This window comes from Myxocyprinus asiaticus, chromosome 25 (genome assembly GCF_019703515.2).
Source record: "Myxocyprinus asiaticus isolate MX2 ecotype Aquarium Trade chromosome 25, UBuf_Myxa_2, whole genome shotgun sequence".
Lineage (NCBI taxonomy): Eukaryota > Metazoa > Chordata > Actinopteri > Cypriniformes > Catostomidae > Myxocyprinus > Myxocyprinus asiaticus.
The window spans coordinates 26,241,756-26,385,934 of NC_059368.1; the positions used below are offsets into that span (position 1 = coordinate 26,241,756).

General features: G+C 38.9%; 3 protein-coding genes across 4 annotated transcripts; 1 reads left to right on the top strand and 2 right to left on the bottom strand.

The window, feature by feature from the left end:
* Positions 1 to 2,209: 2,209 nt before the first annotated feature.
* Positions 2,210 to 5,882, bottom strand: LOC127416424 (protein RD3-like). The gene is made up of 3 exons (XM_051655783.1): positions 5,571 to 5,882; positions 4,444 to 4,749; positions 2,210 to 3,487 (listed from the first exon to the last, which is right to left on the bottom strand). Exons 1-3 carry the CDS (start codon positions 5,597 to 5,599, stop codon positions 3,121 to 3,123), a joined length of 702 nt encoding a protein of 233 aa, XP_051511743.1. The 5' UTR covers positions 5,600 to 5,882; the 3' UTR covers positions 2,210 to 3,120.
* Positions 5,883 to 17,509: 11,627 nt separating this feature from the next.
* On the bottom strand, positions 17,510 to 98,049 carry rtn1b (reticulon 1b). Of its 2 annotated transcripts, XM_051655761.1 has the most exons (9): positions 97,702 to 98,049; positions 60,027 to 60,755; positions 58,353 to 59,189; positions 19,672 to 19,879; positions 19,396 to 19,534; positions 19,014 to 19,083; positions 18,822 to 18,868; positions 18,650 to 18,708; positions 17,510 to 18,528 (listed from the first exon to the last, which is right to left on the bottom strand). In XM_051655761.1, exons 1-9 carry the CDS (start codon positions 97,922 to 97,924, stop codon positions 18,486 to 18,488), a joined length of 2,355 nt encoding a protein of 784 aa, XP_051511721.1. In that variant the 5' UTR covers positions 97,925 to 98,049; the 3' UTR covers positions 17,510 to 18,485. The 2 variants fall into 2 exon arrangements, with proteins under 2 accessions (XP_051511721.1, XP_051511722.1); XM_051655762.1 differs by lacking the exons at positions 58,353 to 59,189; positions 60,027 to 60,755; positions 97,702 to 98,049 and adding an exon at positions 32,719 to 32,912.
* An 11,477-nt stretch (positions 98,050 to 109,526) lies between these two features.
* LOC127416420 (protein phosphatase 1A-like) lies at positions 109,527 to 117,026 on the top strand. The gene is made up of 3 exons (XM_051655779.1): positions 109,527 to 109,877; positions 110,497 to 111,375; positions 111,956 to 117,026. Exons 2-3 carry the CDS (start codon positions 110,512 to 110,514, stop codon positions 112,097 to 112,099), a joined length of 1,008 nt encoding a protein of 335 aa, XP_051511739.1. The 5' UTR covers positions 109,527 to 109,877; positions 110,497 to 110,511; the 3' UTR covers positions 112,100 to 117,026.
* Positions 117,027 to 144,179: the final 27,153 nt, after the last annotated feature.

Sequence of the window (144,179 nt, forward strand, 5' to 3'; positions counted from 1 at the left end):
AAAATAAAAGTCCTACTGGTTACTTAAAACTTTGCAATAATTACATATATATATATATATATACTATTGCTGAAATTTATTACGAATACATTTCACCAACAATAAACGTGAGAAAAGCAATAAAAAAATAAGCAAACAATTTGACAGAAGCAAATAAATGTAACATGTTACACTTTGGCGACAATTACACAAAAATATTTTTTGTTTATTAAATTTGTCATGTAATAAGGTCAATCACAAAATCCAAATCAGAACAAATTAAATTACAGGCAAGATTTGGTATTGCTGCTGTAGACTGTTGTATTAAATTATCATAGCCTCCCCTCTGCAGTCTGCAAGAGAAGTAGGCTACTACAGACTTAAAAGCGTTTTTGGGATAAACCACTGAGCCTCTTAAGGGGGATCCCAGTCATCCCACACAGTAGTTCATCTTTTAATATTATTAAGTAAGAACAGTCTTTATTTTAGCTAACCAGTACAAAGTGGCCATTTGTTAACAAAATCAGGTAGGAAAAGTCTAAGGTTCTCAACCTTTTTTTTTTATTTTTATTTTTGTTTATGAACGCCCCCTCACCTTTTTTTTTACTTCATTCCCTTACCCCAGCCCCCCAATTATGTGACATAATTTGAAAGCAGAGACCTTGTTGTACCAACAAATTTGCTTAAATTGCTTAATTTGCTCAATGCAACTTCGATGCATTATTTTTAAGTTTTGTTAATAAATTCAGCAAGCTTAGGCATCATGAATGTGAGACAAAACCTTGCATTTCTTGAATTCAAGCAGATGGAGGGCTATATCTGGGGCCTATACAATGAAAATGCGAAGACAGAAACTAATAATAAAAGTGATTTTGTTCATATATTTTATAACTGCCTTTTTGAAAATGTTAATTTATTCATTAATTATATATTTTTTATATAAATAACCGGTGTTCATCGCCCCAGTTGAGAACCCCTGGTCTAAGGGATTCTACTCGGCAGGGGCTAATATCTGCTCAAGTAACGAAAACCGAAGACGAACTAAACTTTTTGCAAAACGTAACCAAAAAGGGAACAAAGTGATTTTCAATATTTCTGGAGTGAAAACGTTATTTTTAAATGCTGATATGACAACCGGTTATAACCGGTTAATTTCATTCTGATAATTGTTTCATGAAACCAAAGGCCAAAAGTGTATCACAGTAGATGTTTGGAACTACACCACTTCATGTTGCCCGAAAAAATTAAACGTGCTTTGATCCTGAAGGAAACTGCTGCATCACACATTTCTTTGCCTAATTGCCCGCTGTGGATGTTGCATTCTGTGAATGAAGACCTTTTTAACAACTGTGTATAATTACTACATATACTGTAGATGCACGGCTAATCCAGGAAAACATTATTAGAGGTAAAAAGTATATTTCTCAGTTGTTTCCAAGTCTTCACTGAATTACTATTAGATATGATGAATTAATACAGATTTGATGCAGTCGGGTTTTGACTGAGAAGCAGATCTGTATTTAAAATTATACTTAACTGTTAATTAACTGTATGCTTGTTATGATTTCTATGCTGATAAATCCACCCCACAGGAAAAAATGTAATTGCTTATTTTCGCTTCTTTTGGTAAGGCAAGTGGCTTATTTTGGGCATATTTTTCCAGACCAGATTGTTTCTCTTGAGAGATCTGGCAACAAAGCAATTGGTATATCACCAACCCCTTAGTGCAGAGTACTGTCATTTAAAAAAGAACTTTATTAACCTTTTATTTTGTTCTATCCGTTTACCATTTGGAAAGAAGGCTGCGGAACTTCTGAACCGGAATGAGAAAAATAAAGTTTTTGCTCAGAGAAACCAAAATGGAAAATGTTTTGTTTTTAGTCCCTGCTGCTGGGCCCCCTGTCTGCAGGGCCCATTAGAATCTTCTTACCTTCCCCGACGCTATGGTGCCCCAGTAAATGGTAATACGTATTACAAAAAATGGGAGTATCTACTATTTATCATAAAGAAGTGTACACTGTACCATTACTTGGTGACGTCAGTTGCTTGGGGCGTAGCCTGCTGGGAATTTTGAGTGTTACATGATGAAATTAAAAGGAGTTTTGTGTTGAACCAATCATTAATGTACTGTACATGCTGTATGTTGTTTTTATATATAGTATTTATATCAGCAATATATAACACACACACAACAGAGGACCCAACTAACAAACATAAAGCTCTTGTCTCTCTCTGTCATTTATTGCTTACAGCATACAAATTACATCATTCACTGCTTACAGTCCCACATCTGCCCAGGACCTGTAACAAAAGTGTCCCCTGTTTGTTTTTACACTGTTTTAACACTACTTTAAAATGGAAGCTTTATTATTAATAAGGACAATTACCAAACTTGTGCTTCAATGCTGAAGATTGTGTGCCACTTTCAGCCCATGCTACATGAAAAATAAAGAACAGTTCTGTCACTATTTGTACACAGACAGGCAAACAATATTAGTTTGTACCTCTGATGTAAAAAGCTTGGGAGAGGTGAGAAACATGCTGGGCTGTTCATGGGTAAATGCAGGGAGCAGGACCCACTGATGTGCAAACGTTGTGCAGTCCTCTGCCCTCAGGCTAATTTCTACTCTGTAATCCAGAAATATAACTCAGAAAAAAGACAGATTAGGCTAAATAACTGCTCTGGTTGAATGCTCTGGGTGCATGCTAATGTGTGTGTGTGTGTTTGCTTCCTCCAATATGCTCAGTCATTAGCTGTATCTCATGGAAAGCTATACAGCCCAAAGTACAAATGTTATTTCAATAGAAAGCAAATGGAAACAAATTATTGGTCAGTTTCCAAAGAGAGGCAATAACATTAAATGAAAAAATTATCTGCCATATGTCACTAAAATCTGACTTTTGTTAATCTTTTTGACTGATTACAAACGATTATGGCTCATATTCCAAGATTTAACATTACGCCATGCACCCTCTTCCTCTTTGTAGTCAGTTTACGATGAAACTGGAGAGGTAATTAGATATTCTCAATGTTGCAAGTGTAGATCTATGTCAGAGAACAAGGGACCTTGCCAATAGGAGGGACATACAAAAAAGGGTCATGTTTTTTTTTTTTTTTTTTTTTTCACAATTAGGTCACCCTCACAATGTGGTGCTGTAGGCCTCATAAGTAAAAGGATGGAAGTAGGGCAGGCTCCAATCTCGGTGGATAGAGTAAGGGCAGGCAGCCCGCAAGTGTTTATCCACATAACTAGAAATAGTAGGGATCTCTTTCCTATGCTTTCCCGGCTCCTCTGATGAAGACTGAGATGCATTTTCAGCCCAGTGATTTCTATTACCACTCTCTGTAGATGGAATGGGAGCAGAAGGAATAGCTGGTGGAGCTGAAAGGAGTGGACGCCTCTGCACTTTTTCTTCCTGCCTCCTCGGGAAGTCCCTAACAACATGCTTGAAGGCACCCACCAGCTCCCAGGGAGGGATGTCATTGTGGCCCAAAAGATCATGGAGCCTTCATGAAGTGCAAAACAATGTTTAGTTAAATCTTAAATAGAAGATGTCTATGTAAAATAATTCTGTACTATATCCTTATGCATGTGCATGATTAAACAATCCCATTAGAAACAAGAGCAGGAAAGAAAGTCCAACCAAATTAGAATTCCAACCCACTTTGTTAGTGCTTCCTTCTATTAAAATTCTTGATGATTTAAAGATGAGGCAAAATAATCTGTCACATTTAAAAAGATAAACTGCTTAGAAGAATTTTATATCTGTTTAAAATTCTATATTCCAAATATCAACTGGTTTTGCTTCAGGAACCAAATTTTACATCAAGTGGCAACCCAAGACAGTACCAAAACTGTTTATTGTACAAAGAAACCCCCAAAATGTGAACCCCAAAATCAAACTTTGAATTTGTTTATTATTATTAATATTAAAATAATACTAATCTCTGCAGCCAACAATTAACACATTGTGGTTGGCACAAATCTTGTTCATCCTTACTGAAAGTGAACCTATATTTAATTTAATTTGGGTCGCATTTACTTTGTGTAATTTTGTTCATGTCTTTTTGAGGATGAGGGCATGTCACTCAATTTGTCCAAGTGGGCATCTGCCTAATTTAGCTAGTTCATCTACCAAGTAACAGATGAATTTGCACTAAAATACTGTAGAGTTTTACCTTTGACATAAAAAAAGATATGAGGCGCGTTTTATCCTCCCTTTTAAAAGTTTAAAACCTGTATTTTGCTATCCTAACTATGCATGATCATATGGTTAGTTGAATTTTTATGTTTTTCCCTGAACAGACCTGCATCTGGGTTGCGACTCACCAGTTGAGAACCACTGGTATAAATTATATTAGAAAAATACCTTAACTGTAACACAGAATATGAAGCTCATAAGCAAGGCATGAGGACAAACTGCAGATTTCAGAACTATTTATATCCACATATTTTTTCTCACCTGGAAAGTACAACGGCTGTTTGTGAGGGTGGGATGCGCCCACAGAGGCGCTCTAGCTGATGACGCTCAGAGGCAGGTATGAGGGCAAGCAGGCTAGGGTATGCTGGGGGGCAATGGTATGCCAGAATGCCACGGGACAAGCAGTACTGGAACTCCTCCGCTTGAACCTGAAGTGCTCTTTGCTCTAGCTGCCAAAGCAGCTCTCGCAGCAACATTTGACCTGGGCTTGCAGGTGCCATGCATCCTTGAGCTGGGACACTTTCTGTGTGGTGCCATTTAGAACAACCAAAGAATGGCATTGCTGGGCTGTAGTGGAGGAGCAATAAAAAAAAGTGTACGATTAAGTGTGCTGGTGGAACCAGTGGATAAAAGTATTTTGTTACATCCAAAGTCTTTCTCTTCTTTCTTTGGTCATCCTCTTATAATGAAATCTGACTGTTAATAAAGAGCTTGGTCTTCAGTAGACAGTCCTTCACACTGTATCATATCAAATTTTGTTGTGCACATTCTAAACTGGCAGCTTAGTTGATTCAGCAGCATACAACTTCTCTCTATTCAGCTAACTGCATCTGCAGGACAATCCTGTTTTTTGTGTGTGTTTTTTCTCTAGTATTTGGTCAATCGGGCAGAACATAACTTATTCTCATAACTTAGTTTATTCACATCATTACCCATATTAATCGGTGAAAAAAAATAATTATTTTGAGAAAGGCTTAGAAAGCAATTTCATTTAGAAAGATTTAAAAGCTAAAAACAAACTAGACTATTTGACGGGCATGCATAAAATGCACTTTACATCAATTTAGCACAGTACTATATACAAAGCAGTACAGGGCACATGACGTTTCCAGACAACCTAAATAAGCCAAGAAAAGTCTAACTGAGAAAGAGAATGAAGAGACGGATAAATGCATTGACTTGGACTGGTAAAAACAAGCAAAAAGCAGGGCAAAACTGTTGCAGTTGAAAATAGAAACAGGAGGGAACATGCATGAGATGATGGATGGTGCAGAATTTGCAGGAGGGCTATATTACCACCAGAGTATTCACCACAGAGGACAGGAATATGAGTTTTGGCAATAGTGATGAAAAGAGGATGGAAATTAGAATACAAAATATTTTATTACCTTCCAGGTCCATTATCCTTTGACTCCATCTGTTGCCCTTGAAAAATGTCAATTGCATCAGGTTATGCAAATTAAATGAGAAAATAAATCCAGGGAGATACAGACTGGGAGAATACAGACAAAAAGTATAGATGGATAAATAATAGAAGGGAAAAGTATCCCAAAGAAATGTTGCTCTTGCAGTAGAAGAGTATCAGAGAAGCAAATAAGGGGTTTGAATAAGAAGAGAGAAAAAGAGAAATGACAGACGGGCAGAAACAGGGGGTAAGGCAAAGAAAGATAGAAAGAACTGAGCGTGTGCTAGTGACATGAAGGAATGATAGAACCGGGCAAAGTTGAGAAGAAGAATGAGACTGTTTTCCCTGCCCACAGCAAACTGCCTTCTGTCTCTCTGTTCTGATTACCCAGCCCACTTTTGACCCAGCCTGCTTTACACTCAAACATGCAGCATGAACACAAACATGCACTCTTACAATTTCAGCACATAAAACAAAAAAATAACACATACTCACATGTAAATATTTAATTATACTAAAAATCCCATGCTGTGTTGTTTACGCACCCTTTTGTCTTCAATGGTCAATCCATCTTTCAAATAAGACTCTGACCTTTTTATCTGCAGCAGTGTCTTAAACATCTTTTTGCCTCAAAACATGCCTGGGGTACATTAGCCTGGGGTGCCCATTTATTACAAAAAAATAGTTAATTGAATGTGACGGTCTGAATAAAATTATCGAAAGAAAATGCAGCCTATGTCAGCATGTAATGTGACCCCACTGCCAAGGGGAATTATGTCTGTATATAAGGGAAACTATGAGTCTAGTCTGGTCGAGAGTGTGACGTGCAGTTGAATAAACCCATTCTTCTGTGGAGGATAACAGTACTGTCATGCTAAATCGTGGCATAATCAAATAAATAAAGCAATTTGTTCTATTCACAAAAGTGAATTTGTATGAGTTACAAGGCTCCTAAAGGTTTTTGTATGAAAAGAAAAGAAAAACTCTCTGAAATCAACTCTTCTGTCTTTAAATAACTTTTACTCAAAGTTTGAGTGATGCACTTTAGTAGTGACCAGATCATGTATGTTTTTCAATGCAACATTTGGCCTAATTCATCCAGCACCGTGTGAATCTAAATAAGAGACCACTAAATTAAATAAACTCATTTACGTTTCATTGACTGCATTTGGTATGAACATGATATGTGCAAGACCATATTTATGTAGATGAACATTTGTGGTCTGTAACAAAGCACACGTGAAAGTCATTTCTGGACATAAGTGTTTCATCGCAGATTGCAGTTGGTGTCCATATGGGGGCCTCTGGGAATGCTCCAGGCTGCATGGTCTTCTGAGACCCATAATCACAGTCCAGCACCTGGTTCTGGTTGTAGGTCAGATTAGGGCAAAGCACCAGTGTGCTGCCCACGCCACCTGCCCTGTGCACATGTCATAATCTTTTCAAAACACTCATCTAGATACCATGTGTAATTTTCATGCACTCTGCTACTATGATACTAAAGTTCAACTGAAAAATAATAAAAGCACAAAGATCATTTGTACAACATATTTCTAAGATTAAAACAGGATATAAAAAGTGCATACTTTTCTGGATAAAACATTTTCCCAGAATTTAAACAATTCTCAGAATATTACAGTCTATATAAATGTACCAATAATTAATTTTGCAATTTATATTTGTTTGCTTCCCACTCCCAAAATGTGAGAGATGAGTGCATGTGTACATATGTTTGACTTGCAATGCAATCCGTTGCTTTCCCTCACAGGCTAAATATGAAAAGAGAGACTATGCAGACAAAAACAATCAGTAATTTCCAAAACACTTCATGTCACATTATTTTGGAGTTCTTCCTTTATTGCAGGCTCAGACCTTAAGACATCACCTGATGTCCAATTATTTTCATCTGCTGCATCATATTTGTTTGTCTGCCTGGCAACAAAAATGAATGTTCTGCTGAAGTGCAAAGAAGAAAAAAAGTACTGTTTTCCAGGAAAAAAATTTCCAAACATCCTTGTAGAATAGATCTTGAATTTAGTTTATTTTTCTTACCCCATTACCCCAAGTTATGCTTGAAAAAAAAAAAAAAAAAAAAAAAAAAAATAAAAATAATATATATATATATATATATATATATATATATATATATATATATATATATATATATATATATATATATATATATATACATAAAAAAAAATTTTTTATGTATGTATATATATGTATATATATATATATATATATATATATACATAAAAAAAATTTGCAATTTCTTTTATATAAATTATTTATTTATTTATTTGCAGTGTGAGTTCTGGAACAGCTTGATCTGATCTTTAATTATCAACTGTCACAGCAATGAAATTGCTGAAATGGAATGGACCCTTTTCATATTTCTGGGTTTGGAGTGCAAAAGTAAACTACAATGGAGTAAACTTCAAGGGAGACCACAGCAATATTATTTTTGTGTTCCCATTTGCTCCAGTAGATAAAGAAGAAAAAAAAATCCATAACTACATTTTCAGGACTTTAAGAGATAAAAAAGTATATATATATATATATATATATATATATATATATATATATATATATATATATATATATATAAAATATTTGTAAAAAAATTTTTTTTAATTTTTTTTTTTATTATAGATAGAGAGAGAAAGAGAGAAAGATGCCAAATACTGTCACTCCCTCAGCAGCTAAATTAATGCCTGGGCAATATAACACATAAGTGTGTCATGGATATGCATTAAATTGTGCCAAACTTTGCTCTGTACTTGCTTCAGGTGAGTTTTCAAACATAAAACAAATTCCGTACATTCATTTGGCACTATCTGAACAATTCCCATCTTTATTCTTGAGCAATGTACCTTTCATAAGGAGGGGGAGAAAGAAATCCACTGGAAATAGCATAGGACCTTCTACCACTGCCCTCTCTAAAACACTCCATGGCCAGGGGAGATTCATGCAGTCATTGCAGTCAGTCTCAAGTCATCAGACAGGGTGAATGTAGCCCTGTCACACATACCAACACAGAAAGAGGCTAATTGTCACTGTCAGTCTGTGTTTCTGGGGTGGGTGATGTCAGTGCCACTGACAGGGTACCTGTACAGGGACAGTGATGGTTTGGGACATGGCTGGTGTGCACACATAGTTACACCAGAGGGCAGTGTGCTTGCTTATACAAAGATCAGTTTATTTTTGTATTTTTTTAAATATGAAATATTCTTTAGTCCATAATTTGGGAAAAATAATGTTAAGCTTCGCTGAAAAGACCAGCTTAGGGCATGCTGGTCTGGGTTGGTTTACGATAGTTATTGCTGGTTTAGTGCTGGTCTTGCTGGTGGACAAGGATACTGTGGCTTTGTTCTTTGCCAGCAAAACAGCATGGTCTTTCTGGTAAAGCTAGTTAATGATCCCATTATATCCCATAATGACAGTTCACCCAAAAATTTTAAATTCTGTTATCCTTTATTCACCCTCATGTTGTTCTGAACCTGTATTACTTGCTTTCTTCTGTGGAACACAAAATTAATTTAACAAACGAAGGTTTATACCTGCCTATCTAATCAACAAATTAGCTGTAGAATACCACTGCCACTGCTTACCTCTCCCTAGCAATGGTCCTTTTGAAATCCCTCCACCTCCCCATCTCCATCACCTATTTTTAAGAGTTTCGGGGACAGCAAGTCACATAAGTTTTACCTACATCAATCAAAGATTATATGGGCAGGCGAACTCGTGAAAGGATATGTTAGGCAGAATGACAGCCTCAGTCACTATTCACTTTCATTGTATGGAATAAACGTGAAGGGTGAATTTTCATATACCAATACTGCACACAATTCTAATAAATGTTACTAAAGTACTAAAGCATTCCATGGTCTTGCCCCACAATAACTGATAGCTGATTTGATTTTATCTTACTTGGTGTTATTGAAATTTTTGCGTACCCTGAATCTTTCTTGTGATTACAATCAATTTATGGCACATTGTGTTTAACTTGTTTCTCCTGATTTTTGTATTTTTTGTCTTTTGTTGCAAGTTTGTTATTATGCAGTTGATCTCTTCATTTTGTTGCCCTGTTGTGCATTGTGAAGCATCATTGGGTTTGTGAAAGGCACTATAGAATTATTATTAGAATGGGCATTAGTCTTACACTGTTAGAGAGAGCTGAAGGAGGTATATGGATGTACCATGAGTGAGACACAGAGTGAATCTGTTAGGCCTGTCTGACTGACAGCATGTCCTCAGTTGAGTAATGAGGTAAGAGGGTGCATTAAGTGATTTGTCTCCTCTGTTATTGTTTATTTATTTATTTATGTTATTTTATTTTTTTTTGCCTGAAATTCTCCAAAAATCTTTCTATACCCTTGGCAATTCACATTAGAGTTTTGGAACTTTCCTTTTATATCTGACATTTCTCTGGCACTTTTTGTACAAAAGTATTGTACTGGTAATACTTCAAATAAATGGTTTTGAGCACTGTTTGCTTTTTCACTCTGTCATGAGTTGTATTTGACAAGTGGACATTGTCAGTCATGCCTGGCCTTTGGCTGGGCTATAGACACACAGGCAGCAACCTCAAGGCCATCTGACCCAGAGTGCCTGTCTCTGTGTGGGAATGGTGATTTTAACTTGACAACTAGTTGATTTATAAAGCAGGGTGTTGAATGTCAAGGTGCATTTGCAAATTGTAATCTTTTGTAAATTACTGTAAGTCCAGGTGTTATCTCATTTTGAAAATGGTGATGTATGCTGAAATTATACTTTCCTGCAAATGTTGGAACTCATTGTTTAAGTCTTTGCATTATGAACAAGCTTATGTGCAGAATATGCTATGTGTGCACGTCACTTTTTTTCAGATTTATTTTTCAGAAGTCAATTTCTAAACCTTGAAGTCTTGGCAACAAAAAAAGCTATTGAACATTTCCATTGTTGCTGTCCAGAAAAAAAAAAAAAACAGTTCATTGAACACATGTTTACCATTTGTGATAATATGCTCCAACATCTGGGCATGTTGTCACACTATATGGTGTAAGTTGTCAAAATAGAAACTACCACTAAAGAGAATATTTTAGGCTTTCCAGCTAAATGCAAACAGCAAAACAATTATGAAACACAAAATAATTGTTGAAACAGTAAAAAAGGTCAAAGGTAATATGTAAAAATAGCATATCAACCAAGAGTATAATCAATAAATTGTATACATTTAAAATATTTACTGTACAACATAAGTGAACTTGCCCTGACCTTATATTTATGAAAAATACTCTATTCCTGAGAACACAGTTCAACCTTTCAGTTAAAGTCTTCAAAATGTATTTGATCATTGCTAGTGTGGTGTTACTGTGTTCACTTGTTTACCCTTAAAGGAATATTCTGGGTTCAAGACGAATTCAATCGACAGCATTTGTAGCATAATGCTGATTACCACAAAAATTCATTTAGACTTTTCCTTAAAGAAAATCAAAAATCAAGGTTACAGTGAGGCACTTACAATGGAAGTGAATGTGGACAATTTTTGGAGGGTTTAGAGGCAGAAATGTGAAGCTTATAATTTTATAAAATCACTTACATTAATTCTTCTGTTAAAACTCATGTATTATTTGAGCTGAAAAGTTGTTTAAATTGTAATTTTTACAGTTATTTTAGGGTTTTAGGGTGTGTTGACATTACCTCATCATGGCAATGAAGTTTTAAAATTGGCAATAACTTTACACAGAAAAGGTTAGTAAGTGATTTTATCACACTAAAATCATGTTTACATGCATATTGTTTATCATCTTGTAGTTTGTGGTGATGGGAGCATGGTCGTGTGTCTGTCTGCAGGAGAGCGGTAAGGCTCGTCACCTGGGTTGTTATTATCTCTAACACCTGTTTCTTGTTGTAGTGATTGCAGAGGGAGACATAAAAAGGTGCACAATGGGTCAGAGAGAGAGAGACAGACTGACTGACTGACTGACTGACTGACTGACTGACTGACTGACTGACTGACTGACTGACTGACTGACTGACTGACTGACTGACTGACTGACTGACTGACTGACTGACTGACTCTGACTGACTCTGACTGACCCTGACTGAACCTGTGTGTGCTCGATAGAAGCCTTTACTTGTTTGCGTGTGTGACTACTTGGCCACTGAGCACCTTTTTGTTTGTTTTATGAATGATGCTGAAGAGTAATAAAAATACTCATGTTGACAGTTCGCTGCCTCCTGACTCCTTCATTACCTAGACAACGAACCTTCTACATAGCTATACTTTTGAAAAAGGGAGTATTTTAATGTTCCAAAATTGGCCCCCATTCACTTCCATATTAAGTGTTTATTGTAACTGTTATGATCCTGTCACTCAGTCAGTCTGGCTTTTTGTGTTACAGGGTCGTGACATCATTGTTCTGTGTCTGTCTTGTGTTTTGTCTTCTGTCTTTGTGGGAGAGCACGGCTTTGGTTATGGTTTCCCTGCCATGCGCTCTTCGGTCGGTCTTGTGTCTCATGTCCAGAGCATGGTGTCTGGATCCTGACTTCCCTGTCTGGTTCGGTTTCGGTTTTGGTGTTGGGATCCGGACATTCATGTTTCATGTCTTGTCTTATATTGCTGTGAGTGCCTTGCGCTCATGTCACCTTGGTGGCATGCACACATGTCAATAATCTGTGTCTGTCTCTTGTGACCATGGACATACTTTGCGCTCGCCGAGCGCCAGAGTCACAAACTGTCTTAATGTTGTGCTGAGGTTCAGTCACTTCGGTTTGAGGTGTCGGGTTTGTGTGTGGCTGAACTCTCGCAGAGGTATCCTGTCTCGTTACTTGTAATGCAACTTAAAAAATGAGCCCTTCCCGGACTTCCTAGGTTGCCTATTAAAGCCTGTAGACTGATTTTCATGCGAAGGGAGCGGGTTTCTTTTGCCGGGAAAATCCAAAGGATGTGACGTTTATGTGCGCTCCTGAGACCCTTGACTCAGACAGTAATAGCTTCTCTTCCGCTATTCAACAGCGACAACAAACTGCAACACTAGGTAACGTTATCTTAGAGATGGAATCCAGCAAACGTCCGGCTCCCAGCACAACACCAACTCTTACACAAACTCAGAGTAAGCCAAAAAAACATTTATCTACTGAATCCCGTCTGGCTAAGTGGAACATGATCGTGGTTGAGCGAAAACTAGAGTGAACATCGGCAGGTCATTTGATTCCTGGAGGGACCTTCATTCGGTTTTGGGGATCAAAACCGACCCTGAGTTGGCGTTCTTCTTATTGGACATGTAAGCTTACATAACTGCAAAGCATGTGAAATATAGTGCCATAAGGATTGATCTGTGTCATTTTAGCTAAACTACAATAACTCATGAAATGAATGCTAGACAATGTTCAAGATAATGCAAAAAGACCCATTCATTAGTGTAACGTAACTTGGTTATACAGAAAATATATACATTCTATTATTATAAAACAACAGCGCATCGATATATCAAAATGACAGTTGTGATGGAATCACATCAATACTGAATTGTGTCAACATATTTATAATGTACAGTCTATTTTATAAACAGCTACTGTCATCATCCACCAGATTTAGCTAACAGTTATTGATAAAACTGGCTAGCTAGCTAACACCGACATTGGCTATCGTATAAATGCAGTCAATGTATCATGCAAAGAAAAGTGATTACTTCAAACTACAGTCTCGCATAGTCAGATCTATATCCACACATTCTTATAGTCCTGTTCCAGCACTGGAGAGTCAAATATAATATACAGTCTCAAAGTTCGTAGTAAAACAATCATAACTGTGTAATTTTAATTATGCTACCTCATCTGTCAGCATGATGTTGGTGAATCACGTTTTCTAGTAAGACCTTTGATATTAGGGCAAAAATCTTATTCTTGATGATAATTTTTGTATTGTTTTCCTGTAAAAATATCAAAAAATCCTTAAAACAAGATCAATTTGATTTATCTTTTTTTAGAAACAAGATATTTAGGTTTTTCAGAGAATGTATTTTTAACATGTGTATTTTGTCTCACTGTACTGGCAGAGTTTTTATAGTCAAACCAAGTGAAAAAAATCTACCAGTGCTGAAGAAGTAATCCAAAGTATTTAGAATACGTTACTGACCTTGAGTAATCTAACAGAATACGTTACAAATTACATTTTACAGCATGTATTCTGTAATCTGTAGTGGAATACATTTCAAAAGTAACCCTCCTAAACCTGAGCACAACACCGAACCTAAAGATGCCCAGAGCACCACACCCTCCGTTTCTCCTATAGTTCTCTGTACACACCACCAGAGGGCGAGGCAAACTCATGGATCTCAACAGAACCGCAGAAGGAACCATACTGCAACACTCAGATGTGACAAATATTTTTCTTTGCAGCAATATAAAGAACACAATGATGAATACCCATAATTTAAGTAAAAGGGAAGGGAATTTTTTATACATTTTCCTTAAAAATTCCTTACAGTGTTGACTATGTGCTGTGGGAGAAAATTAGTGTGTGTGTGTGTGTGTGTGTGTATGTTGAAGGCCCCACCTGGTAGAGGAAACAGATCCCGCTGTTGTCCAAGTCCATTCCACCTGTTCCTGGAGCGAAAATCTAGCATTTGGACAATGCACAGGTAGACTAGGCACACCCAACAGTGCCCGGTGACACATGGGCGGTGTCCTAACACTCATTTCTTGCAGTATTCATTATTCTTATATAGGATGTAACACCACAATGACTTGTATATACCTCTGTCTAAACTTTACTGGGGAAGAAACAGCTTAAACCAGCCTAAGTTGTTTAGGCTTAGATGGTCTCTGAATCTGGTCTATTTTGCTGTGTGTGTGTGTGTGTGTGTGTGTTTTTCAAGGCATTTGGGTAACATACAAATGTGCTTCATGTGATAACATCTAAATAACTGGTTTTACTGAAAAATATTTAAAGGTGCACTCAGGACTTTTTTTCTCATTGAAAAACCTATACTCTTAAAAAATGAATAGTAATTTTGAAACATACAGTATGTATAAAATCATGAGCACTCACATTAGATTAAGACTCCAGTCATACCAGTTACCTTATAAAAGCAGTTCGTCATGGAGAGGGTCCCCTCATGGGTGCTGCCATGTTAGGATCACATGACCAGCCAAATACTACTTGCTTACTCTACTTCTTAGTAGCCGCCCTTTTATTGGATACTTTCCCTCAGGTATTAAATTAATCATGGTGGACTGTGAATAATACATTTCTACAATGGCATCGGCAACTGTAAACTATTATGTTTGAATCACGCTGCATTCATGCCTCTAGGTGTCAGTGTAAAGTCCAAGATGACATACTTAAAAATTACTGAGTGCAAATTAAATATGGATGAATTAACCTGACTACATTTGGTAACACGCAAAAAATATTTTTTAAGGATTAGATAAGAAAGAAATAGATCCTAGTTACTACTTTTAATTAGACCAGATCAAACTATCTAAGACTATCAAACCAGCTTAGATTTAAGCCAACACAGTCTCATGAGAAAATCATGGTTACAGTAGGTTGAGGGTTTGGGTAAGGGGGTTGACTTTATGGTTAGGTTTAGGTTTGGAGGTGAACTTAGGAAAAATTTTAATAACGTAATAACATCGCTAGGGATGGGACGATATATTGAATTTCAATATATCATGAATCAAAAAATGACAAACCGTATCAAGGCAAAACTCGATAATTCGAAATTTGAAACATTGTTTTCTGTCCATGTGATCATAAATGAAATGACCCGTCAAACATCATAATCTCTATATCGCTTGATTTTACCCCATAGTGCGACTGTACTCATAATAGTTTTCTATAAAAGTGCTTTTATTATACATGGTGCAGGTCACCCCCTTTAATGTGTTCCGCCATGTTGAAATGACATGGTCCGCTGTGTTTCACTAAACGCCGAAGAAGGAAATCCTTGTGCTCATTGGCTGCCACCTATGTAGATGCGCATGTCTATGCTTAGCGCAGTGTTGTTTGGTGACGTGAAGAGCGAAAAGAACACAATGGAACACACTTATTTATCGTGCTTTCAAAGCGGAGACAACAGGAGATTCAGCTGTACTGCCGAAGAAGCGAAAAAGGTCCGAAGCAAGAAGACAGAAAGACCGACAAAGACAAAAACTAGAGTAAACTTCAGTACGGCATTCACAAAGTGGAAAGATTTGATGCTGGAGAAAAACCTGAGTTGTGATGCTGATGTTGCTTCTTTTTTGTTGGACACGTAAGAAATTATTAATTGTTTAGACCACTCTCTAAAATAGTATCAGTGGAATTTACAGAAAACTCATACAAGTCTCCCTCGAACTTTTTAAAATTACGTGTGTAGTCAATGTATGTTAGTAATGGACACTTTTCAGCTGTGTTTACAAATTCAACCAGAAAGCAACATGTAATTTTATTTTCTTTGTTATCACAGCTATAGTAAGGGGGGCCCATCTACCTCCACCTCTATGAAACGGCATACATCTTCATTCATTTAGTAGCTGGGCACAGCGAATGTTGTGGATTTTGAGTAAGCCATGATGTTGGTTTGCTTGGAAACAAAACGAGTTCTTCAAATTCAGTATTCATGGACATGCTAAATTTGATCATCAAAAAAAATTATATTCTTTCCTTTACCATAACAATTTGTATCTCTAGATAATTGAGGTTTATTTTACGCTAAGCAGTTCTCTAATAAAGGTAATAACTGTCTTTAGAAATAACGTGAAACTTAGGCAGTCTCCAAAGATTATTGATATGAGGGACAATAATAATCTGTCCTTAACTGTAGAAGTCTGTTCGCTTGAATTCTGACGTTTGTTTTTAGGCAAAGCAATTATATTATAGTAGTAATAAATAACTTTAGGAATTACCTCAAACTCCGACATTTTCCAGATGCAAATGATATTCCAGAGCTGGTGGGGGCAGCAGAGACGATCATACTTATCCACATTGATAGATGGCAGTACAGCATCTAACACCACTGTCATATCGATACTTAAAGTACACGAAGTAGTGCAATGCTAAGGCTAGCTAGAGAACTACTGAATGCCACTTTAATATCCTCTCTGTTCTTTACAGGCAGTTAAAAAAATTAAAAGAAACATTAATTTTAATCACAAATAGCACGGATGCGGTAAAAAACCAAGACTTCTCTTTTGTTAATAAATGAACATCAACAGCTGTGCGAGTCTGTGAGATACACGTTAAACTCTTAAAGTGACAGTACCATTATAGCGCTTGTAATACAAACAAATGTAAACTTAATGTTATTACTTGTAAATAGTACACATTCTTTCAAATATTGGCAGCTCATATCATTATTATATATACAATTTCAAGAAACAATATTAAAATATTAGAATAATAATAATTAAAAAAAATAATAAGAAGAACAATACTTGTTCTTCACCTGTTCAGCCTGAATGTAACCCACTATTTTTGAAGGCTCATTTGTTTGTGGTCTTTTCTTATAGTGAGGGGTATATGAGAAACTCATTTAAACTTTGAGCATTTATATTTTAGATTAAAGAACTTTATTTTGATGAGAAATTATTATGTGCATTTTGCACAAACATTTAATCAAAATAAACACAGTTTTATGCTATATTTTGTCATTAAAGTGTTATCATATCAAAGATAATATCGAATCGTGAACCTCAGATCGTATATCGAACCGATCCGTGAGATAAGCATATCGTCCCATCCCTAAACATCGCTTTAGTTTGTTTATTTTTCGGAGTACAAGTCGTATGTTTTTGTTCAAGCCAACTCTTATGATTCCTTACAAGTTCACCATTTCGATTTTTTTGTTTCTTTTACTCTGCAAGTTTGTCATTGCTGTGTTTTCAAGCTATGATAATCTTAAAGAAAATGAGCACAGACTCCTTCCATTCAAATGAAACTCTTAAGCCAAGCACATTTAAGAACATTTATTTTCGCATTCATTATTGAGTACATCTTAAGTGCAAATAGTAAAGAGTCAATGGCTAAGAGAATGAACAACACTTAACACTGTACAAAGATTGACAGATTCTAGCTGGCAATCACTCACTTAAGCTTCCTTCTCTCTCTCTTTTGTTTTGTATCATTTACAAAAAGAAGATCAATGACAGCACCTAAAACATGAATCTCTGTAGCTCCTTTAATGAGTCCTACAAGAAAAGAAACCAAATGCTATGAATGAGTGGACCATACCTAATCAGAGCAATGCTAAATAGTTGCATTTGTGCCCAACATTACAAATACCAGGAACCCTAGCAGATCCATGCTTCTAGCTGACAATGACTATTATGTAAATCATGTTTACAGATATATTGATAAAAGAGGAAAAGCCCCACCCAACGCCCAAGACAAAAAAAGCTTTTTTTTTTTTCTTTTTTTTTCCAAGAACAGTGTCACAGGACAGCAATAAAGCTGGAGAGATCCTTCACATACTACAGAGAAAAAACATTTTCAGCACAGCTGAGAAAGCACAGAAAAGTAAGAGAAAAATAGAATTCATTAGCACTTAAGACTCTTGACTTCATGCACTTTGAGCAACACAAAATAAAAATTACATTTAGTCTTATCCAGTTTTGAATTGTATGTTTCAAGGTTACTTCTACAACTCATCAATTAGTTGTACTTCTCACTAGAGCCTGATTTGAGAGATAGCACGCTTTGTTTTATTTTTTAGGTGAGGATGGAACTTCTCCTGCACAGCTTGGCTTTGCTCTAGACGTCACAATGTGTACAAAGTAGAACCATGTTCCAGTGATGTTTACTGTATGTGTGTCTAGTGTCTGAGTGTGTGCATCTGTGTGTTCAAAGAGGAACCCTTGACCATCATTCAGCTCTCCTTGTAGTGGGATGGTCAGGGGCTCACTACCTCCTCCAGGGGCCGTGTGGAGCCTACTCAGCCTTCCGTTTTGCCCCAGGAATCTTCTCCTGGATCCTGTACAGTCAAACACACTCACAATTGAATGTCCACAAATTAGATGCATAACTATGCATTCAGATACAAACATTCACCCCTCTTATTCTACTAAAAATAAATGCATAGATGAAGGACTTACTTTCCCACCACAGAGTTGACTTGGGTCCTTATTAGGTCCACATACTGGTCAATCTGTGCCTAGAGGGAGAGAGAGAGAGAGAGATGTGAAAAACAAATGCAGGAGATGTAGTCATGTTGCCTGTGAATTATACATGATGCTGTAGTCATGGTAACAAAGGTTCCACTCTGACCTGGTATTTCTCGTAGACCACAGGCATGGAGAACATGGACACCACCACTGAAGCAAGATGCAATGTGAATGAAAACATAAGAAAGAAGAGTACATGATCAGAAAATACAGTTTTCCATTCAAAACTGTATTCATTAAGCTCTATTTCTAACATGGATACATATGTAAACATCTGGGAAAAAAAGAGTCTCACCCATAATAAGAAGAGTGAGACCATTGAAGAGGGCTCCCAAATAGGTCAGCAACCACATCAGCACTGCAAACTTTAGTTGAACAAACACAACTAGCAGTTAGCGCATACTAACCATTTATACAGGTAATGTGATTTATAATGTATTTTTGCACCAGTGCAGTAATCTGACAAGCTGAGCAAAAGCAGCAAAATGGAATGAATTTTAAAATGAATATATATAGTATATAACATTTTACATATAAAATATTTATATATAATAGTATATAACAAGAATGAGCCAATAGGGTCCAAAAGGTGTTAAACTTATAAAATGTGTTAGTATAGTGTTAGTGACTAACTTGTGCATTATTGTTTATCGATGTAAAAATGAATAGAGCTTTACCTTTAGTGAGTCCACCAGATCCTGAACCAAGAACAGTCTGCGCAGTTCTTTCAGTGTGCTGTTGATATAGTATTGGGCGTTTTCTGCATACCTCTGCAATTGATCATGGGACAGTGACATCTCCACATCCAGATATGCTCTGTACCCAGGCAATAGAAACCATTGTTAGAAATATTCGAAATATTAGTCATATTATATAGTTATAACATAGTAATAGCATAGTAATAACATGAAGTGATGCATATGCATGCACACTAAAACACAGAGTTGTTATACTTGAAGGGATGTCCCTCATCTGTCTTCTGCACGGCTTGTAGCACGGACTTGTAGACTCTGAAGCTGATGGTGGCAGAGAGGGCAGCCAGGGCCAGATAGGCCACCACACTGACCACACTGAACTGCATCAGAGAGAACAGCAGCAGCAGTACACTGCCAAACACCAGCCCACTCTGCTTTAGGTCCCGCCAGTATAGCAACTCCATTGCTGGTTAGGGAGAAAGAGAGAGAGAGAGAAAAAACATGAGTTGAAAATGAGGTGGGGGCAGTGCTGGGAGGTATGACAGTGTGCATATATTTTTCAGATTAACACTTTTTATTGATTCAGACAAATGAAACAGAAAATCAAACATATATACACAGAATCAACCTTTATCCCCCATTATTCCCTTTTCCCCTCCCAATACCCAACCCCACCCTGACCCTCAAAAATGTAGAATAATAGTAAAGTCATCAAAACTATGGAATAACATAAATGGAACTATGGGAATTATGTTGTGACTAAACAAAATCCAAAATAAATCAAAACTGTGTTATATTTTAGCATCTTCAAAGTAGCCACCCTTTGCCTAGAATTTGGAGATATGTACTCTTGACATTTTCTCAACCAACTTCTTGAGGTATCACCCTGGGATGCTTTTAAACAGTACTGAAGGAGTTCCCATCTATGTTGGGCACTTATTGTCTGCATTTCTTTATTATTTGGTCCAAGTCATCAATTTCAAAAACTTTTTTTTTTTTTTTTAAATTAAATTGTAGTTTTATAATGAAATAAATTAATATGGTGGCACAATTATATTTTTGTCTACAAAACTAATTTCAAACATTTAAGCATACGCATTCAGATCATGAGAAACATTTCAGTCAAGTGTTTCAAAACTTTTGACCGATAGTGTATTATATATATATATATATATATATATATATATATATATATATATATATATATATATATATATAATAATCACACACATTTAAAACTACACATCTCTCTCCACTGCCCCTCCCCGAGAGGTTTCCCAGCCTTCTATATGACATTTCTTCGAATGCCACCACCCTGCCCTTCTCTGTGTACCACTCCTGAAATGAGGGCACTCCAGCCGACTTCCATCCCCTAAGGCTGACCTGTCTGCTGATCATAACACTGGCTAGGACCCAATTTCTTATGTATTTGTCCCCTGTATTGATGACTGCCCCATCGCCTAAAATACAGAGTCTGGGGCAAAATGAAATTTGAGTGTCCAGTAAGTCACACATAAAACTCTGAACCCTCAACCAAAAATCTTGGATCTTAACACACCACCAAACAACATGGGTTGTGTCCCCATCTTCTGATTGGCATCACCAGCAGGTGGGTGTGTCTTTAAGACCAAGCCTATTCAATCTAGAGGTGGTCCAATTGAATCAAGGTAAAATCTTAAATTGCATAAGGTGCACCCTTGCATTTCTAAGTGTAGACATGACGTTTTTTTTTATAATCCTAGCCCACACTCCCTCCTCCAATACCAAGTTTAAATCTTTCTCCCATAATCTCTTGAGAGAAGTTGAAGCTCTGTCCCCAAGACTTTGAATTAGCAGGGAGTAATACACTGATGCCTCATGGCCTTTAGCAGTAATCACCACTCCCAGAGTATTCACTGCTCTAGGGGGGTGTATGCTACTCCCAAAAATAGTACAGAGCAGATGGCACAGCTGTAAATACCTGAAGAATTGAGGGAAACCCAAAATGTTGAACCATATATTCAAAGGATCTCAACACTCCACTCTCATATAGGTCACCGAGCATATTAACCTCCCTCACAATTCTCTCTGACCAGCAGAAAGGGGACTTATTAATATACAATTTGGGGTTCAGCCATATGCTCGAAGAAACATTGAAATAATTGTCTGAATTAAACACACTCGACACTTCTGTCCATACCACGTGCAAATGCGAGACAACAGGGTTTAACTTAACTTCTCCGGTTAGTTTGATAGAAATGCTTTGCAATGGCGAAATAGGGGCAAGAACTTCCTGTTCAATACAAAACCAGGGAGGGGCTCTCTCAGGTGGAAGCGAACAATGAGCCAAATATCTGAGACCGAATGCATAATAATAAGACAAAATCTTGGGTAGGCCTAGCCCACCTTTGTCAGTCGGCCTATGTAACTTACTGAAGTGTAATCTGGGACGTTTACCATTCCAAATGAAAGACTTCGCTATCAAATTGCTTGAAATAAGAGAGGGGGACATCTACAGGGAGAGACTGTAGCAGGTAATTGAATTTTGGAATACAATTCATTTTAATAACATTAACCTTCCCAATCATAGATAAATGCAATGAAGCCCAACTGCCGATATCGCTCGAAAACCTTTTTATTAAAGGGTCAAAATTAACTCACACAAAATTTGCTGGGAATAAAATATCCAAATACTTAATGCCCTGTTTGGGCCACTGGAAGGCGCCCAGCTGAATAGCCGTTACCGGGTAGTACGCTGTCAGAGACAAAGCTTCGGATTTAGACCAATTAACTCTGAATCCTGAGAATTTAGAAAAGGAATGAATAATTCTGTGGAGGCAAGGCATAGATCTAATAGTGATGGAGATGAATAATAAAATATCATCTGCGTAAAGCAAAAGCTTATGCACCACACCTCCCGTCATCACCCCTGGAAAATCATACTCCTTTCTTATCGTGGCTGCTAATGGTTCCAGGGCAAGACAGAACAATAATGGGGAAAGAAGGCAACCCTGCCGGGTGCCCCTATCCAGAGTAAAATAATCTGAAATTAATCAATTTATTTGTACCACCGCTATCGGGTGTCTATAAAGTAACATAATCCATCCAATAAAAGTATTCCTGAACCCGTACATTTTCAAAATCTTAAAAAGATAATCCCATTCTACCATACCATATCACCAGCAGATTTCACTGAGGGAACGGCAGAAAAAGTCTCTCTCTGTTTTATATATCTAGCCAGAAGCTTTCCTGCCTTGTCCACCGACTCAAAGTATGACTGTCTTGCCCTGAATAGCCAAAACTCCACCTTCCGTGACAAAACAGTATTATATCTGTATTTCAATCGGGTCAATTCCCTGAGGTCATTAGACGACATTCGACGCTTCAGCTCTGCCTCAGCACTTTTAATATTCCCTTCCAATTCCACGAGTTCTTGTGCTTTGGATTTTTTGGTAAATGAGGCATACTGTATGATCCGGTCCCTAAGAACCTCCTTAAGTGCCTCCCAAGCCACGGCCACAGAGAATACTGAGGACCAGTTGGTCTTCATATAGACATTGATTTCAGCCTTTAGCATTTGTTGGAATTCAGGATTTTGCAAAAGGGATAAAAGCGCCAACTATATGATTTCTTTTTCTCCATATGCGGCACACCTCTAAACACACCAGGGCATGATCTGAGACTAAAATTTTTCCAATTGAGCAATCAACAACAGATGAAATGAGGGACTTAGGTATATATATAAAAAATCTATTCTAGAGTAAATCTTATGGACTGATGAAAAAAAAAGTATAGTCCCTACCAGATGGGTTCAAAAGTCTCCAAATATCTGTAAGACCAAGATTTTTACACATCCTGTGAAGAGTCAATGTTGCTCTAGGGGGCATGCACACTTTTGCTTCACTATAATCAAGGACTGAGTCCATCAAAAGATTAAAGTCTCCTCCCAATATTATATCATGAGGGTTGCTAGCGGCTTGCAACATCCCTTCAAGATCTATAAAAAAAGCCCTGATCATCAACGTTAGGTGCATAAATATTAGCCAAAATAAGACATTGTCCCTGAATTTCAGCTAAAACAATAAAGACTCTTCCTAATTTATCTTTACTTTGTTTGAGACATTTGAATTGTAGATGTTTACTTTTCAGCATAATGACTCTCCTGCTCTTATTCGAGCCAGCACTATAAAAAAATGCCCACCCCATATCTTTCCACATTTGGGCAAGGGATCAGCTTCCTGCAGAGAAAGGTGCATTTCTTGAAGAAACATAACCTTCCTTCTTTTTATGGGGTGCCCCAACACATTCACATTCCACATGGAGAGAAACAATCCACTCATATTAACATTTGACATTTTGACATATAAGAAATAATAGATTGTGTCTATTAGACCACATTCCAACATTAGTACAACCATCAGAACCCGAACATCCCACAGAACCAAACAAACAGAAAAAATAAAAACATGCGCATTAATCCCGCACATTACAGCGCCAACTGGCGTCCATCCCTCCGAACTCACACAGTCCATACACGTCTACGAGAACCCCCCACGACAACTTTGTCATCGGATTACTCAAGTCCGGTGTTTCTATGCAAAGTTTGTGAGACAAAATTGCATGGCAAAAAATAATCTATAAAACAAACTCCAGCCAATAGGCGGAATAAACACAAAGAGCATGTAGATTCATCCATAAAACTGTCCTGAAGGTGTGTTACTCTACAAAATAAACTCCAGCCGCTAGGCAGAACCAGCACAAAAAAGCGCGCAGATTTGTCAGTCAAACGAATGTTCAGTGAGCCGGTCCACTCGGTTGCAGCATGATTGCAAACAAATGACTTAATCACTCCAATGTCTTTGCAAGAAATACTCCACAAAACAAACTCCAGCCAAAAGGAGGAATAAGTACAAAGAGAATGTAGATTCATCCATAAAACTGTCCTGAAGGTGTGCTACTCTACAAAATAAACTCCAGCTGCTAGGCGGAACCAGCACAAAAAAAAAGTGCTCAGTTTCCTCAAACAGTCAAGCGAATGTTCAGTGAGCCGATCCACTCGGCTGCAACGTGAGTACCACAAGATGACTTACTCACTCCACTGACTTTATGAAGGACATCGCTTGCTGTGGGCATGTGAATGTTTTACGGCCATCCTTAGCATCTTTTCTCAATTTGGGTCGGGAATATCAGTGCAAAAGCGACTTTCTGTTGATGTAAAAGTTTCTTGCATTCCTTGAATCAATCATGTTTCCCTCTTGTCGAATTCGCAAAGTCTGGGAACAAGAAAATGCTGTGGTTTTTCCAAGAAAGCCTTCCTTTACACCTTTACACAAGATCTTTATCGGATGATCTCAGAAATTTGGCCAGAATTGATCGGGGCCTGCCTCCCTCCGTGGATCAACGAGAAGGAACCCCGTGAGCTTGCTCGATTTCCAGCTTATGGTCTGCTATGTCGAGTAGATTCATAAGGAGCCCATCCAGGAATTTCATCATATCCTGTACCTCTTCGCCCTCTGTAATTCTGACGATACGGACGTTATTCGGCCGGCTACGGTTCTCTGTGTCCTCCAACATCTCCCAGACATGCTCCAAATCCACCTTGGTTGCTAGCGGATTAGCAGATAATTCCCTCTCCGATGACTCCAGGTAATCAATACTTTTCTCGACATCCCCCACTCTTGTAACCACCTCAGTGAACTTCGCCTCCATAGCTGTGATCGATCGACGTATCACAGCAAGATCCTCCAAGTCAGCAATGACCTTCATCAGCACTGCCGACATGTTCAGCATCACTGTATCCACTCCCCTCCATTTTTGTATCCACACGCCTCCGCTTTCTACACCAAAAATCACCCCCCCCCAACCCGACGATACAAAAATGCTGCCCGAAAATTTCTGTGCCACCACAGACTGATCCACCCGTGAAAAACTCCTGGCTCCGCCCCTGAATGAGACATCTACATTTTTTTTCATCATCTGCTGTCAGACCAATAGATTTCTTTCTCTGCCCCTCTCTGTCCCTGTGGACATTGTGCACTAATTCTCATAAACAATAACTTCTTGCCAAATGACAGCATGGTGGCCATGGTAACAGACTGGAACCAGGTGAACAAATCTGATAGCTTTTGGTTCCTCTTTTCAAATGTTATTTGATGTGATGTCCATCTTTAATTTCCCAGACAGAACATGAGAGTAATGCTATAATTGTGTCTGAAGAATAATCTATAAATGATACAGGCCTACATCACATTAAACAGCATTAAATAGGAGGATTTTAATGAGGCCAATGACCTGGAATAATTTCATTGATTTCATTGAGCCAAATTAATCTTTCACAGGACTGTTCATCATCTAAGCCTGATATCCATCATAACAAAATTTTGAATAATTAAAAATAATAATAATAAAAAAAATATGTGGTTACTGCCTTCTGTCTTTGCATGGCAGTGTAAACAAGCTGCTTTCTAAATAGCTGCAAATATTTATCCACTGTTGCATATGACCACGTTATACTAAACTCATTCCAAAGCTTTTCACTCATTCCAATGCAAGTGATTTAAATGGAGCTTCATTGTCTTCAGAGTCCTGTGAGAATTTCCTTGCATGTGTGTCTGTCTTCAGTGGCATGAAGGGGCTGAAAACTAGAGCACTATTTTGGGCTGTGCTGCTGGTTCAGGAAGAAATCACTTTAGATCCTCACAATAGCATCATGTGCACAATTGATCACTGGGATTCTTTGTGTGTGTGTGTTATGAAGGCGTGGTTCAGACCTCATTATGCAATAAAGACCGCTTTCTAAAACACACAGGAGCGTCATGTATTATTCATAGGCAATAATACTTCAGCTCATGCTAGCCAATGGACAATATTCAGACACCTATCTACACTCAAAAAAAAAAAAAAGGATTTTTGCAGGTTGTTCACTTTACTTAATTAAAATTAACTAATATTAGTTAACTCAACGTAATATAAAATTTGGTGCTGCATGCCGCCCACCCCATCTGTTTGTCTTTTATTGATTTATGATCCTCAAATCAGCATTCACTTAATGCCATTACCTACAGTGATCTAAGGACTAGTCAGAGATAAGACAGTTGGAGACATTCAGACAGAATGAGATCAGTGGCGGAGCTAGGGGGTGACATTTTTTGAGGGTATGTATTTCAATGGAGTGGAATAACAAATAGAGGCTTTCATTAACCTTTTTATGAGTAGGGTCTAAATTCCCCTGCAGTGCCCCCTGGAGTGAATTATTTTTGCACGTGACACTGCACAGCCGGTAGAGGTGGGCAGAGTGTAGAATATTTTTTTATTTACATTTTTGATTTCTTGTCATAAAAAAATAAAATAAAATACTGTATATAATATAGTAAACATAAACAATTGGGTTATGTCTGCTGTACTGTATTTGTTTTAATTATTTCATTTTTATAGTTGTAAAAAACAAATGAACATATAATATCTGCAGTCTGGTTTGCATATTGTGACGAGGAGGAGGGCGGGGCCGGGCCGTGACTATGCATGCCTGGCCCCCAATCACGCTAATTAGCCGAGGAGCATATACTGTACAAGCTGTGAACTGTTATCGTGGTACTTTGGTGACAATTAGGCTGTTTGTTACATAAAATAAAGATATTATGTGCTTGAAAAGACTTTGATTAGCTGTTTGTTTGATGAATGCAACCGCTACTAATGTAAACAAATGGCAGCATGCATCGGAGGAAGATCGCATTTGATGTTATTGACTGTGCGTATAAGAGCTGTAAACTTTTTATCGTGGTACTTTGGTGACGAGCTGGATGAATGCATGTAAAATAAACATTTTCTTTGGTTTAAAAGACTGTATGAGTAACTGTTTGTGCGAATATAAATTACAGATGCTTGACCAGCACAGCCTGTGTCAGTGCAAAAGCCGATTTGAATCTGGCAGCTTGTAATGTAACTGGCTGTTGCAGAAACACATATGTGTGATGCTACTCTGCGGGGCCCAGTTATTAACCGTAATATGTGTGATGGTACATATGAAAGGGTTAAACACTGATTTTTCTTTCTATTTGTTTTCAGGTGAAAACAAACACACCCAATCAACACAAATGCAGCACAATGTCATTTGCTTCCACTCGTTCACAACATGCACCTACACAAGCTTGTTTATTGGGTTCTCTGAGGAGCTCTGAGCTGAAGGGTGTGCGGTCGCCACAGAAACTGAAGAGATGGGTGCAGTGGAGTGAGCAGTGATGCAGTTGCCATAGCGATGGAGCATGCCCCCCCTCCCTTACCCATCACCCTTCCTCACAGAGCATGCTGACTTCCAGACAGAGTAATAAGATGCTGATGAAATGATGGGGGAGGGGAACAAGAGGTAACAGTGTTGTGACAGACGCGCAAGCAAGGACCCTTATGCTATGACTGTAATGCTGACATCACCATGCCCCTCTTTCAAAGGGTAGACAACAGCTAACAACAATCCGGTCCTTAGGGCAAGAATTGCTCAATACAGCTTCAATTGCTGTGAAACTGAGACTCATAACATGGACACCTGCAGAACCAAAATACAGGCTGAAAAAGGAACACACTAAAATGAGATGAAGCAGGACAGTGATCGAAATCTAACCAATCTCAAGGAGTGGGATTCAAACAAAACCACATGGTCTAACAAAACAGTTCAAATGTATAGAGGTAACTTATCACTAGTAAGACTAGTCTACGGATCTTGTTCTGTAACAGACCAAAAACAAGATACATGCCAATTCCAACTGCTCTCTCTTGTGACAAAGAAACGTTTTTAGAGCAGAGCAGAGCTCCATTATAGAATTATGGAATCACTTCTTTCTCATTTATGTCATGGTTGAATGTTCACTGATTGGTTCAAAATTTTAATCTCCAGTGCTAATAACCATATTTGGTATAGCCTACCTTGGTATGGGGGGGGGGGGGGCAAGAAAGAGGCATGACCTAATGGTTTAAATATATATATATATATATATATATATATATATATCCAAAATGACTTACATATGATGTTTACATTATAAACCATAACCTAAAAGCAGATCTTGCTCAGTTATAGAAGCATAGCAGTCTGCTCTTCACATCAGCGGCTCATAATCCTAAAACAAAGAAAACACTTCTGTCAGCCTGTGACTAACATTATTACACACATCTAATCTGGATGACACAACCTTGGCATGAGACAAGGAGTCTCCAGAAAGACACAAGGCAAACAGCATTTCTCAGCTGGCAATAATGAAAGCTCTTTCAAGGAAATGTGTCACATGCTATGACATCACAAACTGAAAAAAAAGGAAAAGAGTAGCCTCCAGATAAACAAAAATAACTGTTGACTGGTTCTGTACAGTGTTAAAAGGAAACACATTATGGATGCCACAAGGAGACAGAAAGAGACTTAAAGATTCACATGTCATCAGTAATTAATGGCTACGTTTAATCACTTCTCAAAAGCTTAGTGCCCTATATGGTACTGTATAAGTCTATAGGGCATAGTATACTCTTCTGTAATGTCATAGATGAAAGATGCTAAGAATGCAAACTTAGTCAAGTCATTTTTATTTGTTTATCACTTTTCATAAAACACATAGTTTCAAAGCAGCTTTCCAGAAAATTACTCTGAGTCTGTAATGTCTGTAATTAAACCTAGTAAGGTGCAAAATATTCTTACTCAAGCATCTTCTGGCTAATATGATAAAACCCCACTGTATTGACCTGTTTCTGTGACGTCACTTTTACCCACAGCTACCATATTTGTGACCATCAGCAGGAGGAAACAATGGCGGTGAATGGAAAAACACCTGAAAAGCGATATAAAGAAAAACATCAAAAATTGCTTTTGATCCATGCCAAGTCCCAGGAAACATTCATACAGGTCTGAAGACAGCACAAATATTGCCAAATTGAACTTTTGCGGACATTTAAGCATATTTTATCCACGCTTCATCTCCGTACGCCGGTGAGTCTAATGTGTGACCTGCGAGTACACACACGCCCACTGGCACATCACCGTAAACATCTCACATTCAGAAGTTACAAATGTTTTTGTGTTGTTATCTGGTCTGATTTAGTCACAGTAATAAAAAATGCCTGTGATGATCCCATCTGTATGAATATAAGAGCTTCTTTTAACTCCTGAAGAAGGTTTTTTCCGTATCCCACAGCGCAGCACATTGAAGGTATATGGAACATTGGTCAGAAACATGGCAGCGCGGTCATACAGTGACATCACATGAAACAGCTCAGTAGATTCAGTATGATCCAACACTTATCAGACTTTAAGGCCATGCATGGACTATAAAAACTGGTAACTTGCAATTGTTATCTTAAGGAGCTATGCCTTAACTAACTCTTTAAAGTAGTTTTAATGCTGTAACCTAATGTATTCAGGTTGATTCTGTGATGTTAAATAATATTTTGACTAGAATAAAACCATTTTAAATGTTACCACATGAAGCACATTTTTAGGTTAACATTTTATCAGTGTAATGATTAAAAAAAAAATAAAAAAATAATTTAGTATGAGATGCTTTTTATCCAAAGCAAATTTCATATGGTGTTTATGTGGGTATATTTTGCTAAACCATAACCTGAATGCAGACTGTATAGCTCTTATAAGGTCATGCTCCATTGTAGATGCATAGCAGCCTTCTTGAGCTCTTAAGCCAAACTACATCTTGAACAATGAGCTTCTATTTAATTGCCAATACCATGACAACATTTTTGGTGCAGATATTCTGACTCACAGCCCAAAATGACAACCAACAACTACTGAAGAAACAACAATAAACTTCTTTAAAAAATGGAATACTATGAAAGTAATGTGCCTTGTAATTTAACATAGCAAAAATGGGTCTAACCCTTGGGTGAAAAAGGAGATGAATACTCAAAAATGGCAAATTTGCAATGATCTACAGCAAATAACACTGTCATTGTAGTGACACCATGCAAAATTGGAAGTGGCTTTTAAATAGGACGCCCTGCAACATCCTGCCTTGATCACAATCTTAAAGATTATCTTAATCTGTGAGATCATTATTTTGGCAAATGACACTGAACTAAGCCTTGCTGAAAAATGACATCCTAGTACATCTTAAATTCTAGGCTAGATATTCCCAGAGTAGGACTATATTTTAAATCAGAGATCTAATTTTGAAACTATTTGAACTTCTTGTGGTTATGCTGAATAACTGCTATAGACATACTGTATGTTTGATTTTGTGAGTTTGGGAATGTATGTTGGATCACTCAGCTTATTTGATCCAATCTTATATGGCTCAACTGTCCCCATTTTTATTACAAATTTGTCAATGTGATATGTGATCAAAATCTGTTTTATGATTTGCAATTAATGGAAGAACTGGAATAGTTTGTTCTTGACTGGTACCAGATGACCATCAAGACAGTAACAGAGCCAATGTGGCAACCCATGCCACAGTTTGACTGAACTGCATAACTGAGAGAAGACTGTGAGGAGAAACAGAAACTGCTGACTTAAGAGAAGCCACAACCTTTGCTGCAGTTTGTCTTTTATAACACACTGAATCAATACCTAGAGGACACAGATATTGGCAATTTTAAGCCAACAGGCATGACTATAGAAAGAGATGTCAATAGAATACACAAGCCTGTTGACACAGCTGCATTCTAGTGAAAAAAGGGGGAAATGTACCTTTATGTCAATGTTTTTAATGTTTATTAAGCAACTTCATTTTGGTTTTAATTTTTTAATGGCTTGATGTTGTAGTGCCAACAAAGCACTTTATCAGAATCCGCACAGTTTTCTCCACTCTAGGAAGGCACTAAAATGATCTTAATTCAGGTGTGCATTAAATCAAGGATGATGTAATGAAAATTCTGAAATTCTGACCAGATTAAATATGAAACTGACACTTTCAGAGTTATTCAGAGAAGTTACACATAAATTTGGAACTAAAACAAAGAATTAATCCCACTTCTTATCCACTGCTCAAAACAGATATCCAAATAGACCTATGTTGTCAGTCTTAAAAATGGAATAGATGTAAGAAACATAAAGACTGCATGCAGTAAATATTTAGAATCCACAAAAAAACAAAAACAAAACAAACATTCATCTAAATTGACCTATTTGTGTTTAGAAGCCCCTGAGCTGACAGAGATGCAAAATGTTCATATATAAATAGCCAAAAACCATCCCTCTTAAAATGCTCAAGTCTCTCTAGCCTTATACTCTAGATGCTGGATTTAAAGAAGGGATGTTTGCCTAGTGTCTTCCACTAGTAAACAAATAACTCACTATGATTATACACCTCCCACCCCACCCTAAAAATATTACATCCATCTTTTTACAGAATAAGTGATTCTGTAGAAGCCATTTTCACTGGAAGTTAATGAAAAGATGGCCAGCGGAGGTCCATATTTAGGGAACCACCTCCCCTGCTAAAAAGACCAGCTTAACCAGCTTGCAATTCCCATGCTTGTCTAAGCTGGTTTATGCTAGTCTACCCGGTGGACCAGCATAGCCATGCTTTTCACCAGCAAATCCTAGCTGGAGAAGCTGGTTGCCCAGCATGGTCTGGTTAAGCTAGTTTAAAAGCCAGGTGTGGACACCAGCACACTAGCATCCCATGCTGGGGGACCAGCACCCAAAATGCAACAAAGGCTGGTGACCAGCAATGCTGGTCTTTTCAGCAGGGTCAGCTATGATCAAGTTCTGACTATAGGTAGCCACACCCTACACCTCACTCTCTTTTCTTTATTTCGCTTTCTATTCCCTCTGTTGCCTGAAGGCCTTTGTGACTGACATGACCGCGATCAGCCAAACGCAAAGAGAGTAAGGGGAGCATTCGACAGATCATTACGGAACTGTCCGCATATGAACTGACCAGACAAATAGGCAGTCATGCATGTCATTGGCTATTAATTGTGATCAAACACACCCAGAGTCTGTGAATTCAGGATGGGTCCCCTAAGTAGAAGGAGGAGAGGGAGAGAGAGGAAAGGGCGTGCCCAGCTGTCTCCAACCCCCCCCCCCCCCCAGTCTGCTCCTTGTTTGCCCATGATGGCGCCGGCCTCGATGCAGAAAAAACACGGATGTGTGTCTGAGCATCCTCCAAATCCCACATGTACCTGCACCTCCCTTACAAGCCTTCTCCTCACTCTCCTCCTTTTAAAATCCAGAAGTCCCAATGAATTAACCCCAGCATGCTTATATCTCCACATTTCTGTCCCACCCTTACCAGACATGTACATGCATCCTAACCCTCTTCATCATTTCCCCATCCCATCGCAATTAACCCAATCTTACACTCCTTTCTCCACACACACTCACAGTACCCTGGCACTTCCAGCTGCTCCAAAAGCTTTCTGTCTTGGTCGAGTCTGCGGCTGCCATGGTGCTGGCCTGCATGCTAGGCTGGGTAAGGGGAAGGACCGTGAATCACTTTCTGCTAACACTACTGTAACAGCCTTTCCACTGCTTGCTCTGTCTCTGTCGTTTTTCCTCTCTCTTTCTCGCTCACTCACAGGTTCACACCAGTGCATGAATGACCCATAGGAGGAGGAGACAGAGAGGGGAGGGGAGGCAGGGATGGAGGTGAGGAGGGATAGGAGATTTGGTGATGGTGCTGCCCACTGGTGGAGAAGATGAGAAGGATGCTTTCATTGAAGAGAGACAATGAAATGGGGAGAGGGGAAAAGTATAATGATCAATTAAGACCCCATTAAATAAAAATGTGAGTTTTTGGCTTTAGTCCATGTGTATTAGCTTTAAAGAAATGTTCTGGGTTCAAAACAACATTAGCTCATTTAATAGTATTTGTGGCACAATGCTAATCACCACAAAAAACAAGTTTGACTTGTCCCTTGTTTATTTAAAAATAATTACAGTAAGGCACAGACACTTACAATGGAAGTGAATGGGGCCAATCCATAAACATTAAAATACACACCATTTCAAAAGTATAGCAACAAGATATAAACATTATGCATGTTACCATGACTTTAGTGTCATAATATTGGAGATTTACTGCCATTACTTCACTTACCAGATGTAACACTTCAATGGAAACAAGGAGGCGAGAACCGGCTTGATAATATAAATAAAGGTTTAATAATAAATTTAACCAAAAGCACAAACCACACACAGGTGTCGGACAGCTGTCCGTAACTCTCTCTCTGTCGCACTGCCATCTCCAGTCAGCCTTATCCCTCTCGGGCTTAATCAGCCTTATTAGTGGCCGGGTGTGCGGAATCACGACCCGGCCTCGCCCTCCACCCTGCCACACCAGATTACTGGGTTTACCAGCGTTACATCGTCATGACAACAAAGTTGTAATATTGGATATAACTTAACAAAGATTAGGTTATTTATCGATTTTATCACACTGAAGTCATGTTAACACACATATTGTTTATGTCTTGTGGCTATACTTTTGAAACAGTGGGTATTTTAATGTTTATGGACTGGCCCCATTCACTTCTATTGTAAGTAACTCAATGTAACAGCAATTTTTGCTCTCTTTTTTAATAACGAGGGACAAGTCGAAATTATTTTTGTGGTAATCAAAATTATGTCACAAATGCAGCTGATTGAGCTTAACAAGAATTGAGCCCAGAATATTCATTTAAAAATATATATATACTTGTATTCCTAAAAACTGAAATAAATTCTACTTTAGTTGATTTTAAGATTTACAGTCATTTGCAATTCACAGCCTTCCTCTTCCGGGAAACCAGAGCCAAAAATTTGTGGCTGTCTTGCCCCACTGTCCTGTTTTAATAGGAAATATGTCACACACAAGAAAGACAAAGCAATTTCATGGAGTCCCTAAAGCAAATCAGGGAGGCTGATGAATGCTGCAGAACAAAATTCAGCCATTTTCACCATAAAATGCTGCTCCTCTGCTGATCTTGAAGGCAGGGCATCTAGTAAATATTTAACTCCTCTTTGATGTTTAAGACCCTGCCGACAGACACTCCAAAGGAGGAGAAAAAAAAATCCTCTCTCATTGTCATCTTTTACTTCTTTTTAGATGGGGAATTAATCCTAACTAATCATTTTGAGAAGGTTCAAATCTGGTGGTAAACATTGGCAGATTTTTTTTTTTTTTTTTTTGGGAGTTATTTTGCTTATTCAGAGGCTGTACACAGCAATGGCTTATTTCTCTCTCCCAGTATCATCCCTGACAAATTTCACTCTAGACTGCTATAAAAGTGTGTGTGTGTGTGTGTGTGTGTGTGTGTGTGTGTGTGTGTGTGTGTGTGTGGAGGAAGACATCATGAGGCAAGCCTCATGAGGTATGGAGAATGACTCAGCGCTCTTGGTTAAAGGAAACAGGGAGAGCTCACATAATCAGCCAGTCCTCTGTTCTTTTAGTTCCAGTGGTCCTGTAGATAAGCTCCAAAATTAATTGACTATGATACAGTGGTGCACTGCGTTCCACTATGACCACAATGAAGAAGTATTCAGATATGCAAATGTACACAATCCCAAACATTACTATTGCTATTAATGGGTTTCCCCACCTAACCATATGCTAATACAAAATGCTTAATAAAAAAAATAGCCTACGGTATATAAAAATCATAAATATTAAATGCAGACCCCATATTTACCACACCATGAAATCAAAAACTTTTCACTATTATCAATGAGCTCTTGTGTGTGTGGAGGAAAACATACAGAGAATGACTCAGTGCTCTCGGTTAAAGGAAAAAGGGAGAGCTCACATAATCTGCCAATCCTCTGTTATTTAGTTCCAGTAGTCCTGTAGATAAGCTCCAAAATTAACTGACTATGATACAGTGGTGCACTGCGTTCCACTATGTCCACAATGAAGAAGTATTCAAATATGCAAATGTACACAATCCAAAACATTGCTATTGCTATTAATGGGTTTCCCCACCTAACCACATGCTAATACAAAATGCTTAATAAACAAAATAGCCTACGGTATATAAAAAATCATAAACATTAAATGCGGACCCCTTATTTATGAAATCAAAAGCTTTTCACTATTATCAATGAGCTCTTGCATTTTTGTTTAAAATCTCAGGCCAATAAAGATTCCACGAAATCACATTGACAAAAAAAATAGCCAATAGGCTTTAGATATGTTACAGTTAGCAATGTTTAGTTTGTCAACGAATCAGTCTTTTTGAACATATCTTTTAACAGAAACGTATTGTTTTCATTCACCTCCATACACTGACTCATATTTCTCGTTCACTGAAGTATCCATACACTGACTCATATTTCTCGTTCACTGAAGTATCTCCCTTTCGAAACAAATGAGCTCTAATTTGAAGCATGAGACTGCTTTGGTCTCATGCCTGTAAAGACTTATTATAGCACGAGCCAATAGCATTGGTGTACGGGCTGTAAAGGAGCATTTCATTAGCTTCACAAGCTGAATGAATACGCCCTTCTCTGGACTGGTCATTTGAGTCTGAAAGAGATAAGGCATTAAGAAGTTAAGCCCAGAATTTGACAAAATATAGGAAAAATAAGACCTGCCATTTGTGATGAAAGCAATTATGGTGTTTAAACTCTATTTTTAAAGTGTCTTCGTACATTTGTAGACATACAAATTCCAATTGTGTCGCTTTGTCCTGCTTTTAAAGACTGACTGTGAGCCAATAGCATTTGAGAGCGAGATGTGAAGGAGCATATCATTGGTTGGACCCACTGAACGAATACACCTTCATGAATGAACTTAATGTACTGATGAACTCAGTCGAAAACGAACTGAAAGAATCAGTCATCTCGTTCATGAACAAGGATCTGCTGACCGGCTGAATGAGAGGAGGAGTTGCATGTCGTTCGTTCAGTTTGTGAATCTCATTCAACAAGAAAAGGCACCAGATGAATTATGAATAAAAGTGAGAATGACCACACTTTAAAATGACATACATATGTTATTGAAACTCATTATTATTTTTAAGGCTAGTATTGTTGCTTTATTTATTTTTTTGTATAGCTTGATAAAAAGTCAAGCTCAGCAGTTCACAATATAATAGATATGCTTTGTTGTCATTTGTGGGAAAATGTTTATGATACTTTAACACACTGAAGTGCAGAAGTCTCTTAGTACAATTGCAGACACGCAAATTTTAACAAAGGATAATTAGACTTGTTTTGGTTGTGAATGACCCTGTGCTTTTGATTCCATGCAATTTACTCATTCAAAACGTAAAAAACAGTCATTTGGTGACATCTACTTAAAGGCATAATTTGCAGAAATGGTCAATGCAAAAAAAACAATGAATCTTTTTGGTGAACGGATTCAAAAGACTCGTGTCACTGAGATTAATCAAAATTACCACTACTAATCACAGCCTATGCACCAAGATTTGCTACTTGCTGGTCAGTTGAAGGGGGAGGGACATTCTCATTCTAAAGAGCATTGACTGGACAATAATTTTTATAATGCAACATGAGTCATCAATATATTAGGTCAGTTTTCTTCAAAGAGAAAGACTGTAAATTTAAAAAACATATATCGTCTAAGACATATTTTGTCAAAGTTTAGGAGTACACTAGTATATACAGTAGATGGCACACATGGAAACACACATGGGCTAAAAGTCACAAAAGCGCTTGTTTTGATTTCATGGGGTTTTTAAATGTAGCTATAAATTTCCTAATTGCAGTCTTTGATTGTAGTATCGGTACGATAGCAGATTGTACTGAGACACTTCAATGCACAGAGAACTATATGCTATGATCCCAAATATCATATAATAGATAAATGTAACTGAACCTAATCAATTTATCACGCAAAAAATCTGCACATGACTGTGAATTATACATCTGATCCCTCACTCAAGGCTCAGTATAACGCAAAAACTAAAGGAAACTAGCAAAGCGACAACAACAACAACAAAAAAGCTGTATGAATATCGAAATGGTCTTCAACAAATGCATTAAAAATCCAAACAAAGCCAATTGGCATATGCATAATGTTGGTTCATCAGCATCTAGTTAACTCATAACATATGGAAACTTATCAAGTCATAATAAAGCAAAAGAGAAACTGAGAGACACACATGAATAACTGCTTGATTTTCATATTTCAAATTTAATGATGAACCACCAGTTTACCTCTTAAATGTGAAATGTCCTTGCTAGCATTTAGAGTGAAGTGTTTTTGTCAGGCCCTCATCAGTCTCTGCTTCCTCTCTTCTCCGCTCCAACTCTCCCGTCAAATGATTACCCTCACCTGACTTCAATTAGCCACCTCATCAAGGACACTATAAACACTCACCTCTAACTCCCATTCATTGTCTAGTCTCGTTTGGACTCCTCACATGTGTACCACTCATCCTTGTGACACTTCCTGAAGAATATCTCCTGTGTTTAAGTTATTAGTTTGCTTGACTTCTCCTTTATTTTTGATATCCAGTTCTGTTCTCCGTATACACCCGTATTTTGTTTGTGTTCTTGAATAAATCTGCATTTGGGTTCATCACTTCTGTCGTCCTCTTCTCTGAGCATAACAGAAGACTAGACCAGCTACAGAATGAACCCAGCAGAAGCAACGTCTCACATCAAGTGACTAACCGAACTCGAACATCAGCTTCAGCGACACAAAGGTACGCTTGATGAAATCCGGAGCCTCCTGGAAAGACTAGTGAATATTCCACCCATCACCTCATCTTCCTCCACTCTGGACACCTTCTGATTCTACAGCATCCACAACAGCTCCTCCTCTCCTACCTTCTCCTCTGATATTAATCAGCCCAGTGGCATCACTGACTAATTACTCTGGCACAGCAGAAGAGTGCAGCGGTTTCCTTCTCCATTGTTCCTTGGTGTTCAAGACACAACCCCAGCGATTCATTAACGATTGTTCAAAGATCGCTTTTATCATCTCCCACCTCACTGGAAAGGCTCTTCAATGGGGAGAAGCGATGTGGAAACAGGGAGGCTCCATTATGCAATCCATTGGGGATTTCACAACGCACTTCCGGGAGGTAATCGAGCCATCCGCAGGGGATTTCCATGCCGGTGAGCAACTTAGCCATTTTAATTAGGGAAAGTTGTCAGTCCCTGAGTATTCCCTACACTTCTGCATGTTAGCCTCAGCCAGCCACTGGAATGAACTGGCGCTGATTATTTGCTACCAACAAGGTTTGAATTCATCTCACTGTGTTCGATGACTCACGTGGTTTGGAGGCCCTCATTCAGCACTCCCTCTGTGTGGAACAACGCCTTAAACAGTGCACGACCGGGGGCACCCCTACACTTCCACCCTTCTGTACATCGTGACTGGATGAGGAGCCCATGCAAGTTAGTTCCGCTCGGCTAACATTGGCTGAGCGAAGGAGGAGGATAACCAATAACCTGTGCCTTTATTGTGGAGCAGCTGAGCATCATGTCGCCAACTGCCCTATTCGTCCTTCCCGGTTGCTGGTAAGCTCCATTTGTTGTAACCCTGTATCCATCAAACCCTTCTACACTGATGTCTTGGTGAAAGCTACTTCCTTCCACATACATGCCCTTCTTGACTCTGGCTCAGCAGGCAATTTCATCTCTCCCTCACTCATCAACTGGCTCAACCTCCAGATCAAGCTGGTCGAGAGACTCCTACCCATCCACTCTGTGACAGGCAAACCTATTGGCTATGGTTATATCACCAACCAAACAGAACCACTCTTCATCCAGATTGGCACCCTTCACACCAAATCCTTGCCATTGCTCATCCTCCCAGATTCCAAGTCAGACATCATCCTCAGTCTCCCCTGGCTCACCCACCATAATCCAGTCATATCCTGGTCCACAAATAAGGTAACTGCTTGGGGTTCTCATTGCTTTTCATGGTGCCTTTTGAAGCCAGTCCGTCTCTCCTCTCTGGAACCACTCGTGTCACACCACCACCATTGAGAGCCCTCATCCACCATTGGAGGCTTCCATCCCCACTGAGTATCTGGCCTTCTCTGAGGTGTTCAGCCAACAAAAAGCTTACCAACTCCCTCCACACCATCCTTGGGATTGCACCATTGATCTCCTCCCTGGTGCCCCTCTCCCTAGAGGCAAGGTCTACCCACTCTCCATTCCGGAAAAACAGGCTATGGACAAGTACGTTGAAGGAGCCCTCAGACAGAACTACATCTATCCATCCACATCACCAGCTGCATCAAGCTTCTTCTTTGTTGCTAATAAGGATGGAGGACTCCGACCCTGCATCAACTACCGTGCACTCAACAACATCACCATGAAGTTCCGGTACCCATTACCGTTAGTCCCTGCAGCTCTGGAACTACTGAGAGGGGCCCACATCTTCACCAAACTTTATCTTTGTAGTGTGTATAACTTTATCCACATCAGAGGAGATGAGTGGAAAACTGCTTTCATCACATCTAGCAGCCACTACGAATATCAGGTCATGCCATTTGGACGGTCAATGCCCCCTGTCTTCCAATCCTACATGAATGAGATCTTTCCGAAAAGTTCTCCATCGCGTTGTCCTAGTATACATCGATGATATCCTCATCTACTCCCCTTCCTGCGAGGACCATGTCCGTCATGTAAGGTTGGTCCTACAGCGCCTCCAAAATCATAGCCTGTACCTGAAAACTGAGAAGTGTCATTTCCACCAACCTACCATCCATTTCTTAGGGTACATCATATGCCCCCAGGGAGTTCAGATGGATCCCTCCAAGCAGTGACCACCTGGGCCCCACCAATGACATTGAAAGAACTGCAATGGTTTCTCGGCTTCGCAAACTTCTACAGGCGCTTCATCCAGAACTTCAGCATGGTAGTTGCCCTGCTCACCAGCCTCCTCAAGGGTAAACCTAAAATCCTAACCTGGTCCCCACAAGCTTCTGCAGCCTTCCAACAGTTGAAAGCTTCCTTCACGTTGGCACCTATCCTCAGGCATCCCAATCCCAACCTTCCCTTCATAGTCGAGGTCGATGCATCCACCACTGGAGTAGGAGCCATTCTCTCTCAACGTCAGGGCAATCCTCCCAAGTTACATCCCTGTCCCTTCTATTCCAAGAAGTTATCCCCGGCAGAGTCAAATTACGATGTGGGCAATAGGGAACTGTTAGCCATCAAGCTGGCACTGGAAGAGTGGTGCCATTGGCTGGAAGGTGCTTCTCATCCCTTCACTATCATCACCGACCACTGTAATTTGGAATATTTACAATCTGATAAATGCCTCACTCCCCGACAGGCAAGGTGGGCTCTACTCTTCATCTTTTTAAATTTTTCAGTTACCTACCATCCCGGCTCAAAAAATACCAAAGCCGATGCCCTCTCACGACTCCACTCACCAGACCAACCCACTCCCTCACCAGAGCCTATACTCCCATCTATTATCATCAGTCTGACCCAGTGGGATCTAGAACAACGCATTGCCCAAGCAACCTCTTCCAAACCCACTCCAACAGCCTGTCCACCCAACCAGATTTAATGTCCCATCGCCTCTTTGCACACCTCTCTTAGAATGGCTCCACTCTTCCCCAGGGTCCGGACATCCAGGGATCACAAGAACCCTTACCCTTGTTCACAACAGATACTGGTGGCCGCAACTCGCCCGGAATGTTGCCCTCTTCGTCCACTCCTGCTCGGATTGTGCTGTCACCAAAGTGCCTCGCCGACTCCCAGCTGGTAATCTGTTACCTCTACCAGTCCCTCACCGTCCATGGTCCCACCTGGGAGTAGACTTTATCAAGGATATACCTGAGTGCTGGTGGCAGTAAACCGATTCTCTAAAGCTTGCTGACTGATCCCCTTCAAGGGCCTTCCCACTGCTTTGGAGACTGCCGGGGCACTTTTCCATCATGTCTTCAGGAACTTCAGAATACCTGAAACATAGTGTCCGACCAGGGCCCCAATTCATCTCAAGGGTATGGAAATGTTTCTTTGACCACCTGGTGTTAAAGCACTGCTGTGGCAGTGGAGTAGTTAAGATAATAGTAAAAGTTGCTCCAGCAGGAGAACTGCTGCAGTGGGGGAGTAGTTGAACCTATAATAAAGGTGATCCTGTGGGAACACAGTGGAAGTACTACTGTCATGTTAGAGTAAAAGGGGGCCTCCTGCGGGAGGCAGGGTTAAAGTGCTGCTGTGGCAACAGAGTTAAGACAGTATGGTATGAGGAACTCCTGCGGAAGCAGAGTGAATGCACTGCTGCGGCAGTGAAGTAACAAGGGGGGGGGGGTTGTGGGCCTCCTGCGGGAGGTGGTGTTAAAGCACTGCTGTGGCAGTGGAGTAGTTAAGATAATAGTAAAAGGTGCTCCAGCAGGAGAACTGCTGCAGTGGGGGAGTAGTTGAACCTATAATAAAGGTGATCCTGTGGGAACATAGTGGAAATACTACTGTCATGGTAGAGTAAAAGGGGCCTCATGCAGGAGGCAGGTTTAAAGTGCTGCTGCTCCAGCAAAGTTGTTAAGACAGTATAGTATGAGAAGCTCCTGCAGGAGTGGAGTGAAGACACTGCTGCGACAGTGGAGTAAAAAAGGGAGGTGCCTCATGTGGAAGGCGAAGTTAGAGCACTGCTGTGGCAGTGAAGTAGTAGAGACAATAGAAAAATGTTCTCCTGCGGGAGCAGAGAAACAAAACTTACATAAAAATATGTAACTTGCATTTTATAATGTTTACAAATAATATAGCAGTATAAAAGGAAATTCTTGCCGTTGCAAAAAATGCCTCTCATGTGGATAAAAAAATAGGGAAGGAAAGCAAAGGCACTCCCACGGGAGCAGGAAGTGCAATGGGGTACTTAGGGAAGTAGTAATGGTGCTTTGCAGGAACTGGATGAAACCACTGTTGCTTATGCAAAATAGTTTAATGAAACAATACGGACACCTGTAGAGAGAAGAAAAAAGGTTAGAGTAAGCAGGTTTGCAAAATAAGAGTTAAAGAAACCATGCATTTATAACATTTACAGATGTCGTAACGGTAACATGCAAGTTATGCATTTCAGACTTAGAAATTGTGAGCACTTGTGAAGGTAACAGAAATAGCTCCATATTTACACATGTAAGGAAAGCAAAGCTTAGTTATGAATATGTTACTTACATTTATGACATTTAAATGGAAGCGAAATGTATACTCTTGCACTTGCGGGAATCCCTCTTAAGTGCATGAACAACTCTGGCAATGAGGGTTGTTAATAAATTAACGTCATCAAAGCTCGAGCCAAGCAAATCAAATGGGGAAGCTTTAAACGACTGCCATACTGAGGATCTTATTTAATAACAGGGATGCTTATTGAATCAGAGAGGTTGGGACCCTGGGCCTGGGAAGCAGTGTTCCCTCTAATCATTTATAAACACGGGTCATTAATTAATTGTAAAATTGAGCTTCTGAGCTTAAAAACAGCCCCATTTGTGTAAGATGTTAGGTGGAACGAAGCTGAAAAGATAATTGCTGCCACACTTGTAGAGGGAGAAATAATCAAACAAGGTGCCAGCGGATGCCCTGGGAAGGGGCAATAGACACTTGACAATACACCTCAAAGTGATTGATTATGTTAGCTGGCATACAATCCTGTAACGAGTATGAATCAAACTCTTGTAGACAAAATGCTGAAAGGAATATGCCCCTGTGTATTCATATACCTGGGGGTTGAAAGATGACTGCAGAAACATCTGAAGAGAGAGCAGAGGAATATTTTTATTAATGATTTATTATCACAAATCAAAGGAGTACAACTGATAATGGTGAAACTGTAAGTTAGCAGTTTGGTACTAATGCTGGTAAATGATTTTAAATATCAGTTGAATTCAATCTTTAGTATGCTCGGAGGGCAATCGGGTAAAATAAAATTATAAATACACTGATAATGATAACTGCTTAAAATAACACAAAAAATGAGCAACGGCCGTGTAGTATACTAGAATTAACATCTTAAATATAGACATAATGCTGTGGAAATGAAGGAATATTTATACCGGTTGCCGTTTAGTCTGGGCATACTGTGGCAGATGCCAGAGGCCTGAACAAAACTTACTGAACAGAGGGGGAATACAGAGAGCATAGAGTGATGTCTAGAAAAGTAATAGTTCAAAGGTACCATACTGACCTACGGGTCACAGCGGATAGAAAAGTGGAGGGTTAGATCACACTGGTGGAGCGATGAGTCTCATCTGCTAGTTTATTTAGGAGGCGTCAAAAATAGCAGCCTTATCTTTGGGGCCTGCGGGCCACGGCCTGCGGGCGCAGTATAGAATCTTTATACAGTTGTCAGGCAGAAATGCGAAAAACAGCCACCAAGCTGGTGAATAAAGGATGCTTATTTACAGTTGGGAGATTTTATTCTCCTCTCCTTACGATTATTAAGAGAGGGCCGAGGTTGCAGAGATTGAACGTAAATTTATTTTTGCTGGATTAAATTGCTGGACCATGCAAAGCGATCAGGATACTTATACAGAGGTGGCCAAAAATACTGGCACCCTTAGTAAATATGAATAAAGAAGGCTGTGAAAAAAAATCTGCATTGTTTATTTTTTTGATCTTTCATTAAAAAAAATTACCAAAATCTAACCTTTAACTGAAATAAAACAATTGAAACAGAGGAAATATCTCATTATTAAATAAATATTTTTCTCCAAAACGCATTGGCCATAATTATTGGCACCCTTTTATTCAATACTTTTTGTAACCTCCCTTTGCCAAGATAACAGCTCTGAGTCTTCTATTTATAATGCCTAATGAGATTGGAGAACACTTGGCAAGTGATCTGAGACCATTCCTCCATACAGAATCTCTCCAAATTCTTCAAATTCAGAGGTCCATGTTGGTGGACTCTCCTCTTCAGTTCACCTTACAAATTTTCTATGGGGTTCATGTCAGGGGACTGGGATGGCCATGGCAGAACCTTGATTTTGTGGTCAGTGAACCATTTTTGTGTTGATTTTGATTGTTTTGAATCACTGACCTGCTGGAAGTTCAAACCAGGGCCCATTGTAAGCTTTCTGGCAGAGACAGTCAGGTTTTTATCTGTTGGTATTTGATAGAGTCCGTGATGCCATGTATCCGAACAAGATGTCCAGGACCTCTGGCAGAAAAACAGCCCCACAACATTAAAGATCCAGCTCCACATTTAACCGTGGACATCTCTGTGTGTGCCATCCCATCTCTGGTGTTTGCTGCCAAAAAGCTATTTTTTTTGTTTCATCTGTCCATAGAACCTGGTCGCATATGAAGTTCCAGTAGTGTCTGGCAAATTGAAGACCCAAACAACTTGTGGTGATGTAGGTGATGTCTGATATTTTTTTGAGGATGCTGCGGTGGATGGCGTGAAGCCTCCACATGCGCTATGTCTCCGCGGTAATGCGTTCAACAAGCCACGTGATAAGATGCGCGGGTTGATGGTCTCAGACGCGGAGGCAACTGAGATTTGAGGTGAGTCACTATGCCACCATGAGGATTTACAATGCATTGGGAATTGGGCATTCCAAATTGGGGAGAAAAAGGGAAGAAATGACAATAATCCAAAGCATAAGAGTAAGTCCACCTCTGAATGATCCAGCAGATCTATGTAAATATCAGTCTCTGCTTGCAACTTTTTCAGATAACGTTAAATCTGCAAAAACCTCCTATTACCAGAACAAGATCAACAGCACCACAGACACTCGCAGCTTGTTTAGAACATTCAACACACTTGAATTCAACACACACGCCCTCCACCTCCACCACCTGACACATCACTGACAGCAGATGTCTTCGCCACATTTTTTACTAATAAGGTTACAACCATCAGCAATACATTCTCAGCACCACACCCTGTCAAACACCCGTCTCCTGTATGCAACTCTTCTGCCTCTATGTTCTCTCCTCTGACTGACACTGAGGTCTCTAAACTCCTCCTCTCCAACCACCCCACCACCTGTTCCCTTGACCCCATTCCTTCTCACCTTCTCCAGGCCATTTCTCCGTCCATCCTACCTGCACTCACACACATAATTAACATATCTCTACTTACAGGCACTTTTCCCACTACATTCAAGCAGGCTCAAGTAACCCCGCTGCTGAAGAAACCCATACTTAACCCCACACAAATAGAACACTACAGACCAGTCTCTCTCATCCCATTTATGGAAAAAACACTTGAAAGGGCAGTTTTCAATCAAACCTCTGCCTATCTCTCACAGAACATGCTGCTGGATGACAATCAGTCAGGTTTCAAAAGTGGACACTCCACTGAGACTGCCCTGCTGTCTGTCACTGAGTCGCTGAGACGGGCGAAAGCTGAATCCAGATCATCCGTCCTGATTCTACTGGACCTTTCTGCAGCGTTTGACACAGTCAACCATCAGATCTTACTCTCTACCCTCTCCTCGCTGGGTATCACAGGAACTGTGCTTGACTGGTTTAACTCCTGTCTCTCAGGTAGGTCCTTCAAGGTAGCCAGGAGAGGTGAGGTATCCAAGCCACATCAGCTACTCACTGGGGTACCTCAGGGATCAGTGTTTAGGCCACTTCTCTTCTCTATATACACAACATCACTGGGACCCATCATTCAGACACATGGTTTCTCTTACCACTGCTACGCTGATGACACGCAACTCTACTTGTCTTTCCAGCCCAACGACACCACAGTGACTGCTCGAATATCTGCCTGCCTGGCAGACATCTCAGCCTGGATGAAGGAGCACCACCTGCAACTCAACCCAGCCAAGACTGAACTCCTTGTCTTTCCAGACAACCCTGCTGTTGAACACAACATCACCGTGCAGCTGGGTGCAACTACAGTAATGCCTTCCAAATCGGTCAGAAATCTAGGGGTAACCATCGATAATAGACTACATTTCACAGACCACATCTCAAAGACCACAAGATCATGTAGATTTGCACTCCACAATATCAGGAAGATAAGACTCTTCCTCTCTGAACATGCCACACAACTGCTTGTCCAGTCACTTGTCATAACTAGACTGGACTACTGTAACGCTCTCATTGCAGGCCTCCCTGCATGTGCAATTAGACCCCTGCAAATGATCCAGAATGCAGCAGCACGCCTGGTCTTTAATGAACCAAAGACAGCACATGTTACACCACTCCTTGTCTCTCTCCACTGGCTGCCAGTTGATGCAAGTATCAAATTCAAGGCTCTGATGCTGGCATACAGAACAGTCACTGGGTCTGCTCCAGCATACCTAAAATCATTTATGCAGAGCTACGCGCCCACTAGAAGCCTGCAGTTGGCTACGGAACGTCATCTTGTTGTACCAACACAAAGAGGCACCAAAATACTTTCCCGGACTTTCGGCTTCATCATACCACGTTGGTGGAATGACCTTCCCAACGCCATCTGTGAAGCTGACTCACTCTCTGTCTTCAAAAAACTACTAAAAACACATCTTTTCCATGAGCACTTAACCAGTCATTAAAAAAAACAAAAAATTCCTGTTGCACTTTATTCTGTTTTGAATATTATTCTGATGCTAGTGAAACATTGTAATAAGGCACTTTTTGTACCACTGTCTCCTTAAGATGATTCGCTTATGTTTTCCTCTTTTGTAAGTCGCTTTGGATAAAAGCGTCTTCCAAATGAATAAATGTAAATGTAAATGTAAATGAATGGCTCAAAAGAAGCTAAATTAAAGTTTTGGAGTGTCCCAGTCAAAGTTCTGACTTGAACCCGATTGAGATGCTGTGGCAGGACCTTAAACGGGCAGTTCATGCTCGAAAACCCTCCAATGTGGCTGAACTAAAGCAGTTCTGCGAAGAACAGTGGGCCAAAATTCCACCACAGCATTGTGAAAGACTGATCTCCAGTTATCAGAAGCATTTGGTTGCAGTTCTGGCGGCTAAAGGTGGCACAACCAGCTATTAAGTTTAAGGGGGCAGTTAGTTTTTCACATGGGTGATATAGGTGTTGGATACATTTTTTGATTCAATAAAACAAATATATATTTGAAAACTGTATGTTGTGTTTACTCAGGTTGCCTTTCAGCTGTTTCAAAACATATATTTTTTTTTTACAAGATTAGGTGTTGCAAGACGTGTGTGTAACGAAGTTCAAGGAATACATAGGAAGGAGGAAGCTGAGACTGGCTTGACAAACACGTAAACATTTATTATGCAACTTAAAAGACAAAACCAAACACATTGCTTCCCAGCAGTCACGTTGCACACACACAGGTACATGGGTCTCTCTCCCCGTCTGCCACTGTCTCCTGTCCTTAAATACTCCCGCTGACCCTCACTGGAACACTCTGCCCAGACGCCACTCGGCCCGACCCTGCTTGCCACATACCCCCATCGCCAAACTCAGGCCGGGGAATTCTCCGGGCTGTGATCTACTCCCCCCCCATTTCTAGGGAGGGAGCGATGGTGCGCATGTGCCTGGGAGTGGGAACAGGACGAGGGAGAGGAGAGGGGGAGAATAGAGAGAGAGAGAGAAGAAAGCAGAGAGAGAAAGGAGTGAGAGATGGGCTCGCTGGCCGACTGGTCCTCACGCTATTGACTGGTCCTCAGCCGCCCCTCCACCCCCTTGCTTTCCCCTGGTGGACGGCAGCGGTTCCTCCACCTCCCGGCGGATGGCAACAGCTCCTTCGCTTCCTGGTAGACGGCAGTGGTTCCTCCGGCTCCTGGCAGATGGCAGCAATACCTCCATCCCCTGGTGGACTGCAACAGCCCTTCCTTCTCCTGGTGGATGGCAGCGGCTCCTCCGCTTCCCGACGGACGGCAGAGGTGAGGACTTTTGTTTAGAACTCCGTTTGAAGTGGAGATTTAAAGTAAAAAAGGACTTAAATATTGTTCTGTTTCTCTCCCCCACCTATTATATTGCTTCTAAAGATATGGATTTAAACACTGGAGTCTTACTTTTTGTAACAGGGTTTAAAATGAGCTTCCGGCAGGCTTTCCCCGCCTTTTGAGACCTGGGAGGGAGACAAGGGGAGGGAAAAGGGGAGAGGGAAAGAGCGAGGCGGAGCGACAGTGAGAGAGAGAGAGAGGAGAGAGAGAGAAAGAAAAAACGCGTCGTTGCCTGGTCCTCGACCACTCCTCCACCCTCTGGTGGACGACAGCTGCTCCTCCCTGGGTGGACCGGAGCGAGTCCTCCAACCCCAGACAGATGGAACGCCCCTCCAATTCTGGCAGATGACAGTGAGCCCCTCCTCCCCTCGCGGACGGCAGCCGGCAGTGACTCCGCCGTCCCCCGGCAGATGGCCGCAGCTGCTCCTTTGGGCAGACAGCAGTGGTGAGGACTCCACGACAGTGCATCCCTCCTCCCTCCCGGGTTTCAGAACCAATGTAACAGGGTTTAAAATGGGCAAGGAGGAGGTGGGAACCGGCTGAACAGTCAATATAATGTTTAATGAAAACGTAAAAAGACACAAACATAAACACACACGGCAGCTGCATGTGGCTCTCTCTCTCTGGAACTGCCACATCATCTCTATCCCTCTCCTTGGCTGATTAGCCCGATTGGCCCTCCTCCTCGTCACACTTTTATGTTTACTTTATGTGATTTTTGGAGCTACAAATCTGACAATCTGATCACTTTTCACATATACGATTGTATGGACCTACAGAGCTGAGATATTTTTCTAAAAATCTTTGTTTGTGTTCTGTTGAAGAGAGAAAGTCATACACATCTGGGATGGCATGAGGGTGAGTAAATGATAAGAGAATTTTCATTTTTGGGTGAACTATACCTTTAATTTTATAATGCATTACATCTTCTCACCAGTTTATGTGGCATACCATGGGATGACACTGAGGCAAAGACTGCACATGGTAAACAGAGCCCTCTGCTGGAAGTAAAATGCAGTTAGAGTACATGAGTCATCTCTAGAGGCTTCGGTGAGACACTGAGCTCAAGAGAGGAGGGAGGAGAAGGGGTGCGGTCAGACACAGACAGTAGCACCATATCTAATTTGCAGACCACCACAGATACACACACACACACACACACACACACACACACACACACACACACACACACATGGATGTAATAGTCTGCACCATATACAGTATCTAAACATGAATATGTGTGCGCGTGTGTATCTGTGGTGGTCTGCAAATTAGATATGGTGTATATATATATATATACACACACACACACACACACACACACACACACACACACACAGGTATATATACTATATATGGTGCAGACTGCAGACTATTGCATCTATATATAGTGTTTGTGTATGTGTGTGTGTGTATCTGTGGTGGTTGAAAACACAATAGCCCTGTAAGACGAAAACACAATGTAACATGAAACTGACTCTATGTTGAAATTTAATTATATTAGTAATGAATGTCAGGATTTATAGCTGTGCAATTCCTGTTCTTACCACTGCAGTGTGGCTATGTATACACAAGATGGCAGCACTCAAGTGCCCACAGGGCAAATGCAACAGACATAAAAGAACCATATGGGGGTGCTTTATTGTTCTAAAATCTTTAAATGGCAGCCCAGCCCAAAGCTTAGGCATTAATAAAAGACGGTAAGTGCCTTGTGTACTGGGCAAATATCATCAGACACAAACAAATTCCATACCCATCTACTAATACACAACGATTTCATAAATAATTTATTTATAGGTAAGGTACAGTAGGCATTAGCATCACCAAATGGAATTATTAACAAATAGAATGACTGAACACAAGTTTCCCCCATGTTTCATGGGCTGGACAAACAGATAGACCCAAACTCAGACCACTGGTTGAGTCAATGTTGCTGTGTCGGCCTGGTCGCGGATTTGGGCTGCAACTAATGATTATTTTGATAATCGATTAATCTAACGATTGTTCAAATGATTACTCTACTGTTCAGCGATTATTGCAATGATTAATCATTAGCTCTTAACCAACTATTCAGCTTGTGCCCAACTTAAAATTTGTATTAAACGTGCTTACTAACAATAAAGAGGACAAAATCATGTTTTATAAATACCACTGAATGACATTCACTGAATTAAAGGGAAAAAAATACTTTTTATTAAGTTTAATTCAGTAAAGAAATTCACTGCAAAAAATCCTATTGTAATCAAGTGTTTTTGTCTTGTTTTCCATTTAAAATGGTCTAAAAATTCTTAAAATACATTTACTTGAGAAGCAACATATAAGATATTAAGACATGCTTTAAGAGAATGTATCTTAAATATAAGTGTATTTTGTATATAAGAGTATTTTTTCACTTGGTTATACTTCTGCAAGTGCAGTAAAGACTAAATATACTTATATTCAAGATCTATTCTCTAAAAGCAAGTCTAAATATCTTATATGCTACTTCTAAAGTGAATGCATCTTTTTTAAAGGACTTCTAGATAATTTAAAATACTTGTATTTTTAATATTATATTCAACATTCTCAGATAAGAAATTTTCTTCTGCAGTATAGCTGCTAAAGAAAATGTATGTTGTTTTAAAAGAGTTTTGGATATTTATATTGGAAAACAAGCCAAAACAAAAACAAATCAAAAATGTATTTTGTTACAGTGTATAATGGGGTGAAGACTACCCTCTCTCACCTTTCTGTTCACTTCAATCCATCTATAACTCACAAAAAAACAAACTCTTTCTTATTAATAAAGCTGCATATTGCCAATTTTCTTCACGATAAGAAATGCAGTGACATATATTATGATTCAATAAGTCACGAGCCATCACGTTATAATCTAGCGGCATTAAGCGTGCGCGCTCGAGGGACAAGCGTCCCCGCGACAGAGTGTGCCTCATCCAGGTACAGTTTCAATCTCTCCCCCTTAGATCAAGACATTCGCGCAACTCATAGAAGTGGCGCTGACCACACATAGAAATGGCAGTTTCAGAGTTTGTAGTTATTTACATGATCTGCTTCTGTATTATTTTAACTTTAATAAAGCTATAACACATTAAATATAACTGCATTAAAGATGTAATGCAGGGGGTGTTTCCTTTAAAGACGTTCAACACGCACGTTTTTCTTCAGCGGAGCGGCAGCTCCAGCTCCACAACGTGAGTGCTTCTGTATTTACTTATTTGGTATTTTTGTATAATTCCCTCATACTTGGCGATCTACATCACCTGAAGTTGTTTGGAAAGTTTAGAGTGCATCTGGACTGTGAGCTGTGTAATTCTTCTGCTCCTCAGTCAGGCGCAAGCTGCAGTGCTGCTCTCACGCATCATCATTAGAGTTTAATGTAATCTCGTTACGTTAAATTAGATCAAACAACTATTCGACACCAAAAATGTTTGTCGACAATTTTTTATTGTCGATAACGTTGACCAATTGTTTCAGCCCTGTCGTGGATTTCCAAAACATAGGATGGCAAGGGAAGAGTCATTCATATTTAGCAGGGTTAGGTTTAGGGATAGGGTTAGGTTATAGTTTCTATGACCAATCAGGTATCGCTTTCCTCATGAATACATATAAATTGTTCTTCCCCTGCCATCCTACATTAGCCAAATAGATAAATAATGATTAAATCCACATATAGACAGTCAACATAGCAACATAGGTAGGTTTTTCATTCTCACTTTTTATGGTTCATATCTTTTAGTCACCACAGGGATGTGTTCCCATCACTGAAAGGGAGAGAGCAATAAAGTTTTCTTTTAATTTTCTTGTAAGTTTAGGGTTATGGTGTGGGTATAAATAGCTTTATGTATAAAAAACAATAGAAGTCAAAGTCCTCATAAAAACTTCACTCATAGGCCTTTATCACAGTCAGCATGTTGTCATATCCGGCTCCGAAAAGTAGTGTAACCAAAAATCCGCCCATCGATCTGTCTATGGAAGATCACAGTTTTCCTAAATAAATTAATCCAACTTGGTTACGCTTGGCAGTAAACATCAGCCATTTAATCATTTCTTTGGAGTAACTCAGCAATTTACCATGTGTTTTCTAGCACTTCAATGTGTAATAGTATCTGAGCGAGGCGATTATCAGTGCAAAGTTTTCCTAGTTCATGAGGAGCTGCGTGCACTGTTCAGCTTACTCCCAGAGGATGAAAGTGCTCAACTCAAGTCCGAAGAGACAGCGTTTAAGTGTTTTAATGTTGTTGTTTTTACTATTGCAGCATGCTCATCTCCCGTTTGTGAATGAAATACAGTTGTAGACACTGGGACAATTTCATCTCTGTTTTATTTACATTGCATTCTGTCGCAACGAGTGGACACTTACCCAAATCATCGCACTCAATCCACAAACTCAAATCGAGGATATAACTCCATGTTTACAATGATTAAACCAGTTATTATATATTATGGGATGGAAATGTTTCTTTATTTTAACATTTTTTAAATAGATCTTATATCATACTTGGAAAAAGTAAGTACATGAAAGTAATGTGATCATTATCATCGCAAATACTCTGTATAATCTTTACTCGGAATATAAGTGTTTTTTGTGACTTACTGTATACCCCTTTCTTGTTCAAATGCTCTTTAATGTGTAAATGCTTTTATTATATTTTTGCAGTCCTCTAATAAAAAAACTTATACTCTGTGAACTGTTTCCTGCTCACATACATCCTGTTTAAAATAATAAAACAACATGGCATAATTTTTCTATATTTCATTATCCCTGATTAATAATTGTAAGGTGGGGTAGGTCTGTTTAGATTAAGTATTTGAGATGAATTGTACATAAAATAGGCCATAACAATTCCGCACTGTGGGCACTGCCATTGAAACAGACTGCAGCAGAAGATGTTTTACGCTACTAAGTGAAAAGCGGAAGTGTGATAAAGGCCTATTCCCACTCTACATTCTTCATTTTTTTCTCATGTAGACACCCCATTAGTACTGATATGCTTCTCTTGATAAGAGTGGAATAATTTACTTCAATTAAATTAGCTTACTCATAAATAAAATTAGGACTGTATCAAATTACTAGGAGTATAATGTGGGCTGGCCTGTGCAAAATTGCATTGGCTGATTCTCAAGGGACTAAAGCAGGGGTCCCTAAACTAAGGCCCTCCGAAATGTTTTGACCGGCCTGTGGAACCATGCCTGTCACGTTTTGACCAGCCCGCACTGGAACAGCGAGACTGCTTTGGTGCCTTTTCATGCATGTAAGACTGACTATAGAGCGCAACAGTGCCCTGCTCACTTATACAGTGTCTGGGTTCCAGAAGTATTTTTCCCATCTATTTCTTCCATAGACTTTTCAAAAAACCCTCCGAGGTAAATCGCAACATTACAGACTTTATTTTAAGGCAAAAAAGTATTTGAAAATCTGACAAAAAGTCAAAGGTACAAGTCTGTGTACTTACCATCTTTCACGATGGCACGAACTACAATCCCATGAAGCATTGCGAATGACATGATCAAATATAAAACTATGGAAATATATACAAATATTAATTTTTGGTTGTTGATTATAAGTATAGAAACAATATAGTTTATGTTTATTGCGAAATATTCCAATATACACAAATATGTAAGTGCAGTGAGACATTCAGAGTGCGTCATTGAAGTGGGCGGTCACTTCCAGTCTTATTTCGCGGGCTTTCTTGGCCGCGTTTCTCTGATTGGTGGATTCTTCACTGCTGTACCATGGGTACTCTAGTTGTTCACCAGGAATTCTGCTTTTAAACACGATTTTTAAACAATGAAGTTGAAATAATGCAGACGGATGGCTTCAACAGAAGCATACACCACGGACTAACAACCTCGGAGCTCATGGTAGGTCTGCCTTTAAAGGTTTTTAAGTTATTGTTAAAAATCAATTCGTCTATGGAAAAAAATTATGGGATTTTTACTTCCAGAACCAAACTGTTGCACTCTATAGTGTGAGCCAACAGCATTCGAGTGCAGGCTCATAAGGAGTATATAATTGGTTGCACTAACTGACCGAACATGCCCCTTCACTGAAGTTCGAGTCGGTCGTTAGAGTCTGAATGAGATAAGATGCAGGCCCGGCTCCATGGGGGGGCCAGGGTGGGCCTGGCCCACCCAATAAGGAGTTTGGCCCACCCTGGCCCCACCTCCCATAACAACCAATCACAAAAATGGTTGTGTTCACAAAAAAAATGTTCAATTCAGCTCCAGATTTTCTTTTTCTTTTCTTTCTTTTTTTTTTTTTTTTTTTTTAAGTGTAGGCTGTCAAAACAATAGCCTTAGCCTCATTCACCTCGCTACCTTTGCCGTTAACAAAATGATTTAAACAAGGCAAATCCTCATCAGCCGGCTCTGAAATCATACCCCCGAACTCTTCTCGGAGGGAGAGAGAGATGTTTTTCGGCTGCTTGGTATCAGTCACGACTGTGGCTTGAATATTCTGTAGAGCGCGACACATGCTTTTGTTTTCCATGTCGAGTATTTGGTGTTGCTTTCTCCGAGAAGGATACTTTCGTTTCGACGTGTTTTAGAAACTGGAAAGCAGCATTAGAACACGACCGTGGTCTTCAAAAACATGCTTGTAGCCAGGCTCATTTACAAGCCTCAACCGCGTGGGCAGAATTTCGCCACCGACAGGTGTCAGGGGAGACCGTAGCATGTTTACTTGGCCCCCAACAGAAAATAATCAATATTACATAAAAAGCGTGGTAGGTGTTATGAAATTTTTAGCAGTCAATGAGCTTCCGCTACATGGAGATCAGGAAACATTTGACAATGAGGAGGATTGCATAGCTGCGGGGCTTTTTGCCAAGCTGTTTAAATACACGTTGTATTTAAAGGATAAATACCTTGCTGACATTACGTCAAGTATCCCAGAAAATGCAAAGCACACTTCCAAAACCATCCAGAATTGAAAAGTGATTGAAATTTTGGCATCCATGGTTCTGAAAAAAATAAAACAGAAATATGACACTGCTGATTCAGCTGCATTCTGTTTAAAAGTGATGGCACAAGGTATCGGTTCAACATTGAAAATGTGTCTGTTGTAATCCGCTTTGTGTGCAATGGTGTGCCAGAGGAACATCTCATTGGCTTTTTAGAACTACAGCAGCTTGATGCAGATTACATCACCACCGAAATATTAAGACACTTGTCGCATACAGGATTCAGTTCTGACAATATACTGAGCCAGTGTTATGATGGAGCATCAGTGATGAGTGGGATGCGAGGCGGTGTTCAGGCTTTATTGCAAATAAGGTTGGGCAGGCATATCCCCTACATCCACTGCTATAACCACCAGCTTCACCTCTCCATCATACATGCAATTCAAAGTGAACCTTGTGCCAAAAGATTCTTTGACTTGTCAGGCTCTCTGTACACTTTTTTCAGGCATAATTATGTCTGTCAGAGGTACAGTTGCCCGTATCTCAAGAGGTTGTTAGAAATCCGCTGGACAAGTCATTTTGAAGTTACCAAATGTGTTGTGGAGAACGAGGAAGTCATTCTTGACATTCTTTCCAAGGTTTCCGATGATGACAATGCCTCGGTTGACCTTGCAAAGAAGCTTCTGGGCTTCTCTCTCAGCTGAAGCGATGCCATTTTTTTGAAGTTGGCAAATTTCTGATTCATCTTCTTGCCATTTTGAAACCAGCCAATGCCATCCTACAGTCTCACCATGTTGATTTGTGAAGCACAGAAATCTCAGAGAAAATTGCAGCAGTACTGCACTGGCATGTCTACTGATGAGCCCTCACCAAAACGTGTAAGGACTATTAATCCCTTCTATGCTGACTCTGTCATTTTATCACCTATAGGGCAAGAAGGGCAGTCAGGCACTGAATGTTCCACTGAAGCTCTAAGGTGACAGATGTTAAACACTGTTGATACAGCTGTATCAGAGATGGAAAACAGGTTTTCCACAAAGAATTTAGAGCTAATGCAAGCCCTCTCAAGTTTGATGCCAAATCCAACAAATTTCTTGACATTCAGCTGCTTGAGCCTTTCTGTAGTCTTGCAGGAGTTGCAAAAAGTGAGCTGCATTGTGAAATTCTTGTTGCCAGACCAATGCTGACCAAAAAGCTTCCAACTGATGCTGACTGTTCGGCTGTTTGCAAACTCCTGCAGGAAAACAAAGCTGCATTTCTAAGTCTTCATAAACTGTATGTGTCTGCCCTGGTCATGGGCGTTTCTACTGCTTCATGTGAGAGCTCATTCTTCACTCTGGCAAGAATTTTTACACCGTTTCGCCGCACAATGCTTCACGAGAGGAAAAATATCTTGTACTTTTAGCTCATGAAAAATCAGTAACACAGGAACTGGACATGGATAAGTTTGTGACTGAATTTTCTAAAACAAGCAGAAAGCTAATGTTGTAAATATTATAGTAGTGATATCAATAGTTCGATGCACAGTCTCGGACCTGCACCTGTTGTGATAAAATCTACAGTTACTAAATTGTAACAAAATCTGTTATAGAGGACAATAAAATAATATTAAAAACAGAAAAAAAAAAAGAAAAGAAAAAAAACTAGATAAAAAAGTTCATCAAGACAAACATGTTGGCTTGAGAAAGCCTGGCCAATATTTTTAAAAGCTTAAAGTTTGAAAGTTAAGTTTAAGGACAGACAGACAGACAGACAGACAGACAGACAGACAGATAGATAGATAGATAGATAGATAGATAGATAGATAGATAGATAGAAGTTGGAGCAGTTGGAGTGTATGGGATATAAAGCCACCCCCCAGGAATTTCACATGGCCCACCTTACTACAAATTGCTGGAGCCGGGCCTGATAAGACATCTCATTTATGAAGGACTGAACGTACTGGTACACTTTTTCATGAACAAAATGCATGAATCAGTCATCATCATTAACGAGGATGTGCTGAACAACTAAACGAGAGGAGGAGGCAAGTCCTTTGTTCAATTCGTCAATCTTGTTCAACAAGGAAAGGGGCCGGATGAATTATGAAAAAAATGGAGTGATAAACAATTTATTACAACGGCATACAGACTTTATTGAAACTCAAAATTATTTTTAGGATAGTATTGTCTTTTTTGTATAGCTTAATAAAAAAGTCATGCTCAGCAGTTCACAATATGACAGATATGCTTTGTTGTCATTTGTGGGGAAACGTCACATGTGTTTATGCTTAAACACTCTGCAGTGTTGATGTAACTGGTCCTGCTCAACCCGCTCCGAACAGGACTCGCGTCTCCGGCATGGTAGGCGGGCATGCTAACGAGGAGGCTAAAAGCTACAGCCTCTAGCATCAGTCGCTAGTGTGCCTCTTGAGGCCAGGGAAGTGAGGTTTATACACACTGCACAGCATCAGCTGGCTACCGTTACACAATGAAGTCTCATAGAATTGTTGAGACGCAGATTTTAATAAATAATTAGACTTTTCCCGATCGTGAATAACTCTGCTTTTTCCTCGTTCAAAGCGTAAAAGACAGTCATTTGGTGGCATACACTGGCACAAAAGCTTATTTTGCAAAAATGGACAATGAATGAATCAATGAACTAATCTGTTCGAATCTTTTTGGTGAACAGATTAAAAAGACTCGTCACTGAGATTAACTGATGTAAGATGAAGTAGGCTAAAATGTAACTTTTCACACAAGTTTTAAATTTTTTCTTGCTTGCCTACAATAGAAAAACATAATGAAAGTTCTGTTGAAATGACTGGACCTTTCCCCTCCTCTTCATGTTTTGACATGCACATGTCAGTGAACAGAGATCATATGTATGACAAAGTAGGCCTAACTTAAAGCAAATTGCTAAGAAATAAAACAAATAAAATATAAAGTTACCAATATTAAAATCATGTTCTGTGAATGGATTTTAATTGTAAAATTAATCCATGTAATAAAAGCAGAATAATAACAAATCAGAGTGACCTGGCCCTGGCAGCAAAAAGTTTGGGGACCCCTGGACTAAAGCATTGAAATATGTTTTTCCTGCTATTAATGCTAAAGGGAGTTTCCTAACAGGGTGGGAGCATTAAGTGCAAGTCAGTTTTTATTTTAATTTAAGTGTATCATAGGCATCTGGCCTTGAGAGAAGTGTTTCATGATAGTAAAACAAGAATTGTAATTTATGAGACTAAGATTAAACTTTAGCAGCTACATTTAAAGGGTCTAAAACATTCATATAAAGAATGCAAACCTTTGATTGTATACTATAGTTCAGGATAGTGAGAGTTGTAATTCCTGTGTTGAACACACATTTACCTTTCTCCCTGGTTAGACCCTGGAAGATGGCGGGAGGTGCAGTCTGTCTGTCAGATCCCCTGCGAGCTTGACTGAACCGTCTTCTTTGTCCTTTGTGCTCATCCTCAACAGGATGCTCCACCTTTAGATCTGACAGGCTCGGGCTGAGGACGGGGGTCGTGATGCTGGGCTTGCGCTTCTCTATGCTGGTCTTCTGTTCAGGAGCACTGGTAGGGGCAGGAGCAACAGGAAAAGATGCTGGAGTCACAAGAGGTGCTGCAGCTGCAAAAGTGGGAGTTGTAGGTTTTTTGACTGGCTGAGAGTCCTCTTTGAGGCCTTTTGCGGTGCTGGAGATGACGACGTGGCTCAGCCTTTTGGGACTTTCCTCTCCACAGGACTCTGAAGCCAGTTCACTGTCCAGCTCTGCCTCACGTTCCTCCCTCAAGATGCTGTACTGCATGGCAGGGCTAGAGATAGAAGTAGGGGCAGGGATAGGCTCAGCAGATGGGTTGGGCACTCTGGAAGGAGTTGTGGCTTTTTGAGCAGTGCCGGGACTCTTACTGAAGCTCAGGTAACCAGAACTGGGAGCTTGTGGACTAAGCTCCTCAGACACTAGCTCTATCTCTGAGTTGCCAGATTCTGCACCACTACCCTCTACATCCCAGGAGGAAGGAGGGATAGCAGGGCAGTTGGAGGGTTTTGTGGGGTATGTCTTCATCTCTATTGGGGAACTGTCTTGTTTGGAGGCAGGCAGACAGGGTAAGGCAGGTGACACTTGAGTCTTGTCCTGGGTGGAGCTCATTATTTTTGTTTCAGCACCCTGGATGTTTGGATCTGATGGAGAGTCAGACTCTTCTTCTATTAAGAAAAAGAGACAGAAAAACAGGGAGAAGGTAAGGTATTTCAGGTTTTTGCTGAAGGTAAGGTGTCTTTTGGCCATCCGCTTTGCCAAAGCATCCCACAGTGTAAGCATGTGTGAGTGGAGTCTCACTACTTGTGTGATGTTCAGCCAATACATTCAGTGCTACTATGCTCTCCAACCAGACTACAGCTATATCCACACTTCAGTTTTCAAATAAAAACATATTAGTGTGGATGTGGCCTAAATTTAGTGCTTTTGAACATTTTCACGGATTTTCACTTTTGCTGTACTTCTACCCAGATTTGTACTTCTACCCAAGTTCTTTTTTAACTTTTACTCAAAAAATGTGTGTCTAAAAAATGTGGTGGTCTTGGGTGAAACCCAGAAAAAGCAAGACGTGGTGCAACATCTGCAAGACATCTGTCCAGCCTGTTTAAAGTATAAAAACAGTGCATACACATGCAACAAAACGTTCGGTGTGAACAGCCCCTAACTCGTCAAATCACATACGTCGTTTTCCATAACTGTCTGTTCACACATAATTTTTAATGAATTAAAAACCCGAACCTGACCCGAAGTTATACTTGAATAAGAAACCCAAACCTGTCCAGAAATTTGATGGTCAGGTTGGGTAGCAGATCTTTAACCACAGCAAACTTTATTATACAGTAGTGTTCCCATTTGCTTCAATGGTCAAAGAAAAAAATCCACTATTACGTTTCCAAACTTTCCAAAATAATTCATGCCAGGGTAGAATATCACAAAGTACAATGTTATAAATTTACATTAATAATTCACAAATAAATAAGTGCTGGTATGGTTGTGATGCCTACCTGTGAGAGGGGGTGTAGATGACTCAAGACTCTCGTCCTCTGGTTCTGATAGAGTCACAGTGGGCACTCCCTCAAGCCCCAGACTCAGGATGCTCTCCTTCTCTAATGCTGTAACTGTGGGGCTATGCTGGACTGTGGTAGGCGATACAGAAGTAGGTGGTGTTTCTGTCAGGGTGATCTTTACAGGGCTTGCACTGCTACCTGATGACCGGTAGGGCTGGTAATCAGACAGCTCTTCATCAGAGGGTTCCTCCACATAGGGGATGATCTGAGAATCCAGAAGTCCAGCAGAGCTAAGGTCCTCCACATCTACTTCTACGGGTGATGGGCTCCTCTCCAATTTGGTGCCCTGGGTGGGCTCTGAGAGAATGTTCATCCTCCAGTCCTCCAGGGGGCACTGTGAGCTACAAGAGTCCTCTCTACGACTGATGTCCATGTAGTTGTAAGAAGAGTTAAAAGCTTTTTCAGAGTCATGATTCTTGTGGGAGCTGTCACTCAGGTCTCCACTGGAGGTTATCTCGATTCCGGAGTCCGAGGTCAACATGAGGGAAGGGTAGCCAGAGATGGAGTCACCAGTACATTGTGTTTGTTTTTCCCCAGCTTTGCTCAGGTTGCCAGAAAAGTGGCAGGTGTCTTCTTGTGAGGCATAACTTTGACTGGTCACGAGGGAGGTGTACAGGTCATCTCTGTCATAAGTGGACTTCTTTTGGAAGTTTGAATCAGATTTAACTGCAAGAGAGGAGAGGAGAGAAACAAGATGTTTAACTAACTTGTTTTAACTAGTGGTCGACCGATATATCATTGAGGACGATAAATCGGCCAATATTCTGACTTTTATAATTATCGCATTGGCCAATAAATTTTCACATTTGCCCGATTGTTTTCTTGAGGGCGCCGAAAATCACCTGCTTGCATGTGAAGCGTCTGAGACATGTAAACGTCCAGTCATGGTTCGTTTTACTGTTTGCTAACGTGGACATGCCATCCATGGTTGCTGGACTACTGTGTGTATTGTTATTTCCTTCTTCCTAATATATTAACAATTTCTTCATGTGCAAATTAATTACTAAAATGTGATGACTAAACAGAAATCAGAAGAAACTGCTACCTACCATTTAAAATACTCTATTATTTTTTAGTTTGCCAACTGCAATGCAAACAGTTTTTTTCTTGTTTTAAGCATGAATCTTACTAAAGGTTGGTAGATTTTTCTGAAAATAAGACTTTTTAATGTCATTTATGTCATTTTATGTCATTTTGCTTCTAAACTTGATGTATCTTATTTTAAAGGATATTTTAGATATTTTAAAGGAATATTCCAGGTTAAATACAAGTTAAGCTCAACAGCGACAGCATTTGGGGTAGTGTTGGGTTTGAGTCCACCTTAATCGAGTCCGAGTTAAGTCTGAGTCTTTAAACAATTGAGTCCGAGTCGAGTCCAAGTCCAAAAGGGGCAGAGTCTAACTCAAGACCGAGTCCATAACAGGCCGAGTCTGAGTCGAGTCCGAGTCCAAATTAATCTGTTTATGAATCTGAATTAAAATTGTAACCGTATACTCAACATCAATATTTTATGCTTATTTTAACAATTTGTCAATATAAATGCAACAAAAACACCTACTGAACAAATTTCAAAGTGATTTCAGAATGAAAGCATATCCTTCAACACACTTCTTATTGTGTTCTGTTGACATTTAAACTATTTGTTGATTTTTCCCCTCCACTCAAACATAGACTATTTCGAATTTTAATTTAGTTTTTTTTTTCTACTTCATTTTCAATTTGTCCATTAAATTTGGTTTAGTTTGATCTAAAATTATGGGTGAAATACATGTAATTAATTAAAAACATTTAATGTGTTCAATACATTTAATAAATGGTAATATTAAAACATTTAATCATGCCCATAAAATTAAACAGAAAAAAAACAACAACAAAAAACAGAAAGATCAGATACCATTAGAAATGTATTTTTATTCTCCTATACTTCACACTTTTCAGTCCTCCTGCTGTGTCCAGGTGTAGCCTACTTCCCTAAAGTTAAGATAAAAATGTTTATGACAAAGTCACCTTGGGCTGCCATTTTGTTCTTTTCACATTATATTTAGTATGGATAATAGGTGAATAGAGACTTCTCCCCTTACTTATGTTCTTTATTGTATTTTCTGACTTTTTTGCCATTGAAACGCAAGTGCCAGCTTTACAGGTAACACACAGAGGTTGCACTACAAATATGTAACGGACTGAGTTGTATAATTTCCATGGTCTATTTCATCCATCATATTAGTTAAAATGTCCTTGATACATAGCATATTTGATTTTGTCTCGATATAGTCAACATTTCCAGTGTATTTTCAGTAGAAAATGTATAGGCTTTGCGTAGTAACGTGAGTCTGATTAAACATTTGTTCTATTTAATAATTTGCAGAGTTGGAGAATGTAATTTTTAAAGTGTACTTACGTTATTGATGTTTCTGGATGAGAGTGGTAAGACAGCTAAAAAAGTACTTTTTTGGGGGGATTTTTTTTTCTCCCCAATTTGGTATGCCCAATTCCCAATGCGCTCTAGGTCCTCATGGTGGTGTAGTGACTTGCCTAAATCTGGGTGATGGAGGATGAACCTCATTTTCCTCTGCATCTGAGACTGTCAATCTGCGCATCTTATCACGTGGCTTGTTGAGCATGTTGCCGTGGAGACATAACGCATGTGGAGGCTCACACTATTCTCCATGGCATCCATGCACAACTCGCCACGTGCCCCACTGAGAGTGAGAACCACATTATGGCGACCACGAGGAGGTTACCCCAGTGTGACTCTACCCACCCTAGCAACCAGGCCAATTGGTTGCTTAGGAAGCCTGACTGGAGTCACTCAGCACACCCTGGATTTGAACTTGCGACTCCAGGTGTGGTAGTCAGTGTCTTACTTGCTGAGCTACCCAGGCCCCCTGCTAAAAAAAGTACTTTGAAAGAGTGCACGCTGCTGCTCTCAGCCAGAATAATCACACGTAATGACATATACGTGTGAAAACTGATGCGCTGTACCAAATACACAGAATGTATGATAGTACTAACTGTAGAGAGCACATCATTATGAAGACAAAGCCAAATCCCGGCAATGTTGAAATTTTTTCAGGTCTGAAAAAGAGGACATGTCCGGGAAAAAAAGGATGTATGGCCACCCTATGTTACGTTATTTTTTTGTCATTGCATCACAAATGCTATGGACTCAGCTGGACTCGGAAACAATCCTGAGTCCTAAAGGCTCGAGTCTGAGTCAAGTCAGAGTGAAAATGCATCCGAGTCAGTGACATGTCCAGTCCATTAAAATTGGACTCATGACTCGGACTCTAGTCCGAGTCCAAACTCAAGTACTCCAACTCTAATTTGTCACAATATTGATTACCATAAAAATAATTTTTGACATGTCCCTCCTTTAAAGAAAAGAAAAAATCTGGGTTACAGTGAGGCATTTACAATGGAAGTGAAAGGAGGACAATTATTAAATGTTAAAATACTCACAAAATTATAGCTACAAGACAAACAATATGCATGTTAACATGATGTTAGTGTGATAAAATCACATACTAACTTTTTCTGTGTAAAGTTATAACCAATTTAACAACCATAACGATGTAATGTCAACAAACCCTAAAATGACTGTAAAAATTACAATTTAAACAACCGTGTAAATACAGTGCAAATAATTCATGAGTTTTAACAGAAGAATTAATGCAAGTGCTTTTATAAAATTATAAGCTTCACATTTCTGCCTTTAAACCCTCCAAAAATTGGCCACATTCACTTCCATTGAAAGTGCCTCACTGTAACCTCGATTTATGCTTTTTTTTTTTTTTTTGGGGGGGGGGGGGATTTTTTCCCCTTTTTCACCCAACTTGGAATGCCCAATTCCCAGCGCGCTTTTAAGTCCTCGTGGTCGGTATTGATTCGCCTCTATCCAGGTGGCGGAGGATGAATCCCAGTTGCCTCCGCGTCTGAGACCATCAACCCACGAATCTTATCACGTGGCTTGTTGAGCGCGTTGCCACGGAGACATAGCGCGTGTGGAGGCTTCACGCCATCCACTGCGGCATCCACGCTCAACTCACCATGCACCCCACTGAGAACGAACCACATTATAGCGACCACGAGGAGGTTACCTCATGTGACTCTACCCTCCCTAGCAACCGGGCCAATTTGGTTGCTTAGGAGACATGGCTGGAGTCACTCAGCATGCGATTTATACTTTTTTTTAAAGAAAAGGAGGGAAGAGTCAAAAGTAATTTTTGTGGTAATCAACATTGTGCCACAAATACTGTCGACTGAGCTTAACTTGCATTGAACTGGAGTGGTGGTGTAGTGGGCTAAAACACATAACTTGTAATCAGCAGGTTACTGGTTTGATCCCCACAGCCACCACCATTGTGTCCTTGAGCAAGGCACTTAACTCTAGGTTGCTCCAGGGGTATTGTCCCTGTAATACGTGCACTGTAAGTTGCTTTGGATAAAAGCGTCTTGTAAATGGAATATTTCTTTAAATGGAAAACAAGACAAAAATACAGAGAAAGAATTTTTTGTTTTGTAGATTAAAAATTGCATTCATCTGAATCATCTCTTTAACATGCAGAAAGTGTGCTTTACTACACCGCACATCTGGATATATGCCTGATCTAACACTCTTCTCCATCATTTGACCAATATTTAATTAATTACCACTGCCATGATCAATAGAAAATGTACACAAACATCTCTTTTTAAATTCATTTTACTGTCTGCTTTCATCTGGCGATAATAGCGCAATGTAATATGCGTTAGGCAATCTTGAATGAAGTGCAATCTATAATAAGCTTAATTTACATAGAAAGGAAGAGTGTTTGCATGGAAAGGTATGAAAATGACTTAATTTAAGTACTCAAGATGCAGTGCAATTTCATCGCTTATTGTGCCTGCTTAAACTAGATTGTGGGGAGTTATGAATAAGTCACAGGTTTTTGCGTTGAAATACCACAGGAGAAAGTGGCGCAACAGTTTAGTGAATTCGCCCCTATGTCTACATTAGATGGTATACTCAGTGACAGAATGTGCAAACCTCGCATCCTGTCTGCAAGCTTTACACCAGGGTTTGACCTCTATCTGTTACTGCATATTAACAACACACACACACTGCAATGTGCCTCACAGAGCGGCTCACATCAACTGACCATGAGGTGAATTTGACTGGTGTGTGCATGCTTTGGTTTGTGCATTTGTAAAATTCTGATGTTGGAAAGAGTGAATGTGTGTGTATATCAGGTGGGCACTGTGTTCAAGTGCCTTCCAGAGTGCTTAACTGGGGCGCAGTAGTGACAGCTCTCATCAGCAGTCAATGATGGCACAATCACACCCCACCATCTCGCTTGTCTCTTAGTCCTTCACATCACATTGGCTACTCCTCTCTCTCTTTAACTCCTTTCTCTCTCTATTATTGTGGCTATTTTTGGCAGATGCCAGATTTAAAGTTTAATGTTTATCCGCAGGCCGACTACAATGGTGTCACATATGGGCCCAGAGAGCATAAACACACACTGATTCTCGCACACGTACACACAGATTTCACCCAGTGTTATGAAGTCAAATAATGACAAGCAAACCCGAGGTGACAACGATTATTTTTTTCTATTCTGTTTCGTGCTGCTCTTTGCTATTCATCTTCAGAATACTCATCACCAGTATGTGCTATTTAATATAAAGAAAAACTACATCACTTTGATTTCAACTTAAAGATAAAAATAATTAACCATGAATTTGGTTTGAATAATATCAGATGAATTATATTATTTTTCCTTAAGTCAGCTTAATTTCTTTCATAACAGCATTAGCAGCACTACTGCTTAACCTGATCATGTTAAAAGCGGATGGTTAATAAAAATTTTGACTTTAGGATCAGCTCTTTTCACCTCCACATTACAGGTGTGTAATTGTGGAGAATTACATGATTTCTTTAAATCACTGTTTTGATTTCTGTGCCAACTTGACCCCACTCCATCCAAGAACCCGTTCCTCTCTATGCTGCCCTACATTCACTGGGCAAACTTCTCCACTGGGACTCTATATTTAACCATCAGTAGCTTAGAAGTTTGTGAATCTATGAAAAATTGTGCAGAGAGAGAAAGAGCCACTGTTACTTCAATAACAAAACTCCCTGTTGGGCCATAACCACTCTCCCCCTTCTAGGAATACTAACAACCTACTCCAAACACACTCATTGTTATCAAAATCATATTCATTTCTAACACAGGCTATTGCTAAACAACACACCAATTGAACTCATAATGTAAACATAACTGCCTTATAATAAATCAAATAACAATTTCAGTCAACTTTGACTTGATAATCTCTTCACCTCTTCCCAAATTCTGGCTATCAAAGCAAAGGATAGCAGGACAACTCAAGAGGGAAGACTTAAGTGAGCCTGAAAAAGAAAGAGAAACTACAGCACTACTATTAATGACCATTGGAGTACTCATAGAACTACTTTTAGTTGATATAGCATGAAAAGTGCAATGTTGACGGTGCTAATTCTCATTTGTCTCTATGTTGTTAGTGTTACAGTGAATTAGATCATCTTTACAAATCTTTTGAAATGTGACAGATGTGTTTGTGCATTAGGGATGATCCTGTATTAATCCTCATTCTCACACCACACAATTTCCAGCCCACACCTCACCCTCAACATTTAGCAAGTGTGCAAACCTTGAGTCATCCTCTCAAAAATAGAGGGAGAGTGTGAGAGCACATTGTGGCCTATAGTATAGTATCTTTCATTTGGCATAGAGTCCCTGATACAGAAAATGTGTTTCACCAACAGTACGTAAAGACAGAGCTTGGATTTTGAGAAAAAGGCTTACAGCAATGATATTTCATACAAAACTTCTTACAAGAACCCAGGGCACAACTTGTAAATATCTCAAGCATGTTTTCTCATATTTGCTATGGTCATGTTCTAGTTGGTTTTGCTGGGCAATGACATAAACTGAAGGCTACTGGCTGTTTAAAAAGTGGACAAGTTTTTCTATATGTCCTGGCCCATATTCCTATTTTTATAGGAAATACGTCAACACGGGAAAGAGAGCTATTTGTCAAACCATTTCATAGGGTCTTCCATAAACCAAGGGCAAGTCTTACATTTGGACCAACAACTAGGGGTGTAACGATCCACTGATCTGGACCGATGTATCAATCAAATTACCAAAGATCCAATGCAGCAATGCATGCAACCCTTAAAAATCGCTGTGTATTTTTTTAGAATCCACTGTTATTTTGACACTCTCATGAAGCATAAAGCAATTCTTTGAATTCCCATCAGGATCGGTGGATCAGGATAAACTCAAGGTTTGACGTGATTCATGATATTTCATTGATCATCGTCATTGTTATTGTGTCTGCTCTATTTACACCCATTCATCCTGCAGCTGCTGTTGGTAGCTGCTGTCACACAAACTCCGATCACGAACAGCTTTTTTAAATTGCAAAATTGCAATTGCTGTGACAGATATGAGGCCAAATATGATCTAACAATGATCTTGTATGAACAAGACCCATGGAAGATAAAGGGAAGAACGAGACACCATCTCTAGCACAGCTTTGCATAGGCTACTGTTTGTGAAAGGATATGTGAATAAAAATGTTATGCTTCTAAAATTATGTCTATGCATTTATTTTGACTGCAATAAGTAACTCCTTCAATAGAAATGTTATTAGGCTCGAATATTGATGAACATTGATGATCAAGTGTGTGACTTTATTCTTTAAATTATTATAAAAATAGGCACATAATGTTGTTTTATATAGATCGCAGGCCCCTGAATCTAATCAAATCGAAATCGCATCGCAACATTGGATCGCTGGCTAAAAGAATCAATATAATATTGTATCATGATGAAACTGGCAATTCACACCCCTACCAACAACCAAGAGCAGCAGGCAGGTGCACAACACGCACTCCTGTAGCTCTGGACAAAATATGGATGGTATGGAAAACCACAACCGGAACAGAGGGAGAGTGTTGGTGTCAACAAACAGCTCTGATGACTACAGAAAATGTTATGGTTATTTGGCAGCATAACCTGGCATGCAGTGACTAAATGATATGAAGAATCCTGATCATATGTTTATGCTCCAAAATATTGATATTTCTCAGTTCTACATGCATGGCTGCATACAGGCTCAAAGAAGTGTGGGTGGATAAGAGTTTAAGTGAATGTATTTGTATCTGTGTGTTAGGATCTTTGTTGTATGATGGCACAGGTGCTGGAGCTCATAGTAAATCACAAAGAATACTTTGGTCAAACGCGTACGCTGAGCATCTGTGCAAAGGAAGCGGGCCACAAATCTCGTCATCAGCAGAGTGCGTTAGCACTGAATTCACACAGCCCAATTTTTCTAACCGCGCATCTTTGAACTCGCAGAATGCACATGCGCCTGGAATTATTTACACTAATTAATGTGTCCACAAGGTGGCAACACTCACAATTGAGCCGTTGTTGTCATGAAGATGCGCTAGAAGAAGATGTAAGCGGTGCTAAACTACAGGAGACAAAGGTAAAAACAACAACAGTGGATGTGCACATCAAGAGTGCGTGTGTGCGGAGGTTAAGAAAAACCTGTAATTGTATAACTCGAGTCTAAAGGACTATAAAGACATCTTTATGGATCTAAACTCCTGAAGAGAAATAGTACAGTTATGCTGAGCATTTTCATGTCAAAGTATACTTTGGGCTTTAAGCTTAGACGAGGCATTTGGTAAGAGTCAGGTATTAGCCATGGTGCTAACACTAATGCTCTAAAGCTTATCACTCCTGTACTTATTGTAAACTTAAATAACTTAGAAAGGAATTAGTAGGATCCACAGCCTAAGATTATGAATAGAACACAATACAGCTTCTGACTTGTTACCATTGCTCAAATAACATTTCACACCTATTCTGGTGCTGAACATAGCTGAGGTATAAACTTTAAAAGTATAAAGGGCTGCATGATTATGAAAAACATAATAATTGTCGGTAACACTTTATAATAACTACACGGTATACAGTATTTGTAAAGCATTAGTTTATAGTCAACTGATCATTTATAAACTATTGTTCCTACATTAATAAGCTACATACAAATAGTTTGTTAATTTGTTTATATTCACTGTAGCAAATTATTTATTATTGTTTAATAAGTTCATTTATAGGCAGTTTGATCATGTTTTTTAATGTGAACAAGGCATCAATTCATATTAAATAAAGAAATTATATGTGTAATTAATTGGATTTACATTTAAACGTAATTAATGTATTTGTTACTGTTTTAGTAACACTTACTATTAAAGCAATTATTACTTAATATATAGGTCATAATAAAGCATTGACTAATTGCTAACTAAGCATTTTGCGTGACCTAATCTAAAGTGAGACCTGTATATGTGTAATTAAGCATTTACTAATGATCCATTACTCTGAAAACATAACCCTGAAATCTCCACAGCATATCAATCACAAAGGCTAAAAACAGACACTAAAGCTTAAAAAAAATATTATCGTCAGTCAGTCACTCCGCTGAGATGCTGGAGCCCACCCATGGGATGCCAAGAAATGTGGTGGAAATTCACCTGTAAAATGAATCAGGCCACTCCAGTGGTAAAGCTTAAGCAAAGAAAATCTTTATTCACGAGCCCTGGTAGCTCTCTGAGGTAGACTTGTTAGTAGGAGAGGCTACCCCGGCTCGTGAATAAAGATTTTTTTGCTTAAGCTTTGACCTGATTCATTTATATCAATATATAAAATATATTTTATATATTATATATTATAATTTATTTTATATATTTGAAATAAATCAAGTTACTTGTATTCCAAATTTTATGATTGCTACTGTTGTTTGTTCCAGACAAGTGAAAAATTATGATAGTTCAGAAGTAACAGATAGTTATAACGATGTACTTTCATTTTTGGATGACATACCCCAAGGTCTGTGGGCTAATGACTCATACACTATCTGGTGCATGAAAAATGACCAACCCCTGCAGGTGGTTCCAAAATCAAACAATAGACCTGTGGCAGCGGGAGCGTGGTCAAGCATCTCTCCGGAGAGAGAGAAAGTGGTAAGGGTGCTTACACCTGAGCTAAATTATGTCTAACACCTGTCTCTAATTTCAGTGAGCACGGGGAGAGTGGCATAAATAGAGCGACACAGCACTTAGTCGGGGAGAGAGACTGGACACAACATAGCCGAGCCAGAGCAAGGATTTTTTAGTAGTGAAAGTTTATTTGTGAAAGCAGTGTGTGTTAGTGTATAGTTTAGTGCTTAAAGGTAAACTGTAAAGTGGTGTGGCGAAGAGGGAAAAATAAAGCCTCACCTTAAGAAGGAAAACTGCTTCTCGCTTCATCTTTTACAAGACCATACAGAGCTCAATACCCGCTTTCTAAAGAAGCAGAAAAAGGCCTGATAGAGATCATTGATTCTCTTTTGGACAAAGGCACCATTTCGTTGTGTACACATTCCCCAGTCTCTAGTCCTCTTTTGGCAATAAAGAAAAAGAATGGCAAATACAGAATGGTCTAGGATTTACGCTTGGTAAACGAAGCCATGTTCCCCTTAGCCCCGATTGTACCCAATCCTGCATCCATTCTTTCTAAAATTCTGCCCGTCTCCTCTCATTTTTCTGTAATTGGTTTGGCAAATGCATTTTTCTCGATTCCGTTACATCCGGACAGCCGTTACTGACATCATGCCACAGGGGTATACTGACTCTCCAAAAAAATTTTACGGCTCAATTGTTGCACAATCTTGAAACTTTCAAAACTCCAGCTGGAAGTGCACTTTTGATTTATGCTGACGATTTGCTCTTGGCATGCCCTAATGAAGAAGCCTGCTTGCAGGACACAAAGGCTTTGCTACTCTTTTTAGCTGAAAATGGCCATAAGTGTACACATGACAAATTGCAGTTGGTACGAACATCAGTACATTATCTGGGTCATATTATTTCTCATGATGTCCGTCAAATCGATCCATCACCTGTTTGTGCTATCTCCTCATTACCTAAACTGAGAACAAAGAAACAAGTCATGTAATGTTTAGGTATGATGAGTTACTGTCGAGCCTGGATACTTGATTATGCTGAATTGTCACAATTTGGCTCATATGCTTTCTGATTTGGCTCATATGCATTCGCTACAAATGCATGATTTAGTTTCATGGACACCAGAAGCCGATTCTGCCTTTGAAAGTCTCAAAATTGATTTAATGACTCCACCCTGTTTAGCAAATCCTGACTATAGTAAACCTTTCAGATTGTATGTACACGAGAACAATGGGTTCATGTCTGCTGTGTTAACACAACCGCATGGTGAAAAATGGAAGCCTTTAGCTTACTTTTCTAAACATTTAGATCTGGTTATTCGTGGCCACACACCATGTGTTCGTTCCCTAGCAGCCTCCACAAAGGCTGTATTAGCATCCTGAGATTTGGTTGCCATGCATCTGTTGGAAGTTTACGTCCCACATGATGTGCATAAAATTATTACTTCGGCATGCACTATGCATTTGTCTCATGCTAGACTCTTAACATATCAGAACATTATTTTCTCTTTGCAAAATGTCACTATACATTATTGCAACACTCTAAAATCTGGCTACACTCTTACCATCTGTGGATGACGGCATTCCCCATAATTGCATAACAGTATTAGATATTGTTTTGGAAACCGAGGACTGACCTGACTGACGTGCCTGATATCAATGCTGACTTTTTTTTTGTAGATGGATCTAGTTTGAGACGGTCCGATGGGTCTCTCTCATCTGCTTATGCTGTATGTGACTCACATACTGCTGTGGAAGTTTTAGATTGCCATCATCTTTTTCCGCCCAAGCGGCTGAACTGTTCGCACTCACACGTGCATGGATTTTGGCTGAAGGAAAATGCCTTACTGTCTTCACAGACAGTAATTATGCTTTCCACACTTTACATGACACTGGCATACTAAACAAACATCATGGTTTTCTGACTTCTTCTGGACTTCTGACTTCTTCTCACACAAATCACTTATAATTAACCTTTTAGACTCTGTTCTCCTCCCACAGTATTTGTCAGTATACAAATGCAGAGCACATACTCGTGATTCTGATTGGATTTCAGATGGCAATAATTGTGCCGACATGGCTGCAAAAGCAGCAGCAAAATCGACAAACTTACCACAGCTACAGGTTGTCTCATTAACTAACCTCTCTAAATGCTACCGAGGAAGAACTAATCCTCTGGCGTGCAAACTGCAAGATGGATTCTGTAACAGGAACTTGGATTGACTCTGAAAATAAACCAGCTTTACCTAAATCAGTTTTTCCTTTTATGGCTAAGTTGATGCATGGTGCGGACCATGTATCTAAAGGAGGTATGGTTGATATGCTTAAAAGATACTTGTATGCACCAGGCTTTTCAAATTTTGTGGCCCAATTCTGCAAAACATTCATGATTTGCATGCAAATGACTATTGGAAAGATGCCAGCCATCTTGCAGAGTGCACACACAATACCAGAGATGCTGTTTCTGATAATGGATTTTATTGAATTAACACCAGCTCAAGGTTATCGATACTGCTTGGTTGTGATTAACATGTTTTCAAAATATCCTGAATGCTTTCCATGCAGGAGGCAAGATGCACTGACAGTGGCTAAACACCTGATGAGGGAAGTGATTCCCAGAAGGGGAATTCCCCAAACTTATCCTCAGATATTGATTCTCACTTTGTGAACACAGTGGTAAAAATATATCAGAAAAGCTAAATTTTTATTTGAAACAACATTGTGCATATCACCCACAATCGGTGGGTGCTGTTGAGCGTCAGAATCAGACGATAAAACACAAATTAGCTAAAGTGATGTCTGATACAAGTTTGAATTAGGTCCAAGCTTTGCCATTGGTCGTTATGTACATTTGGGGACATCAAAATTAACAAACAGGTCTGAGCACACTGGAAGTGTTGACTGGTCTTCCTATGAGACTGACTGACACGCTCCCTTACAGATTCCCACAGCATGAAGCCACCCTGACGATCAGATGGTGAAATATATGTCTGAACTATGCAAAACTGTCCAGTATATTCATTCACAGTTCAAGGAAGCTCTTCCATCTCCAATAGAGGGTGCCATCCATAAGCTGCATGTTGGAGAATGGGTACTGGTGAAAGAATTCAGATGGAAAGCTTGGCCCCGCCCACGCTGGTTGGGACCGTGGAGAATCCTCCTGACTACTCCCATGGCTGTTCGAGTAGCTGAGAGGGATACCTGGATTCACTGCTCGCATTGCCATAGGGTAAACCCTCCTGAATTCACAATAGGCGTGCCTAACTCTGGCAGAGGCGGAAGAGTCCCCTAGGGGGACCAACAAGGATCTGGAAAATTGAGGGGGCCTTGAAATTGGGAGTAGGGCAGAAGAAAGAAGACACAATGACACAATCAACACAGAACCAAACAAAAAGAGGATGAATAACCCAGGATGTGGTGGTGCAGACTGTTTGGGCATTCACCCAGCTGTTCTAGGTGTGACACAGACAGTCTCACTGTCCTGCTTTTGATTGATCAATTGAAATGAAACTGTTCTATGAGTCAATGTAAGGCAAGTATTCAAAACACAATTATCAAATTTGGTTCATTCTCATGTCCAAGATCAATATATGCCTTAAACCAAAACTATATCAGACACCTACTGTGATGAAGACTACCCTGATATTTTTCCATATTCTGAAGACTACGATTTTAATGATGTGTTAAAACAATCATTTGATTAATTTTTCTGTTTTTGAACACTAATAATTTTGTTAATATATTTGAATTTGAACATATACAGTACTGTGCAAAAGTTTTAGGCACTTGTGAAAAACATTCAAAGTGAGGATTTCTTTAAAAAAAATAATGACATAAATAGTTTTCATTAATCAATTAACATCATACAAAGTCCAGTAAACAGAAAAAGAGCTAAATCAATATTTGGTGTGAATACTTTTGCCTTCAAAACAGCACCAATTCTCCTACTTACACCTGGACACAGTTTTCCTTGGTTGTTGGCAGATAGGATTTTCCAAGCTTCTTGGGGAATTCGCCACAGTTCTTTTATTTATTTAGGCCGTCTCAATTACTTCTGTCTCTTCATGTAATCCCAGACTGACCTGATGTTCAGTGGGGGCTCTTTGAGGGCCATGCCATCTGTTGCAGGGCTCCCTGTTCTTCTATTCTATTCTATTTGCAAAAGGAATGTTTGGGTGTATAAAATGTATATTTCCCATTGATACACTAAAGTAGCAGATATAAATAACCATCTTAAGACAAATGTTTTTGTGAAACATCTTATGTGCCTAAGACTTTTGCACAGTACTGCAGGTTCAAAGGGAGGAATGTGGAACATTTATTTTTATTAATCCTCATTATGCTTCGTTTCTTTTCTATTATTTCTTATTAACTGTAAATTGCCTTCTGTAAATGAACCAAACATGTTCAAATGCTTAGATAAACAGTTTCTCTTTGTGTAGCTAAGTCAACTGAAGTTCCCTATCTGTCACTCACTCGACGTTGTGTTGATGTAGTGACACTAGGGGTCACTCATGGGAGCCCGAGACACATTTGGTCTTTGATAAAAGGCCAATAAAAATTGGAGAGTGGTATTTGCATGCCACTCCCCCGGACATACGGGTATAAAAGGAGCTGGTATGCAACCACTCATTCAGATTTTCTCTTCGGAGCCGAACGGTCATGCTCATTGAGCTGAATTCTACTGTTCATTCACCTCTGCTGGATCTGACGGCACATTTCAGCGGCTTCTCCCTCCTCTGCACTGGTGCACTGCAGAGAATGCCCCTGGGCGCTTCAGCAGAAAACAAAGAGAGTATATTTTCTGAAAGAGCTTTTTCCTCTACAAGAGTATATTTCTCTAAAAGAGCGGCAAACACAGAACGTCTTTTTAAAGACGTGCCTTTTTAAAGATGCCTTTCCGATTGTGTGTTATTCCTGGTTGCGGCTGTTATCTCTCAACTTCAGATGGTCATGATCGCTGTCTTCGTGTCTGGGTGCAACCCACATGAAGGCAGCGTTTGTGGATGGTTCATGTTCTCATTGCGAGAACATGACCATGGCAACGTTGCGGTCGCGGCTTGCTTTCGTTAGAAAGTTGGGCTTCTGGATGAGTTCGCCGGCTCGTCTCACGGCGAGTCTGGCTTCTTGTTCGGAGCCCACGAAGATGATGAGCTCTCGAGCACAGCATCGGAGAGCGGGCTTGTCCAGTCGGATGCAGAAGCCTCAGCCACAGTCACAGGCTGATGCCAAAATGACGGACATGCTTTCCTGGGCCCACCCCTTCGGCCCGGCCCCGGCGTGGAGCCCACCACAGGAAGCAGATGCCATCCGTCTCACAGTCGTCGCCTATGAACCCATAGAGGTCGTCAAAGCGCCTCTGAGACGGGCGACCCAAGGACGAAGGAACCCACTCACCTGGAGCTAGTAAGAAAACCACTCCATCCCCCGGTGGAGGGCCGGGTGGAAAATCTTTTGTTGCCTTTTTGTTTGATTTCGCTGCATGCCCAAATGGCTGCGGTACCCAACAGTTCAGCAAAAGAGCGGTTTCCTTCCTCCCTGTGTCACATACCTGGTGTGCACAGTCGTCATCACGACCACCGTCCACGGGTTTTTCCTTGCAGGATTGGTGCTCTAGCGGTGGTCTTTCCCCCCTGAGTGCCCGGCTGTGGCATACAGCCTCCCCAGATGTGGCAGTCTCCACGGGCTATGAGGACAGGCCTCTTCCTCCCCTGTCCCAGGCTGTTCCGGGGGTGGTCACAAGGAGCCAGGTAAGTACTTTGATGTCCCTAGACTCAGCACGGCCACGACATGGTGTGGCACCTCGAGCTCTGCCCCACCGCGAGGCCCCACCTGACGGTACGTCCGACGACGCTGTCCCCTTGGTTCCCCTTGCACAGAACTTGGATGCGTGGCTTGCGCTTTCCAATCCGCCGTGATGGCTGATCCGGACTGTCCGACTCGGCTACGCGATTCAGTTTGCCAGGCGCAAACTGAATCCGTATTCACTTCACCTTGGTCAAAAACGAAAACACTGCTACCTTGCGCGGAGATCGCTACCCTCCTACGGAAGAGCGCGATAGAACCTGTCCCTCCAGCCGAGATGAAGAAGGGGTTTTACAGCCCCTACTTCATTGTACCAAAAAAAGGCGGTGGGTTGCAGCCAATCTTGGACCTGCGAGTACCGAACCGGGCCTTACACAGACTCCCGTTCAAGATGCTGACGCAAAAACGCATTCTGGCAAGCATTTGGCATCAAGATTGGTTCGCGGCGGTAGACCTGAAGGACGCATACTTCCACGTCTCGATCCTTCCTCGACACAGACCCTTCCTGTGGTTTGCATTCGAGGGTCAGGCGTATCAGTACAGAGTCCTCCCTTTCGGCCTGTCCCTGTCTCATCGCGTCTTCACGAAGGTCGCAGAGGATGCTCTTGCCCGTTAAGGGAGGTGGGCATTCACATTCTCAACTATCTTGACGACTGGCTAATTCTAGCTCACTCTCGAGACACGTTGTGCGCACACAGGGACTTGGTGCTCTCACACCTCAGCCGACTAGGGCTTCGGGTCAATTGGGAAAAGAGCAAGCTCCTCCCAGTTCAGAGCATCTTTTTTCTCAGTTTGGAGCTGGACTCAGTCTCTTTGATGGCGCCCCTTACGAACAAGCATGCCCAGTCGGTGCTGGCCTGTTTGAAGGCGTTCAAACAGAAAACAGCAGTTCCACTGAAACTTTTTCAGAGGCTCCTGGGGCATATGGCATCCTTGGCGGTAGCCACCCCGCTCGGGTTAATGCATATGAGACCACTTCAGCACTGGCTTCAGACTTGAGTCCCGAGATGGGTATGGCGCTACAGGACACATTGCGTGGTCATCACGCCGGTCTGTCACCGTCTTTTCAGCCCTTGGACCGACCTCTCGTTTCTACGAGCAGGTGTTCCTCTAGAACTGGTCTCCAGGCGTGTCGTGGTCATGACAGACACCTCCAAAACGGGCCGGGGTGCTGTTTGCAACGGGCACGCAGGCGCCAGCCTGTGGACGGGCCCGCGACTACATTGGCACATCAACTGCCTCGAGTTGTTGGCAATTCTGCTCACCTGCGGAGGTTTCGGCCGTTGATCTAGGGCAAGCACATGTTAGTTCGGACAGACAACATGGCAACGGTAGCATATGTCAACCGCCAAGGTGGTCTGCACTCTCGTTGTATGTCACAACTCGCCCGCCGTCTCCTCCTCTGGAGTCAGCAGCACTTCAAGTCGCTGCGAGCCACTCACATCCCGGGCAACCTCAACACTACAGCGGATGCACTGTCACGGCAGGTTACCCTCAGGGGAGGGTGGAGACTCCACCCTCAGGTGGTCCAGCTGATTTGGAGTCGATTCGGACGGGCACAGGTGGACCTGTTCGCCACCCAAGAATCCTCCCACTGCCCGCTCTGGTACACCCTCACCAAGGCTCCCCTCGGCATAGATGCGCTGGCACACAGCTGGCCCCCTGGCCTGCACAAATATGTGTTTCCCCCAGTGAGCCTACTTGCACAGACCCTGTGCAAGGTCAGGGAGGATGAGGAGTAGGTCGTCCTGGTGCACCCTACTGGCCCACCCAGATGTGGTCCTCAGACCTCGCGCTCCTCGCGACAGCCCCCCCTGGTGAATTCCCCTGAGGAAGGACCTTCTTTCTCAGTTACGGGGCACCCTTTGGCACCCGCGACCAGACCTCTGGAATCTCCATGTCTGGCCCCTGGATGGGACGCGGAAGACCTAAGCGGTCAACCACCTGCGGTGGTAGACACGATCACTCAGGCTAGGGCCCCCTCTACGAGGCACCTGTATGCCTTTAAGTGGCGTCTGTTCACTAAGTGGTGTTCTTCCCGATGGGAAGACCCCCAGAGATGCGCAGACGGATCAGTGCTTTCCTTCCTGCAGAAGAGGTTGGAAGGGAGGCTGTCCCCTTCCACCTTGAAGGTGTACATTGCCGCCATAGCAGCACACCACGACGCAGTCGACGGTAAGTCCTTAGGGAAGCATGACCTGATCATCAGGTTCCTAAGAGGCGCCAGGAGGCTGAATCCCTCCAGACCGTGCCTCGTTCCTTCATGGGACCTCTCTAGTTCTTCAGGGTCTACAGAGAGCCCCCGTTGAGCCTTTGCAGTCAGCCAAGCTTAAGGCACTCTCCTTGAAAACTGCCCTCCTGACTGCGCTCACTTCCATCAAGAGGGTAGGAGACCTGCAAGCGTTCTCTGTCAGCGAAACGTGCCTGGAGTTCGGTCCGGGTTACTCTCACGTGATCCTGAGACCCCGACCGGGCTATGTGCCCAAGCTTCCCACCAACCCTTTTAGGGACCAGGTGGTGAACCTGCAAGCACTGCCCCAGGAGGAGGCAGACCCAGCCCTGTCATTGCTGTGTCTGGTGCACGCTTTACGCATCTATTTGGATCGCACGCAGAACTTTAGGATCTCTGAGCAGCTCTTTGTCTGATTTAGTGCACAGCAGAAAGGAAGCGCTGTCTCCAAGCAGAGGATCGCCCACTGGCTCATTGACGCCATAACTATGGCATATCACGCCCAGGACATGCCGCCCCCAGTAGGGCTATGAGCCCATTCTACCAGGGGTGTAGCGGCTTCCTGGGCCCTGGCCAGGGGTGCCTCTCTAACAGACATTTGCAGAGCAGCAGGCTGGGCAACACCCAACACCTTTGCAAGGTTCTACAACCTCCGGGTGGAACCGGTTTCGTCCCAGGTAGTGGCAAGCAATACAAGCGGATAAGCCCGGGATAGCCGGCCGGGTGTATCGCTTGCACATAGCGCATTCCAGCTCCTTTTGAGCTGAGGACGTGCACCATTAATTCCCAGTAGTGTTCACAAACTTTGTTCCCTTGCTGACTTCCACCGAGCCCTGTGGCAGTCGAGTATTCAGAGAGACTCGCTGCCGGCCCAGTACACGTGCTAACTAAGAGTCCTGTTCTGGGGCAGGTGCTCCGCATGTGGCGGTTCCCTGTAAGGCTAACCCCATGCGATATATATCTTCCGCTAATTCGTTTCCCTGTTGGCAAACTGCTTCTTCCTTGGGCATAGCCCCTCTGCCCCAGTCTCCACGTTTGTAGTAACTCCTCCCCTGCTGGGTAGGATCTACCTTGAAGACACTCCACATGGTTGGATAGACCATGTGATGTATCCTTCCACTTAAATATCCCCCCCTATTTGGGTGATGTGTGGTCTCCACGCTGTCTTCCCCTTGGGAGGGACACCCCCCGACTAGACCTGGCGGCCCAGTCGGATAATCCCCCTTCTTTTTTAGGGAGTGGAAAAAGAGAAGGAGAAAAGAGGCCACGACTGGGTTAAGCCTGTCTCTATCTCTTGAGTAGTCGACTTGTCCCCAAAGGGCCGTTCGACACTCATAACTATGTTGGGGGAGGTTACATGTCGACCTGGTGTGCTGGCTATGAGGCACACAGTAGTCTGCCCACCACACACCGCCAGTTCACGTAACACAGTTCAGTCAAGTGTGGCGTTTTGTATAGGGACCCCTAGTGTCACTACATCGACATATCACTTTATCTTCTGAAAAATGAATATGCATTATTGTGTTTCAGGAACTAACCCTTGTAGCTCTCTGAGATATACTTGGTAGTAGGAGAGGCTACCCGGGCTCGTGAATAAAGATTTTGCTTAAGCTTTATCACTGGAGTGGCCTGATTCATTTTACACACAACACAAAAGTACAGGAATAATAGTGAGAGAGGAAAATCCACAGTTTATTAAAAGAGATCCTCTAATTGCTCAAATGCCACTTTAGCATGTTCCATCCTATTAAGCTTTATGAGCTTTATGACTTGTTCTCATTATTGCATATTAAAATTACTGTTTAATTCTGTTTCACCAGTGGACCTACTATAAATATTTAATTACATTTAATTCCAAAAATCCCACTACAGTTTGTGCGTGTACTCTGAAAACAGTCAGCACATCACCACGGTCACATGACAGTGAAGAAATGGCACAAAAAACAAAACACAGAAATAGGAAAGCGTATGTAACGTTATATTATTGACTTTAAGTGATATTTTGTCAATTCAGTGCCTATTAAACGTAATTAGTGAAAATTTCCATACTATGATGCTGAAGTGAAGTAAGCTCTATTCGGATGGCAACTGTTTCTCAGGGTGACATCTGTAAAAGTAAATTTTCATGGCTCCTCTATTTTTTCGGATGGCAATTAAATCACGGGGGACGAGTGAGACTTTTTGTTGATCACATGATTGTAGTTGTGCTTTTTATATGGAAAATTCATCAGTCCACAAACTGGGGGGCCTGGGTAGCTCAGCAAGTAAACATGCTGACTACCACACCTGGAGTCGCGAGCTTGAATCCAGGGCATGCTGAGTGATTCCAGTCAGGCTTCCTAAGCAACCAGTTGGCCCGGTTGCTAGGGTGGGTAGAGTCACGTTGGGTTAACCTCCTCGTGGTCGCTATAATGTGGTTCTCGCTCTCTGTGGGGTGCATGGTGAGTTGTGCGTGGATGCCGCGAAGAATAGCATGAGTCTCAGCGGTAACGCGCTCAAAAAGCCACGTGATAAGATGCACGGATTGACTGTCTCAGACGTGGAAGTAACTGAGATTCGTCCTCCGCCACCCGGATTGAGGCTAGTCACTACGCCACCACGAGGACTTGGAGCACATTGGGAATTTGGGCATGCCAAATTGGGGAGAAAATCCCCCCCACCAAAAAAAATAAACAAAATAAATCCACAAACTGTGTCCTCTGTATTTGCGTTTAAATATGTTTGGAATTATGCTAAACTGAAAAGAAAATTTTTAAAGCGTGAGGGAACTGCGCTGCAAAGCGCTGCGGACAATTACAGTGTACATTTTCACATATGGAGCAAGCCAAAATTCTTGCAAAGAGCAATTAAGCGAATCAAGAAACTGTAGGGACAAGACTGTTTATCAACGCAGCCAAATAAATCTGTCAATGGAGGTACGCATGTTTCGTCACCCACATCACCTCAGTTGCGCCGCTTGCGCACTCTCTCCTAAGCGCACGCAAGGAGATATAGAAGCCGCACATATCAAGGACAGTAAAAGATAGTTCATATGAAATTTGAGGAGCTTTGGTAAAAATGGTTTTCTTATGTTTTATCTATCAAAATGACAATGACCATTTGGAATTATCAGTGTTTAAAAAGTGGAGGTGGAAATTAAACCTTTAGTTTCTGAGACTACTCGACCCGTATAAACAAGTAGTCATGCAAGCCCTTTGTATAAATGTATTTAGTAAATGTTTCTACATTAAAATGTGATATTAAAATTTTATTACATTATTATTTATTACATTTAACACATACATTTAATCACTGACTATCCCCTGTAAATGCTGGAATTACCTTATGTCCCCATGTAAAATAATTGCCGTCTGAATTGGGCCTGACTACAAACGTGAACTAAACATAAACTTGAACAAAACATAAATATGAAAAAACATAAATATGAACAAAACATAAACTTGAACAAAACATAAACATGAACTGGACTTGACTATGGACTTGACTATGGACTTGACTATGGACTTGACTATGGACTTGACCAAAACAACAAAGTTACATTCACAATACCTGATACCAGACAATGGCAAACATGAGGGCTTAAATACAAGGACATGGTTAACAAGTAAACAAGACAACCAATCACAAGACTAAACTATAAACAAGATAACAAGACAAAATTAACTTTAACCAATGAAAAGACAAGACTCATGAAAAGGGAAACACATGACAAGATCACATGAGGGAACAGGAAATCACATGACATGACACCACATGACTTGAACAGGAACTAAATTTGAAAATAAAAGACATGAAAACAAGAACAAAACACATAAATAAACATGACAAATACATCAACAACTTTTATTAATTCAAAGAAAATGCAAATGTTTAAGTTTGCAAGGCATAACAAATAGGACCTGATGAAATAACGCCCCCCCCCCCACCCAATTCTCCTTTGTTTTCCCAAATAATTTTTTCCATTTTATTTTTTCTGAATTCCATGTTTAAAAGATTAATATTTTTTTTAATAAAAAATATGACAAATCAAATATATTCATAAAAAGTTCATCAAATGAAATTATTTGATCACATAAGGTGCTTCAATAACATCTCCACAGCTGAATATAAAACAGCTATTTGTTTGTCAAATAACATGAGCACAATAGAGAGTCACTGTATCCACCTTTTTCCTACGTCCCGTGATGCTAAGCGAGAAATATGGGCGTTACTTCCATTGTCAAGTTAACACAGCTGTTGTTGCGGCTTATGTTCATTCATTCTTTCGTTGTGGTGTTGGGATTTTGAGGAGAGCATGTCTGATTTTGTGATGACATATATCTATCACTATATCAGTGTGTTGCTGAATGATAATAAACTGTAAAAAAGTCAGAAAGACAAAGAAAGCACGAACAAAACTGCCACGCATTTTCTCCCAGATGCAGTTGAGATTTAATCTAAGAACAAACACAACATTTTGAGCAGAATTATTGGTTGTTTTAGTGGCGTACCTGTGTTAGTTCAGCTTCAGGTGTGTGTACTTGTCATCTTGTCACCCTGCATGTTCCAGTCAGACAGACACTCTGAGGAAGAGCCGTGAAGTTCTCATCCTTGGGTATGTAACTGCTTTTAAAAAAATTCCGATTGGACAGTTATTTCCTTTTAAATCCGCAAGTAAATTTAAACTTTTGTTAGGCGGATGATTGACTGGTGAGAGGTGGTGCTTCGCTGACATCCGGGACGCATCAGGACGCCATTTTAAACCTCAAATGCGATGTGGTTTTTGACTACCTCTGTATGTGTTTTTGTGATCCAATCACAAAACACTTTGCAACCCATTTACAACTATATTTAGCACTGACCATTTGTGATCAGATCATCCAAAACTCCTCTTATTACCAGCTGTAAACAGGTTCTAAAATGATTGCAGCCAGAGCTAGGGAATGCTATAGAACGGCTTCCGGCAGAAGGCCCACCCACATTCGATTCCCCAGTAAGACCCCCAGGAAAAAGGTGGATAAATAAAAAACTTACAGCCAGTGCTCGACCGAAGGAAATAAGAAGCGATGAGAAGAAGAGCGCTCGTGTCTCATGGTAAATGCAGCTGTCATACGGCTGCACACATGAATGGTCTAATTAGCTGAGAAAGGCAATTCAATATATAATTATTAAATAATTATAAATTATTGTATTTAAATAATTATACGTATAAAATATATTATACATATAATTATAATTACATACGTATAATGATTCAAATGCATTACATTTTCGTAGAAGATGAGTGAAGCATTGATAAGACAATACTAATAAATAATAAATTGGCTTTAGAAGGCAATATATTGGTTATTTCCATATTATACCACAGGTCTGTTAAATGCTTGATTCTGATTAGTTCACGGACGGTCTAAAATGTGCAATTATTTTTCAAGTAAAGAGCCGCACCCCCGCTACTTGATCAATACAACAGTTTCTATTATCTGAAATAAGTTTTAATATGTGAAACTTTTAATGCTTCAATGTATTTTGCCCTAATCAGCCTCACATAGCAATAGTGGAAAGCACCATCGGCTACCCATCCCCCTCTCACACAAACTCTCTTGGGAGCAAAGTCAACGCACCCCCACGACTCACTGGGATTGTAAACAGTTGTTTAGCAATAGAAAAGCTATATACAAGAAATGCAACACACACATTTGGCAATTTGAAGCAATGTTATTCCTGACGAGAGCCACTTTAAACACAGGCAATTCAACTCGCGATCTCTCTCAGTTTCTCTCTTTCTCTTGCTTCCTCTCTCTCTTTCTCTCACTCACACACAAACACGCACACACACTACCTTGTTACTCCAATTCCGAAAAGCAGTGCATCCTCCGTTGCTAGTTCTAAAGTGACGTTTTCGAAATAGCAAGATACACTTGATCAATACAACAGTTTATATTTTATCTGAAATATCTGTGGGAAAAACCCTCACCCTCCCCCTTCCTCTCTCTTAAGCTCTCACACACGTGGACAGCGTACACCTGAATCTCAGTGAGGTTGAGAACAGTTGTTTAAAACGGGAATATGGCGACACTTGCTGCTTCTAAGAAGTGCTTAAACTTACACCTTGGCGATTTTGAAGCGATGTTTCTTCCTACGAGAGCTGCAACAAAAAAGGTAATCCCAGAAGTGATCTCTCTCAGTTTCTGAGTTTCTCTCTTTCGATCCCTCAAAAACAAACTCACACAAACATGCACAAACACACTACCTCATTACTCCAGTAAGTCCTCGAGTAAAGCAGCGCAAGCTTCACAATCCTCCGTTGCTAGTTCTAAAGTGACGTTTTCGAACAAGCAACGAAGGCTTGAGCTGTATCAGAGCAAGACTCTGAAAATCTTAAAAATAAATCTTAAGATAAAACCCTGAACAATGTATTAAGGTGTGGTAACCATGGTATGAGCAGAATAATTGACTCCGGCCCGTTGGATTATTGAAACATAATGCACACCCGAGGTGTAACGGTCACTCCGCTGTGCGTAATGACCACATTACCACCTCGAGTGTGCATTATTTTTCAACAATTCAACGGTCCGTCGTCAACTATTCCTTACTTATTGAACTTAAGCATCATTAGCCTAGAGTCCACACTCCAAAGCAATCAGTTTTGCAATAGTATTCATCAATCTGTCCAAGTTAGATTTACTATAAGGGCTTTTCTAAAGATGCATCTCACTTTGGTTGCATTGCATCTTAAACACTATATCAAATTAACTGTAGTTTAAAAACTGAAACTTATAAAAACACGTCTCGAGACCCTGCATTCGGGATTGCGTTCCGTACAGTGTTTGAACGCAAGAACAGACCTTCTCAACAGCACTATCTTTGATTTTTGTCAGGAATGAAAACGAAATCTCTAAGTGAGAGACAGACTTACAGCCTCTTCAATAACATGCACTGTTTAAAGCTACCAAAAAGCTCCTAAATCACATCTAATTTTGCTGATGTTGTCTGAAGTTTTATGTCTACTGAAATTTCTTGGAAAGATATTTTTTCAGTGTTTCATCGCGGAATGATCCAAAAACTTAAAACAACTGTACAATCCATAGAATTAATCACATTAAATCAACAGCCCTAAAACAATGTCAAGTGACTACAGATAGGTGAAACAAAAACAATCAGGTATGTGTCAAAATATCTGATCAGAGCATTAGACCTTGCAGTGGCTGTCTATTATGTTGTTAATACTGTATTAATCAGACAACAAAATTGAAAAGAAAAAACACTCTGATACATTGAAAAGAAAACCACTCAATGTTAATTTAATTTTGTTTTTGATTACTGTTCTTAGTTTACTTTCTACTTTGTTCTAAATTATCATAATTGTTTACCTGTAATTGTCACGGCACATTGAGGGAATTGACGACCCAAAAGCAGGAGGCAAATCAAATGGGCTTTATAGCAAAATAAATCAAAATACAAACAAAACTCTCGAGGGAGAACAACAACTGTAACAAGAATAACTAAAATAATGCAGATCCGCAAGACCAGGGTGAGGACGAGGCACCAGAAAACACAGAAGAGAGCGAGGTAAAAGCAGCCAGGTTAAGAACAGGTTCATCGTTGGCCCCTGGGGAAGGGACTGGCTCGGCAGCACCTGGGTAAGGGCCTGGCTCGGTGCCCGCTGGGGAAGGGACTGACTCAGCAGCAGCTGTGGAGCTGCAGCTAACTCGGACCCCTTCAGGGAAGCAGCAACTAACTTGGACCCCTCTTGGGGACTTGCAGTAGAAAAGGGTACAGGGATTCATCTCATCCTCCTCCTTCTCTTGATGGTGGTGTAAAGAACTGCAGCTAACATGGGTTCCCCCTTGAGGTCAACGGTGGTGCCTCCTGGCGAGCCCACCTTCTCAGGAGGTGCAGCTGACCCGATTGTCTCTATGGGAGAAGCAGCAAGGGAGACAGAACCGTTCCTCCTCCTCCACCTACTGGTTGTTGGGCAAACGGGGGTGTAGCTACCTGATGGCGGGATGGCAGGAGACTCTACATGGGGAGGCAGCCATTGGATAGAGGAGGCCCACTCCTCGTAGTAAGGAAGGTAGCCAACAAACTCTCAATTCTCACTCCCCCAGGGGCTGAGGGGCTCTTTGAGGCAGCTGTTAAAAATGTCCTTTAAAGTGGCATCATTGTAGTTCAGCCTGTCCGCAGCGAACTCAAAAGTGAAGTCCTTGAAGAAGCCTCCCCTAGAAGAAGGGAATACAGCCGATCGAACTGGACCCATGCTCTCTAGCGGAGCCCCGGTTACTGGAAAATGGGAAGAAGGAAATACCTATGATGCCTCTGCTGGATCCAGTGTTGGCCAGTTTGTTCTGTCATGACACATTGAGGGAAGTGAGGACCCAAAAGCTGGAGGCAAATCAATTGGGCTTTATTAAAAAAATTAATGAGGTGGGGTAAGCAAGAAACAGTGGTTGTGGTGTCAAGCCTCAGAGAAATAATAATAAACAGAAAAGGAGAAATAAAGTGTCCAAAGGGGAAAGTGTTCAAAACAAGTGTCCAAAGCATCCTCGTGGTAAATGGGGCTATGTGAAGGAAGGTAGTGCAGAGGGGGTAAGGTCCGGGTTTAGGGTCCTTAGTACAGGGCGTGAGGAGCAGCGGATTCTTCCTAGCAGCTGGAATTCCCTATGCATATGAGGGGAATATAGGCTCACATGCCTTTCGGCCGCAACGCATGTTCCAACCCCCCAGCGTTGCATCTAAGTCATACCGGGGGACTGGAATGTGGGTTCGGCGACGCATCTTACTCGCTGAACCCTCCCCGCGCCGTTCCTGGACCTATGACGGCACCGATGGGTAGAGATCGGTCTCCCGAGGAGAGGTGCGCTCGGTTTTTATTTTTAATGGTAATGGTATTCCGGCGTTGCATCTAAGTTGTACCGAGGGTCTGGAATGTGGGTCCGACGACGCATCTAATTTGCGCCGGACCCTCCCCGCGCCATTCCTGGACCTACGAAGGTGCCAGTGGGTAGAGATCGGTCTCCTGAGGAGAGGTGCACTCGGTTTTTAAAGGCACTAGTGATGAGGCTCTTAACTGAGTTCAGGTGCACCCATCACAGGCTACCAATTAGGGAAAAGCCACAGCACCCCTCCTCTCTCTCCTCTGCCCACTCCAGTTGTGAGCCTGGCTGAAGAACGGTCCTCTGAAGAGATGGGGCGATGACATCACAAGATGAAAACACATGAGGAACAGGTGATAACAATCAACACAATGAGAACAAGATGAGGAGGCATGATGAGGGGAAACAAGTAGGTGGAGTAAGGACAGCATGGTGGACACAAACAAAGCCATGAGCTTAAACACACAACAGGCCAAAACATACAGACAGGAAAGGGCAGTCCATACAAGATGACAACAGTAATTACTTAAAACTTACTTAAAGCAATGCTTACATTACATTTAGAAGGAAACATGAAATTGCTTTGATTTATTATTTACAGTAATATTTAACTTTTAATAGCATGTAACCTATTTTTGCTGTGGTATCGAAATTGGTATTGAGTAAAATTTTACTGGTATTGGTACCGACTGCTGAAATGTTAGTATCATGACAACCAGGGTTTGAAATTAACACCCGCCAACCCACCAAATGCGGGTAAAAACCAGTCACTTTAGCAAGTGACTTTTTCAGGGGTTTTCCTGCACTGAAAATTCAATGAATGTCAGGAGACTCAGAGACGCTAACAAAGCAAATGTAATTGTATTCATGCCTCTCATAACTTAAACATGCAATTGTGCAGGGCGAATGAAGCGTGCTTTCACGCGAACCACAGTAGCTCACATTATGCTGGGTGTCCACTGGCGCGTGGTGTGTGAAGCTAGCATTTTCAGTTCATTCCAATGGGAGCCGAGCACCATGCAAAGTGGATTCTCACCAGAATGAGCTGAAAACAGTGGACACACGCCAGTGAATAAATGGTCAGCGTGCTCCAGGCGAAACTTAAGTAATTCAGTTGGGTTTTACTTGATATCAGGGCGGCTGGCAGAGACCATAAAACTTATATGACCCAATTGAATTCTACAAAGAACATTCTAATACAAACATCTGTATTGATGAAATCAAACCCCTCAAACTGCTAGACATCCCCTTAATTACAAACAGCACTGACAAGGTAAAGAGAAAACAAATAATACACATGATCAGTTTTTAAAATACACATCATCCTTGTAAAATGTTTTGGTATTTTGTTTTGCTAAAATTATTTTTTCCTGCATTAACTGGTACAACTAATTTTTAATTTATTAGAGTGAATCTATTAGTCTTTATTTTTATTAAAACTGTAAAAGTTGTAGTTAAAGGTCCTAAATGTATTTAGGCTACTAGTGGTTTTTTTTTTTTTTTTTTTTTTTTGCAATAACAAATAGGCTACTATAGTTTATTTTTCAGAAAAGACTATCTACATTAATCTAACTACGGTAATGAGGAACCATCCATGGTCTGGGTTAATGGCCTTATCATTACAAATGCCACTGTTAAACAAGGGTAGAACAATGTAAAACTTTCATAAGCAAGTACAATTTAGAATGAAGGGATTCAAACTTCTATGAATTATGGACAAATTATTGACAGATTTTCCTCCTGTTCTATCTGTCCATGACATCGATATTCTACAGGTGACTTAAATCATCAGCGGAAGCTGGAAGTGATACGTACAAGAGACTGTCACGTTCAGCATTTGCAAAATGCAGTGCACTGTGGAATAAAACAAGCAGGTCAACCATGGCTTTTGAAACTGTGCAATGTGAGTGTAAATTGCAGTTCCTGCATCCCAATCAGACCTGCTGGAACTCACTGTTTCTTCCTTTAGAAAAGGTGGTGTGCATCCAGAGGAATCAAGGAGAACAAGCTATCTGAAATGTTTGCTCAGCATTAAAAATACAAATGTAAGTTGCAAGACCTGGTAAGATTTTTTTTAAATATTGTTTCAGGTGAGTTGATTTAGATGGTTGTGTGATAACTGTAGTTGATTTTTAAGCAATTATTATTAACAGTTTTTGTTTTTATGGTGCAGGCTGAATCCAGCTGAAATGGGATTTTTGACTGAGTACACTGCTGTAATGAAGCCTGTTGCCATGGCCCTCAACATACTCCAAGGGGAATCGTCAGTCCATATGGGTTTTCTGCGTCTAACTCTTTACCAACTGCTGGACAAGCTGAAGAGGCTGGAGTCAAGCTGTAAAGTCTGTCAACCCCTCCTTGAGGCCCTAAAACATGGCATCCAGAAACATTTTGGAGAGGTCATGAAAGAACCAGAGCTGATTGCTGCATCTATACTACTTCCAAAATTCAGAACCTCCTGGACGACAGAGGAAATCAACTTGAAAGCTTGGTAATGCATCTATGTCTGTCAATTCAAAAGTCATTTACTAGAACTTGAGTTGTGATTGGTTCTCTCTTTTTGTGTTTTATTAGTGGTGAGTTACATTTTAACAAGAGTTACAAAATCTCTTAAAATCTAGTGTAAGAATACACAGTAGTAGAAAATACAGTAGATACAATATATAGGAAAATACAGGCTTAAAGTGTTTAAATCTTTCTCTGCATAGGGATTGACTACATAACAAATTAGGGCTGCCCTGACCAAAGACGTTCCTAGTCGACTAGTAGTCATTAGTTTAAGCCATTAGTTGACTAGTTGTTGCACGTTTATGATATTAATTGAATTACTTACAAGCGCACGCACGAAGCGAGCTGCAGCGACACCAGCAAAAGCGGTAATGATTCTGAATGTGTTGGAAAAACCAGCAAGGAGCCTGTCTGAACATTTTGTTCATTTATAGAGAGAAATGCACATTAAGTTAAACATGCAGTAAGCGAGGTACTAATTTAGCTTCCCCACGAACACTTGGATAAGCCTAATAGTGCATATTTATCTAGGTTATCTAACGTTAGAGTGAGCAGCCATGCTAAGTGTCTAACATTAGGCTTCCTACATGTTTCAAATGATAAGCCATGTTTGAGGTCGATGAATGATGCAGAGAATCATACAGAGTTTGAATGTCACCTTCTTGGGGTCATTCTTTACCCTCTCGAAATGATCCCACACTTTGGATTTCTTTCCGACATAATTAATTACCGCATGGACCAGCCTTGTAAATGATCATGTCTGTCCATCACTGACTGCGTGACTTCGCTACTTCCTGTGGAGTTTTTTTGTTTCTGCGACCAACCGACCAATCAAAACTTGGTCGACCAAGACTCTTCTCATCGACTAACTTTTGGTTGACTATTAGGGGGCAGCCCTATAAAAAATCAATGTCTTCTCTTACAGCAGCAGCCAATCAAATGAAGATGACTTCTTTGCATGCTTGAAGACAGTAGTCTCACAAGAAGGAGTGCTGGAGAGGTACCTTTCATGTCTGTCAACTGGAGGTATGGACATGTTGCATTCCTTTCCACAAGTGAAGAAGCTATCTCTTAAAGTAAACACAGCCATCCCAGCATCTGCAGCCTGTGAAAGACTTTTTAGTCATGCAGGATTCATGCTCACTGCTAAAAGATCAAGACTGCATTGCAGACATCTTGAGAGCCTGTTACTTTTAAAGTTCAACAGTAAAATTCTGTAAGACATTATTGTTCAGGACAGAAGTGTGAGAGCATACACTTTACAACACACACATACACACACACACACACACACACACACACTCTCTCTCTCTCTCTCTCTCTCTCTCTCTCGCTCTCTCTCTGTGTGTGTCCACATTCTGTCCTCTCTTGTTTTATGCAGATGCTGACAAGTTTGTTTCTGTGTGCTGTTGTTGTTAAAATGTTGAATTTAAGACAGTCAGCAGTTGGGGAAATATATATATATATTTTTTTTTTTTTGTACGAGATTTTGTTTTGAAAATGACAGGTTCTGTGTTCTTGTACCCATCACAAGACTGAGATGTGCTGCTTGTTTTCCATCTCAAACCAGGGTTTTATACAGTATATTATAAACAGAATAGACAGATTAACAAATTAAAGGTGTGATTTACACTTCCCCTTGTAGTCTGATATAAGAAATTTACCTTAATTTGAATCAGATCTGAAGTAACTCGCTACTAGAGCAGTCTTTTCGTAGGATACTTTATTACTCGTACCCAAGTAAATATTTTCTTTATAACTTTTACTTGAGTAATTATTTTATTAAGTAGGGATTTACTTGTACTTGAGTAAATGTTTTGGCTACTCTACCCACCTCCAATCACATCCACAGTGATGAGGGCCACTAGACACCAATCAATCAGGTATCACACCTTGTTTTCTTGATCTAAACCACTATGAATTAAAAAAATCGAGAAAGGTTCAGGTTGTCTGCACAAACAGCTTTGTGCTCAGCACCAAGACTTTGGATATCATTTAACTTAATGCAGTTCACAGGGTTGCAAGTGTATGTGAAAGTAAACATGTCAAGTTTCCCTAATGAATCATGATTCACTGAAGTGAAAACATAAAAACAAAAAACAAAGAACTGTCTGTAGAATACAATTCAAAGGCTTTCTGATAGCAAAATATAGAGTGTAAAATCACTTTATTTGTGGGGACTCTCAATACATAGCCTATAAATGCAGTGGGGTCAAAAAGTCTCAGGCATCACAATTTTAGTAAAAAGTTTAATTGAATCATTAATATGAATTTCAGGATTTTAGAGTACTTAGTATCAAGAACTGATGTATTATTATTATCAGTTGTAGCAGTAGTAGATGTAGTACAATCAGTAGTAAAATATTAACAGTAAAAGCATTTAAAATATTGGTAAGGTAAATCCTTATTTATCATGTAGCTTTGGTCTCTCTCTGACATACAGTATCTGTTTTCAGAAGAGACTATTCACGTTAAATGCATTCTGTGGAAAATTATGGTTCAGTTCTGTCTATTAAATTATTCATGCATAAATGGATCAGTGGAGTTTTAAGGCTGCCATTTATTTTGAACACAGCTACTTGGCTCATCTTTTGGTAAACCACAGTAGATTTAAAGACTAGATTTTTTATTGCTCTACTGCTCCATACTAGTCTGCTAAAATTAACAATATATATAAAGTAAACCCAGTAAAAGTTACTCAATCCAGCACATTTTATGTTAAAGCAGACTATTTAGCAGAGACAGGCCACTTCTATTTAATGAATGTTAGAAATTGGAACGCCCAACCAAGAAGCTCTAGCGCCCAATGGTCAATGAATGTAGAAAGGAAGTCAAAAGAGGCAATTTTAGATACAGACATCACCTGTCAATCAACTCTAGAATGCGCATGCACATTAGCTATACAAGCCGGGAAAATTTCGTTTTTTAAGCGTAATATATGGTTAAGAAGCACAATTTATGATTCCAATATTATCAAATTTTATTGCTGATTTGAAATATGAACTTTGATCGTAATCTTGACCAACCATTTTTGAGATTTCGGTGTTCCCCCATTCAAGTAGATAGGAGCTGCACTGGCATTACTGGAAATAGCCTCCCAAGAGCATTCCACAGATGGCCGACAGTGGACTGACTTGCTAAAAAGACTTTGGTTAAAGTCAAATGTGAGTAACTTAAATGTGATCTAGTGACTGGTTGTCAACAGGCCTGACCTAGTCTTTGAGAATAAGTGGTTCAATAAGCACTGGTGCAATGCTAGCAGTGTCATTCCACCAATGAGACAGATTAGGTCTGCTGAGAGGATTTTTCCCCTGGACTCTGATTTGTATCCAGTTGCTAATGTCAGTCTGATGATTCAGACACAAGCATCTCTTTATGTTTAAGATATTAATTTGAGTCATTTCCATTTAGCAGAGCTTTGGTATATGATAAGTGTTGTCATGCATATAATGCTATCATTGGAACCTTGCAACATCTTTGCACCAGCCCAATCTTTAAAAAATTATTCACCTTTGACAGATGAGAAAAGAGAACTTAAATTGAACAAAACTGCCAAGTGTGACATTAATTCAAAAGGCAAGCAAATAAATATTTCATATAGGCCAAAATATCAGACAAATGGATTCAGAACTGTATTGGGGTTCCTTGTGGCCACAGTAGGAAAGTATCTTATTCTGACACTGCATCCATGACTCAGGGATTCACGACATGCAGGCTATGTTTAATTACTATCAGATGATCAGCCAAAAACATCAGTGTATTTGCAAATATTGTGTGGTTAATTAAACACAAAGAGCTTTTATATTGCATTAACAGCATATTTTATTGCCATTTTCCTCCTGCATTATGTGATAATTTGATTTATTTTGCCCTTACCACCTAATACCATTTTCACATTAGCTTGCTGTTTTATAGCTCATGTGACGGCCCTGTGTCTTGTTTGGGACGTAGTTTCCAGCCCAGGCTAGATTGACTGCTCCGCCCAAATTGTCTCATTGCACACACCTGTGTTGGGCACCAGTACTTCTTTAAAAGGAACATGGACTGGTCCACATGAGAGACAGAGAAAGCGCTGCATGTTTTGTTTGGATGGGTTCATGTGCAAGTTTAGTTTCGTCCACTCACGACATTGCTACAGCACATTACATTTCCATGTTTTCATACTGCGTTACATCACTGACATTCGGTTTTGTTTTTTTGTACTTTATCTTTTGTTACTAAATCCTTGAGTTTATTTTTGGCAAAACTCGTGTGTCCCTCTCTTTTGTTGCGTCCTTTTGAGCCATGGGTTTTTACACTCATAATTGGTTTTCTTGTGTGTGTTACCCAATAGCTATCTCCCTCTCTCTGTGTGATACACCACATGAGAGACTATTACATAATTCTGCTGGCTGCCATTTGAAAATTTTGTCCCTCACTCTCACCAGTCTACAGCATTAAAACACAGAGTACTGTATATCAAAAAGAGGAAGACAGTCTTATCTAAAACTGAAGTTGAAACATTTAGAATTTTGGAAAAGTTATTTCTGTATAGGCTGAATTCCTCTGCCTTTCCTTTCTTGGGTTTCTCTACCACCATACTATCATATTACCAGTTTCGATCCAAGCCTGTGAGATGTTCAATGGCACTGTCAAGTATTGATCTCTTTGCAGTAAACGGTCTGTAAAAGTTACTGTCAAGTGCCATGTTCTGAAACACAGCTGATTTAAAGGCACTTATAACAGAGCATCTTTAGTATGAGAATTTACTATAACAGCAAACAGTATAATATAATATTAGAATATTAGAATTAGAATAGCAAATATAGAAATATTAAACAGTGTGTAATAATACAATATTCCATTTGAGGAATTGTCTTTAGCAGAGTTTTTTTTTTATAGTATGGTTATTTATAAAAAAAAATAAAAAAAATGGCCCCAAGCGAATGTTACATTATCAATTCTTGATATTTTGATTCACTTTAAACCTGAAAGGAGGGAACAAGACCCTGCATCAGAAGATCCCATCAGGGGTGTGGAACTTTGAAACCCTATAAAATCTGATTGGCTGGTGAAGCTTAGAGCTCCACCTATGCTGATGTCATTGTGAGCATATAAGGTGGAGCCCAGCTTCACATTGTCAGGATTTTCCAACTGAAGGGAAGGAGGGCGTATCTCTCGTCCCATGACAGCGAAACATCAGTAGCTGTGGCGCAGCAACGCAGCGTCTCGTTCCCTCCATTCAGGAAACAAAGGTTACGTGAGTAACCGAGACGTTATTTCTCTGTAAAGATCTGGGAAGACAGAGAAGATACATAGTCATGCATTTTCGATAAAATTCTTCCCTCCTCCTAATAGCTAGCATGGCTGAGAAAGAGTCATTAAACCCAGTGCTCACTATAAATGACACAATGGCAGGGTCTTCTCTAGCTTGAATTTCTTTAAGTGTTGGAGAAGGGAATGAAGCCGACATGGCTATCGAGTCGAGTTTCATTCCTAGGAAGGTAACCTGCTGACTAGGCACCACTACACTCTTTGTCCAGTTGACCCTGAGTCCCAGCTGCTCCAGATGCATGAGCAACTGATCTCGGTGCTTGTACACCTGTGCCTCTAATTGAGCTAGCAAAAGCTAATCATTGAGGTAACTCAATATGCGTATGACGCTTAGCTTCAGTGGAGCCAGAGCAGCATCGACACATTTCATGAATGTGCGAGGAGCCAGGGACAACCCGAAGGGTAGGACCTTGAATTGATATGCAGACCCATTGAAGGCCTCAAGAATGGCCTGTGACAAGGGGCAATCTGTACATGAAAGTATGCATCTTTCAGGTTGATGGATACAAACTAGTCTAGAGGGTGGACATAAGACAAGATTTGTCTCTGAGTCACCATCTTGAACAGTAGCCTCCAGCAATATAGCATCACCCTCTTCGTCTGCGTCAACAAACGTGATTGAACCATGCACATCAATCTCAGGGCGCAGGTACTCACGGACGAATGGTGTGGGAAAAGATGCCATACACGGTGCATTGGAGGTGCGCAAGGCTTGACCCGGCAACAATCCCTTCCTCACTCCCCGCCTTTGTGTGGTCCCTCGGGAGACACAGGAGGAGCAAAGCAAGAGGGAGAGGGATCGGCTTCCACTTTCTCAATGAGCACGAGCACAGCGTCCTGAGATTCATGCATTCACAATAAACACAATCAGACCTTACAAGCACTGCTTCAGCATGAGTTCAGCCCAAGCATAAAAGACAGTGCTCGTTCCCTTCAGACACGGGGATGTATCGCTCAGAATGTGGAAAACACCTGAGAAGCAATGGCCTTTTTTTAAAAGACTTGTTACAGCAAGCGTACTCTTTTAGTTTGCTTCAATTTGCTCTTTCTGGAATGCAATGTAAACACACTGCAAAATGGAAGTGCTTTCAAAGCGGTGCTTCTTTGTCTGCGCACGTAGAGAGAAGAGTAGAACTCGTTACCAATAGAATGATGCTCAGCAAGGCGTTGGTTTTGGGTTCCAGTAGCACGAGAGATGTCTACGCTGCCCTGAAAAAGGAAAATTCTTGAATTTGGGGGTGAAGTTGGGGTCTGGCTTATTTGCTCACCATGACATCAGCATAGACAGAGCACTAAGTTTCACCAGCCAATTAAATTGAAGTGATGGTATAGGGCTTAAAAGTCCTGCCACCTGACGGGTTCCCCATAGTGTTAGATCCTGATGTAGCATCGAATTTACCTTCTAGAAAGGGAACTTTGGATATTGTTGAGCACTGTATTAGAACTACTATAACTAAAAGCATTATACATAATAATTAAGAAACACTACATGGAATTATATTTGTGGGTATTTTTGTAACTCAATAAATCAGTAAAAGCAGTAAAAAAGCTTGTAAAAAAAAAAGTCTTTACTAGCCACGAATGAACAAATAAATAAGTCAGGGATCACTTAATCTTTCTTAATTTTTAAAAAACTATTAAATGTGTATATTAAAGGAGACAGAAAGAAGAAGAGAAAGATGTTCTATTTTTGTGATATTGTTAATATAATGTAACAACACACTATTTTTGTGAATAAATCCCTAAATAATTTTTTACTGTTAAGATTAAGATTGGTACAATCAACCTGGTCAGTCAACTCTGAAGAAGTAGGTTTAACCTTTTTCCAGATAACTTTATGCAATGTTCAACAGGCTCCTGCAATTGCTTGCAAACAAACCAATGTAAGAGTTTTAAACCAATAAAGCTAAATACTATTGTATTTATGAGCTTCTTGCAGTGCTTGTAAACCAAATCATGTCACCCATTTGCCAAAAGTTAAACGACTCTGTCCTTGACACATTGTCAGAAAGGTTTGCTCTGTTATTTTTAGACTAAAAAAGTTTCAGATATTTGAACATTGCTGTAACGTCCAGTGTACAAGAACAGCAACTTTTTAAATGATAAACTATTTAGTATTAAGTTTCTTATCTCTGTTATGTAAGAAATAAGCATGCCATATCGTTCAGTAGTACATCCAGTATCAAAGTATGTCAAACTGACAGGCTGTGGTTTCACTGAAATCAAGCATTTAATTTTAAGTTTTCAAGGACTACAATTAATACATTTGCATTGCCAGCAAGTGCATTTGGGCATACTGTACAATCATTAAATAAAATGCCACTCATCCATGAATTATGAAGCAGAAGTTAAAGAGAAAGGGCTGGAGTGTTAAAACTGCAAAGGAGAGAAGAATTCAGAGGACATTTGCCATCCCCACTAAAGGACAGCTTGTACAAAAGCCACATACGTTACATAATATTGAGATGAACTTGGAGGCTACAATCGCATGACATTTGTTGTGGTCCCTTTAACAGTATAGAAATGATTCTTAAAAACAAATTTTAGTCATTCCATTCATACAGTACTTTACATCATACTGCTCTTTTATCTACTGTATGTAAACAAATCAACAAACCTGGCAGCGTGAACACACGGGACAATACCGTAGAAATAGTCACGTTAAAGCCTACTGCAACTCTTGATCTAATATATATATATTCCACTTTTGAGGCGTTAAGTCACAGCGAGCCAGTAAGGCAAGGTAATGGCTACCTGGATAACAAGGCCACCTTAGAAAGAGAAGTTAATCACCGGTGTCTTCCAAATCATTGCATATGTGACGGTGCAAATCACGATCGCAGTGAACACGGGATGCCCGCATTACCTGTGGAAGCAGTTTCCATGACAACAGGGAGCGGTTGCCGGTCGCTTTCGGGATGGCTGGAGAACTGTTTCTCTTCTCTTGACTCGTCCTCCCAGTCTCTCGTCTGCAACTTGTCCCCCAAGTCATCACGCCTGGCTGTGTAACCAAAGCGATCAATCTTCTCAAAATCGTCCCCATACCAGCCACCCTCCGAACCTGTCTCCTCCTCCGGCTTCACGGACATTGTTGAGGGCTCGTCCACGTGCGATGCTTTCCAGAAAGATTAGGTCACAGCCGGCAGAAAAGACTTTTCAAATGTGTGAATCTGAGGCTGTTGCAACTATCAAAGTGCTTTGAACAGGCCGAGCTCCCCGGTACAGCCGCACTACGCTCACGCTGCTGAAAATGATTAGTTAAGTTGAGTGTTTCGGCGCTGACGTCACCGTGTCTCGAGCTCAAAGTGAGCACACAGCGTTTAAACGCAGCATGAACTTGGCTTGAGCTGGAATAAGACATAAAATAAGACTTCCGACATTTATAACAAATCAAAATGGCTATCGTTGGAGTCAATAAGCACACTCACCAGGAAAGTCAAATTAAGACTGAAATAAAGTTAATTTTCTGAAGTAATGCAAGCATTAGAATTATCTTGAAATTGACACTCGAATATTAGTGCATGGTCTTTTGTCATGTACGTTTAGGAAATAGCGTCATCTTGTGTATTCACAGCAAACTGCACTCATTGTTCCTGCTCAATAAATAAATACATTTACACAATTTCATAACAAAATGTAATCAAAATGAATTGGGTAACCTTTAACTAAATAAAGTTGAGTTAGCTTAAGTTTTGTTAATTTAATTTATTAAAAAATTACACAATTCAATTTGATGGAATTTTGTAATGAAATTTAAATGTGTAATCTTAAAAATAGGCTAAAACGTTTTTTGGAGTGTAGGTAATTCAAAATGACTGATTGGAAGACCACATTAGACCTTTTCGGTCTACAGACTTGCATAGGGTTTCACTGTGAGTTTTTGTTCTAAACATTATAAAATCACTGATTCTTGAGATAAGGGACAAAACATACAAAAGTCATCTTTATTTTAAAAATCAAGTTATTTAGAATAAGACAAATACTGGAAAAGTTAAATCTAGCGGAAATGCATACTCATGGCATTTTCTTCTTATATTTTGAAATAATTACATTAGAATTTTTTTTAAATGCATGCTCTGTTCTCGGAAGCACATGTAAATTAATCTGTCCTCAGCAAGAGGTCACAATGTTAAACTGCCAAAAAACGAAAAAAAAAAAAAAAAAGTGTTTAAAAAAGCAACAAATTCATAAAAAAAAAGCTTAACACAAGCTTAAATCACGCAAAGCATTCTATGCATTTAACACATGCTTAAATCACTCAAAGCATTCTACGCATTTAACACATGCTTAAATCATTCAAAGCATTCTATGCATTTAACACATGCTTAAATCACCCAAAGCATTATATGCATTTAACACATGCTTAAATCACGCAAAGCATTCTATGCATTTAACACATGCTTAAATCACTCAAAGCATTCTATGCATTTAACACATGCTTATATCACTCAAAGCATTTTATGCATTTAACACATGCTTAAATCACTCAAAGCATTTTATGCATTTCTAACCAGGCTTTAAGGACATGTACAACAGTTTAAACAATAAAATTCTCATTTCACATATTTTCACATATAACACGTATTACACATATTCACTAAACTGGAAATACTCTGGGCTGTTAATCATTAAATAAGATATGATTAATTCTAAATTTACACACCCAGTTCTTGCACGTGTGCAGCAAACGTGATCAAACTCCACACATGCAATTCTTATGCATCCTTCAAAAATAATACATAACAAACACTCAATATTAACATATGACTCTTGTGAACACATATTTAATGCAGTTTATAAGCATTTTGTGTAAAATTTGATATTTACCCAAAGAATTATCAACCGATGAACGAAACAGGGAGCTCTCTTGCACAATGTATGTTCTTACGCTTCTAACACGAGAGAATGCCAGAAAGCAGGTTTTGCAAAACTCCGGTGTCACAAAACTCCGGTGTCACAAAACTCTGGTTTCAAAGGGTCCACATCCAATTTATGACTAGAGTTCAATTACATGAAATTTCTCCTCTTGGCTACAGTAAAGACATGCAGTATTTACACTGCCAAGGTGGCACAGAAGCTGCATTTAAACTGGCATTGAAATGCATTTACACTGACTGATTAATGCTGCTCAGAGCAGGCATAAATGCATTTACACAGAAATTAAAAATGCATACATAATGAGATTTTAAATATTTTTAAAATTTTAAATATACAGTTTTGAATATAAATATATGAAATGAATGAAAATATGAAATTATACCTTCTATAAGATATAAGCTCTATTGTGACAAAAACAAAGTTTAAGGCTGCTCTGAGGCTTAATTTAGACTGGCTTTTATGCTGCATTGCGTCTTTACACAGAATTTTAAGCAGGCACAGAGAAGGATTCATTCGGCTGTGTAATGATGCCTTAAGATATCAAACAATACATAAAGTAAACTTTACATATTACTTCCCATAAAAAACTGTCTATCAAATTTGTGTCCTCACTTTGCGTGAACTCCGTTTTATTTTTTTATTTTTTATAATCCTGAATAAATCAGACAATATCAAGGTCAGCTATAACTCTGAGTACCCCTTTCCCACTTCCTGCTCATGGTGGATGCAACAGTAGGACACGTGGTCTGTTTACTTTTATATTTTTTCATATTTCAAACAAACACTGTTTAAGTCTCTGCGGTCACAGCTTCAACATGTCAAATCCTTTATGATAATTTCCATTATGATAATTTCTGTTAGAATTGTGGGATACATTTTGGCATTTTAGTTTAGGTTAAAGAGGCAGCTTCAACTGAGGAAAAAAAACAAAACTGCTCCAGTGTACAACACATGGTGAAGATGGAAAAATATTCAATTTTGTCAACTTGGTCTGTTTCAAATACGTACATGAATGAAATAATAAAGTAGTGTTTACCTTATGAGAGTGATTATTGAAATCAATGTCAATTACTCATTTATAAATTGTCTTTCACACTCATTACTAATTACTCGCTTGGTAGAAATAGTTACGCTTTTTAATAAAATAGAACCACTGTTCTTTAGTTCAGCTTTTTGCTGGCATTGCCAAGTTGCCCAGTCCACAGACAGTTCACTGTTCTTAGATTGTGCAGTAGACTTTTGCACAGTCACCATAAAGATATGCACTAAGGCTAAGTCATTCATTTTCTGTTATCAGAGGTTATGAGTAGAGAGCATTTTTTTTTTTTTTTCAGTGTTAAAGTAAAAGATCATGGTAATTAAATCTGCAAAGATCTACATAGATATGTTTTTTGTTTGTCTCATATTTGAAAATGTAACAATGTAACATTAAGCTTTGAAGGTCCAATTTATTTTGTATTGTCTCATGTCATTTACATTCTATTCATTTTATTTAATTGAATAGGATGTAATAAATAAATAAGATATAAATAAACAGGATAGCCTGATGCCTGCTTACAAAAGGTCACATGTTAGTTATAATAATTCATTGCTGCTTAGAGATATATTTAGTCATTTTCGTTTTTTGCTCTCAAATAAATACATTAATTCATTATTGGTATTATGTGTTGCATTTTACAGAAGAAGAACAAAACAGTCACAGTAGAATTCCTGAAAATGTTTACAGGCTTATTTTTTGAAGGTCTAGAGTGTTAGTCAGGTCACAGCAGAAAGGCAAACCAAAATAGAAGAAACAGTAGCAATCCTCTTTACTCAGTCAGGCATGCAGTGACATTACCCTCCATCTCTCCTGAACAAATGATAAGTGGATGCTCTATTACTCTGCTGTGGACCATTTCTGCTTTTTCACTTGCCCCTGTGGCGAGCAGGGCGGGGCCGAGCGGTGTCTGGGCAGAGCGAGGCCGGGAAGATAAGTGGTGAATGAGTTCCACCTGTGTGCCACACCGGTCTCGTGTTCCAGTGAGGAGCCGTGGGAGTATTTAAGGAGAGGAGACAGCGGCAGACGAGAAGAGAGAGATGCACAAAGCTGTCTGTCTGTGTGCCGATGAGTTTAAGTGTGACTGCTGAAAAGCTGTGTGTTTTGTATGTGACACTGAAAAGCGAATTAGTCTTGTTGTACATTGAAAAGTGTCAATAAAAATGTCTACGTGTTTTTCAAGTCGGCCCCAGCTCCTCCTTGCCCATCTTGAGAACTCGTTACAACCTCGTACCATTAAATGTCCCCTAGAAACAATTATTCATTATTACTGCTCTCTCACTAATCTACCTGTGCCTTCACTGAATGGAATTCTTCACTCAAAAATGAAAATTCTCTCATTATTTACTTACCACAGGCCATCCCAGATGTGTATGACTTTCTTCAGCAGAACACAAACAAAGATTTTTAGAAGAATATCTCAGCTCTGTAGGTCCATACAATGCAAGTGAATCAAAACGACTCCAGTGTTAAATCCACTTGTCTTCAGAAGTGATAATATAGGTGTTGGAAGGATTGGGGAGTAACGGAATACATGTAACGGGATTACGTATTTAAAATACAAAATATAAGTAACTGTATTCCACTAAAGTTACAGTTTAAATAATTGATAATTAGAATAAAGTTACATTCAAAAAGTATTTTGATTACTGAAGAGATTACTTTGCATTTTATTGTCATTTGTTTCATTTAATATTTAGTCCTTTCAGATGGAAAACATTTACCCATATAAATGATGCGATCCAAACTGCATTTGAACAGTGGTGAAACACTTTCTTATGATGTGTTACATTCATACGAGCAGACAGAGAAGTACGTTTGAAGTAAGTTTGGAGCAGAAGAAATAGAAATAAACCTTGTGTAAATTGTCAGCTTTACACTAAGCTAAAATGCTATTTCTAGCCATTTAACATGCACATGTTACCAGGAACGATCATATTTTTTTACGTCATATTCTTGATAATAATTTTTGTATTGTTTTCCTGTAAAAATATCGTGAAATGCTTAAAACAAGATCAATTTGATCTTGTTTTAGAAACAACACTGCATAAGATATTTAGGTTTTTCAGAGAATGTATTTTTAACATGTGTATTTTGTCTTACTGTACTGGCAGAGTTTTTATAGTCAAAACAAGTGAAAAAATCTACCAGTGCTGAAGAAGTAATCCAAAGTATTTAGAATACGTTACTGACCTTGAGTAATCTAACGAAATACGTTACAAATTACATTTTACAGCATGTATTCTGTAATCTGTAGTGGAATACATTTCAAAAGTAACCCTCACAACCCTGAGTGTTGGTGAGAAACAGATCAATTTGTAAGTCCGTTTTTTACTAAAACTGTCCACTTTCAATTCCACATTCTTCTTTTGTTTTTGGCGATTTTTCTAAAAATCTTAGTTTGTGTTCAGCAGAAGAAAGAAAGTCATTCACACCTGGGATGGCACGAGGGTGAGTAAATGATGAGAGAATTATAATTTCTGAGTGAGCTATACCTTGAATGTTTCACTGACTTTTTTCTTTCCATTTTCTTTAGTATTGGTGCAATAAGGAAAAGAAACAACGTGGTTACCATTTTCTCTATATGAAAAATTATCTTTACACTCTTCGAGATGGCCAGCTTTGAACATGCCACTTTCTCTTAACCTCAACTTTACTTGGGATTCCCACAGTCATAAAGTCACCTGTTGTCTGCTATTCTTTCACTTTCAGGCACAAGTTATAGTTGTAGGCCAATACAAAACTAATTTCCAGAATTTAAGCAATAGCAGTTAGAACAAAATGTTTTGTAGAATCATGAGACCAATAAATTCAGTCAAGTGTGTTTTTGACTGAGACTGTATATGATTCAGACATGTATACTTTAAATATTTTTGTGCAAAAAAGTTTTTAAAATATAAATATGAATATAAAAAGTATATTATGTAAAGCAAAGAATAGTTGACTGAGCCCAGCTGATTCTACTATTATTATTGTTGTTTAACTATTATAAATGATTTATCTATTATTTTAAATATTTTATAACATATAGAAATTATTTCAATTGTGTTAATGTGCTGATCTTAATCTTAGTTTGAGCTATAAAAGGTCAATGTTTTCAATAATCACTTCAATTATAAAACAGACCAGAGGCTGAGGTATGGCATGTAGTAATTGCACAGTGCCACCAGGTGACCTCAGCGTCTCATTTGACCCTTTGCATAAAAACAGAAAAGGTTTCAATCAGACAGTGTATCTTCTACCCTGGCTATATGTGTCTGATCAGAATATTAATTAGTGGAAAGAGACAAGTTTTTATTATGGTATACTGATTTTCACATTTGTTGTAAAATGTAATTAATGAGCTGTGTAGTTTCTAGTGAACACATTCATGAAGCATTTACATAATCTGTCAATTTAAATGAACTCCTATAGCACTTCTTGAAGCAGTTCATATTCAGTGTGCTTTCATTTAATTCCTCATTCAAGATTTCATCATTAAGAATCTTATTCATATTCACTAGTAATAAGTCATTGTCATTCTGATCATAGACAAGCATCTGTTTATGTACATGTGTGTTATGGTGCATGTGCATCCACACGTAGGCTATACACTCACCCACACACACAAATCAATTTGCATTTCCCTTGCAATAGTCTAACCAAGCTTAATGACTGAGTGTACTTTCATTTTCCTGCATTAGTGAGCTGCCTATAGAATTAGCAGTCTGAGGAAACAAGCCCTCTGATTTGTTCACCATACTGATTATGCAGGATCACAGCAGTCAGAGCAGATGGCCAATCAAGTGAGAGAGTCCTAAATTAATTCACATATGCATGCCTGCACATATGCAGTTCCAAGCTGCCTATATGTGTATGTCACTGAGCTACTGTTTTCCACTCATTTAAATTCAATTTGCATTAAGAGCATGCATAGTTCATCAGGGGCAGCAGTGCTCTCCATTTCTCCAGCTCTCCATACAGTACATCATTCTTTGCTCCTTTCCTTTATTCTTGTCTCTCACATCCCTTGTCGAGTACATGGATTGTGATCTATTTAATGGGATGAAATGCGATGTGTTCTGTTTACATCAACTTTTTCTTAGAGGTTGTAGAGGGAAAGCATGAGCAGATACAGTCTCAGCATCAGCCATGTATAATTTCAACACACCAGAGTAACTCTTGTTATACAGACTAAATGAATGGGGTTTTGATGAACAAAGGCACCCACAGTGGAGAACATAAACAAAGCATACAGTGAGATAAAGCAGACCTGATGATGAGAGATCACGTGCTGTTATCTTTGATAGAGTAGGTGAAGAAATTCAGATATTTGTGTTCTACTAAAGCCTTGCTAAAAGCAATATAATAACTGAATGGTGTTTCAGTGGTTCTCAGCAATTGTGAAGATAGAACAGAACATATACTGTATATAAAAGAATTCTGGTCTGAAAGATTGCATTGTATTTGACAAACATAAAATAGAACTATCATACCATTTCAAAGCGCATCTAAAATCAGCACTGATGTTACAAAGGCAATTTTTGCGGTAGGGGCCACAACATGCATTTCATACATGATTCTAAGGTGGAATCTGCAGTTGTCATTTCACCATGACAACCATACATTCTTGATATCTTAAAAATGTCTGTACAATGAAATGTTTCAAACTAGTATCACTTAGTATGTCAAAATAAAAGAAAAACATTCTCAGAATTTCAATTTATCATGTAACCCTCCAAAACAAACATTTATTTTTAGATGTTTGCTTTTCAGGTCTGAGCTATATATATATATATATATATATATATATATATATATATATATATATATATATATATATATATATATAATAAGAAGAAGAAGCAAAAGAAGAAGAAAACCATAAAAATTAAAATGGTACCTTAAGTTGACGTGTGATTCATGTCACCTTAAAGACTGTCATACAATAACAACCACAGTGTTGTCTAAAGAAGAGCAAAGAGAGGTAAAGAAAAACAGGAACAAAGGAAATTAATCCACAGTATTTATTATTTTGTTTTTATCATCTTCACATGACAAATAAACTCAGCCGCTGTCAACAGCAAGGTCAACCACACATAGAAATGGAGATACACGGACACTGCACAAAGGTCAAAACCATCAGAACTCACTGATAAATATCAGATTAGAAAAACAGCAAATAAGCCAGGGTAAAAATTAGGCCATGGATTTGTTTGCACAATTTTACTTAATATTTTTACCATATTAAATAGGAGCTCAGGCGGAATTGATAATCCACAGCATCTTTAGATCGTAATCCCTTGTTGGAATTAGGGCAACTGGAAAGAACTCTTATACTGGAATAAGACAGTCTTATGTCATTAAGTCGACTAGATCTAATATTACAGTTGTTCATTTTGATGATGTTCATTTGGTTGGTTTCACCATGGTGCAAAAAAAAAAAAAAAAAGATAGATAGCTTATATGTCTCCTTTTGTTTTGTTTTTTTAAGACATGCATTGAATTAGTGGAGCAACAGAGCCATGTGAAGATTGAATACGGAATGTTAATCTCTAATCTTAAGAGAGTTTGCAATATTAGCAACACACTTTAAAATAATTGCTTTTTTTTCTACCACTGATCATCTGAGTTTATTTAAAAAAAGATATTTTTTAATAAAATAAAGCATCTTATTTTGTGCTAAAGTTGATCCTAAATACAGATTGAGTTGTTTGAAGGGACACATGCACAATTCTTTTCTGATCTGTACAGTCAATAACAATAACTGTTAATTCCTATTTTGTAAAAACATTGCCGGTTGTCTAAAGCATTTGGGAGATACACTAAGTGTGTCACTTTTATTGTTTGTTAAACAAAAATAACAGCATCTTGATTGAGAGCTTTTCCATTAAATAAACAGGCAGAAACATGGCTATATAACATTTTCAATCTGTGCATGGCAAAAGCATGGCAACATTCCATAACAGGTGCAGTTGCCATAATTAAAAATAAAATTTAAAGCAGAGCATTGAAGTCTCACTACGATAACTGTGTATTATGCTTGTGTAATAATTGATGATTTTTATTTATTTATTTATTTTTTATTAAAGACAAGATGAATGGGTGAGTGTATGGTTTGAGACATATTATTCAACTTTTATTTCATTTAGCCATCCAAAGGTTTTTATTTTTATTTTTTATGGTTTATACAAAAACAGAATAAAAACTTCTCTGGTTTTCCTTGCTGTGGGTTCATGCTCTGTTTTATTGCTTAAAAAGAGGCTAGCAGGTTTTAAATGGATTTGTGGCTTCCCGCAAACATGTGAACAAGACAACAAACTGCCCCAAGGCTACAAAATGCTGTCATGAACCCTGAGAAATAAGCTCTCCTTTTTCTTTTCTCTGTTTGCATTTATTACAGTACATGGCTGCTGAGGGGGCATGGGATGTAATAATGATGGTCCACATGAAATAGCAAAGACTGCATCTCTTTATTCTCACATTTCAGCCGATTGAGACTGATGTAAATCACTGGGTTTTCACCCCTTTGCGTCATGTATTCTTTTCCGGTGTTTCCTTATTTGTATGATCTCCTGAGACAGAAGATGCTTTTGAAGAGTGGTGACAGTGATGTGACTCACTTGATTTGCATCACACATCACCACTTTCTTTGCAGCTCATGTTGTTATTGTTTTAGACAACAGTCCAAATACACTGACTGGGGTTTAGATAAAGGGCACCGTTGTTGTGGCACTTTGTTCTTGACACTTTACAGACCTCACCTGTGGCAATCTGGCAAGGAGTCTAACAATTCAGTGGTTAGTGTGCATTGTTCCATTCCTCCATCTTTCATGGTTCATTCAAATCAACATCATGCTGCCATTCTGTGCTGTACATAACATTCATACTGTACATTTAATTTTTTGACATGCTTCAAATGGTAGGAGAATCAAGAAGAGGCTGTCAGTAACTAGGGTCTTATTTGTTTTGATATGTTAGAAACAGTTCAATTATGAATCACAGTGGAAATCTAGCTGGAGGTTCCCTCATCCAGGCCAAATGCATTTGGTGTTTAGAGCAAGAAGCTACTTATCCTAAGTGCACACCGCATTATGAGCTACACACTTAAGCCACCCCGCGGACAGCATATCTTTAATGTAAGTTGCTTTTAATTTGGACTTCCAGCCACAGATGAATTATTTACCTCCAATCATTAACATTAAAGTGATGCCTTTTATCTATGATGACACAAAAGCATAGTGACATTTCTATGACCAAAGCCACTGGAGTTCAATACTGATTAATGTGCCTACAGACACTATACATTCTGGAATCCTATAAATAACATGAAAATATAGGCTACCCTAAAACATTCCCTTTTCTATTGCTCTCTCTCTCTCTCTCTCTCTCTCTCTCTCTCTCTCTCTCTCTGCAATACAATGCAATTAAAGGGACAGTTCACCCAAAAATGAAAATTCCCTCATTATTTACTCACCCTCATGCCATCCCATACCCATTTCTTCTACAAAATACAAAAAAAGATTTTTAGAAGAATATCTCAGCTCTGTAGGTCCAAACAATGCAAGTAAACGGTGAACAAAGCTTTTGAAGCTCCTAAAAGTACATAAAGGCAGCCTAACAGTAATCCAAGACTCAAGTGGTTTAATCCATGTCTTCAGAAGCGATCCAATGGGTTTTGGGTGAGAACTGACAAAAATGTAACTCCTTTTTCATTGTACATCTTGCCATTACAGACTTTAGGCACGATCGTGATTTCATTAAATGGCGCTAGGAAGTATAATCGAGCTTGAAATCATGATTCCCAAGGAGACTGCTGATGTCAGTGTTTATAGTGAAAAAGGAGTTATATTTGGGTGAGTTCTCATCCAAAAATGACTGGATCGCCTCACAAGACATGGGTTAAACCACTGGAGTTTTATGGATTACATTTATGCAGCCTTTATGTGCTTTTTGGAGCTTCAAAGTTTTGGTCACCATTCACTTTCATTGTTTGGGCCCTCAGAGCTGAGATATTCTTCTAAAAATCTTCATTTGTGTTCTGAAGAAGAAAGAGGTCACACATCTGGGATGGCACGAGGGTGAGTGGATGATGAGAGAATTTTCATTTTTGGGTGAACTATCCTTTTAACAGCTCATTACAGATATCAACATGCTGTGTTGTGATTTATTAACTGCACAATCAATGCAAATTCAACTTTAATAATCTGAATAGCCAAAGTGCAATATAATTTCTGTTCAAAATATTGTATACAGTATGTGTACACTGACTGTATACAGCACAGTGAAAATATCTAGTGAAACATTCTTTATCAGCTCCAAAAAAAAAAAAAAGAAAAAAAAGAAAGAGAGGCCAAAATACACAAAATTCTACCTAGTGCTTTGTGTGACACAGCTAGAACCAGCACAATAATACATGTATCACATTGTATCACATATATTGGGTCAAACTTCACTGCTTTTGCTCAGTCTGTCCAGCTTTATTTGAGGGCCAGATGGCAAACACTGCCTGGTAGGTTTAGGTAAGTTCAATGACCTAATGAGGTTACATTGATTTACACTGAAATTTGCTCTTGTGAACCTTTGAAGACAATAAGCCACAGAAACATCTACACCAAAAGTGGTAAGCATGGTTAAGGCTAAACCGCAAGCGTTTCGGTACTGTAACACAACAGTCGTTCTTTCTCGTCAATGGATCTATTTCCAGCCCCTCACTTGCGTGGCACTGATGATGTAATTATGAGAACGGAACTCGCACTATCCGCTGCACAATCCGGGTCCCAAACAAGCCTTTCCGCGCGGATAGAGATGTTCTGAGCGCGAGGCTCCAGTCCCCCTCCTTCGGAAAAACAAACACACACACCGGAGCCAGAAATGCTACACCGCCCAACTGCGGACTGCCTTAACGGGCTCATATGATGCTTCTCGAGCAATGCATACGTTTATTATTTTTTGTTTTATTTTTATTTTCGTAATAAGCATACAGTTGACCGTTTTTGGCCGTTTTGTCGTTAGTTAGCTGGCTAATTGGCTAGCCATCGATTGATGTGTGTTGTCAGATCTGGCCCAGCATACTGATATCAAGGCTGCTATCCGCGGCTTATGTGCCTCGGCCTTTTTTCATTCTGCAAAGAACACTAAGAAGCTGGGTAAGTGATGATAACATGACACTGGCGTATTTTAAAAGACTGGGAGAGTTAGCCTCTGTTTGCTATCTGTGTTTGCAGCAATTTGCATATGCTGATTAGGGCAGTGGCTTTATCAGTAAACACATCACAGTTGCTTTAACATCATCCTGGTCTGTTTATTTCAACTATGATTTTTAAATGAAGCTGCAAACTAGATTAAAACCGAATGTAAGCAAATAACTGATGTGAAAGGGATTTTGTGGCCAATACTGTAAATGCCCACTGTAACATCAGTGCAGGTTTTATATTAGTTTTGAAATGGTATGAGAGGTCTATTGTATGTTTGTCAAATACAAGGAAATCTATCCGAACAGAGCTCTATCATCTATTCTGCAGTGATGTGATAAAACTAGCACATCCAGTTTTTCCTAAATTCAGTTGACTTGCTACAGGATACTTGCAAGAGCTTCCTGCAACTGTGCCTTATCATCAAATAAACCAACATGTTATATCCGTCACATGCATGAATATGTAATTTTGTCAGAGAAGTGTAACCGAGGTAGTCAGCTGTGTCAGAATGAAACGCTTTTCTGAATAACCACCTCTTTCTCACTTTGTCTTCCGGTCATGTTGGCGATAGAGCAAAATAAGAAGAATGGGTGCGTTCTTAGACAAGCCAAAGATGGAGAAGCACAATGCTCATGGGGAGGGGAATGGCCTGCACTTTGGACTCAGCAGCATGCAGGGATGGCGTGTGGAGATGGAGGACGCACACACAGCTGTGATAGGCCTGCCTCACGGCCTCAGCCTTTGGTCCTTTTTTGCCGTCTACGATGGGCATGCAGGCTCACAGGTTGCTAGATATTGTTGTGAGCATCTGCTGGAACACATCACCAGCAACCCAGACTTCAGGGGAGGTTGCACGGCAGTCACAGGTGCAGATTTAGAAGATTCTGAGCCCTCCGTAGAGAATGTGAAATGCGGAATCCGCACAGGCTTCCTGCAGATCGACGAGCACATGCGGGCCATGTCGGAACGCAAGCACGGGGCGGACCGCAGCGGATCTACTGCAGTGGGTGTCATGATCTCCCCTCATCATTTCTATTTCATCAACTGTGGTGACTCCAGGGCCTTGCTGAGCCGCAAGGGACGCGTTCACTTTTTCACCCAAGACCACAAACCCAGTAACCCCCTGGAAAAGGAGCGGATCCAGAATGCAGGTGGTTCGGTTATGATCCAGCGGGTCAACGGCTCTCTTGCTGTCTCCCGCGCTCTAGGTGACTTCGACTATAAGTGTGTGCATGGGAAAGGTCCCACTGAGCAGCTAGTGTCCCCAGAACCAGAAGTGTATGAGATTGAACGCTCCGAGGCTGATGATGAATTTGTGGTGCTAGCCTGCGATGGCATATGGGACGTCATGGCAAATGAAGAACTTTGTGATTTTGTGCGTGCACGTTTGGAGGTGACAGATGACCTGGAGCGAGTGTGTAATGAGATCGTCGACACTTGTTTGTATAAGGTATGGTCTGTCAGATAAGCCATGTTTGGCCTTGGAGATTGCCCTTTGCTCTTAAAGGAACAGTTCACCCAAATGATCATTCTTTTATCATTTAGGGCCTACTCACCCTTATGTTGACTCAAACTCGTATGCCTTTCTTTCCTATGCAGAACAAAAACGAAGATATTTTGATTGAGATATGAGGTGTTTTTGTCCCTATATTGCAAGTCAATGGGGTCCAACACTTTCAAGCACCAAAAAAGACAAAGGTAATCCATTGTAAGGACAAAAACACCACATATCACCATCAAAGTATCTTTGTTTGTTTTCTGCAGAAGAAAGTCATACGGTTTTGACACAGGATAAGGGTGAGTAAATGATGAAAGAATTATTATTTTTGGGTAAACGATTCCTTTAAGCAGCTTGAGAAGGATGTTAAAAGTGCATGACATAAGAATGTCATGTGTTTTCCCCCATCATGCAACTTTATATTGATTTATATTGATTTTAGGCTTTGGATTATATTTTTATTCTTACAGATGCTTTGTCTGTCACACTCTAACTTGCCCTTTCACTACTGTCTTTCTCTGTGTATCAACAGGGTAGCCGTGACAACATGAGTGTGGTGCTGGTATGTTTTCCTGGTGCCCCGAAAATCAACCCAGAAGCAGTGAAGAGAGAGGAGGAGCTAGATAAGTACCTGCAGAACAGAGAAGGTGGAGTGTGTAAAAAGGCGAATAAATAAAATTCAAAATAAAAGAGGAAGATAGAGAAGGCGAGAATTCTTACTTAATTAGGTGAGTTTGTTAGATGGCAGTTTACACTGGCCAAACAAGTATATGTTACAGTTAACTTAAAGTTTCCAATTAACGAATCCCCATATTGGAGAGGAAAGACTTGCTGGTACTGTATTATCACAGATCGGACTATTCGTGATCAATTTTCCAGAGTCTGAAGAAATACCACAGTGTGACAGTTAGAGGCCTTCGATTATTATTGCTATTATAAAAAAAGCACTTATAAAATTTAGATGAAGTCTGTAGCTTTACCAGAGGTTTATTTTTAGTGCATCCAAGAATCCTGCGCTCTAGTGCTTACTATACATAATATTGACATATTATTACTGTAGCTACTAAGTTATGGTAAGTGCAATTGTAGTTTAGGACAATGGAATGCCAGAAACTCAACACATGGTTCCGCACTTTTGCATTAAAAGCTGCTATGCTTAAAGGCATCTTTTATTAATAAAAAGAGAGAGACCAAATTTGAGATCTCAGTTAGAATACAAAATGTTTGTGTTCAAACAGAAATGAAACAAGGGTAGTGTTGCATTCTGTTTGTGTCAGTTTGTCCTCATGGCTTCGGGTAGTTGAAATAGCTGAAATATTCATCCACTTGTACAAGCATGTGTTAAGTCTGACACCTGTTTCAGTTGCACCTTTCTGAAATGTTGCAGTCATTAAAAATGAGTATGAATGTCAGGCCTCCACTGCTGATTGCCTGAAATTGTAGCTGACTCTCTGTTTACTGTAAACGACCTGATGGTGCAGTTTCGTGTCTACAGCAGTAGCTGTTGCCATGAGGAATTTATTCTGCATGATTCCTGTTCTGTAACTGTAAATGGAACATTGATGCCTTAGTCCTAATTTACAGTGACTACCTTGATTAGCATTGATAGGTTAGAAGTTGCACCCACCCCAACTGCTTGGAAGAGTAAAATTAAATCCAATGGAGACTTGGTACACAAGCATGCACCGTACTGATAGCACGATAAGTTGTGTACACCTCCTGCATGTAAGCTAAGTGAAGAAAAAAACAGGGATAGTTCTTAATCAGAGATAACTTGTGTTAAGTTCGTCCGATAGAAGTTTTATACTTTGTCGATAATTTGTACAATATACATTTCTAACCCCGCCTGAACTGAACACAGTGTTTTGAAAGATTGTGTTGATATTTTACAATGCTCTCTGAGTTGTTTACTACTTGTTGCCTCAAACTGACATTTTGTCAATCCTCTGGTTTGTCTATATAACTATAGAAGTGAAAAAATAGTAATATAGGAAATTATTGGCACAGAGTGGGATTCAATCAGTCAGCAGTTTTTATGAGATTTAGAAGTTCGTCGCTACAATGATGTAACATTGATGGTACATTGCACCTCATGTTATGTCTGTTTAACCCAACATAATTCGTATGAGCTGTCGAAATCGTAAAATATTGTACATCTTGGCTTGTACGACTTTTATTCCCATAGAAACCAACCAATCAACAAACTGAATACAGGCATCAAATTTTAGCTACACTTCAATCCAACACTTTATTTGAGGAAAGAGAACATCAGGGAACAGATTTGGTTGCTCGTTCAATATTTATTTACACAAAAATTACTGATTAATTATATTTTTGTGACTGACTGATATATGTCATTAATCAAACACGCTTGCCTCATTACAAACCCTAATGTTTTCTTTCTTTTGTGGTATACAAAAGTTATTTTCCTTTTAAAGTTATTGTTTAGGTTTAGGATTTGGATAAGTGATTGGACTTTATGGTGGTTACATTCAAAGTCAGCATGAAATCAAAATTGACCCTATTTATTTTATTGATGCATGTTATTGGTCTTATTGTAAACGATTCATCCATGCATATTTGCTATTTTATCCGATATAAAATAAATGTTATTTATATATATTTTTATTTTTTTGACCTCGTAATCTTTAATAAAAATGTCATAACTGTCTCCACCGGTGATATGACTGACTTTTCTCTGCTGACGTGCGCAAGGCCATGCTGCAGCTTAGCCAGTTTTAGTCAGTTTTAACCCTGCCCCTTCAAGAAACATGTAAACAAACTTTCCTTCCTTGCTCCCTTTCCTGGTTTCCTAGCTCTGCCCTTTTAGGAAATGAGGAAAGGATGCAAGGAAAGGAAACGAGGACGGAGGTATCGAAGCAAGAATTATTTTAAAATGGAATGTCCTGCTCTCTCAAGTGTTACTTCAAAGCGCCGTCTCTGCAAAGTACCGTGGCGCACTTTCCGTTATGTTCTTTAAACTTAATAAATGGATATTTTCATACTAAAACCTAATAATTCAAGATGCACTGTTGAAGTATGTGACAATTATGGTTTATTTAATCCGCAAAGGTGAAAAATGAATGAAAACTTGTGTCAGATGTGAAGGGGGAGGAGAATTTATACGTGCGTCAGGTGCTTTGGAAAAAGTCTTCCATATAGGATGCTCCTTGGCTTCTTTGCTCAAGCGATCTCAGGAAGCTTCCTCCGTCCTCCATCCTTACCTCCTCACGGTGCATTTAGAGCAGGGGTGGGGAACCTTTTTCCCATTAAGGGCCATTCGATTATTTACGAAATTATCCACAGGCCATACAATTGCTTGCAATTTCTGATTGTGGGTTGAAATTAACGTACACATTCAGTTACTTGCTCGTGCACCAAGAAAAAAAAACACTAAAAGGTCTGTCTATTATACAATATTTGTACTGGTTTCCGGGTCACGGGCTGGAGGACGGAGGAGCGAGGAAACCAGGATGCCCAATTTAAGAAATGAAAAGCCCCCTATGTGTCGACTGCAAATTTGCAATTAGGTCTACCTCCATTCCGGTATGCAGCGGCCACTTTTCACAATCCAATCAACAACCGATGGATAAAATCAAGTCCCCACCCAACAGTTTTTTTTTGTTTAATAAGCTGTTTTACTCAGAAATGCGTCTCAATGTGGAAGAAAAGTCAGTCGTAATTTCTGTTTCACGCCATTTTTAACTTTGGTTTAAAAAATTTTGCAACTGAGTTCATTGGTTATTTTTTATTTTGTTCTGTTGGAGTAAAAGATGTATGTTTTTGTACAAGCCAACTCTATAGATTTGCCACCTCATACTAATTATGCTTTGTCAAGAGACTGGGTTGGTAAAAACCTGACAGGATTTAGCAAAACAAAAGTGTTGCATGGATTTTTTTTTATTTATTTTTTTTTATTTTTTGTTTTTTTTCTCCACTTTCCTTGATTTTTCTCATCTTTGTGCCCCTTGGACTTAATTTGTAATGCAAGAATAGAAACTGATACATTTGCCTTTATTGTAAGAGTGGGAGGGGTCTTTTTATTTATCTACATTTGCCCATTCAATCGAAAGCTCCCACAAATTCTTAGCATGTCTTTGTGTATTTTTCCATAAGATATATTTTAGCTTTAAGATGTGTTTAGCTGAAGAAAAAAGAAAAAAAAAGAAGAAAAAAAACATCGTGTGCCTGTTCTAAGAGAGAACTCTTGAGATTAAAATGATTGTAGGTCACTCCTGTACCATATGTGGTTGACATTTAGGTCGGGTTTGCTGTTAAGTCCCTTCTCTTCACTATTTGACACATTCAGCTTGAGATGACATAAGATAATCCACTGTGTGTTAACTTAGCCTTAATTATTTTCTTCCATAATAACACCAGATTTGTATGCTTTGAAAGACATAACATGTGATTTGTTGATGTCCTTCTGGGAGAGCCTTTAATTGTGCCTATGATTGTGAATCTATGGCCAGTTGTAGCATTCAACGTAACTTTTAGGTCATTTTAGGTGAGTTTTGTTTGTTTCACATAGTCATTCTTTAAGTGGCATAAACATTATTCCACACATGCACGATTTTACGCATCATTTTGCCTGATGCATTTTGCTTGTGCGTTAGGTGAGGAAATTTATTTAAACTGTTCACCTAACAAAGCACAACTCAAACACCCAATTAGTCAAACATGGGGTGGAAGTCTTCTTGCCTTCATGAAAAACAAGGCAGGAATTATCAGGGCCATAAAGTATTGTACAGGTTGCCTTGATTTTTAGGCAGTTGTGCAGTTGCCTGGAAACACTGTAGCACCATCAAATTGGGACATGCTCTCCTCTTTAGGGTTAGAATAAAGAACATGCCATCTAATCTGTCCTTCAACCAAGTCATAACTTATTATGTTTTCATTATAACACATAGGATAACTTCAAAATGTATATTCTGGAGTATGAATCTAGGGCATATAGAGCCCTCTTATTGTTGAATAATTGCGCTGTGCTGTTGGTCCCTTTGTCTAATTTTTGTCTTTACCTCTCAGGTCCAAACTGACAAGCAACAGAGGACACTATATTTATTTGAATTATTTATTGTCTTAATAGTATTTTACCTCTTTTGAATGAAACTGTCAATGCATTCCATTTTATTTAGCCAAATAAGCACTACTAATGCAACAAAAAGCTTGTATTCCTTTTTGCTTGTATTTATTGTTATTTGTGAGTTATATAGTCCATGTGAACTGAAAGTTATGCGAGTTAAAATTTCATGATGGATTGGGTAGTTTCTTTACAAAACTGTTCTATCAGAGTGGATTGGTCTATGGTTGATAATGTGTAATGGTTACAATCTATGATTGGTCCTTTCTTAACCCAGCAGACTGTATCTGTTCAATTTTACCTCTCAGAAGGTAACTGTTTTATAAAGCTCGTTTTGAAAGATTTTTCAAATACTATTTCATAGAAAGGTATTTCAATATTAAAGGGTGAGCACCCAGTATTTTATTTCTTTAGTTTTTATTTTTGTACATTAGCACCCGGGTATTAGCAATGTAGACAAACTGTGATCTTGTCATTCTGGGCTGTCAAAGATTATTCAAATAAAATTATTTACGGAAACACAGAATTTGTGAGCTTTTTTTAATTTAGCCCTAAAAGGGCAAGAATATAAAGGAAAATTTATTCATTGCAATTTTCCAATACATAAGAGCCCACATAATACATTTCCATGTTTTGTTTTGTTTTTTTTTTTCTTTCTAAAATGTTGCTTTTATTTTCAATTTTCCATCTTGCAGAAATCACAACAATAACACTGAACAGACTGGAACACTTGCATCAAGGTCAGCTGCCTTCTCCAAAAAAAAAAAAAAAAATATGAAATGCTGCCTTGTTACTTCTAGATAAAGATTGATGTGAATTGATGCCAGAGTTTATACAAAGTCTCATGTCCTCAGTATTTTTAAGGACCCCCTTTTCAATATTTTCCACAAAAATTTCTCACTCGTGAAATTCTCACTCCTTGCTCCTCTCACCAGCCTCTTAAATGTTTGTATCCTCCAGGTTACAAAAGCCTTTTTAGTGTTAGTATTAAGATGTTCCATTAAATTTATGATTTGCTGCAGGGAAAATTAAATCATTGTAACCAGCTTTTCTGTGAATTTGCCTTAAATATTACTTTTAATGAAGACTTTAGAGATGGGAAACAGGGCTGAGGGGCATTCTTGCAATGGTCTGTCACTCCCAGTCAAAATCAGTATTTAAAAAATCTTCCATATAATTAAAGACCAACAAAATCTGATTGAAAAGCATCCTTTATTCAGTTTTAAGCAAAGAGGCATGAGTCAGAGAGGACAACCATTAAAGTCTTCCTTCCATGATTAAGCAGTGACTCAAACATTGTCCACCATTACTGTACTCTTCAGTACGTCTTTTCTCTCTCTAGTCATAGTTTTGTTAAATCTATTTACATATAAGATACTGCTGAAATAAAATCTATATTTAAAGTGTAGTTAGTAAATTGAGCACTGCTGTTGACAAACTATGTCCAGAAGGACAGCTTGTGTGACTCACAGGCTCTTTTTGTTGTGTGTTTTATGTGCACTTCTTAGTTAACTGTACCATATGTTTATTGTGTGACAACCTACACAATGCAAAGATATTTTCTCTTACTGGTTATTAGCCTTCATATTTCTGTTCTCTACTATCTGAGTCAACAAAGCGTTATTGACATGAGGTTTAACATTGACAGTATTGCCAAAGCCTGTACAGCACTTGAAGTACTGAAATGAAAAAATGCAAAAAGTACATTTGTTGAATGATGAAACTTAAGAAATAGAAAAGAAAAGAACATTTGTGAGAAAATAAGATAGAACACTATTAAGTTGAATCTCTCGCTCTCTCAATACATACTTATTTCTTGACTTCTAAATAGTTGCCACAGACTGTAAATTGTTGATTTTGAACTGATGTCAGCCCCCCTGCTTTGATCTTGATGAAATTGTTGGTTAAAATGTATAAAATCAGAGTAATCTGAGTAGACTGACATTTTCCATAATTCCCTTTTACTAGATGTGTTAAAATATTAAACATCTCTTATCCCAGCTTAATATTCATTGACAACTATAAGTAAGCCATTCGTAGATGAATTTCCTTGGAAACTGTAAACACTGTTTCGCTGTGGCCCTATCAAATTCCTTTGTTTTGAGTGGCCCATCCAGCCCGACACAACAACATTGACTCGACCAGTGGCATGAGTTTGGGGTGGGGTTATCTATTTGTTCGATCAATGACAAATGGTGGTCTTATTCAGAAAGCTGTTTGAAAACCGTTTACTTTTTGCCATTCTGTTCAGTGGCACTAGTTTAGCAGAAATTACACACTTCAGCTTAGAGGGAAATACAAGCCAAAGAGCTGTCAATAGGCTGTATGTACAAAATATATACACTCTGGTGAGATGGAAGCTGTATGTGATGAACTTGTAACAAGCTCTCTTTTGTCCTTGTGAATTTGTAGTTTAGTACCCGTAACGGTGCTGTGCACCATTAAAAATTATGCTTGTACCACTCTGAAAATGGACATGTTCAAATTGTTCAATCAAGGCCAATTTCACCTTATTCCCATTGATCAGAATCATCAAATTAGGTGTACTAAAAGAACATATTCATCAAATTAATTACAACTATATACTGTGTTCTTACTACATGTTCTCTTTTCCAATCAACTGTGAGTTAATACTAATAGAGGATGACTCACTTTGCAATGAGTCGTGAGTCACTTTGCTAAAAAGGTCATGATCAATAAATCTTCCCAACTGACTATGTATATCTGGCATTTGCAATTAGGGCTGTGACTAAGGATTATTTTGATAATCGATTAATCTAACGATTATTCGGCTATTCAGCGATTATTGCAACGATTGATCATTAGCTCTTAACCGATTATTCAGCTTGTGCCCCAACTTAAAAGGTTGTATTAAACGTGCTTACTAATGAGGAAAAAAAATCAAAACCATCTTTTAAAAATAACTCTAAATGACATTCACTGAAAAAAATAAAAATAAAACTTTTTATTAAATTTTATTCAGTAAAGAAATTCACTGCAAAAAATCCTGTTATCAAGTTTTTTGTCTTGTTTTCCATTTAAAATAGTCTAAAAATCCTTAAAACAAGATACATTTACTTGAGAAGCAACATATAAGATATTTAGACTTGCTTTAAGAGAGTGTATCTTAAATATAAGTGTATTTTGTATATAAGAGTATTTTTTCACTTGGTTATACTTCTGCAAGTGCAGTAAAGACAAAATATACTTATATTCAAGATCTATTCTCTAAAAGCAAGTCTAAATATCTTATATGCTGCTTCTCAGGTGAATGCATCTTTTTTTTAAAGGATTTTTAGACAATTTAAAATATTTGTATTTTTAATATTATATTCAACATTCTCAGATAACAATTTTTTCTTCTGCAGTATAGCTGCTAAACTGATAATTACTCTGATGCCCTTTAGATAGGATTTCACTCATTCTGATTAGAAATTCAATGGCTTTGTGCTGTGTGAATGTTTGAAAAAAAGAAGAAAAATAAATAAATCCTTAAACCAGGGCACATATGTGCATGCGGGCATTTTGCACATGTATTCATTCCGACTTCTGAATGTCTGAATGGGAATCAATGGAATTCCATGTAAATGTGGACATATCAAGGGGTGACTACTTGACTGTTTCTCTCTTTCCTTTCTCATCTGTTAAATAAGTTCTCTCTTAAAGGGATAGTTCACCCAGAAATGAAAATGCTATTATCATTTACTCAACCTCATGTTTTTCAATTACAGGCAGAATGCTAGCATCAATCATCACATACTTTCATTGCATTTTTTGCCTTGCAATGAAAGTGAATGGTGACTGCAGCTAACATCTTTTGTGTTCCACGGAAGGAAGAAAGTCATACAAGTTTCGAACAAAATGAGGGTGAGTAAACTATGACATCATTTTAATTTTGCGGTGAACTATCACTTTAGATTGAAATTGTTTAACTATTGCATTAGATATTAATTTACTACCCAACCCATAAATGTCGCAAAAGAGTGCAAGCTCACACTGCAGTGTTATGCCGATTACTGAAATATCCATGTGCACAGGATTTAGCTGCTTTGTTTCAGGATGCTCATATTGCATGACCATTTTGGTTGAATCTCATTAGGATAACCTATCCACTATTCACAAAAAAGTATCAAATGCTCTTTATTACATCTGTTTCTAAACTATAAAAGAACTCATTCTACTCATTTATTTTCTCAGTTATATTAATATTGATCAGTAACTGAGCTTGTAATGTTGACCGCCTCTTTGCTGTAATTGATGTGAATTCTGCTGAAGTACTGAGTGTTGGTCAGTTCAGAGCGTCATAGGAATCATACTGTATCTGTTTGCTGACCCTTTGCTTTAAGGATCAAAGAAAGGGACCCTGGCACAGAGAACATAAAAATAGAAACAGTTTTGCTTTGAATGTGCGCCAGTGATGACACCACCATTTGAGGCTTAACGCTGTATACATTACACAATAAGAACTGGATCTTTTTGTATAGACACTTTTATGATTTCTTGTTAAAGCTGTTAGCTATGATCAACATGCAACTCTGTTAAAGGTTTCTATGTTGTGAGCTGTAGTAACAGTAAAATACAATTTGTGTATAAATGAAAAATTGCCTAGAAATGACCATAATCATTCACTGAATGGATTTCTTTTCATTATATCACATACTGATCACACCACTGTAAAACTGTCATACAGACAATTTTACAAATAATTTTAAAATATACTGCAAGCCACTAACAGTAACTGAAATTAAGCTTGTACAAGTAAATATGGAAAAGTATAGGAATTATTTGTGTGTGTGTGTGTGTGTGTGTGTGTGTTTGTGTGTGTGTGCAGGTTTGGGTGGTTTACGAGGAAATTTTTTTAGGTTACAAACTGGTAATTACAAGGGTATTATGCTATAAATGTGGTTTATGAGGACATTTCTGGTGTCCCCATAATTCAAATCACTTAAAAAACATACTAAACAATGTTTTTTTAATTTATTTTTTTATGTATAAATGCAGAACGTTTTCTTTGAGGGTTAGGTTTAGGGGTGGGGTTAGGGGATAGAAACTATATTTTGTACAGCATAAAAATCATTATGTCTATGGAGAGTCCTCATAAGGATAGCCGCACCAATATGTGTGTGTGGCTATACTTGTGAGTGTGTGGCTATACTTGTGAGTGCCACATTTTTGAAAATGTCCTCACTAATAAACTGGTAGAAAACTCCCAAGTGAGGACATTTTAGGTGGTCCTCACTAGTAAAAAAAAAAAAAAAAGGCTCAAATCAGGCAAATCATGTTTAGCTTTAAATCTACATATATAACAGGTTAGGGGTAGGGTTAGGGGATAGAATATATCTTTAGTCTGCTATGAAATCAATGGAAGTCTATGAGATGTCCTCACTTATATAGTGAAACAAACCTACATGTGTGTGTGTGTAAGAGAGAGAGAGAGAGAGAGAGAGAGAGAGAGAGTTTAAAAAAAAAAAGAATTAACTGCAGGTGCACTGCCTAAACTACAGTAATCAGCTGTATTTGGCATGGCCTGAATTGCAGACCAAAGATTGTTTTGGCATGCTTTGGCCCTGGTTTGGCAGTTTGTATAGAATCCCAGAGTAAACAGAAATGCAGTGAGATGCTGAGGAGCAAGCATCAGTCAATCAGCTGTGGACCATTTAGGAGTGATGGATCATAAAATAATAATAATAATATAATAATTTACTTAATGTTCATGTCTGCTTCTGAGAATGCTTGAAAATAATTTGAAACAGCTATATTCATTTGTTATGTTGTTACAGTATCTGTCTTTGTTTTTGTTTTGTTTTTGTTTTTTACAAGAATCCTCACAACTCACGCTGTTTGACAAAAGACCAACAAATAAGTTGCTCTCCACAAATGCATTTTTATGGCTTGTTTCAAAGTATTCTTATTAATTCATTATTAATTATTCTTTTCAAGACAATGCATAATAATTAAAATGTAAATAATGCCAACACACCCACACATATACAGTATATGGGTCATTCTCAGGAAACTGTGCCGTTTGTATGCTAGTGAGTTGGTCACACAATATTATATAGAATAAAATTGAGCTTTTTATAACACTACATGACACTGTATGTAGTGTGAAAAAATCATAATGCATTGATTGAGAAAATACTGAATTTTTCTTCCCCTTTTCATAATAATGGTTTGATCTTTCTGACAACATCATACTGCATCTATATATAAAGTATATATACAGTTTAAGTCAGAAGTTTACAAACACCGTAGCCAAAAAAAAATGTAAGCTCAGTTTTTCACAATTCCTGACATTTAATCAAAGACATTTGATTCCCTGTCTTAGGTCAGTTAGGATCACTATTTTAAGAATGTGAAATGTCAGAATAATAGTAGAGAGAATGATTCATTTCAGTTTTATTTCTTCACATTCCCAGTGGGTCAGAAGTTTACGTACACTTTGTTAGTATTTGGTAGCATTGCCTTTAAATTGTTTAACTTGTGTCAAATGTTATGGGTACCCTCCCACAAGCTTCACAATAAGTTGCTGGAATTTTGGCCCATTCCTCCAGACAGAACTGGTGTAACTGAGTCAGGTTTTTAGGCCTCCTTGCTCGCAGACGCTTTTTCAGTTCTGCCCACAAATTTTCTATCAGATTGAGGTCAGGGCTTTGTGATGGCCACTCCAATACCTTGACTTTGTCCTTAAGCCATTTTGCCACAACTTTGGAGGTATGCTTGAGGTCATTGTCCATTTGGAAGACCCATTTGCGACCGAGCTTTAACTTCCTGGCTGATGTCTTGAGATGTTGCTTCAATATATCCACACCATTTTCCTTCCTCATGTTAACATCTATTTTGTGAAGTGCACCATTCTCCCCTGCAGCAAAGCACCCCCACAACATGATGCTGCCACCCCCATGCTTCACGGTTGGGATGGTGTTCTTCTGCTTGCAAGCCTCACCCTTTTTCCTCCAAACATAGCGATGGTCATTATGGCCAAACAGTTAATTTTTCTTTCATTAGACCAGAGGAGATCAAAAAGTAAGTTCTTTGCCCCCATGTGCACTTTGCAAACTGTAGTCTGGCTTTTTTATTGTGGTTTTGGAGCAGTGGCTTCTTCCTTACTGAGCAGCCTTTCAGGTTATGTCGATATAGGACTCGTTTTACTGTGGATATAGATACTTGTCTACCTGTTTCCTCCAGCATCTTAACAAGGTCCTTTACTGTTGCTCTGGGATTGATTTGCACTTTTCACACTAAACTACGTTCATCTCTAGGAGACAGAATGCATCTCCTTCCTGAGCGGTATGATGGCTGCGTAGTCCCATGGTGTTTATACTTGAGTACTATTGTTTATACAGATGAACGTGGTAGATTTAGGCATTTAGAAATTGCTCCCACGGATGAACCAGACTTGTGGAGGTCCACCATTTTTTTTTCTGAGGTCTTGGCTGATTTCTTTTTATTTTCCCATGATGTCAAGAAAAGAGGCACTGAATTTGAAGGTAGGCCTTGAAATACAGGTGCATCTCAATAAATTAGAATGTCGTGGAAAAGTTCATTTATTTCAGTAATTCAACTCAAATTGTGAAACTCGTGTATTAAATAAATTCAGTGCACACAGACTGAAGTAGTTTAAGTCTTTGGTTCTTTTAATTGTGATGATTTTGGCTCACATTTAACAAAAACCCACCAATTCACTTTCTCAAAAAATTAGAATACATCATAAGACCAATAAAAAAAAAACATTTTTAGTGAATTGTTGGCCTTCTGGAAAGTATGTTCATTTACTGTATATGTACTCAATACTTGGTAGGGGCTCCTTTTGCTTTAATTACTGCCTCAATTCGGCATGGCATGGAGGTGATCAGTTTGTGGCACTGCTGAGGTGGTATGGAAGCCCAGGTTTCTTTGACAGTGGCCTTCAGCTCATCTGCATTTTTTGGTCTCTTGTTTCTCATTTTCCTCTTTACAATACCCCATAGATTCTCTATGGGGTTCAGGTCTGGTGAGTTTGCTGGCCAGTCAAGCACACCAACACCATGGTCATTTAACCAACTTTTGGTGCTTTTGGCAGTGTGGGCAGGTGCCAAATCCTGCTGGAAAATGAAATCAGCATCTTTAAAAAGCTGGTCAGCAGAAGGAAGCATGAAGTGCTCAAATTTCTTGGTAAATGGGTGCAGTGACTTTGGTTTTCAAAAAACACAATGGACCAACACCAGCAGATGACATTGCACCCCAAATCATCACAGACTGTGGAAACTTAACACTGGACTTCAAGCAACTTGGGCTATGAGCTTCTCCACCCTTCCTCCAGACTCTAGGACCTTGGTTTCCAAATGAAATACAAAACTTGCTCTCATCTGAAAAGAGGACTTTGGACCACTGGGCAACAGTCCAGTTCTTCTTCTCCTTAGCCCAGGTAAGACGCCTCTGACATTGTCTGTGGTTCAGGAGTGGCTTAACAAGAGGAATACGACAACTGTAGCCAAATTTCTTGACACATCTGTGTGTGGTGGCTCTTGATGCCTTGACACCAGCCTCAGTCCATTCCTTGTGAAGTTCACCCAAATTCTTGAATCAATTTTGCTTGACAATCCTCATAAGGCTGCGGTTCTCTCGGTTGGTTGTGCATCTTTTTCTTCCACACTTTTTCCTTCCACTCAACTTTGTTAACATGCTTGGATACAGCACTCTGTGAACAGCCAGCTTCTTTGGCAATGAATGTTTGTGGCTTACCCTCCTTGTGAAGGGTGTCAATGATTGTCTTCTGGTCAACTGTCAGATCAGCAGTCTTCCCCATGATTGTGTAGCCTAGTGAACCAAACTGAGAGACCATTTTGAAGGCTCAGGAAATCTTTGCAGGTGTTTTGAGTTGATTAGCTGATTGGCATGTCACCATATTCTAATTTTTTGAGATAGTTAATTGGTGGGTTTTTGTTAAATGTGAGCCAAAATCATCACAATTAAAAAAACCAAAGACTTAAACTACTTCAGTCTGTGTGCATTGAATTTATTTAATACACGAGTTTCACAATTTGAGTTGAATTGCTGAAATAAATGAACTTTTCCACGACATTCTGATTTATTGAGATGCACCTGTACATCCACATCCATCAGAAGCAAATTGTCTAAAGCTTGACATCATTTTCTGGAATTTTCCAAGCTGCTTAAGGGCACAGTTAACTTAGTGTTTGTAATCTTCTGACCCAATGGAATTGTGATATAGTCAATAAAAAGTGAAACAATCTGTCTGTAAACAATTGTTGGAAAAATTACTCATGTCATGCTCAAAGCAGATGTCATAAATGACTTGACAAAACTATAGTTTGCTAATATTAAATCTGTGGAGTGGTTAAAATTAGTTTTAATGACTTCAACCTAAGTGTATGTAAACTTCTGACTTCAACTAACTTCATCTATATATATTTTTTATTTAATTTTATTTATCACACATTTGCACATATACAGTGAAATTATTTTTTTCACATATCCCAGCTAAGCTGGGGTCAGAGCACAGGGCTCAGCGGTTAAGGCTTTGGGTTACTGATCAGATGGTTGGGGGTTCAACTATATATATATATATATATATATATATATATATATATATATATATATATATATATATATATATATATAGTTTAAATAGAGACAAAATAGTTTAAATAGAATAGGAAAGTTCTCTTAGTCAAGTATAGTTTGTTAGTATTAAATTTGTGGAGTGGTTAAAAAAAATTAGTTTTAATGGCTGTGTATGTAAACTTCTGACTTCAACTGTGTGTGTGTGTGTGTGTGTGTGTGTGTGTGTGTGTGTGTGTGTGTGTATATATATATATATACACGTATATACACACTACCGGTCAAAACTTTTGAAACACCTGACTGAAATGTTTCTCATGATCTTGAAAATCTTTTGATCTGAAGGCATATGCTTAAATGTATGAGATTAGTTTTGTAGACAAAAATATAATTGTGCCACCATATTAATTTATTTCATTATAAAACTAAAATGTAATTTAAAAAAAATGTTTTTGAAATTGATGACTTGGACCAAATAATAAAGAAAAGCAGCCAATAAGTGCCCAACATAGATGGGAACTCCTTCAATACTGTTTAAAAAGCATCCCAGGGTGATACCTCAAGAAGTTGGTTGAGAAAATGTCAAGAGTACATGTCTGCAAATTCTAGGCAAAGGGTGACTACTTTGAAGATGCTCAAATATAACACAGTTTTGATTTATTTTGGATTTTGTTTAGTCACAACATAATTCCCATAGTTCCATTTATGTTATTCCATAGTTTTGATGACTTTACTATTATTCTAAAATGTGAAGAAAAAAAATGTATAATAAAGAATGAGTAAGGGTTTCAAATCTTTTGACCGGTAGTGTATATGTACTGCATATATTTAACAAAATATTTTAAATAAGGAAAGATCTCTTAGTCTTCATTAGTATTTAATTATTGTTCCACTTATATTCTTATATTGGCACCGTCAAACTCAACACTTCAACTCAGTTATGGAAAGGAATCGTAGTGATCCATTTATTTTGATCCATCCATCCATCCATCCATCCTCAGAAGTGCAAGTAAAATTGCACCTGAAATATTGTTTGGATCTTTCACCTCTGCCTGGTGTCTTTTGTCATGTTTTATCACCCCAGAACCATCTAAACTACTCTTTTCACTGAACTGTGAAAAACAGTGTAACTGTTTAACTCATATTTATGTTGCATTGGAAGATGCACAGCCCCAGATGACCTTCAATTACTCCTAATTTGCTGTCTAGAATATGTAAATGGGGCCCCTTGGTTAATATATGTGTAGTGTTGTTTTCTGAGGACCCTTTTGTTTTCAGTATCACTAATGAGTATAGGATCATCAGGAGTCCCAACCATGAGGGTCAGCTGACCTGGCTGTGCCTGTCTAATTACAGCATTAGCAGCTTCACTGACCACTCATGCATGATACGTTGTGCTAACTGGAGTTCTGAGCTCCTAGTCAGCCATATGGCGACCTAGTGCAGGGCAGTTAGCTCAACTTGGCACTGCCCTGGAGCTCTCATAGTGGAAGAGAGAGCAAGAGAGCACATTTTACAGTGCAAACAAACTCACACATACACATCTGGTGGCCTCCTTAGAGAATGTGATAAAGCCTTGATATTTTATTACAGCAGTGCCCATTTCTCAGCTAATGGTGGGCTGTTTATGTGTTGGACAGCATAGGAATGAAGTTTTGTCTGAATACCTTGCTGATTCTGCATATAAAAATCTACATTATATATATATATATATATATATATATATATATATATATATATATATATATATATATACCGTATATAGACATAGACGTATATGTATATTTAATGTTGCTATGATTTGGCAATGTAAGCTTCTTTTTTTACCATGCCAATAAAGCTACTTGAATCTTGAATCATATATGCAGTACTGTATATAGAAACGAGGCGAATGATATAATATATCATTATATAATGTGGCTAGAGGGCGCCAGAGATTCTCTCATTCTTAAACTGCTTTTATCCTTTGTCCCCGACAATAAAGCTGACTCCTGCATGAAAAATTACCATTTGCCTCTTTCTGTGTCACTACTTCGATTTATTTTACGTTTTCCTTGACATGTGTAAGTGTCTTTATTTTTATTTATAAAGTGTCTTTATATATATATATAAATGGGGGCAAGGTGCCATATCTCTTCGCATCGCCCGAAAACACTCACTCACTTCCTTCTGAACCAGTTTCAAAAGCGAAACCACATGAGAAAGACCTAGTGTGTGTTCGATAGATATTGAGAAGGACTTGGCTGTTCAGCAAGCTGCAGGTATAGGTGTAGAGACTGAACGGCTGCCAGAGAAAATAACAGCAAATTAAACTTCAGCATTCAGTATGTTTATATCTGTATGTATAGTGTCTAAAAATGCATTGGCAATTTTCTCTTGCCAATAAGGCTTGATATGAAATGAATCTGCCCATTTGATCATATTATTAAAAAAAAAGTCCAATGGAAAACAGCAGCAGATTTTGCCCAAATTGTAATGATAAAATGTCCATTGATTTTATGGTATGCGTACATATACTTGTATCAAAGATATACTTGTAAAAATATGTCTAATTAAATCTATCTATAAAAAAACAAAACAAAAAAACAACGGAACATTTTAACATTTAACAAATAAATTATGATTAACCAGTTTATTGGAAGTTCTTTGAGACATAGTAAAGTATATAAAGTAAATATATTTACTAATTAAATTATAAATATATTAATTAGTTATATATACAGTATATACACACACACACACACACACACACACTCTACCGGTCAAAAGTTTGGAAACATTTTTTTTTTTTTTTTTTTCACATTTTAGAATAATAGTAAAGTCATCAAAACTATGGAATAACATAAATGGAACTATGGGAATTATGTTGTGACTAAACAAAATCCAAAATAAATCAAAACTGTGTTATATTTGAGCATCTTCAAAGTAGCCACCCTTTGTCTAGAAGTTGCAGACATGTACTCTTGACATTTTCTCAACCAACTTCTTGAGGTATCACCCTGGGATGCTTTTTAAACAGTATTGAAGGAGTTCCCATCTATGTTGGGCACTTATTGGCTGCTTTTCTTTTTTATGTGGTCCAAGTCATCAATTTCAAAAACTTTTATTTTTTATTTTTTTATTAAATTTTAGTTTTATAATGAAATTAATATGGTGGCACAATTATATTTTTGTCTACAAAACTTATTTAAAACATTTAAGCATATGCCTTCAGATCAAAAGATTTTTAAGATCATGAGAAACATTTCAGTCAAGTGTTTCAAAACTTTTGACCGGTAGTATATATATATATATATATTTACACAAATCACATTGATGTTTTTGTTTTTTTCCTGGAGGTAATATTAGGATTGAGAGGGAGAGACAAATTAGATTAGTTAAGGCTACCACTCTCATTATGCTGAACGGCTGTTTAAGAGAGTGGGCGAGAGAGGCTAATGCGTTATAATTGGTGTTTACTTGGACACCATTGTTGTTAATTCAAACTATACAGGTCACATAGTTCCTTCATAAGCTGTAATGCTTTTTGGGAAAATGCTAGTCGGGATTCCAACAGCTTTCCCTGAAGATGCACACTGTAAATCCTAATTTTGTCATTACTGGAAAAATCAAGTTGTCTTAATGAAACATTTCTTGAAATGTCAAGTTTTGGGCCCATAACTCACTCAGATGCACAGGTAAATGTCTAAACCTGCTGGGCATTACTGTCTGCTGTACCTCCGCCGGTGCCTACAGTTGTCCAGCTACAGGGCCATCAGCTGGGAGCCACCTATCACGGATGTTTAACCCCATTAATCCCAGAAGATTTCCTGGTGGTGGGGCAGCGGTCAGGGACTTCTTCCTGCCCCCCCCCCCCACAGCTGGACTCCGGATCCTCTCAATTGCCTCTCGTTCTTGCTCTCCCATCAAGACATTCCTCCTTTCCCGTCAAGACATACCATACAACCAGGGTTCAGTACACCCCCCCCATGAGTAGACCTACCCTAAGTCCAAGGCCTCAAACTCTGCCTACCACCATTGCCTGTACTTAAACCAATCCTCCAACAGATTAAGTAGGAGAGCCTCGTGAGAGACGAGCCATGAGACTGCGTCAGCCGCCCCTCTCAAATATAAGTTCATTGGACTTATTTATCTTTCAAATCTATAGACGAAAGATTTTATGTGTTAATAACTCAAGTGATGAGTTCAAAATTGAGGTTATGGGGAATACCCATAATCCCTTAAATTATTTAATAAAGTGCAACAGTCTGGTTCTGGAAGTAAAAATCCCATTCATTTATCCCATAAATTAATTGATTTTCAACGATAACTTATAAACTTTTAGAGACAGTACCGTGAGCTAAGAGGTTGTTCATCGATGGTATAAACTTACGTTGAAGCCACCCGTCTGCGTTAATTCAACTTCATTGTTTAAAAAAAATGTTTTATAGTGGAATTCATGATAAACAACTCCATTACCCATGGTCAAGCAGAGAAAGCTTCACCAATCAAAGAACCACGACAAACAAAGCCCACGAAACGTGACTCCCATGACACACTGTGAATGATGTAATCGAGTCATTCTCCCTTCACCCTTAAACCACTTATCTATTTGTACATATTGTAATATTTTGCAATTAATGTAAAATATATTGTTTGCATACGTATTATCAACAACCTAAAATCAATAGGTAAATATATTTCCATTTATTTATTTTTTTATTCAATTACATCATTCGCAATGCTTCATGTGGTTTTAGTTCGTGCCCTCATGAAAGACGGTAAGTTCACAGCCTTGTACCTTTGTCTTCTTGTCAGATTTTCAGACTTTTTTGCCATAAAACAAAGTTTATTTAAGTTATGATTCACCTCAAAGCTGGTTGGTTTGGTTCATGGCTTACAACTCTTTGAAGAACTTCCAGAACCCAGACGGCTGAATAAGTGGGCGGGCACTGTTGCTTTCTATTATGTTTCCTTGGTCAAAGGAAACTTATGGGGGCATTTAAATAGTTGTTATTAAGAATTCATAGAGGCTCTTTTGCAGTATTGTTTATATAGTTTTGTTGCAAATAGTTGTTTCGTGTTAAGACTTCATTAGGGTAATCTGTGTCCTCTTTGGTCAAGTTGGACCCTGTACTGTATTTCAGTTCACCTTGTGCATGTGCAACTGTAGTACAGGTATATATGCATTTCAGTGGAGAATTAAGTTTTTTTAATGATTGTCCTTGAATCATTATATAGAATCATTATAGTATTCCTAATAAAATAGGCTGTGTTATTGTATGATCTAATTTTGAGTCAATTCAACTAAAATTATTAAGTAGAAACAACAATATTTAAATAACACATCTGAGTTAAGACTACTTGCATCTAGTTACCTTAACTTAAATAGTTAAGTTCAGTCTATATGAACACAAGTTAAATTAACTTAATTACACAAGTTTTGGAGAGAATTTATTAGGGTTTTCAGTGTTCAAATGGCAGCCAATCGGAACACATTACTCTCCAGAAGAGTGCTTAGTAATTTTATATTTACTTTTTGTACCATTATACTGTCTTTTGCCTGATGACTCTTTTCTATAGTATTCTTTTATGCAGTCTGTTACTCCTAAAGTAATTTTAAGACATCATGCATTCATTACTAAGAATTTAGCATCAGATGAAATCAAAGTAAATCTTTATTTTCTTTGTACTTAAGTCAAATCCAGTTACTTGCATTTACAAGCATTTGTGCCATAGTAGCACTTCTTCTCGAAGAAGGTGATGTGATCCTTCCCTGCACTGCACTCTTTAAAACCAGCTGTATCAGCAGAGTTCTGGCCTTGTTGGGGCTGCATGTGTTATTTAGCCCATGTCATCATGCTCTGTTTATCTCACAGAGGCCATTAAGTGTGACTAATTCGGCCACACAGCAGCTAGCCTACTCCACCCTGAGGCCCGGGGATCTGATGTCAGCCCTCTCTCCTGCAGTTTACTTCCAGACTTGGGATACATTATTTCATTTTTTAATGGAGGATGGGATGATTGTGTATGGTGCAGTGTGTTTTGCCTGTGTATATATGTGCATTTATGTGTTTGTGTGTCTACAGCCTATTGATTCACACTGAGCTGGCACCCTGCTTCCGGGGCAAATACTATCAAGGTCTAATCCAAGGTCAAAATTCTTCCTACATGAACATTTTATGGCTTGACCCAAATATGATTTTTTTTTTGCATTGCTGACTGGTTGACTTGCATTGCACATTTGTTCCACTAAAGAACGTATGATCGGTATATATCCATGTGTATGGAATGGTTATTCATGTCTCACTGGCTTATTTCTAAACTGTGACAGTCAAACCATTGCCGGTGGGAATTTTCACCAATATCTCTATTACTGCTAATCAGGGTTGGGGAGTAACAGAATAAATGTAACGGGATTACGTATTTAAAATACAAAATATAAGTAACTGTATTCCACTAGAGTTTCAATTTAAATCATTGGTAATTAGAATAAAGTTACATTCAAAAAGTATTTTGATTACTGAAGAGATTACTTTGCATTTTATTGTCATTTGTTTTATTTAATATTTAGTCCTTTCAGATGGAAAACATTTCTACATATAAATGATGCGATCCAAAGTGCATTTGAACAGCAGTGAAACACTTTCTTATGATGTGCTACATTCATACGAGCAGACAGAGAAGTAAGTTTGAAGTAAGTTTGGAGCAGAATAGAAATATACCTTGTGTAAATTGTCAGCTTTACTCTAAGCTAAAATGCTATTTCTAGCCATTTTACATGCACATGTTACCAGGAACGATCATATTTTTGTTTATCGTGAAAATTCACGTTAGTTCATAATTTCTTTTTTTCTAGTAAGACCTTTGATATTAGGGCAAAAATCGAATTCTTGATAATAATTTTTTGATTGTTTTCCTGCAAAAATATCTAAAAATCCTTAAATCAAATTGATCTTTTTTTTTTTTTATCTTGTTTTAGAAACAACACTGCATAAGATATTTAGGTTTTTCAGAGAATGTATTTTTAGCATGTGTATTTTGTCTTACTGTACTGGCAGAGTTTTTATAGTCAAAACAAGTGAAAAAATCTACCAGGGCTGAAGAAGTAATACAAAGTATTTAAAATACGTTACTGACCTTGAGTAATCTAACAGAATACGTTACAAATTACATTTTACAGCATGTATTCTGTAATCTGTAGTGGAATACATTTCAAAAGTAACCCTCACATCCCTGCTGCTAATGCATTTATTTTACAAGTATTTTCTATGCAACTGCCACATCCCAGAGACTGTGGCTTCACTCTGATTGTTTAAATTGCCATGTGCATATCTCTTGTCAGTTGACCTCGTTAGTAGAGACATGGGCTGTGTGTTCTGACAGCACTGTGGTCTTCACTTTGATCATTTACAATCATTTTGGCTTCCTCCACTCATGATATCTCTGTTTAGTGTTTGACTATAGGCGAGCAGCAGCTACTGTTCCGGATGATGGCTCTTCTTACATGTGGCTGAATGATGTCGAGCACAACTTCTGCAGGAGATTCATGCATACAAACTGAAAACCGCTGAGGGTCTAAGTTAGGGTGTTATCACTTTCATAACCTCTGATGTAATTAGTGATGAATTATTCATTCATTAAATCACAAAAGGAAAAAAAAAATAAACCTGATTTTTTTTTTTTTTTTGCTTCAGAACAAGAATATAATTATTTCCAATCTTTTTTAACTAAAATTATTTTGAATTTTGAGAGAGGTATACACCTGTCCATTACATATTCCAGATTTGCTTAGCGCATTACAACTTTTGTCTTCATGTTCAGTTTATGTTTTCATAAATTAAAAACTGTAACTGAGATTCTGGCGAGAGGAGTTTTAGGGCCAGAGGTTGTGCTACAAAATAATCATTGTTCATCACTTGACAGACTGCATTATGCATTTTCTGTCAAGCTTTATTTTCTTCCTCAGTTGAGTCTTGCTTCTTGCTTTCTTCCTCATTTATATAACATCAGAGTTTTTCCTTGCCACTGTTGCCTTTGGCTTGTTCACTGTTTTTTTTTAATACACTGTTTTTCTGTTTAAAATTTTGTTTGAAGTTGCTTTGGGGAAAAAAATTATTGTTAAAAGCGCTATACAAATAAAACTGAATTCAACTAACTTGAATATATGATTGTGAGTAAGGCTCGAAGGATCAAAACCCACTGTGGTTTGGATGTAACATCACACCTTGAATTAATAAGTTAAATTGGCTTTTAAATACCATTTATCAGAGGGTTTAAGATGTTAAGACACTTGAAAAAAAAAGGTTAATGACAGACGACAACAATATATGCTCCCAAATCAACTCCCTATGTCTGCTGAATGACAGATTACACATAATAGTGACATGACATTAAGTCATTTAAACAAACATTCAGTTTAATTAAGTAATTTAAGCAATTTCAATTCTTTGTTTCTTTCAACTCATCCTTTGAACAAATTCGTTGGAATATTCCAAATTCAAAAGATACTGTATCCTGACAGGGCAACACATGACCTTCATAAAGTCAAGTCATTTTTATTTGTATAGCGCTTTTCACAATATACATTTTATCGTTTTAAAGTATCTTTACAATAAATGTAATTTCTTAAAGCCCCCAGCGAGCAGTTTTATAGAAATCATGCCTTAATGTCTTTAAGCCCCTATTGAGCATGCCAAAGGTAACTGAGGCAAGGAAAAAATTCTAGAAATGTTTCGTTTCTGGAGAGAAAAAACCTTGAGAGAAATCAGACTCAGCTGGGGAGCCCTTCCTCCATTAAATGAACATATGACAGTATTATTCAGCTAAATAGTATGTGTAAAAGTCATGTATTAATTGAATATATTAAGTGATGCATTTTTTTTCAATGAGCATCAGTGCTCCTTGTGTCAGTGTAAAAATGATTCAGTCGCTTTGAGCTTGTGGCCTCTCAGCACATTCTTGCTATCTGAAGATGACGGAGGCTCTTTAGAAGTGCCTGCTGCTGTGACTCTGTGCCTGATGTCACTGCAGTGCTTGCTAGGCAAAAGAGCTAGCTCCAAGTTTCCCCCAAGTCCGGGGTGCCATTAAGAGCCCTCCTCATGCAAGAGAGACAGAGAGTGGCTTGCGTAAAATGTGGCAGAGCTGTAATGCAGGCAGCTGACGAGGGCAGTTTGCCCACGCTCCACTGAACCACAGCTGCGGTCCATCTGGAGCTGGCCTGGCATTGTCTGCATTGCCCGCATGGCCCCGCTTCACTGACAGGCTACAGAGGGGTTAAAGGATGACTTATTGAGCACACTAAAATGCTGGAGATGAGCAACAAATGTTGTAGTTAGCTGGGGAGAGTTTGACCCCAAATAGAAACAATGTTAGGCAAATAGGCTATACTGGATAGCAATCACTTTTCTGAAAAGTGCACACCCAAAGTCCCTTTAAGGCAAGTCGGGTCACTGTGGCCATATTTTTAACACCTCCGGGCTGCTATTTTCTAGTCATATTAGTGCAGATCCAATCTATTTGAATGGAGAATCACAGAAATCTACCAAATTGGCAAAAACCAAATTCCCTTTAGGGTTAGGGTTATTTACTTTGTGAGAAAGAGGGTTAAATGTTCAGTAATAAAAATATAATAAAATAAATTTAAAAGAATAGTCAAGGTTCAATAAGTTAAGCTCAATCAAAAACATTTGTAGCTTAATGTTGATTACGAAAAATAAAATACAATAATTACGACTTCCCTCCTTTTCTTTAAAAAAAGCACAAATCTGGGTTTCAGTGAGGCACTTACAATGGAAGTAAATGGGGTCAGTCCGTAAACATTAAAATACTCAGTTTCAAAAGTGTAGCCACAAGAAGTAAACAGTATGCATATAACATGATTTTAGAGTGATAAAATTGCTTACTAACCTTTTTTTTGTGTAAAGTTTTATCAATATTTTCAACTTTGTTGCCATGACAACAATGCTATAAATCCTACAATCCTAAAACATCCATAAAAGTGACGATTTAAACAACTTTACAGCTCAAATAATACACAAGTTTTAACAGAAGAATTAAGTGCTTTTATAAAATTATCAGCTTTACATTTCTGCCTTTAACTCCTCCAAAAATTGGCCACATATACTTCCATTGTAAGTGCCTCACTGTACCTCTACTTTTGCTTTTTTAAAAGAAAAGCAGGGGCAAGTAAAAATTATTTTTTTCTGGTCATCAACATGGTATCAGAACTGGGGTCTCTGGGACCCCAAACATTAAGAAATAAAAAAAAAAAAGAAGTCAATCTCAACAGAGCATTAAACCAAAAATATGTATTTCTAAACAATAACTTGATAGAGTAAGAAGAAAAAAACCTTTGAAAATTCCACAAAATACCTTTTTTGAACCTTTTTCAGAAATTAAAGAAAGGGCAATCAATATTACATTCACTGATATCATGGCCTTCTCTCCCACCGTCATGACAGCAAGCCATATAGGCCAGAACTGACCTTACCTTTATATTATTTTATATACTGTTTTCTGTTCATGCTCCTTTACTACAGATGGGAATGTGCACTATTGAACTCACTCTAACAGCAATGCTGCATGCATTACGCATTGCTCTGGTGTATTTTCTGCTATTGCCACCACTCAAGCATGAGCTTAATACTGATTGGTTCCAGTTAAATGCACAGTTTGAGGTGGGATACACTCATGGATTGTATTCTAAACATAGAATGTCCCCAAACGTTAGTGTATTGATTCCCATTTGGTTATTTTTCAGGAACCATTTCCTAACATTCTAGGAACACTCTCTTGTTACATTTGATTCCTTTTGTTTGCATATCCTACACATAAAAAAATCAGTCATCCATTCTGGGATAGAGGCCTTGATATGCACTGTTCTAAGTAGTCCTGATATTTTGTAATACAAGTGAGTGACTCACTCACTGCCTTCTTAAAACCCTCTTCTCTTGAGCTTTATGTGTGTGTGTGTATTGCAGGAACCTTTTCAGGAACTCTCTGACTGAAGATGGCTTGTGCAGAGATGCTTGTATGGAGTTGAAGTGGTATGAATTCTTCTGCTGTTAAAACACTATTAAAACTGCAGAAACCCCTATGCTGATTTATTGAGTTTAGACCGTCTGGTGCTCCTCAGGTTTTACAAAAAGTATATAGATTTTATTTTAATGTTTAAATTTAAAAGCCTTCTTGATGCTCTCAAAGACATTAAAATGGATGTAATATTGGCTCAAAAGGGGGTTGAAGTTATGACTGATGAACATGAATACCTTTAGACCTTTATTTTTAAATAATTCCATGTGTGTTGCCAAATGAAAAGGAACAAAGGTTAGTGGCACATGTCTTTGCTGCAGGATCTTTGTTTTAAAAGAGTAGATATCATTCATCAACAAATGATATATTAATATGATTCTGAATCATGTCATTGGATCCTTTTGGTTGAAGAGTCCGAATGCTGTCTCTGTCAGAAATGTGATTCTAAGTGATTCTCTGCTGACATTATTTATCTCAGGAAATTGCTGTCACAATCTTTCATGTTATGCATTCAGCACTACTGATTTCCATAATCTGGCTTCCAATTGCGATCAATAAAAATAAAATAATAAAATTGTTTTCTATCTCTCTCTCTCTGTCCCTCTCTCTCACACACACACACACACACACACACACACATGTTGGTGCAGCTATCATTATATGGACTTTCCATAGACATAATGATTTTTATAATGTACGAACTACAGATTCTATCCCCTAACCCTAACCCTCACAAAAAACTTTCTGAATTTTTACATTTTCAATAAAACATCGTTTAGTATGTTTTTTTAAGTGATTTAAATTATGGGGACACTAGAAATGTCCTCATAAACCACATTTATACCATAATATCCTAGTACTTACCAGTTTGTAACCTAAAAAAAAGTCCTCGTAAACCACTTAAACCTGCCCACACACACACACACACACCTTCATACTGTAGGTGTTTCTGAACTGTTGTTGCAAAGTCTTATTTCAGTGGTTGCATTGAGAGTTCAGGTTCAACAGAGGTACTTTTCTCTCAAGGTCCTAAACTGTGGCTTCACATCCCATGTTTTCAGAGCTTTTGTTAAAATTTTCTTTTGCTATGAGGGCAAGAGTGACTGCTTTGACAATGAAAGTGACATTACAGTTTTTCTGAATTGCTAAAACACATTTCTAGAAACCTTCACCCATTTTCGCACAACTTTAAATACAAAACAAAATCTTCAAACTACATTCACAAAACCCCTGACTCTTCTGGCAAAATCAAACAAACACTTCAAAACCATTTCATCTGTGCTCAAAATCAAACAATGCTTTCAGATCATACACACAGCCGGACAATATATAAACACTACAGAGCATTCACAGTAGACACTACATCATAAAATGGAGAAAAACAGCTTCCAGGGCATGTAGTAACAGAATTATTATTTTTTTAATTGTATATAGTAAGAGTATTTTGCAATTACTATAAAAAAAAAAAAAAGTATAGTAATCACAACTTATAGTAGTACAGTGTAACGGGTAAGGATGGGCAAGGAGGAGTCGGGAACCGGCTGAGCAGTCAACATAACTTTAATGACATAAATGAACTTAAAGAAACATAAACACACAGACACACAGAGGCCGCTTGTGTCTCTCTCTCTCTCTCTCTCTCTCTCTCTCTCTCTCAAACTGGCATCCCAGGCTTCTCTTTATCTCTCTCCAGCTGATTGGGCTGATTCAGCACCGGGCGTCCAATGTTACGGCCCAGCCACGCCCTCCTCCTCGTCACATACAGTGAATTTATTGTATACTGTAAGTACTGCAAGTACTACAGTATTGAATGTCTGTATATTCAGCACTTGCATACGGTAAAAATACAGTAGTCCAACTGCAAAAGCCCAGAGAACAAAGAACACTCTAAATGAAAAACACATTACAGGACACTTACAGTAAAACTGTTGTGCAACTGCAAAATCAAAGTCAATGAGAGATTCATTCTGCCTCAGCATCACGTTTTCACATCATTAGAAAGAAGTGTATACAATTTTGAGTTGTTGTGTGTAATCGATGACAATCTTTAGAGTTTTGCAAAAAGAGTGATTGATTCAACAAATGGGTTTAGGCCACTGAGCATTTGGTTCAGATAATGAGGTTTAGTGTTTTAGCAATTCAGAAAAACTGTCAAATGCTTACAGTGATAAAGAATAGTAAAAGCTCTGAAAGATACACTATAATCCTCCTTGTAACTGAACATATATACGCATTATAGTTTTTTTCTTTTTTCTTTTGAGGGAATACATAAGTGGACAAAATATGGGTCAGGTGTGATTTATTTTATCTGAATTTTTAACCTGTTTGATCACTGATTACATTTTCAAGGTTGGCCTTGGCATTTCCACACGTGCTGAGGGCATATCCACATTTGACAAATATTTGCAATAATAACAGTCAGTTTTAAAGTTGTTCCACAATAAATTAGATGACAAACACATATATACTGTATATAAACACACACTCATTCACCCACCAACTGACACACACAAACACACACACATACACTAACAGAAAAGGACCCAGCTGTGCAAGAGCCTGATCCCATTTAATGTTATTCTACAAAACCATAGTGTGGTTGTTGTAGCCATGGTGATTGTTCCATTTCAATCCACAATGGGAGTTAAAGTGACCGGCTGATTGGAAAGATTCTTGCTGTATTTGTTGCAAAGCAATGCTGTTGTAAAAATGATTATTGAAAGCAATAATGAGCTTCATTTAAAGAAAGGTAAAACATCAAAATTGGCAAACCCTATTTTTTTCAATGCCCTTTCATTGGTGATTTAAAAAAGTTAAGCAGCTAAATTTAATTAATGTCATGTGATTTCTTTCATTTGGTACAGCAAGGTCAGTAATGTAAACAGAGCTAGATAACAAGGCGAACAACAGCTAACATGTTTACTACGTTTGATTTTTCAAAATCAGGGGCGTAGCCAGAACTTTTTTCAAGGGTGGCCAGGTAAGACCCAGTAATTTTATTGAGGTGGCCAAAAATTTCACTGACTGTGACATTCTGTACCAAAAGCAAATTCTACAGACAGAAATTCTGTAAATTCTACAGAATTTATAGATCACAAAAGTTCACAAGGAATTTAAAGTTATCAATTTATTTCCAATGCCATACAAAAGAAGGAAAAAATGTATTGGCTGCATATCTAAAAAAAACAAGTCTGTGTTGGTGTGGATGTTTGATGCATGTTTTTGCTAGCTGTACCAATGTAGTCACGAGTTCAGAACCCAACTTGATCTGCTTTTCCGTGTTGCTGAATGTGCCGTTATGTATACCCTACATTGGCATCATTGGCACGGCTACATGTAGTTTCTTTTTCCACGATACTGCAGTGAAATCAGATACAAGTGACCAAGCGTTCCTACATCAATTAATAATGAAATAAAGTTGGCTTGACATTGGCCGTTCTTGATTCACAAATAGTCGCAAATTTAGGGACCGTCTTTAAAGATACAGCAACATTGGAGCATACAAATCCAAAACATTTACAAACATTTCCATAACATAGAGTATACAACTTCAGTAACATTTAAAGCAAATGACTTACAGGCATACAACCAACTCCAAAGTGTGTTCAAAACCAAGCAATGGTGCACACCTTTTAGATTTTTGATATAATAAAAAAATATATATATGTCCAGTTATATGTAAGCATTTCTTTATTCATCAGTATTGTAATAGGCCTTGGTGTCGGGATCTGGATTTTATTTAGTGGAAAAGCGGATCAAGTTGTGTTCTGAACTCGCGATTACATTGGTACAGCTAGTAAAAACATGTATCAAACATCCACACCAACCCAGCCTTGTTTTTATTTATCAACCACAAATAATATAATGTTGAGCAGCAGCCATCGGAGTTGCATTGGAGTGACGTCAACTCCCCTCTTCCAATGATTGGCTAGAGGAGGAGCTGTCGATCAAGAACTAGTGGACCAATGGGGACATAAAACGCCCCCTGATTTACAGTACATGAAACTCTACTCACAAGTTTTGGAAAATCAAGAACTTGGAAACAAAAGTGAAGAAAAATACAGCGCAAGCGTACAAAAAATGAAAATATGAGCAAAATTGTCAGAGAGCACAAAAAACAGTTAAATAACCAAGGAAAACATGATTTTGTTTGCAATTGTGATGACTTTGCTTTAATTTTTTTGTTGTTTTTTTTTGCAGCCTATTTTAAATGTTCATATATTTTTGATTCATGCTTGTTATTTTTTAATATGTGCTTATTATTTTGATCTGCACTTTTTATTTATTTTTGTGCTTATTATTTTTTGATTCACGCTTATTATTTTTGGATCCGTGACCGCAATATATTTGGTGGGATTTTGATCCCATACACTGCAACGGTCTTTATATGACGTCACACCTCTACACACAGAGGTTTGTGCCGTGTGGGCGTTCGCAGCTGTTCAGTCTGAATAGCACAGACTGTTTGCATCATAGAGCGGTGAAAAAAATTCACCTGTCTGTCAGTGTTGTCAAAAGTGCTTTGCACAACAGGGGTGGCCAGAGGGGTGGCCAAGCTTCAATCAGGGGTGGCACTGGCCACCCATGGCCACCACATAGCTACGCCCCTGTTCAAAACCAAATGCTGGAGGGGACTCAAATATTTGTCTTGTCCTCAGCTGTGATTCTAACTCACTCAGTGACCTTGATAGTACACATGAACAAAACTGCCATGATCTTATTTAATAGATAATTATTCTTGCTTGCGAGATGGAATGTAAAGCGGGGGTGGATTATGACTAGCAAGGGCCCCGGGGCCAATTTTCATTTAGGGCCACCCCGGTATCTTTTAAAGCTGAGATCCACGCAATCCATTTTTGTTTATTTATGTAAGTCTCTTCTAATACCTGTTCTATTTACAGTCAGATTAATTCAAACACATAGCATGGATGTGGTTAAGAGTCTGCTCAACTGTTCGCTGAACAGCCACTGTTCTTAAAGAGACATATTAGCATTTGTTATACATATCAATGTAAACTCAGTGTAAATACTTGTAAATACTACAAATTATGCATAAAAAAACAAAAAAAAAAAAACAAGCATGTAACAAAATGTGTAGACGTGCATATATTTAAAGGGGCAATAATAAATTATGCATGCATCTATGCATGGTTTTGGTGAAACTCGGTCAAGAGTTCAGGGAGTTCTGGCTTGCGCTGCCATATCTTTTTTAACTCATCAGTGTTCCATTCAGAAGTGATCATCCCTATACACTATTTATAACCTATTTAAAACTATGTAAAACTTTAAGGCAAGGTTTTGTCAAACCAACATTATTTTTTGTCTCGACAAATTTACTTAGCTAGTTAAATCAGTACTTTTGTACCACACAATTTAATATCAAAATCTTATTTTTCCCAACCACCAGAGCCAAGTTATTTTTTGTAATTTTGGGCAAACATGCATGTAACAGTTCGGGAAAGGAGGATGCAGGAACCGGAGTAACAAACAACAAAATTCTAATCAAACAGAACATCAAACTGAAAACACAGCAACATAAACACACACACACAGAGCGGCCGTGTGTCGCTCTCTCTCTCTCTCTCTCTCTCTCTCTCTCTCTCTCTCTCTCTCTGGCATCCCCTGCTCCTCCTTTTATCTCTCTCCCACTGATTGGGCAACTCAGCACCAGTCGTGAATCCTCTCGGCCTGGCCACGGCCTCCTCCTCGTCACAGGGGTTTTTTTTTTCTTTCTTTTTTTCATTTAAGTATTTAAAAGTTTTGGGATTTATAGGATTATTTTTTAAACAGATTTCTTTTTTTGTATTCTTAATATAAATTAGCAAACTAATATTCATTCGAAAAAATAGGCCTAAAATAAACAAAGTTCAGCTGGAAAAGCCATGTTTTTGGTGAGGATAAAACCTTCTGCAGCTGGTCATTTACTCTTCAATGAAGGGAAGGAAGTACATAGACATAGAATTGTGCTGTCTCAAAACAGCCAAACAAATCAACAGCATCCCCTGCATCCTCTGCACTCTCATAAAGGACAATACAGACTGAGAGTCTTCTCTGCTATTCCAAATAGTTTCCTACTGAAGCAGGCTTTTCCACTGACCATTTTATCCGACCCCAGTTCCTGATTTTAAGAACTTCCTGACTTACTATTTCAAATCATGAAAGAGGTAAATGTCTTTCTTTTCACAAAACACCTGTCGTAAACACTTCATCTTACATGCCTTTCATTTCTGTCTTTGAAAAGAAAATGTCAAAATGACAAACAATATTACTTCTATTTAAAACAGAGACACATGGGGCCTTTTACCAGAATAGGAAAATGTGTAAGAAAGAAAGAAAGTTACTAGTGAAATCATCCAGGCTTCAAGAGAACTAAATATGCTACAGTCATCCCCTTACAGACCTGAATTACAAAGCATACAATAAAAAAGTAGAAAAATTCACAAAGTCTTTCCTAATTCGGCACTGTTGGTTCAATTATCAGGAAGTGCAAGCTCTATCATGCCATTTAGACACAGTCTAAAAAAGGTTGTCCCTCAAAACCCTCTCAAGAGGACTTCTGAGAGAAGCCACACAGTGAGGCCAAGAATCGCTCTTAAGGAGCTATAAAGTTCACTAGCTGAGAATGAAGGTGCACCAATCAAGAGCTCTTCATAATGCTTGCATGGGAGGGTGAAACAATATATATATATATCACTGTATGATTTGTAATTCAGTACAAATCTAAGGGTCCCAATACTTGTCATACCAATATTTTGTGTTTGTGATCCGCAAGAATTGTTGCTCTTACAAACGTTCTCAAATTTTGTACTCAATTTGTCACCTTTTTAATTGCTAGTGATGCTTTACCCTGATATAAGCTTAAATGTGACTACATAGGCATTTTTTTATTATTTATTTCAAAACTCTTTGCTTACATTCAAAAAAGCACTATTCATTCAATTTGTATAAAATTTTGATGAAAGTTGGCCTCGGCATTGTAAATGACAGGATTGTAAAATTTCTCAATTTCAAAGACTTACAATCCCTCACAAAAAGGGGGCTTGCAGCATGAAGAATTAACGCTTCCATTGATCATGGAATAAAATATGGGGGGAGG

Coding starts and splice junctions, on each gene's coding strand:
- LOC127416420 (XM_051655779.1), top strand. CDS start 110,512: ATGGGTGCGTTCTTAGACAAGCCAAAGATGGAGAAGCACAATGCTCAT. Junction 111,376..111,955: donor TCGACACTTGTTTGTATAAG/GTATGGTCTGTC, acceptor GTGTATCAACAG/GGTAGCCGTGACAACATGAG.
- LOC127416424 (XM_051655783.1), bottom strand. CDS start 5,599: ATGGAGTCAAAGGATAATGGACCTGGAAG. Junction 4,750..5,570: donor AAGGATAATGGACCTGGAAG/GTAATAAAATAT, acceptor CCTCCACTACAG/CCCAGCAATGCCATTCTTTG. Junction 3,488..4,443: donor ACAGCCGTTGTACTTTCCAG/GTGAGAAAAAAT, acceptor CACTTCATGAAG/GCTCCATGATCTTTTGGGCC.
- rtn1b (XM_051655761.1), bottom strand. CDS start 97,924: ATGTCCGTGAAGCCGGAGGAGGAGACAGGTTCGGAGGGTGGCTGGTAT. Junction 59,190..60,026: donor ATCTACACCCCCTCTCACAG/GTAGGCATCACA, acceptor TTTTCTTAATAG/AAGAAGAGTCTGACTCTCCA. Junction 18,529..18,649: donor GTCAACTCTGTGGTGGGAAA/GTAAGTCCTTCA, acceptor TTGACTGTACAG/GATCCAGGAGAAGATTCCTG.